The sequence below is a fragment of the Callorhinus ursinus genome, unplaced genomic scaffold, assembly GCF_003265705.2.
Source record: "Callorhinus ursinus isolate GAN/ISIS: 27379988/994484 unplaced genomic scaffold, GSC_fseal_2.0 scaffold9, whole genome shotgun sequence".
NCBI classification, from domain to species: Eukaryota; Metazoa; Chordata; class Mammalia; order Carnivora; family Otariidae; genus Callorhinus; species Callorhinus ursinus.
In genome coordinates this window covers 7,130,642-7,274,820 of record NW_027397071.1, presented here as the reverse complement: position 1 = coordinate 7,274,820, position 144,179 = coordinate 7,130,642, and the positions used below count along the sequence as shown (strand labels likewise).

The window sequence follows — 144,179 nt, the reverse complement described above, 5'->3', positions numbered from 1 at the left end:
TATATACCTTTCATGCATTGTCACATTTATCTGGCATGCCGATTCTATGAGGACCCCCTTTTCACAGATGAGAAAGCTGGGGTGGAGGCGGTTTGCCCAGGGTCACAGAACTCCTAAATCACAGAGCCAGAACTTGAACCCAGAACCAGCGACTCCAAAATGGATACCCTTCATTACTGTGCAACACACTCTCTCTCTCTCCCTCTTCAGCCCTAAGGGGGAAGCAGGGAGAGATCCATCTCTCTAGCAATTTTCATCGCCTTCCCAAATAAGCTCATAATCGAAGCAGTGATAACTTTATGATAAGACCATGCAGCCTTACGCAACAAGGCCCCTCACTTCTCAGAACACCCTGGAGGTTCCAGGAGAGGCCCTGGCGATGTATTTACATGATCTTATGTTTTTGTAAAACTTTCTAAAGTAATATGTTTTAAGCCCGAGTAGTGAAACCAGCTATCTCTTCCCATCCCAGCCTCCCTCCATCACACTTGGCTTCTCAGAAGTTGCCCCAGAGTGACCGTGGGACCCAGCTCAGGCTGAGGTGAACAGGGAAAGCTTTTAGCTGGGTTAGTTACATGTAATTAGTTCCCAGTTTTCCATTTAGTTAATTTACTGCTTGGAAATGACTCAGGGAGTACGCTTCCCACCCACCGTGCCAAATCACAGCACCATGACACAGGGGGAGAGGGGGAGCGTGGGGTGCTGGGGGGGGTGGGCAGAGCCAGAGGGCGAATGCGTGATGACCATGCCCATGGCTCCTCCACGGAATCTACCACAGTTCTGAAGTTGCAGGGCACAAACTGGTGGCGTTAACCCAGAAACAGGCGCTGTGTGTGTGTGGAGCCTCATGGTTTACGAATCCCAACTATGATTTATAAAAAAACAGATTTTGATCAGCTGTGTCACAAGAAAGACAGAATTCTCCTTTTATTCTCTCTTTAGACAATGACACTCCCAAACTGCGTTCCTATGAAGAAGCATCAAAGAGCATGCAACCAAAAAAACAGAGAAAATGCTCTAAGAGGTGCGCCAGTCAGCTAATTCTTTTTTTAAGTCCATTCTTTTTCTGTGGTGTTTGTGGTATTGTCAGCTTTTTAAAATATATAATTTATTATGATCTATTTTCCATTTAAAATAAATATTTGATTTTATGCCTAATTCCTTATTCACAATTTGGGGGGGTTCCTTAAATAACCTCCCTGTCAATTAAAAAGCTTCACTCTCCCAAAAACCCGGATCCGCCCCCGGAATCTCAGTAAAAACAGCACTCTTGCTATGGAAACACCTCTTCAAGTGCCCCAGCCTCTGCTTCTGTCCAGCTCTGCGCACAAGTCCCCATGCTGTGCCATGTGGCCATTCTAGGGCGACCACTGCAGTCTCTTGTACCTCTCTCGTGGTACCCCCTCTGTTTACTTCTACTTCTTTATGCTCCTGTCTTATCTCTTTCCAGCGACCACCTTGGGCCCTTGCATGTACACACTCAATAAATGTTTCAAGATGCGAGTCAGGAGGTGAAGAGCAGACCGGAGATGGGGGCAGGCGGGAGCCCTTAGGTCCGTGCACAGGTGATGGCAGAATACGTCTCTGATGTTTATCTTTCCTATACTTAAGTTGTGTGGGCAAAACATGTCCCTCTCTCTTTCCCTGTATCTCAGTCCCTGATTCTCTTTTTGTCTCTTTGATTCCCTCTCTCTCTCTCTCTCTCTCTCTAGCCCTGATGCTAACAAGGTTAAGGTGGCAGTCTTTGGGTGGAGCAGGAATAGGAACAACAGAGACGATCACAGCCCCCAATTTTCCCATCCCAGGTAGAAATTCCAAGAGAGGCACCTGCAGGGAAGGAGCATTCCAGGGAGAGGATAACTCTGACCCGGTGTGTTTCTCCATCAGCATGGCTCGAACCAGAAGTAACCCACGAGGGCCCAAGTTTCCAGAAAGCAGGGGTCAGTCTCATCGGGTGAGGTGACAGGTGACAGGTGAGGGGCGAGGTCTTCTGTAGAGGGAAGCCAAGCAATAAAATTCATTTCAAAGATCACGAGGTTTGGACCCCACCCAGGAAATGAGTCTTCTCGCCAACTAGTTGGGAATGAAAAGGACAAGTATTCAAATCACACAATTATGGTCTGGCTAAGTTAATTGTTGCATTCATTTAAATGGATTAGACATTTTAATTAGCAGGGTCTGGTTGTTTGCTGGAATTGAATTTTTGGCATGTGGGTGTTAATATGCACATGTGTGTTTGTTCTAGCGGGGCCCAGGCTGGAGCAAATCTACAATGATTGCTTTCTCCCTGGACAAAAGGATCTGGCAGCTTGGAAGGAACCAGCCTGCTCTCCACAGGCCCCAACCCTGAGCTGGAAGGAAAGCCATGACACTCTCACCTGGCTTCTGCAGGGACTCATGCAGCTGGAGAAAACATCTGTGGGCTTAGAAGCAGCAGCAGCAGGAGCGGGGGGTTGGGGGTGCAGAGGGAGGAAAGGGAAGCATATAAAGAAGAATGTTGACTTCGGAGCTTTCCTTTGGTTTATCCTAGATGTGGAAACTACAGGTCTCCCAAATGGGCCTGTAGAATGTGCGCCCCCAGGGGGCAGCAGAGCACCAACCCTGGGAAACCAGCTGCCCAGCGACTCCCTCGTGGCCAGAGATGGGCTCTGGATAAACAGGGTACGTAGTGGCAGGAAGAAAGGCCATCTGAATAGGAGAACAAAGTTTGAACCTTCCCTGGGACCTTGGGAGGCCAGTGCCAAGAGAGCAGGAAGAAGATGGTTTTTCTTGGGTACAGGGGTGTAGGAAGAGGAGAGCCGGAGCAAACTAGAGCTAGAAACAGGTTGGCATCAGTCCCAGGAGAGAAAACGGGAGTCAGGGTCCACAACGTACGGATTAGAATTCCCAAGCAGACCCAGCGAGGTGAAAAACCTGTAGTCTGAACAGAATCAAGGGTGCACCAGCCAGGCCACTCCCCCAGATGCTGACCATAAAGAGAATTAAAATATCTCTGGAGATGTAAGAAGCTAGAAAGAATGTGTTTGACAGAAGTCCCCAAGGGAGAGGACTGTAGGGGTTGGTAGAATACTTTGCTGAGCCTCACTGGGATGAGGTTTGGGGGTTGGGGGGGTTAAGATGGGTACTCAGAGATAAAAGAGGCAGAGGTAGGGCATGTCCAGGTTGTAGATAGTCACTAGACCATCCTTCTTAACGGTAGGGCTTTTATTTCACTACATGGGGTAGGCAAGTGTGGAGCCAGCCCTGAATTACTGGGGACAATAGGGGGAGGCAAAACCTGCCACCAATAGTCCCTGTTGCACCCATCCCCCAAAGCTCTCAGCTTTGCCTATAAATAAGTGAGCCAACTGGAAGGGAGTCTTGGAGCAGACTCTGCGCATACAGCCCCAGTGCGGTGGGACCCTCCTTGTGTGCTTGCCCAAGTGACCCACTTGCCGTCTGGAGTAGCAGGAGCCATGGCAGGACCCGAGCCTTTTTTCAAAAAGCTAAAGGAAACTTCCTCTGCCTTCCCCACACTGGGCTAGGGAAACAGCCTCCAACCTGGAGGCAGCAGAGAAAGAAGGCTTTGATTCCAGGATGTGTTTCACTGTCAAGTTTGCAGCTAAGCTTGAATAGCAAACTCTTCACTCCTCCGGTCAGGTTGGTCTCCCATCTGTTTTGGAGAGATGGCAATAACACCGCTCGCAGCTATACGGTCCATGGAGCCGAGGCAATGAGATTGTCTCTGGGCAAGGAGGAGATCATCTCATTTGCTTTGTCTTTCTGATCACGGGAGCAGGTAGGAGAAAGGAATGTCACGCAGCTTACTGCTTTAGGCTACAACTGACAATAACGATTATTTCACATTTCCTAAGTGCCAAAAAGCTGCTAGGTACGTAGGAACCTCTCCCCCAGTTTAGAAACCGGATGCAGCAGACAAGCACAAAACAGTTTCAGGGAAAAGCAAACGTCCAAGATCATTTTACCCCAGCCTCATGCCCCCAGATAGTTGTGTATGTAGAATATTCTAGAAAGAGAGGAGTATGGCTAAGTCTTCCATGTCTCCTGCTGGTCATTTTGGAACGTGGCTTGCTCTCAGTGAACCCGACCATGTCAAATGAGACGAACCTGAACACCCTCCACTACCACCACATCGCACCAAGATCCTCCCGAGGATGAAGGGAGCTAACACACCAAGAGCCCGCGAATAAATACTCTCTGCTCTGCTCTCCACTTCTCATCTGTGGAATGAAAAGGTTGGGCGAGATCATGTTTACAGGCTTCTACAGCCGTGCCATCAGAAGGAGTCCCAAAGGGAAACAGTCCAATTAGAAGGCTTAGGCGAGCTCCCAGCTACTGGATGTGGCCGCGCTGAGGAGGGGTGGGGGGAGGCCTGTTTCTCAGGTTAAGGAGGGCAAAGGAAGCAAGAAGAGAGAGAGAGAAAAGGCTGCAGGAACCGAGTTTAAAAGGAGCCCTTAACACGTGGGAGGTGGTTTCTTCTGAGCCCTCACTTGAAAGCAACTGAAAATGGAAAGTCTAAGCTCCTTGGGCAGGGAAGCTACTTGACCAGAGCCGTCTAGCTGCGGTGGGGGTCTTTGGGGAGCTCAGAGGCACTCTGTGAGGTCCCAGCAGAGCCCCGGCCTGGGACGGGGTTTGCAGGCCCGAGAGAGGGGAGAGCCCCCCCCCGCCCCAGACACAGCCCCCGTCGGCTGGGGAGACCCAGGGGGCTCATTCCACCACGCCCTGGATCCGGTTCAAGCCGCCGCCATCCGGCACGCTCTGAGAGTCTCTAGTGAGGCAGTGGGACTGCAGAGGCAGAGGACCTTCCTCCCTGGTGCCAGGAGACAGGAAGCCGATTTGGCAGACTCTCAAACCTCAAGCCGGGCGACAGCATCAGGAGGGAGATGGGAGACGTGCGACGTGTGGGAGTTTTATGGAGTGACGGTTATAACCCCTCCAACTCTACAGAGCTTTCCAGTTGATAGAGCCGTCTCACATCCATTACCCCATTTGAGCGTCCTGGCAGCCCTCAGAGGCAGGCAGGGCGGCTGTCATCTTCTGTTTTATAGGGAAAGAAGCTGCACTGCAAATGAGTTAGGTGACCTGCCCAAGGTCACATAGGCGCCTCCCAGCAGAGCAGGGCAATTCCAGCCACTCGGGAGGGAGCACCAGCCTGGCAGGCAGAGAGATCCAACCACGTGCCTTCTCTGCCCTTGGCCGGGCCATTTGCTTCCTCTGAGCTTCCTGTTCTTACCTGCAAACTCGGGCACTAACAACTCAGGGAGTGGAGGCAGATGATATGTGTGTAGAGCCCAAGCCTGAACAGACAAATCAATATAGCTACTCTTCTCATTTCTTCTGCTAGCATGGAAGCAGCTCATCACTTCCGCTCACTGCTTCCCGGCCCCGTGTGATCCTAGCGCAAGCTACCAGCGTCTGTGGTAGCCTCCTTCTCTGGAATGGGGGGACTGCACAGCCTAATGCCTCGTGGAGGTGTTTGCATGTTAAGTGAGAAAGCAGAGAATGCACCCAGCCCAGTGTCTGTCTTAATAAATGCAACTTTCCCTTCCCTCCCTCCCTCCCTCCCTCCCTCCATCCCTCCTTCCTTCCTTCCCTCCCTCCCTCCCTCCCTTCCTTCCCTTCCTTCCTTCCTTCCACTGTAGCATGAGGTAGCTACCTCCGCAGAACCTGCCAACAAACCCCAAGACATGAGGTGGAATTTGCAGATCCCTGCTGCCTCTTCTGCCTGGAAAACAATCATTGTTGTTGTTGTTTCTATTTACCGACTGCTTACTCACTCTGGCTGAAACACTGTTTGCATCGCTTTCCCTGCATTACCTGCTTTCATTCTTGCAACAGTTTGGAGCTATTAGCCCCATTTTATGGATGAGACAAGTAAGACAGCAAGAATTCAGGGAATTTGCCCCAGGCTTTACACTTAGTAATGGCAGAGCTGGGACTGAGCTGTAAAGCTAGAGCTCTTCACCCGCTAACCTTGAACCACCCGTGCCCACTGCCCGCAGGCTTGGGGGGCAAAGGCGCTGCTCTCCCCTGTGTCACAGAGCCACGCCCCACGAGGAGGGAGCACAGAGCAAGCTGGGAAGCACCCTGGCCCAATAAAAGGCCAGATTTAATCATTTATGCAAATTCCAGGATTCTATTTGCCCAAGAGGGCCCAGGTCAAGTTTCATTTGAGAAGCTAGAGAATGTGGATGATCCCGGAAAGCCGATTAGCACACAAAGGGATATTATCCTCTGCCTGAAAAGCCAGGCAGACACTGAAAATATGAAGAAAATTTACTCTGTGTGCAAACTATTCAATTAGAGAATCAGCAAGTGGGTTTAGGAGCAAGAATGAATACGAGGTATGGGAACCACTGCCTTGCTATCTGGGGAGGAAAGATTTCAGTGTCACACCTCCTTCCCTGGCAGCTCGATGGGTCAGGGGCAGATTAAATGTCTCACAAAAGCCCAGATGCCCATTACCCGGCACAGAGCCCAGTCCTTGGTAAATGCTCAAGAATAGCTCAATGAATGAATGAATGGATGGATGGATGAATCAATCAATCAAACAATTCTCTTACCAAGAGGTAGCAAAGAATCTGGAATGTTCTCCAATACGCCATAATCTCAGGAGACTCAGAGAGAACCCTAGTCTTTAGGTGAAATTTGAGAAATAACTTCCTTGACAGTATAAAATAAGAACCAAATGATGATAAATGAAGGAGGAAATTCCAACTCCAAGAAAGAGATTCCTAAATCTCAGACCAGGGCCAGAGGACCACAGGGGAATGGATAGAATGACACATACCATCTGAATCCTAAAATGATGAGAGAAATTGAATAGGAAAGGTTCAATCCAAGGGGTATATAAGACGTTAGCGCTTGATTGTTTGCATACTTTTCTAGACGCTGAGGTATTGGGAAAATATTTCAGCAGGATGTATAATAAATAAAGAAAAAAAAGCAGGATGCCCCCTCCTCCTCCTCCCACTTCTACTGCCCCAGGCTGACCCCACCCTAAATCTCAGGTAGTGCCCACCAAGAGAATCAACCCATCAAGATGTGTCTGTTTGCCAACTTCAGGCCCATATTTTTAAAAGCACTTCTCTTCTCAGAGGTGATGGTCACTTTATGAGATAATGATAGTAAGTACAAGTTATTTATTTTTATTTGTTTTTTAGCTTTTATTTTAATTCCATTTAGTTAACGTACAGTGTAATATTAGTTTCAGGAGTCAATAGAGTGATTCAACACTTCCGTACAACACCCAGTGCTCATCACAAGGGCCCTCCTTAATAAACCCCATCACCTGTTTCACCCATCCCCCCAGCCACCTCCCCCCCCCCCGATCAGCTTGTTCTCTATGGCTGAGAGCCGGTATCTTGGTTTGCCTCTCCTTTTTTTTCTTAGTTCATTTGTTTTGTTTCTTAAATTCCACATATGAGTGAAATCATATGGTCTTTGTCTTTCTCTGACTTATTTCACTTAGCATAATACTCTCTAGCTCCATCCATGTTGTTGCAGATGGCAAGATTTCCTTTTTTATGGCTGAGTAATATTCCACTATATATACCACATAATAGCTCAATTTAGAGGGTGCTTATTATGTGCCAGGAGCTGGGCTAGGGGCTCACATGGATTATCTCGTTTTATCCTCAGAATAACCACATGGGATTGGTATACAATTAGTCTATTTACTTATTTGACCCAGGTAACATTTAATAAACGAAAGATCCAGAACTTAAAGGCCCAAGGCGCTGAAAAGATTATGACATTCCCTCAAAATATAATGCGAAAGAAAAACAAACCCAGACCATAAAATAAATGTAAAGAAATCCCCATGGTTCTTAGGTTGCCCATGATTTTTGTTTGTTTGTTTTGATTTTGGTTTTGGTTTTTAAAGATTTTATTTATTTATTTGAGAGAGGGAATGAGCCAGGAGAGAAGCAGAGGGAGAGGAAGAAGCAAACTCCCCACTGAGCAGAGAGCCCGATGCGGGGCTCGATCCCAGGACCCTGAGATCATGATCTGAGCTGAACGCAGACGCTTAACTGACTAGCCACCCAGGCACCCTGCTTATGATTTTTTTTAAATATAAATTTTAAAAATAGTCATAAAAATACTTTAATAACTATTGGGCAACTGACCATGATGCAAACCCTGTTCTGTCTAGGCCAGGCCTGAATTCTTAACCACAATACTCCATTGCTAGGTGGACTTTGCTTTTTCCTGGCATCCACCTGCTTCCAGACCACCCGGACCTGCCAAGAGGCCGAAACATTTGTTTCTTCTCAGAGGAGATCACAAAGTAGATATTGCAAGAGGTGGTGGGGCGGGGCGGGGCGGGGGGGCGGTGATGGGCGGATGATTGAAGCTGTTTAAGCTCAAATCTTACGAAAGAGATTATAGGAATCTGTTGGTTTGCCAGCCACTTGGGCTCCTTATCTGAACCAAAGTAATCATTTGCAGAAGGGCAAGAAGGGTAAACTCATCCATCGCTGCAGCCAGTGTGGGAAGATGCCTCTCTTTACCTTCTCCAGGAGCGGACAAGATTTTGCCTGCGTAATCAGCTTCTGTGAAGGGGCTGCCACTCAGGCTTGGCTCGGTTTATAAACGTCCCTTCCTGGGAGTGGATGGGAAATGAGTGGAGGGCAGACAGGGCAGACCTGGACCTGAAGGTCCCACGAGGATGAAGCGTCAAGGCGTGCTCTGGTGCTACCTTCCTCCCACTGGACGAGCTGAGTCCCACACTGATTTGGGGGCCCAGTTTCACGGAGTGGCCCCCAACTGAGATGCACAAGTCCCAGGTAACTGGCTGTGAGAGCTCAAGTTGACTGACATGGCTCAATCCAATCCGACGGACTTCATTCTTTCTACCCTATTTCGTGCAAGGGCACTTGCCATTGTATCTGCCCTGTCCCGACCACCAGCACCACCCCTCCACCAACACATACCATCCCTTTTAAGAATCGCTCCTGTCACTCTGGAGGGGAGCGTTCCCGTGCCTGTTTGAGGAACATGATCCTGCTCCCCTCCACGGCCACGTGGCTCAGTGGGGCCAATCACACTTCTCTCCGACAAATACGGACGTGAAGAACTGGAACACAAGTTGGTGGCCCTGGAACTTAGAGAGATGACTAACGCCAGGACCGGGTGGCCCTACCCTGCCAGGTGCACAGAGGAGCAGAGGAAACTTGTCTCAGAGAAAGAGAAGAAGAGAGCAGTAGCACAGGGAGAGACAAGACCACAGAGCTGGCCAGCCTTGACAACTTTCTACTTCCAGTCTCCGGACTCCACTGCAGCCCGGATGTATGGCCCGCCCTTGGGTCCAGGCTCACCTACACCCCTATAGAGTCTCCTTCTACCTTAAGCTCCTCTGAATCTGTTTCCATTATTTGCATTCACAAAAGCAGTCTTGGAAAAGCAATTAACATTATCATTCAGATTAAGAGTCTACTAATGGTTATTGAATACCTATTATGTGCCAGGCATGGTTCCAGAAACATTGCCAGGACTCATTTTACTTATCATCACCTTCATCCAGCAACATCGTGAACATTGGTATCAAAAAGTATTTATGAGGAGCCCACTTTTGTATAACACTGGGCTAGACTGAAAGATAGTGACACCAGCCAGGGCCGTGTCTGTCCCCTGACAGTTTTCTAGACAGGCATTCTGATGTGAAGACAAATGTACAGGGCATTAAATTAAGGCACAAAGAGACAGTGAGGTATTTGCCTCATTATCAGGTTAGGAGGAAGGAGGGAGAGCGGAGCCCGGCAGAGCAGACAAGGGAACACAAGGCATTCTAGGTTGGGGATGGGGAAGGCTGAGTCCCAAGGATGGGAAATCCTCAGGTTTGCTCCATTTGGACAAGGGGAAACATAGAATGGGATATAAAAGGGGCTGAAATATTGTCAGTCCTGGGGCCTACTTCACCAATCAGCTGGTGTCTGCTTGGTCTCCGAATTCAGGCGGGAAGAACTGAGGGGAGACCATATCAGGAAGGGCTGAGAGAACAACCGTGAGAAATCCACAGTGTTGTTGTTGACCCACCTGGCAGGTCCCGGGAGGCATCCAGGATGCCAGCAACAGAAGAGAGCTGGCGGGAAGGCAGGTGGGAAGAGAGAAACATCCAAAGGGGAAAGCACCAAGTAGAGAGTGGGAGTGAAGACAGGGTGGGCCAAAGGGATCTGAAGGCAGAGGAAAGAAGCAGAGGAAGCAAAATTTGACGAGAAAAGAAGGTGCAGGCTGGGGATGCCTGGGTGGCTCAGCCGGCTGGGCATCCAACTCTTGGTTTCAGTTCAGGTCATGATCTCACGGTCTTGAGATGGAGCCCCGCATCAGGCTCCGTGCTCAGCAGGGAGTCTGCTCAAGATTTTCTCCCTCTCCCTCTGCCCCTCCCCTGCCTCTCTAAAACAAATCAATAAACCTTTAAAAAAAAGATGAAGAAGAAGAAGAAGGTGCAGGCTGGGAGTCCGAGGCAGGGAGGGGCCAAAGACTAAAAATGTAAATGGAGACAAAGAAACACCCAAGCAGAGACTTATAAAGAACCAGGGATAGTGTAGGAAGGAAAGACAGACAAAACCCTGGAGAGGGGGTGTGGGAGGCCAACGGAGCCCTAGAGAAAGGGCTCGCCATTGCCCCAGAGGACATTTTTCATTCCCTGAATCTTTCTGGCTGGAAACTTTAAGACTTCTTTTCTCTTCTTCATTCTATACATGGATAGCTGAGCACTGGGCTTTGTCATTCTTCCTTCTTCCCTGCCATTCTCAACCCCTCTCCCCGTGACCTCACCCTGGATGACTGACCCTGGAGTCTGTCCCCGCCCCGACTCTCAGCATGGTCTTTATCCAGGTCCCAATGACAATAATCTCTCCCATTTATCTACTGCTTTACAAAGAATTTATGAGACGACCTCTGACCCCCCCTAATTGCTCTGTGAGTTAATATTACTATCCCCATTTGACAAATCCATTCATTCATTAAGCCAATATTTCTTAAGAACTGTTCCCGGTTCCATGCTCAGAGCTAGGGATTCAACACTGAACATGACAGGTACAGCCCCTGTCCTGGACCCACGGAATATCAGACAACTAATTACAGCTGTGACAAGAGCCACAAGGGACAAATAGAGGTTGCCGTGAAAATCTCTGACAGAGGGTCTGATTTCATCAGAGTATCTGGGAAGTAACGTTTCAGCTGAGCTCTGAGGGAGTAGAGAAGCTGAAGTTTGGAGAGGTTATCAGAACTGTGCCAGGCCCAGAAGCTGCAGATCTGAGCCCAGAATTGTCATCTTGTAATTCCACGTGGGACTCTGCCCTCCACCGCTGCTTCCTTGGGTAGGCCATGCTGCAAGGCATGGAATATACAGAGGCACAACTCTCTCGCCTTCAGGGGAGTTGCCCTTGTTCCAGAATGCAGTGGCTTTCTCTGGGCCTCTCACATCAAGCCAAACTCCTCTGCCTGCATCCCCAGCCCTCCATCCATAATCTAGCCAGCCCCACAGCTCATCCACCCTTTCTCCCTCACTGCTCCACGGCACATGTGTTGCAAACTAGCGAAGCCTTTCTCTAGCCCTGGCATTTTAGCAGTAGATGTCCGCTGAGCCATCACAGATGACTCTCCTCATTGACCCAGGCCGTGGGGGCATTCTTGAATTCATTTGTGTATCTATTCATTCCTGTAACACTCGGAAGCCTCTGCTATTCGCCGAGGGTACATCCTGCTCACACTATTTCTCCTCCTTGAATTTTCCTTTCCTTTGCTCTGCACTAAGCTAAATCCTGCTCACCTTGAGCCTCATCTTGCCCATCTTTAGGGCGTAAAGAACCCAAAGCCAGAACACTGGTGTCCAAGTCAAGCTATAGCTTGAATTTTCGCAGCCTTGGTGGCCCCACCTTCCAAACGGCGGAAGAATGAATGCCAGCAACAGAATGTTGGCCGAAGAGTTAAAATGCCAAAATAAGACGAGTTTTTGTACACTATATAAGTTGTTGTACCCGATTAAGGAATACAAGTTGACTGCTTGACCTCTAGCTCACCCGGAGCTCTCTCTTCTCCACACCCCTCCCTGTTCCTACATACTCAACACAAAGCCACAATCATTGTGCTGGTCTTCTTTCCTCAACTAGATGACAAGCTGTTGGAGGCGTGAACACACCATCCTCTTTTGCATCGTCCACAGTACCGAAGGAAGAACTTGGCGTTCAGGAAACCAGGTTTGTGGATTGAGCTCTCGTGTAAGCACAGTGTCCAGGGAGTGTCTGCCCCAGCCTCACAGAAAGGGAAGAAGGCAGGCAGAAGAATTCCTATTTGGGCCCCTGGCCGGCAACCGCCCAGAGCAGACACCTGTGGGGCTGTCAAAGAGGGGGGCAGCCCGGTTCTCCATGTCATCTGACCTCAGGGTACCCAGGCCCCAGAGCTGCCAGGGGTGGGGGGGGCCAGGACAACCATACCTTGGAAATAAGAACCACCAGCCAATAGATTGGTTGGAGGATGTACCTTGTTTTTCTAGCAATTGTTGAAGTTCCTGTTCCCTTTGCCTGCCTTGCTGAAGCTTTTCTCTAGCCCTGGGATTATAGCAATAAATTTCCATTTAGCCATGACAAATGACTCTGGTGTTTCCTGCTCCCTCCGCCCGGCCCTGCCTCCTGGTTCTGACTGCTCCCTCCCAGAGGCAGTGCAAGGGCCTTTTCTGCAGGTGACACCCGCAGGTCCTGGCATTTCCAGGCCTCAGCAGCGGGGATCGGCCCAGAAGAGGCTGATTGTGCCCCTGAAGTGGGGAGAGGCCAGGGTGGGGGACGGATGAGGAGCAGAGGGAAAGAAGACTGGCTCGCAATGTGGACCAGCCCTCCCTAGGTAGAGTCATTGAGGATGCAGGCAAAAGCAAGAAGAGGAAATGAATGTGAATAATAAGAGTCTGATGGGAAAGGGGGAGGGCAGAGGGGAAAGGAGGAAGAGGCAAAGATGTTCATTAGTTGCACTGATTCAAGGGGAAAGACGAGTGATTAAATAATTCGCCCCCAAGGAAGAGCTCCTGCTCCTGCCTTCCTTCCTTGGCAGGAGGCAGAGATAATTTCTTAGCCGAGTGGCTCTGCCTTGCTCTATCTAAGCCGGGGTGTGTAAGAGGAGGGGGTGCTGAAGAACGGGGCTCCACAGCCAACTCTCAGCGATGCATACTAATTGGGGCCTGCTTGGGCAACATCCCAGAGTGGATGATCCCCCTTACTGTCTCTCTCCGCTTTAGAATTTATACTGCAGCATAGGTAAGCTCAGCTCAGGTAGCCTCTACCATAACATCCCCCGGCCCCTGAGCACAGGCCAGGAGACTGAGGGGGCCAGGAGGGGCAGGTGGAAGCTGGCATGGGCTGGAAAGGTTCCCATCTTCAAAGTGAGCAATCGGGGATGCCTGGGTGGACCAGCTGGTTAAGCTTCTGCCTTCGGCCCAGGTCGTGATCCCAGGGTCCTGGGATGGAGCCTTACATCGGGCTCCCTGCTCAGCAGGGAGTCTGCTTCTCCCTCTGCTTGCCGCTCCCCCTGCTTGTGTGCTCATGCTCTCTTTCTCTCTCTCTCCCCACCCCCCCCAAAAATAAATCAGTAAAATCTTAAAAAAAAAAAAACAAAAACAAAGTAAGCATGCAAGGGGACCTGAGATAAACTCTAAGTCCAAGGGTGGAAGTAACCTAATCAGGTCAAGGTTAGTGTAAAACCTAACGCCAGGTGACCTTCAGGTCACCTGGCTCTCAGAAGCAAGTTTTTGTCCCATCACGCAGCCACTGGTTCTTCCAAAATCAGGTGCTGCAGAGAGGAAAAGATAGGCTGAGGGAAGGAGACATTCACATTGACGGGCAGAAGAGCTCTTTGGGGACCCGCCCCCAACCTATATGGCAGAAATCAATCAGAAAGCATTTACTGATCAGCTACTTTATGCTTCATCCCTTTCAAGGCGCCATGGAGAGTGCAGAAGAGGAATAAAACAGGGAAGCACCTAATACAGCGTCTGGTCCACAGTCACATCATTGGTGCTCATTATACATTTGCTGCATTGCACTGCATTGAGCCGTGATAAAAATATTCAGTACTTACTGGGTGCCTACTGTGTACCAGGGACCCTGTTCCAAGCTCCTCTCATGCATTCATCTTATTCAATCCTCCCCACTACGTTAGAAGTCGGAACTTCTACCTACCCTTTCTCGGATAATGAGACTAAAGGGCAGGAAGGTTAAGACCCAGGTCTCCCACCTGCTAAGCGGTGGCCGGACTGTGCATTCAACCTCGAGGTGATAGAAGACACAAAACACCCATATTCTATGTCCCGCTGTGGCACTCATAAGCTGAGGGACTCGAGCTCCGCCAGCGAGTTACTTAACCTCTCTGAACTCATTTAAGGAATGACCACCTCACCTTGCTGCTGGGAGGGTTAGTCAGCTCTTGCCTAGCAGAGCCCTGAATACTCACTGCCCACACCGAGTAACACTTGTTCCTTCAGGAGCTCCGTGTAGGGAAAACGGACACGGGCATGAAACCAAAATGAACAGGGCCTCCACTTCCTTACCAGCGAACTCGGGATGCTGCTAGGACCTACCTCATAAGGCCGTGTGTTGTGAGGATAGACTGAGTTCATAGAAGAAAGCACACAGGAGAGAACCTGGCCCAGAGTAGGCACTTAGCAAATGGTAGCTCAGACCACGGTTACTAGCACTTTATCCTCGCCATTATTATTACTGGTTATAGAGATGGATTATGACTGGACTTCAGAAAACTGGGCTGGAGGGCTGAAGAAAGCTTTACGCAGGGTCCAGGCTGGGCCGGGAGGGATGGCTAAGATGGAAGGGGCAGTGGGACGAGCCAGGGAAATGGGATTCCTGCCTCCTTGTGGGCAGTGGGAGTGTCTGTCCAGGCCTAGAAAAACGCACACGCTGCCTCCCCCTCAAACTGGGGCCAGTAGAATAGTAACAAAGGTCCTCGGTGGCCTGGCCTTAGGACCACCAGTCCTGGAGAGGTGTCTGGCCTTCCTGAGAAGTGATCAAATCAGCTGGTCTGAGGCTCTCAGAGAAATAAGAAAGCTGCTTCCCACGAGCCACGCAAGGCCACCCCCCCTCCCACTGCACCCTTGAAAAGAGCATGCTACCCTTCCCCAGAAGCCCCTCACATGGGTCCGGAGCCCCACTTTCTCTCCTCCCCTCACCTCCCCTGAGCCCCAGCCAAGTTGGCAACTATCGCTGGCTGCATGTGGGATTTGTGTGCTGTTTATGGTGCTGGCTTATTCTTCTTGAACCTGAAAGCTTTACTGGGTATTAAATCCCAGCATCGGGCTGCTGTTTTTGCTCCCTAGTGAAGGAAGGAGAGAGAGCTTTAATGCTCTGCAAAAATGGGGGCCTGAATCATTTATGAACAGGCATCACAGGAAGCCCAGAGCCAATGCTAGGACAAAGACTGCATCCAGAAGGAAAATGTTTGTTGTGGCAGGTCTGGCTCTGCCCTCACTCCATCAATCCAAAAGCCCTTGTTAGCAGGATCACGTGAATTGTCCCCTTCGTCATTTAAGGGCATCCTGGAGATGGGGGAATGTTTTGAGGGACGTCTGCCCACTGTATTCAGACAAAGCCCAGAGCAAGCCATCATCTTTCTGTGAGAAGGGAGAAGCTGTGTCCTGGCTGCTATGGCTTATTTAGCCTTAGCTTTGTTCTTCTTGGAATGTTTTAAAATGGCATGTTACTTTCTGGGGGGCTGGCCCACCAGGCCTTGGGGGAAGCCTGCTGGCAGGTGGGCTCTTTCAGTTGAACAAACCCAAGTGGATCGTGGATTCCGGGCACTCTCCTCCAGCCTCAGCTTCAGATGCAGAGTCAAACAGCTTCTCTGATTTATTTTTTGCTTGCGGCCACTAGGTCAACCCCTTCGGTAGAAAGGTTATCGGGAAACAGAATGTTTCATTTTAGAATCATGGAATTATAATGCCAAAAGGAACAGAAGAAAAACAGAACCAGATGAATATCAGGAGCATCTGGGGGCAGGCCCCTCTCCCCTCCACACCACCCCCTTCCCTCCCTTGTCCCCAAGCAACTTTATAGTCATGCAAATGAAAAGGCAACTTTCCTTTTTGTAAGTGAAAGGCCTTTGTAATTTCCAGCCACCATGAACTAACTGTCCACTTCTGACTCGTGCCCTTGTGGTAGCGGAGATCCAGAAATACAGAAAAGGACAGAGCTACCCCAGAAAGGTCGTGGCGAGGCTGGTCTGGAGCCCAGGTCAATGTCTGCCCGATCCTTCAGCACCCCTCCAAGCAATAGCGCAACCCAAGTAAGACTGAGAAGTCTGCTCTCAGAGCACCGGACAGGACTCTCGGCACCCGAGAAAATGAAGCCATCTCCCTGTTCCGCTGACCTCACAGAGATGTTAGGAAACAACATGGAGGTAGTGCTGGCAATGACCCCTTATATTCTGGAAAGCAGGGGCCCTCACTTGTGCTCTGGCCCTATCACCAACCACCTGCAGGACTTGGGGTGACTGCCCCTTCCTGCCCTTCAGTTTCCTGATCCTAGCCATGAAGGAGTTGATGACTCCCGAGGCCTCCGCAACTCTGCGATTCTCGGCTGGCCCCCATCCCTGGGACTGGGTGGACTTTGGAAAGCCCTGAAGTTGAAGGGGTGGGGAGAGGGTGAGCATCGGGGGGGGGGTGTCTGTATAGCCTGCCCCAAGGGAGACATCCCCACCGTCAGCAGGAGTCTGGTGCCAGCAGCTGAGTGCTAAGGACCGTTACCCACAGACTCCTCCCAGTCTGGGTCCAAGCAGTCTTTCCAGCAGCAAATGGAACATTCCAGAAGCAAGAATTGCCATGGTTCTCCCTTGGGCTCAGGGCTGAGGCTCAGGGGACAGTCAGGTGGACCTGCCCCCCAGAGATGAATAGCGTCCCCTTCTTCCTACTTGTCAAAGCTTGAAGCTCCCTCCCAAAAAACTTCCAAGGAACAGTCAGTCACCAAATGCCAAATCCAAGTTGATCTGGAGCTCTTGCAGAGTTTGAGTGGTGGCTTTGGCAGGTAGAGGGAGTGGGGAGAGAGGAGGGTGTCCCAGGGGCTGGGAGGGGCAAGAGCACAGAGCCCTCAGCCCAGGGTAGAGAGCAGGATCCTAGAGTAGGTCCTAGAGGGTGTATCCTAGGGACAGCCCGAGAACTGAAGCCAAGAGAACTCTGGAAGCACAAGAGGCTGACGCACAGAGAGCTGAGAGTCTGGGCAGGAAAATGAGGTTTGGGCAGACAGCGGCCTTCAGCAGAGAGCACAGTGATGCACGGAAAACACTGTCACAGGAGCTAGAACGGAATGACTCTCCCGCCACCCGGCCCCCAGCCCGGGGCCTCAGTTCATCATCTGAGAGTGAGCCGGTCAGGAGACTCCTCAGGAGGCCAGCCCATGGGCAGCACGGCCGGTGGTGCTCCCCAGCCCACAAGCCCAGTGGCAGTCTTGCTTTGCCACTTGGGGGAAAACATCTGCTAAAGTCCCCTTTCTGGGCCTAGGTTTTCTCCTCTGCCACGAAAGGGACCGGACTAGGTGGTGCCCAAAGCCTCTTCCAGCTCTGACATTTTGGACTTCTGTGATTGATTAAATAAATAAATAAAATTGAAACAATAACAAAAGACAGAGAGGAAAAGAGGAAGGGGGGAGAGATAAGCTTGAAAAAGAAGAAAGAAGAACAGCCAGGCCAGCACAGGACGGGGAGGCCTGTCAACCTCTTAGGGCGGTTGAGCTTTGGAGAGTGGGCTTAAGACCTTTGGAACTGGTGCCCTCGGTTGCATCAAGAGGAATTAACTTGCCAAGGCCTGGGACTTTTGTATAAATTTTCAGCCCAGTCACAGGAGGCCAAGGGTCAACTGGAGCCTTTGGCCTTTAAACCTAGAGATTGCTCTGAAGGCCCCCGGCAGACCCAGTCCCCTACTCTGGAGAGCTCAGACTCAGAAGAACAGAGGACACTCGCTCCGCTAATTATGTTACAAGAGAAACCTCAGAGGTTCCTGGGCCTGTGGCCATAGCCAAAGTCTACAGCTCAAGCTGAAGTGGGGCAGGGCCAGCCCAGCCGGGAGGATTAATGACAGTGATTGAATATTTTATAAGTGGAATATTGTGTATTTTCCAAAACCAAACGGAATGTCATTTTTTTTTTTCCCAAGAGGGATGGGGAATATCACTGTCCTCGTTTCCCATTCAAACCACATACACCATGGCAAGCAAGATGAATGGGACTGGGAGCTTCCTGGAGAGAAGGGGAGAGGCAGAAAGAGAAAGAGAAGATCCTTCTTTGCTTTGTCCGGTCCCTGCCAATCTGGCCCCACGTTGCTGCCTCCCTCATCCCCTAGTTCTTGAACCCACTATCCCCTGGACCACTCCAGCAGCCAACTGGGGATACTTCTCCTTCCCCGACCCCCATAAGGTCTCTGTACTGCACGGAGATTAAACCACAAAGCCACCTAATCCATCCCTCTGTTTCCAAGAAACACAGAGCATCAGACATGAAAACTTTGCTCCCAGATCTCCCTTCGCGTTCTAAGTCCGAAGTCTTGTTTTCTTTCAGAATGCCTTCCTTTGGTCTAACTGAAGTCCATCTTGCTGCAGATGAAGGACATGACCTCTAAATGTTGACTTTTGTGCAGAATGAACTCTAACTGGCCTCCTCCCTTGGAATGGAAGCTCTGCCTGTTCTTGCTGTGAAAGTCTTTGGGACCCTAGATCTAACATTGCCTCCTAACTCAGCCTCTTTAAACGCATTATTGGCCTGTGCGAATGGAACTATTTGGTTAGCGCTGGAATGGTGAGAGGCCCCTTCCTTTCTCAATACCCTATTACATGCTCCAAGGCCACCCACATGCTCTGCTACTTTGCATTTGCCCTGCAATCTTTCATGCCAGTTGACTTTTCATCTCCAAATCCCTTTTCACATTAAACACAAACCCACACACTCTGTCCCATTTTCCTTTGAAATAAATCATAAGCCCATGCCAGAAACGACTCAGGGTGTTCTCTGGAATTTGTAAACAGCATTAAAGTCTTGTGGGAAATGTCACAGAGTGTTGGTCTGAATTTATTAAGTAATTTCTCAGCTTAAAATATATCTTTCCAGCCTGCTGTCTGACAACATTTACCTCTAATGGAATTTTATCCACTCTTGATCACTGAGCACACTCCCACCCCAGAGTGCAGATTCCCCAGCTCCCCCTGTTCGGTTCTCCAGCTGGGTAGATTTCAGACATGGTCACCATGCCCCCGCTCCTCAGAAGGCAAGCACCAGGACTCTGGCTGTTCCATATTTCTCAGGACACAAGTACACCATCACACCACTCACACAGGGAATGTAGCTGAAACTTACAGACATATTCAAAACAGCCACTTCTGGCTCACACCAGCGTCCCGCCAGGGAATGGCTTGAGGGAAGAAATTTAGTCTCCCCAAATCTCCATCAACCCTCAAGCGACCCCACACAGACTATCTGAAGTAAAGCCGGGACTTAGTGCACAAAATAGCTTCAAGATGAGTCCCCTCGTCTGCCTCCTCCTCTTCTACCAACTGTCATCCATCAGCCCCCGCTTTATGGCCATTTTGGCACTGTCTTTGGGATTTCGAACTTTGGTTTCAGTCAATCAAATTACACATCTGTAAGAAGCAGCTGCTACGTACAAAGTGAAAACAAAGTGAGGGAATGAAGAGGCCACCAGCTTATGTCCTTCCCAGATGGGCCCCAGGCACTGTCCTCCAGCGGTGGCCTCAGGTCTCCTTGGTTCCAGGACCCAACCTGCCCAGACACAGAGCGTTTCTGCAGTATCAGCCCAGCTTCCCTCGGGGCCTAGATTGGTCACTGTGTTCTAAGCCCAGCCTCCAGAGTGGTTAATCCCAAGCTTGTCACAACCCAAATGTCATCTTCTCTCTACTCTGCACTTACACAGAAGACAGTACAACATACTGGTCAAATATCAGACGGAGTTGGAATCCCAGTTCTGCTATTTACTAGCTGTGTGATCTCAGCAATATTACTTGCTATTGTTTTATTATCTAGCTGTCAGCGTCCCCTTTGCTTCTCTTCTTCTGGTTAGACATACAAGCTCCTCAGTCTCTGTAAACTGTTTAATGACTGGTGGTAGGGAGAAGACCAGTAGAGGGCTGCTCATGCTGAGGTGTGACCAACACCTGCTTCCAAATGGGGCTCTTCTTGAATACCCTACTCTGGGGTTGCAGGGACATTTTCAGCTCTCAAGAGGTTTGCATTTCTGGAACTGAAGGTAAAAGCTGCCCACCCTGCCTTCCTGTCAAGAGACTCCAAGGAGGGCATCTTCACGTGGTGAGTGAGGAACAGGGCAAGGGGAGCTGAAGGTCTTCGGAGATACTGAAGTTCTGTTTCTGAGGGCACAAGCTTTATTGAGGTGCAATTAACAAATAAAGTTGTAATATATTTAAAGTGTACAACATGACGATTTGATATGCATACGTAGTGAAATGATCTCCACAATCAAGTTAATTAACACATCCACCACCTCACACAGTTCCTCCCCCTGCCCTTTTCCTGGTGAGAATGCTAAAGATCTACTCACACAGCAAATTTCAAGTGCACAGCACAGTATTGTCAACTGTAGTCACCATGCTGTATCTTAGATCCTCAGAACTTATTCATCTTCTGACTGGAAATGGATACCCTTTGACCAAACTCTCCCCCTTTCCTCCACCTCCCCACCCCTGGCAAGCACCACTCTACTCCCTGTTTCTATGCATTCAACTTTTTAAGTTGAAACTAGTTTCAAAGGCCAATCCCAGAACAGAAGTTACTAGCAAGGAACAAGAAATCTGAGACAAAATATCAACCTACTAAACCCCACTGGGCCAGGTTAAGAAGCCAAGTATAGAATGTGAAATTTGAAATTTTCGATGAGAAATGTTGTCCTGTTCTAGGATATATGCTCTATTTGAATATACCCCTTCTCTAGTCTAAGAACATGCCTCCCAAGGAGATAGGATAGCAGGTGCATGTGCTGAAAAATGTTTTATTTGGGGTTCCTTTTTATCTGGACTCAAGACAGTACCCAACCTCCTGTTTGACAACATCGTCTTAAACATGTTACAATTAATTATACGACTTTTCTTCACATCACGTTTTAATTTGGGAAGACGTGGGAGATTTTCAAATTGGTCTAAACTCACTAGAAATACATTGACAAACTCAGAGCGGGTTAGTTTTGTGTATTCTAAACTCATCCTCTTTTTTTCCATTTCAGAGGATGGCTTTCTAATCTTGTCTCCAACATCGAAAGGCTATTTTAAGCCAATTGGGAGGCGGAATACGCCATACAGTATTGGTTTACTTTATACTTTGGATTTTTAAATCAGTGTAAGGAATTAGGAGACTATTTAAAATGTTTAAATGCCCCGAATAAACAGTAAGAGTGAGAGGATAGTCCCCTATGTCAAGACAAGCGCTCAGACAGGTAGCAGGCAGGACAGGGTCCTGGGAGCCCAGAATGAGGAAGCCTGACCCAGGCGGTGAGAGTTTCTTCCTCGGGACTGTAAAATCCAAGTTAATGAGCCAAGCTACAGAAACCACAGAGAGCTGGAAGACAGGTAGGAAGGTCAGTCAAATGCAAACAGGCCAGAGCTGAAGATAAACCTAGGATTGATTATAAATCAATTAAACCTACCAGCTCAAATGAAACAGCCAATTTTGCATTTGACATTTATGAGTATTTTTGTTAATTACAATTGTTATTGGTACGTGTGTGTCTGTGTCTACGTTCTCAGAATGTTTTTCATTTGTATTTTCTCAACTTTCATTTGGAAACTTCTTTATCTTAAAAAAAGAAAGAAAAGAAACATTTTTTAAAAAATGCATGTGGTATTTCCTGTCTGTGGAGTTGGTTTTGCAAGTCATGGCCCCAGGGAAAGTTGTTGTTCAATCTTGGTCTGCATCGGAATCCCTGGGAGACCCTGAGGCAATATGGCTGGGCATCTGCACTTCCTATAAGCTGCTGGGTGAGTCTGAAAATCGCTAAAGCTTGAGAACCATCACCCCAGAGGCCAGCTCCCTCCACACCGTGTAAGGGATGTGAGTAACCGCCACTTCACGCTCTCCCTCCCACGTCTCTCCTTCGTTCATACCTGGGAACCCATTAAAATAGAAGGACAGTCACGTTATTGGAAAGAACCCCTTGGGATGTTTTTCCTAACCTCAAGTGACTTATCTGGAGCACCCGGTAGCAAGAAAGAGCATATCCAGGGAAAGGTGCTCACTAACACCAGGCAACCAGGGATGGGGGTGAGGGTGGGTGACATCATATTTGGGCACACAACCAGGGCGTCAGACAAGTGAAGGCTAGGGCTGCATTGGCCAGAGCAGGCTTTATAATGAAAATGAGTCTTGAAGGGAGCCCTAAAAGATGGGTACCTGGAGGCACGTCACAGGGTAAGGGAAGGCTGCAATGAATGTGGGGGTGCCGGGCAATTATCAGGGTTCCTCTCTCACTCGGCAGTAGTACTACACTAATTAAAAGTTGCCTTTGGCTCCCACAGGCACTATCTAGTTAAAGCTCAAAGAGGAGGAATTTTTTTTTTAAGAGTCCATAAAATTTAGTACCAACTTAATTTTTATTCACTGTAAATCAATGCAGAAACCAGAATAGACCTAACACATTGTTGCTGAGCGTGTTTTGGAAACACGACACATTCTTGGCTGGAATCAGAAAGGTGATAAAACTAAAGGAGAGGTCGCAGGCCTCCAATCCCACTCTGGTTACGGTTCTGCCCCTGCCCCGTCGCAACAGGAACGTCTCCAGGAATAGGAAGTCAGCAAACCCCAGAGTGATGGATGTAGGGTCAATCAAATTTGGGGGCTCAGTAGGAAGTATATACAGTCCCAGCCCTAAACCAGGGTAACTGGACATCTGCCACTGGTTAGTTTAGAGACCCCTGATGCCCACTCTTCCTCCCAGTGATGCCCCTCCCCACAGGGGGGCAAGTCCGCAGGACTAAGGCACGTACCCACCAAGAGTCTACGACCTCCCTTCTAAACAGCACTCTGGGTATCTATTCTCCATTGTAGACTCAAAGCCATCTTAGGCACACAGTGACACAGGCAACTCCAGAATGCCAATTCTGAGATGAACCATGGGCGGCTTGATGGACAGAACAACAGGAAGTCAAAAAAGGACGAGGAGAAAGGACACTTCTAAGAAAAAAAATCTAGAACGACAGATGAGGAAGCATAGAAAACAAATTGCAACGGGCAACCAGGAAGATAACAACTGAAGAGTACAGTTCTGCCTGAGAGAATCTAAGAAAGAAGGAGATGATGAGGGAAATGGCGGTTGGGGGACAGGGCCCTGGAGGGATTTAACAGAGACCACCGACACAGGAGAAAATGTTCAAGAGAACCCCAAAAGGACTCCAGCAGGGCAGCTAACCTGCTTACGAGGAAGGACCTGGAACCCAGAAGGACCCAGTGGTTCCAAGGACCATGGTTGGCCAGGGGTATAAAAGTCCATCTCGTACGTGAAGCATGGTCAAGCTGCATTTAACAAGCCAGCTGGGTGCTTGTGGTTTACCTCTTTCTCCCTGCATATACCTTGAAACCTGGAACTCCTCTTGCTGGAAGGAAAGAGAGTTTGCTGGTTCGACATGACTTGTGCATTTGAACCATGAAGGAGCCACAGGAGGGAGCAGGCCACAGTCCCAAAATTAAAGTCTAAACAAATAAACAAACAAAGAAACAAACAAAAGAACAAGAACAAGCGTCCAGGTTCCTAGACGTGGAAGCGATGGACGTGGCCAGGGGGACTGTCCATTGCTGCCTCTGTGCTTTTATGCGTACTTTTATTTATCTAAGTTAAATGATGGTTGGGGAAAGGGGTAGGTCTGTTTTGTTCTAGAATCCCCCACCTTCACCTTGGATTAACTGCAGACACCTTGGATATCATAAAACTAACCCTGGAAGCCATAAAACTGTACATGCGGGATGCTATGTACCCAGAGCTAGAGAGATGAATTGATATGCAAATCATAGAAGAGGTGAAAAATGAGGAACAAAGAGAAATAGTTAAAAAGTGTCCCTGGGGAGAAGAAAATTTAGATGGAAAAAAAGACACGGAAACAAAAGCAGTTAGATTTTTTTTTAATGGAAGGAAAAAGCAAAGAAGGAAGAAGGAGGGAGGGAAGGATGCAAGGAGGGAGGGAGGGAGAAAGGGAGGGAAGAAGGAAGGAAAGTGTAGGGGGAAAGAGGCAGGGAGGGAGGGAAATGAGCAGGTAGGTAAACAGGGGAGCGAGCAAGGCAGAGAGAAAATAAATGTTCTCTAAGTAAAAATATCCTCATCCACATGAAAACAAGGGTATGTTCTGCATTTCATTCAACCTCTTTGTTGGTTGTTTGGTTTGCAAAAGCAGCAGGGAATGTCAAACAGCTGTTTTTACAGCTTCTGTCACTTTGTCAAAGCCAGCCTGTGCAGTCTGACTGCCGGGCACCCCCAGACAGCAGCAGACAGCCACGCGGGTGGCTCAAGGGGCTCCAGGAGCAGATGGGCCGCGTCTGCAGGCGGCGTGGCCAGAGTGGGCGCCTGGCTCCCACCACGTTCCTCAGAGCCAGGCCCGGGACCCCTGGGAGCACTGCTGGAGAGAGATAAGCAAACACTGGAGGCAGCATTTCTCTTTCCTGATTGAGAGGAAAAAAAAACACCTAGTTTCTGACTGAAGGAAAAAACAAAAGCACCTAGGGATAATCTTCCTTCTGTGGAAACAGCACAGAAACATAGAACGCAAAATCAGGTGCGTGGACTCGGGGTCCAACTCTACCGTTTGTGAGCTATGCGACCTTAGGCTGGTTGTTCCACTTGGGAAAGTCTCGGCCTTCCCCACTGACAAAATGGGGATAATGCTTCACAGGGTTCTCAGGAGGAATAAAGAAGGTAATGGCATGGCCTACAGCCTAGGACAGAGTCAGCAGTCAGTGGATATGTTAAAACCCCGTGTTGAGCTCAAAAGAGAGAGAGAGAGAGAGAGAGAGATGACATGGAGACAGAGACAGATCAGCAGAGAGATAGATGGTAGAGATACAGAGAGAGAGAGGGCCATCCAGGAAAGTCCCCCAAAGGAATGTTTCGTTTCTGATAAAAGCAGGAAGGGCCTTCTCACGGCCTTTCCTCTCCACCCACTCTCGGCCAATAGTGAGCCCATTTGGAAATCGCACACCTGGACTCTCCTGTCTACCTTCCCCACCCCCCCCCAAATAAATCCTCCAGCAGCACCCTCTTAACCCTGCCAAGTCCGACAGAGGTCTCCAGCACAGCAGGGGACCCCCCAGGACGGCGGGGCCTGTGCCCCCCCCCCCCCCCCGCCGCAAGTCACCATGCAATGTCATGCTGCCTCTGTGCCGGGGTGGGAGGGGAGGGCCACACAGGGGAGAACCACCAGAAAGGGGAAGAGACGAAAGCACCAGATTATAAGGGAGGAGAGCAGCGGGTCAAAGGTGAGGTCAAGGCCACAGTCAAAACTCAAGGGGTAGGGCTCATCTAAGCAGCCCTTCACAGGGCTCCTGCCAGCTAGTCAGCAGGCTTGTCTTCATCATTCTCATCCCAGAAGACAATGAGCACTCCCCCGGGGCCTTGGAGCATTACCCAGGTCTGCCCTCCTCACTGACACTGTGCCTGGTGGGCTGAAAGCATGCGCTTGACCTGCTTCCAGGAGGCCTTTGGAGCCTGCTCCCACCGCCACCTTCCTTGGGCCCACCCCTAACACTCACGGGGCCAAGAGCAAGAGGCTTAAACGTTATAAATCGAGCTAACAAACTGTTAGATAAAATACACTCTATCCTTGACAAATGCACCATCATAAGCCTGGAAAGTTTTCCGGTGAAATTCTCAGCCTCCTTGGAGCTCTGCTCTGGCACATCTCCATGTGCTATGGGGAGACATGACTTCTAGCCCCCAGCCTGACCCCCACCTCTTCCCACACCGGCAGCTTCGGTCTCACCCATATGGGACCACACACACATACATGTGGACCTCCAGCCCACCTGTCCAAGCTCTGACCACACTCCTTAATGACACAGGCCATCTTTAAGGGGTGTGCTGGAATGGAAACCCACACAGACGCTAGAAGCCAGCATTCGAGCAGGGAATTCCTGGTTACCTGAACTACAGTGTAGAGAGGCGGCCACAGGTCTTGGAAGGGCATATCCTCTCGGCCCCAGGGATTCCTTGCCCCTCGGGGAGGGTTATGGCAAGAAGAGGGCTAGAGTGGGACCCCCTGAAGTGCAAGGTCTAGAGCAGAGGCCCATTGCTCAGAGCATCCTGCATCTTCATCAAGATCAATGAGATGCCACCCACACCCGTCAGAATGACTAAAATTAACAAGTCAGGAAAATGGCTAAAATTAACAAGTCAGGAAACGACAGATGTTGGCGAGGATGCGGGGAAAGGGGAACCCTCTTGAACTGTTGGTGGGAATGCAAGCCGGTGCAGCCACTCTGGAAAACAGGGTGGAGTTTCCTCAAAAAGTTGAAAATAGAGCTACCCTAGGACCCAGCAATTGCACTACTGGGTATTTACCCCAAAGATACAAATGCAGGGATTCGAAGGGGCACCTGCACCCCAATGTTTACAGCAACAATGTCCACAATAGCCAAACTGTGGAAAGAGCCCGGATGCCCTTCAACAGATGAATGGATAAAGAAGAGGTGGTATATATATAACAATGGAATATTACTCAGCCATCGGAAAGGATGAATACCCAACTTTTACATCAACATGGATGGGACTGGAGGGTATTACGCTAAGTGAAATAAGTCAATCAGAGAAAGTCAATTATTATATGATCTCACTCATATGTGGAATTTAAGGAACAAAACAGAGGATCATAGGGGAAGAGAGGAAAAAATAAAACAAGACGAAATCAGAGAGGGACACAAACCATAAAGAGACTCTTAATCATAGGAAACAAACTGAGGGCTGCTGGAGGGGAGGTGGGTGGGGGATGGGGTAACTGGGTGATGGGCATTAAAGGAGGGCACGTGATGTGATGAGCACTGGGTGTTATATAAGACTGATGAATCCCTGACCTCTGCCTCTGAAACTAATGTAATACATTGTGTTAATTAATTGAATTTAAATTTGAAAAAATGAAAAAAAAAAACCCATAAAAGATCATGAGGCATGCCAAACAGCATGGCCGTGCCCACCCTGGGCAGCATGGAGAGCATCTCCACGGGGCGGTTTGCTCCCCGCCTGGGCTCTCCCCACAGCCTCCCAGCCACACTCCTGCTGGCTTCAGCCAGAACCTCGGAGTCACTCAGGCCCAGAACTCCTTTGGGAAGGCACTGCTGGGGCCGAGAGGGAGAGCCGGGCTGGACACTGAGGCAGCATGGAGCGGAGCTAGGACTCCTGGGGCAGGTCCCGTTGTTAAGCAGGCCCCCCGCCAGATTTAATGGAGCGTTTCTGCTGTGCTTTTCACAGTGTTGTGGCTCCTAATAGGCTCCCCCCGGCGAGCCGCTCTGGGCCCACGCTGCCTCTGAGCAGCTGCTGTGCTGAGTAGGGGAGCGGGAGGCTCTCGTCTGCAGACCACGTGCCTGTCGCCTTCTCAGGAAGCCATCGCAGCCCATCCTGGAACCGGCTCCCAAGGAGGCATCACACTTTAGTGTAATTCGTCAACTTCACAGCTGCTGCTGGGAAGGTGGGGGCCTGGGGAAGCGAGCACCAAGCCGCTCGGGGCTCAGGAGTCGGGAGACATTCCCAGGCCCCAGGGAGAGCGGGCAGGGCTCCAGCAAGCCTCCAGCTTCACCTCCGGCCCTGTCAAAGGCCAGGGGCTCCCCCAGAGGTGGTGGGTCTCTTGCCCAGCCCTCTGCTGGCCCCAGGGACTATGGGAGCCTGGAAACTGAGGGAGAGAGCCCGCTCTCTGAAGTCAGGCACACTGGATTCGGGGCTGCCTGCATCATCCCCTGGGTGCTATGATCTCTGGCAAGTTACATCACACCTCTCAGCCTCTGTTTGCCCATCTGTAAAATGGAGGTGAAAGTAATTCTTACTCCCAGGCCTCAGAGTTAACTATAGCTGTGCCAGTTATTAAAATACTGAAATATTTGGTAAAGAGCAGTGGTTCTCAGAGTGTGGTTTCTAGATCAGCAACATCAGCGTGGCCTGGGCACTTGTTAGAAAATGCACGTTCCTGGGCTCCACTACAGAACTCCTGAATCAGAACCTCCAGAGATGGGGTCGGGTAATCTATGCTTTAACAAGCCTTCCAGGTGATTCTAAAGCAGGCTAAAGTTTAAGAACCCCTGGTCAAACCTCCCCCAGGCCTGCCCCAGTGTTCTCCCCACCCTGACCTCAGCCCCTTCCCCGGACTGCCCAGACCTCTTCCCAGTGCAGAAACCAAAGGGTCAGCGCCTAGCACGCAGGGGCCTCCTGTCCCCGTTCCAGCTGCTTCCCTTCTGTTTGGGCAATGCCCGTGTCATACCAGTTTTTAAATATTTTCCATATCAGCCCTGATTACCATAAGGTTGTTGTAAGGACTAGATACGTGATATTTATGCGGCACTTAGCAGAGCGCCTGTTATGAAGAAAGCCCGGGGCTGGTAGAAGGGCACCCTGATGTTATTCTGGAGGCTCCTTGCTAGTCTTTGCAAACTTGGTTCACAGCTCTGTCCTGGGCCAACCCCCCCCCCCCCGCCACATCTTTCTTCTCTCCCTCTGCAGTGAAGAACGAGCCCACTGCTGACTTCCCGTGGTCACCAGAGATGCCCCGGGCCCCAACCCACCTGAGAACAGCCCGGAACCTCTGCTTCGCACCCCACGCACCCCATTCCTAAGGAGAATATGCAGCCTTGAAAAGCCACTCCCCTAACTCCTGGCAACTACTGATATTTTTACTGTCTCTACAGCTTTGCCTTTTCCAGAAGGTCATATAGTTGGAATCCTACCGTATGCAGCCTTTTCAGATTGGCTTCTTTCACTTAGTAATGTGCATTTCTGTTTCCTCCATGTCTTCTCCTGGTTTGATAGCTCATTTCTTTTCAGCGCTGAATAACATTCCATTGTCTGGATGTGCCCCAGTGTATGTATCCATTCACCTACTGAAAGACACCTTGGTTCCCTCCAAGTGTTTGGCAACTGTTAATAGAGCTGCTATAAACATCCGTGGGCAGGTTTTTGTGTGGACACACACAGGTTCTTCTGGGCAAAGACCAAGGAGCACGATGGCTGGATCGAATAGTAAGAGTATGTTCAATTTTATGAGAAACTGTCAAACTCTCTCCCAAAGTGGCTGCAGCATTTTGCCTTCCCACCCGCGACGAGCAAGAGCTCCTGCTTCTTGTCCTCACCAGCATTTGGTGGTGTCAGTGTTCTGGGTTTTGACCACTCTAATAGGTGTGAAGTCCTAGCTCATTGTTGTTTTCCTTTGCATTTCCCCTGATGACCTGTGATGAGGAGCATCTTTCATATGCTTGTTTGCCATCTGTATATCTTCCTTGGTATTTCGTCTGTCGGATGTTTTACCTGTTTTTTAATCAGGTCGTTCGTTTTCTGATTGTTGAGTTTTCAGAGTTCTGTGTCTATTTTGAATCACAGTCCTTATCAAATGTGTCTTTGGCAAATATTTTTCGCCCAGTCTGTGGCTTGTTTTTTCATTCTCTTCATGTGGGTTGATGTTTGTTTTGTTTTAGTAACAAGGGATAAAACTAATAAACATTTAAGGAAAGGTGAGTGTTACAAGAACTCTCAAACACCCCACAGGGAAATTTCTCCTGAGACCCAGGGAGGTAGACCGGATGGCTCTAACAAGTCCCGTGGCTCCCGTCCCTTATGTCCACTCATCTCCAATGACAAAGCTCTGTCCTTAGATAAGGAACTCCCCGGCCAGACTTCCCCAGAACAATTTTCTGCTTCAAGAGACAAAGCATCAGTGCTTCTTAACCCCGTTAATACCACTGACCTCTCTGAGAATCTGACCAAAGCTCAGGCCTCTCCCCAGGAAAATGCACAAACACACATAAGCACACACTACGTGCCTGCGCAGGTGTTCACCGACTTCTGAAGCCCATACAACGTTCAGCAACCTCGGACTGAGAGGCTCTGCTGGCAGGGGAGAACAGGAAGAGCTGAGCTGCTGATTGTCAAGCTGTCAGGGCACCAAGGAGCAAATAAAGTCATTTTCTTTTTCAAGCAAACCCCAAACTCACAGTCCCTATCTTCAAAGCCCCCGTAGGCTCTTGCTTTGCCAGTGACTTGCTCTTTTGAGCTCTGGGGAAGAACTGAAGAAGTAATAGTGGCCAGAGCTTGGAGATGTCACGCGGCCCTGGTCACACGGAGCTCATGCAGCCCCGTACCAAAGCAAAGGAGCAGTCCGCCCCCCCACCACCTCTGGTGGCAGTCCTGCCCCAGCAGCCGCCACACGCCCCCATGGCCTTCCAGCTGCTCGGCTGGTGAGCTTGCTGCATGGGCCCTCCGTGGTTTACAGAGGAGGAGGGCTGGCCCAAGGTGAGGCAAGTGAGGCATCGAGCGTACAAAGTTGAAGGGCCTACTCTCAGGAACCGGCAAAGAAGTTCACGCAGGAGACATTTGGCCAGTAGCCCCCCCCCGGGTGTGGAAACAATTGGCTGCCAGGAGAATGGAAAAACTAGAGCCCAGCTCTCACGGGTTGGTTTGCTCCCTGTCCCACTTTTGGTGACCTCTGCGAGTGAGGGAGGGTCAGATCTCCCCCAAGGAAGAGAGAGCAGGGACCTTGGTAACACCTGACGCAGATGCTGGAGGAGCCTGGCATTGCAGGGAGAGGGCCTTTCTCTGAGCCCCTACCCGGGGCGAGTGTGCGGTCATGTCTACAGGGGCGCGATGGAGGGACCATGCCTTCGTGGGAGCTGAGGGCGGGCACTAGGGCCTGCCGCTCACACAGGGGAGTCCTCCCTGGGAGAGCTTCTCCCAGCGCCATGCCTGTGCAGCCACCATGAGCTCACCCAAGCCCTTCCCTGCGTTGCTGAGCATTCACACATTTTTGCCTCTAGAAATAGATCCCACGGCCCCGCAAAACCAAGTCCTTCCCTTGGCCTCACCCTTCCCATATCTGTCAGCTAGCTGCCTGAGGCTTCCCCAGTTCGCTCAGGCCTAGGAAATGCCAGCACAGAGAGGAGGGGGGCCCCTGATACACACACACACACACACACACACACACACACACACACACACACACCCCTCACCTTCCTCCCTCCGGCTGTGGTGGCTGCGGAGAGGGGTGGGGGTGTTGAACAGACAGTAACTGAGAATGGCAGGAGGTGGGGAGACCATCAACAGCTACTCTCAGGTGTGAAGCTGGTGAGCCCCTGAAAGCTAAATAGGGTGTGAAATTCATCCTTAATCTCTTTTCAGAAGTGGAAGGCCTCACCACCGGTGGACCCCCCAGTCCGGGCAATCCGGGACACAGAACAGGTAAGGCGGCAAGGCTCCCCCTTCCGGTACCATGCACCTCACCATCACCCCCCATTACCCAGACCTCATCCCGCTTCCCTGTCACCTCAACGGTGTCAGACCGTGGAAAAGTGGACACACACACACACACACACACACACACACACACACACACACACAGAACATCCTAGAAGTTGAAGGTTTTTCCCTAGCCCCTGTCACTCAGGGAAGACGGTTTCCAGGGTTAAGAGAATGAGGCAATGAGCTTATAAAGAAATTGTCCTAGAGAGAATGGTGTGACTATAAATAATTTGAAGTCTTCATAACAAGAACGTGTTGTTCCACAGAAGACTTCTAGAAAAACAGTACAGAAGTCTGGAAGTCAGCCATGTGTCTTCATGACACAGTGCCACTCCCACGTCACTCTAAGACATCACAAGAGACATTTTTTCCTTCCTGGGCCTCAGGCTCATGATGTAAATATTTACTGAGCATCTTCATCGTGCCAGGCACGGGGATAAGTATCGGAGATCCAACTAATAGCAGCTAAACATTCATTACATGTTTTTTATGGATAGGCACTATTCTAAGCACTTTGCATATATTATCTCATTTAATTCTCACAATAGCCCAGCGAGATAGGCACTATTATTAGCCTCCTTTTACAGATGAGGACACCGAGGTACAGAGAAATTAAGCAACTTGCTCGTGATCACTCAGCTTGGAGGCAGTAGAACAGAATTTGAACTCAGACTGTCCGATACCAGACCACGCTCTTAGCCACCACTACTGTATACTCCCTCTCAAGACAAAACAGATACACTCCCCGCTTCATAGACCTTGTAGTCTAACGTGAAGTATGGCCTGTGGGCAATTCTGGCCCGCTGCCTGTGTTTATAAATAAGGTTTTATTAGAATACAACCACACCCACTTGTTTACCTCTTACGTCTGCTTTCACGCTACAATGACACTACAGTGGCAGAATGGAGTGGTTGTGACAGAAACCATGGCCCACAAAACTTAAAATGTTTGCTATATGGTCCTTTAGAGAAGAAGTTTGCCAACGCTTGGCCTGATGAAATGGAACTTTCTCGCCTTCCTCTGGGATATCAGGAGGACATGCAGAGGTGATGTTAGGGACAATACTTTGAACTCTTCAAGTCTAAGAAATGACCAATACACCACAGCCAGAGGATAACCGGCCTGTCGTCCAGCTACTACTCCATCTCCAGAATGATCAGCCAAGATGATGTGGGAGCAGCCTGCTCCTAATGGCCCCACTCTCACTCAGTGTCCCAGAGCAGACCGGTGGGGCACCAACTGGCAAGAGTCATAGCTGGTTACAATTAGAAGATCCACATAAAAGGAGGGAAGAGATACATTCTCTGGGGCCCAAACAATGCAGGTAGCATGGGAGATGGTGGTTCTGCCTCCACCCAGAGGGGTTGCCTACTGATCCATCTAATCATTTGATATTTATTAAACACCTACTGTGTACCAGGCCCCAGGGGGAGTGCTATGCTCACAAGAAGTCCCACTGTGGATATGGTTCAGACAAAATCACACGGGCTGGACAAGGATCAGACAAAAAGCACCATACCATCCCTTCTAATTCTAGGACGCTACACTTCCCTGGTCTCCAGGCTCTGCTCCCTTGCAAGGGAGGCCTCTATATTCATAAGGTCTCAGGTGGTACACAGGAGAGCATCAAATCTGAAGACAGCTGTCCCACTACTTTTCTTCTTTCCAGTTTTTTTTCCAATTGTTCCCCATTCTATGGCAGAGTCGCTTGCTCAGCAAATAGCAATAAATAGGGAAGTATATATGTATATATATATATATATGTATATATATGAAATAGGCCCAAATTCTTTTATTTAGCCTTGATTAAATGGCGCCTAATGAAAAAAAGAAAAAAACATTAAGTAAAGAAGCTATTGACACCAATGCTTTGTAGATGCAAAACCAGGGTTAGCGTGGGCCTGGGCTTACATGAAAAAGGTTAGAAGATGTTTACATATCAGATACAAATTTTAGGTTAAATCTATACTTTTTCTGTATCTTGTCATTACAAAGCTGAGTCTCCATCTCAGGCTCTGTATGAAAAAAGGCAAAGAACTTTCTTATAATACTGAACGGTTTTAGAGTTCTAAGGACGGTTGACTTGTAATCAGGAGCCCATTAAAGTTTGCTGAAGGAGACAACATGTGTTGAAACGTTTGCTGTAGAAAATTGTTCACTTAAAGTCGCGAAGCTGTGTTTATCAAAGGAGGGAGAATTTTCTCACCAGCCTCGCTATAATTAATTCACGGACTGTGACCTCACAGGTCTTGTTGTAATTCAACCAGTGAAAAAGACTCGGCAGAGCCTCTCAAAATTAGGGACATGACTAAAGGCATTACTTTCTGCACACACAGAAAAGGGGGGGGTGGTATTTTCAAAGTAAAATAAACAAGTGGTTCTAACAGATTAACTTCAAAACCCCATGAAGAATCTCAATTTTCCACAATGGGAATTCTCGTGTAAGGAGGCTTAATGAGCCTCTCTGCCTGAAGATTTCTTCCCCTCTCTGACACCAGCACGTGAGCTCATCTTCAGGTCACCACGTGAGGCTCAGCCCCTGCTCACTCCTACTTCCCTCCAGGTCTGGGGAAAATACAGAAAGTCCATCTTCTCCACCAGCCACTAGTCAGAGCCCTCCCGACCTTCCCTGGAGCTCAGCCCCGTGGAGAGACTCTGGGAAAGTTGGCAGGGAGGCTGTTCCTTCACCCAGCCCAGAGCCACCCTGAGCCAGAGGCCTGCCCCTAAAGAAGCAGCTTGCTTTTTGATGGATATTTTTTCTCCTCCAATCAGGATCAGAGAAGTGCTGCTGGCTGTTAATGAGAGTTCTGGGGCTTAGACACAAACATTAACGGAATGACAGGTGGAAAAAACAAACAGCGTCATGCGGGGCGTCTCTCAGGGCAGCTGGCTAGATGGCCCCAGCAGAGCTGCCAGAAAACCATGTGGTGGTATCCATCTGGGCCTCCCAGGCCAGGCACATCCAGCCTGGAAGGGATGCCTGTCCTCCTCAACACAGCCCAAGAAGCAGGTTTGAGCCCAAGGTGTGGCTCGTGCAGCTCCCGGAGGAGACTCACAGTGGGGCTAGGTTTCCAATGATGAATTGCTCAACTGAAAATAGCCGAAACTGTGCGCAATTTCTGGGCCAGGCTAAACTGAAAGCCAGATAAATACCAAAGATAAGTACTGTACTACAGCACAGACTGAGGCACTGAAGGACACCCAGACACCCCCGGGGCAGTGTGCTACCCTCCCTCCCCACAGTGAGAATACCCCACTCAAGTTGAAAACCTCCAGGGAGGCAACTTCTACCTCCTTCCCCTTGCCCTTCCCTTCCTTTCCATGTTTGGCTCTCTCAGCTTCTTCTTCCCCTCTTCTTCCTCTCCCCTCACCCTCCTCCCCTTCCTTCTCCCCAGGACCCACCTTCCCCTTCCCCATTCCCTTTGCCTGGCAGCCTCTTCCTATCGACCTGAGGCCTCACATGCTCACAGAAAGGCGTTTCTCCCAAACTCAGGAGGCAGACATGCTAGTGAGAAGGGCAACACCATGAGGAATCCCAGGACACAGCTAGGCGGTCATTTGTCTCAGCCTGACCTGGAAGACAGAACTACACCCTGTCGGGAAAGCTGCAAGGGGCAGTGTCAAGGACACAGTCTCTAAGCTAGAGAATGCTGGCTCTAACAATCACTAGCTGTGTGATCCTGGGCAGGTTACCCTACCTCCCTGTGCCTCAGTTTCTTCATCTGTGAGAGCGGGAACAATAATCCCTATCTCAGAGCTATTGTAAGGATTCAAAGAGGTCATGCAGATAAAGTATCTGTCCCATGACTGGTGATCAATAAAGTGAGTCCCCTCCCTTTGCCTTCCCTCTCCTTTCTGTAAGTCAGGAGTGTGGCTCCTTGATTATTCTCGCAGAAACAGCCCGGGAGACTCTCTGGACCCAGCCATATTCTACCTCACTACACCTGCCCAGATCATAGGACAAGTCAACAGCGGCAGGGTGTTCTGTGTCTTCTATCAGGCCTCGGCCGGGCCAGGTCAGAAGACCATGGTTAAGAGTCAAGTGGGATCAGCCTCTGAGAGCAGCCACATATGCAGGGAACAGGGTTCTGGGTGGCTCACACGGTCAACAAGGTCTTTAGGAGCCTGTTGACAACAGATTCAATTTCACCTCCCTTTTTTAGCCCTGGAGTGAGTGCTCAGCCCTCAAGCAGCTGATGCTCAGACAGCCGGCCCCAGGCTCACGTGATGGCCCCCTGTACTGGCCTCTGCTGCCCAGAGTCTATTCTGAGATGAGCCTGCTCCTCCAAGTGTGATAGTCCATCAGGACTCCCCTTCCAGGACAGAGTCTTGGCACCCAGGCATGGCACCCAAGGATGCACACCTCTGCATAGTTATACTACTGGATATTTTCCAAGGGTCTCCCCTGGTCCCCTCTCTATCCTTCAGAAGAGGCAGGGACCATATGAGCCTGGGGGAAATCCATAGCTGTGCATTCAAAAGGTTTTCTAGAATAAAAGCCATGATGATAGCCAGGAACATTAGTATAACACTTGGGATTTTCTGCAGAACTTTTGTCAGTTTACACCCTGTCAAAAAGTATGCTACCTGCTATAATGCATGATCCCAAAATTTCAGTGGCTTTAGCATCACGAAAGTATTTCTCATTCACATTACAGTTCCATGCAGATGGCAGAAAGGAGGGGAAACTCTAACCTGCCTTGACATTGGGAACCCAGGCCTCTTTCATCCTGTGGCACTGCCAGCCCCTAGAACCTCCAAGTCCTTCACTTCTGGAGCTCAGGCAGGGAAAGAGAGAGTATGCGAGATCCTGCGGGAGGTTTCTGCGGGCCTGGCCTGCATGTGGGAACATCAGTTCCACTCACAGCCAGGATCAGAACTCAGTCAACACGGCACATTATACTTCTAAGGGAGGAAAGGAGCAAAGGAGGAAAGACGACAGGATTTGGTAAACAGCACACCATCTTTGCTATGAAACCATAAGACAAGTAGATTTTTTTTCCCCCCAGAGCAGGACACTCAGGCTCAGAATGGCTGTCACGGTCAATACCACTGTCAGTAAGTGGACAGAAGGGGGATCTGAATCCATGTCTTCTAGTTCCAGTCCATTCTTCATTTCATGGAGAGCCTCTCTCCATGCTTGATGGGAGTGCCATCAGGCTCTCCTTGAGCCCTTTCAAAATCAGCCATGAAAATGAAGACATGAAAGCACACCTACGTTTTTGGTCCGGAGTCAGAAAACATGGCCCTTGACTTGGAAGAGCTCACAGTCTAATGAGAGAGATAGGGGGGCATCTGGGTGGCTCCAGTCGGTGAAGCGTCTGCCTCTTGCTTGGGTCATGATCCCAGGGTCCTGGGATCAAGCCGCACATCAGGTTCCCTGCTCAGTGGGGACCCTGCTTCTCCCTCTGCCTGCTGCTCCCCCTGCTTGTGCTCACTCTCTTTCTCACTATCTCTCTCTCTCTGTCAAATAAATAAATAAATAAAATCTTAAAAAAAGAAAGAAAGATAGGAATGCAGGAAACAGCTGTGACCAGACTTGATCAGACAACAGCAGGGGACTCTACAAAGTGCTACGGGAACATGGAAGAACAAGAGATTGCTTTTCTCAGACACTCAGAGCAAGTCACAGAGTGCAAGCAATGTCCGTACTGGACCATGAGTCAGGAATATCCTAGTGGACCAGGCAGACGAGGCACCGAAGCCAGAGAGGAGCATCTGCACATGAAGATGCTGGGCAAGTCCACCACAGGAAGAGAGAAAGGAGATGTCTGGGCAAGTCCCCCACAGGAGAGAGAGAGAATCTCATAAGGGTGCAGAAGGTCTCTCCACACCTTTTTCTTCTAGGGCCCCAGGGAAGACAGTAGACCCTGAAGAATGTCATGATCTGGAGAGGGTCCGAAGGTTTTTATGCTGCAAGACCAAAGGCCAGGGTTACTGACCTTGTTACTTACCATCACTTGCACAACACTTTGCTATTCAGAGGCACTGTTTACACATTGTCGTTATACAGAAGAGGAAAGCAAATCTGTGAAAAGTTAGGCCTTCAGCTGTTAAGCAGGAGGCCTAAAACGCAAGCCCAGGTCCTGTGCCCTAAACCCAGGTATTTCCCACCTGGGCTTGTGTCAGTAGATGGGGGAGGGGTGCCGCAGGGAGACGCGCTGCGGGGCCTTCTCAGTGTCCCTCTCAGAATAGGGTAGAAGTGGATAACTTATGGCCAATTCTTTTTCCTTCCCATCCTCACAAATGGAATTGAGAAGGGAATCTTTAGAATGCATCCCTAGGGGACCCTAGTTCAGCACCCCAACCTAAGGAATAAAGGAGATCTCCCCTGACTGTGGGGAGCACTCACCTTCCCCACCCTCCAAGTCAAATATATGTGACTTACACGGGAAGCCACCAGAAGACAGAATAAGGGCGCACCTGGATGGCTCTGTCGATTAAGCATCTGCCTTCAGCTCGGGTCATGATCGGGGGTCCTGGGATCGAGCCCCCGCGGCAGGCTGCCTGCTCAGCGGGGAGTCTGCTTCTCCCTCTGCCTCTGCCCCTCCCCCAACTCATGCATGCTCTCTCTCAAATAAATAAATAAAATCTTTAAAAAAAAAAAGAAGACAGAATAAGTAGCAGAATCAGAGACAGATAATGCCAGAAGCCGACACAGACGAGAACACCATTGCCTTGTGCTCTGTGACCCTCACAAACTCACTTGGGACTTACACAGGAAAGCACTGGGCCAGTGGCCACCTTCTCTGCATGTCACCCCACCTTCGCCTCCCCTCCATCCCCCCATGCCCAGGGCCCTTTGTTTCTCTTTCTCCCTGTTCTCTCCTTCAGCCCAGAACTGGATTGAGAGAACAAAGACTGATGTGTTCAGTGAGGTTCTCTGAAGGGAGGCGTGCCTTCTAGAGCTGACCAGGGCTCCTTCCTTCTCCTGTAGGAGGAACCCTGGTGAATGAGAGTAACCGGCGCTCCTCCCAGGGGACCTGAAGGCCCGCCACCTCGGGGACTACCAGGTACAACTTGGGGCCCAGATTCTTCAGAAGTAAGCCAATACCCAGGGTAGGGGCTACTCTCCACCTGTTGTTCACTTAAAGAAGCAGCCGTATTTTCCAAATCGGAAAGGGGGCTCTAGTCTACTCAAGGGATTTTTTTCTGAGTTATTATATTTGTTTATAGGCAGAGCCCTATAAAGCTATGCAGAGTAAGTCACATGAAGTTATGCATTTACTGAATCATATTTATTTAAAGGGATAATACATACATGCAGGACTGTCCCTAAAATCCAATGTGTACGGTTGCCTTTGGTTCCTTCTGCAATCTTTTCTCCCCTGCAATGGGGGGCAAAGGAGGAAATACGAAAATGTGGTACCCCAAAACCGAAAAGGGAGATCTGGGGGCAGTTCTCCTCAGACAGCACCTAGTAGAGGAAGGAATCTGGAGCCTCCTAAACTGTGTTGAAAAATCCCACCTGCTATGTGCCCCCATTATTGCATTTATCACATTGGTTTTTTATATGTACCGGGAGCTCGAGACTGAACTGCACGCCCTTCCTCTTGAATGCCCTGTGCCCAGTGCGATGCCGCATAGAAGCCCAATAAATAGATGTTGGGTGATTCATCTGTGAACTGACAGACTCTAAGTTGTGCCCCCCAGGAAACCAATACTCTCTAAATTTGATGGTCTATGTTCTCAAATTTACTTGCTTCCTTAATGTCAAAGTAAAATTTCTTCAAAAACAAAAAACAAGAAAAAAAAAAAAAAACACAATCACTCTTGGTTGAACTACAGAGAGGATTTGTCCTTGTCTACACGTAGTAGTAGTAGTAGTAGTAGTAGTAGTAGTAGTAGTAGTAGCGAAGGCAAGATTAGGTTCCGCTGTAAGGGGAGATGAAAACTCTGCATGAAGAAAATCGTCAAGCCTCATGCAAAAACTCTTCAAGGAAACTGAATTTAAGAGGGTGCAACGAAGCCTCAGGCTATAGAAATTCCAAAGGTCTTTCAACCCAGAAGGGTCAGGACACCAGTCTGAAAGTGGTGGCACCTGTCAAAAAAAGCAGACAGTTCATTCAGGAAAATCTAGCAGGAGAGTGCTGAGAATTTTCATCACGAGTCCCTGGAATTTCACCATGGGGACCTTCTACAGGTGCAGCCAACCACGCTGTGGCATCTCCCTCCCAGGGGTCTTCAGGGTGATGCAGACAGAGGGGGAGACCATGATAGCTGCCTTTCCATGACTACAGGGACCCTCCCAAATTCTTTCTCACTTGCGCCTCAAAGGACAATACTTCACAGGTTTTTCCCCCGCTCAACCCAGACAGAGGGAGTTTGATGACCTTGCAGACATGAGCACTATCTGCGCAAATAAGGGAAACCAGCTGGTTCTGTTTAGTTAGTTAACACTATTCTGTTCCACATGCAGGAATAAACATCTCCCTCACCAGGGAACTCAACAACAAGGGATGTATCAGGTACTTCCTATAGAGTAGTCACAGTGGATTCAGCCATGTATTAATTAGCAAGACTACACTTTGGTTACAACCCCCAAGGTTCAGTGATTGAAAACACGAGAAGCTGGCTTCTTTCTCACATGACAGCCCAGGGAGGACGTTCGGGTCCTCCACCACTGTTCAGGGAGCTGGACTGCCAGCTTTCACAGCGACCTCCAAGGTCACCAGGATATCACCACCCCCTTGGGCCTTGTCACCATCTGCAGCAAGTAACAAAGGGAGAAAGGGAGCAGCATGGAGGAGACACTCTTTTCTCTGGGCCTGAAGGAGACATTCCAGTGGGAAGGGTATGGTCTGTCCTAATTGCCACCGACACCGAGAGAAGCAGGGAGCTAAGAAGCCTTTTCTAGACTTCCTCACCCCCAATCAGTTGGGCTAATCAAACACAAGCGGTCATGGGAGCGGGCAGTACACTCCGGCTTCCCGGCGGAAACCCTCGCCAGGCTGGTTCCTAGGCTCATCCTCCCGCTCTCTGCAGTTCCCAATGCTCCCAAGGTGGGGTATATTGTCCTCTCGAAGTCACTCCTTCACTCACTCAGTCAACATATATTTATTGTTCATATTATATGCCAAGCATGGGGCTAGGTGCTGGGGACACAGTGATACAGTAATCACACATAGCTGATGTCTCCACAGAGCTGACATTTTTGTGTGCTGGAGACACAAGATAAAAGCCAACCAATCATTCAACACATGATTTCCAAGAGCAGTAAGTGTCTTAAAGGAAATAAAACTCAGTCATGGGAATGAAAGCGTAGGGTCGGAGAGCTGTTTTGGACGGAGAGGTCAGGGAAGCCCTGCCTGAGTCCTAAGGGGAGAGGAGGAACAGTCATCAAGACAGCAAAGAAGGCTTGGGCCCGGCAGCAAATCCCAAGGCCTGAGGCAGGAATGGGCTTGGCAAGTCGGAGGACCAAGGGGAAGACCAGCATGGCCAGTGCCCCATAGGGAGGGGAGTGGTCTGAAATGAGATCAGAGAGGTCAACAGGGCCATATTGCAAAGGGTGAGCCATGGTAAGAGGTCACCGGATCACTCAGCAAGTGTTTATTGAGCCCCAGTGAGCCAAGAGACTGAAGATACTACGGTGAAGACATAAATCCCTGCTTTCGTGGAGCCTGCATGTGCCTGGGAGACGCGAAGTCAACAAATGGATGAATAAATAAACAATATCACATCACAATAGATAAACAATAATGGTCAGAGCTCTGAGGGAGATGAAGCGGGACACGAGAGTAGATTGATGGGGCTGCTACTGCCCATGGGACTGGGGAATCATGGAGGCCTGAAGGAAGTTTCTGAGGGCACAGTATTGCAGAGAGCTCCTAGGATTGCCCGGCAAAGCACAGGATGCCCAGTTACATTCAAAATTCAGACAAATTTTGCAGAGGACATACTTATACTAAAAGTGATTCATCGTTTATCTGAAAGTCAACGTTAACTGGGCACCCTGTATTCTTAGTGGTTAAATCTGGTAACCGTAAGAGAGAGGGAACAGAAATTGCAAAGACCCTGGGGTAGGAGCATGCTTGGCATGCTCACAACACAGCGTGGAGGCTGCTGTGGGCGGCAAGGCTAGAAAGGGGCAGAGGCCGGAGCACACAGGGCCCTGGGGTCCACAGCGAGCACTTTGGATTTTCTTCTAAGTGGAATGGAATCCTGGAGGATCTTGAGCAGCTATGTGGACAGAAACAGAAGATCGCTACCTTACTCGTCCCCATTCCAGAAGGTTCAAATGGAGGAGGTCGAAGATCAAGGTCATTCCAGGTCCAACTTGTTCTGCTGTACTACACCTGCCTCTGTGTAGCCACAGAGATGGGAATGGGGGAGTTTGGGGACCACTCCAGATCGGACCCTCATTCCCCGGTCAGGGATCAGGGGTACCCTCTTCCAACTCTCCTTCTCTCATTCTTCTTGAGGCCTCTCCAATCGATGTGGACCAGAGCGTTCATCACAGTGTCCAGGGCTTGGGCCATACTATTTCCTCATCACTACTGCCTACAGAAAAGCGCCATTCCTGCTGCAACCCCCAGGCCCCCTGGGGCACAGTTCCGGAGCCCAGGGGCACAGCCTCCATGCCACCACCTACCCCACTGCTTCTTTCCACCCAAAATGGAGCAGAGACCATCCTGGGAGAACTTTGCATTAGACAAATCCCCCTCCTTTTCTCTTGACCTAACGGTTCTCCTGTCAAGTCTACACTGAGAGAGAAAGAAGGGGACGGTTTCTTTGGGTCCGACCACTGCTCTCGATTCTCTTCCCTCTCATCAGGAGTCCTGGGCCTACAGTCTGGGCTCCTGGTGCTCCAGCTGCCGGCTTTAATCAATAGCAAGAGTAAAGACAGGTAGATACTGTTTCCAGGATGTTCCATAGAGCTTCTCACACTGAGCTTGAAAAGGAACATGATCTGGGATTGAATTGGGACCTGTGACTCTATGAGCATCCAGACCCCAGCTGAGAGGGGACGAGAAAATTGCCAGGACAATGGGGGGGGGTCCTTCCCTTAAAGATGCGATGGAAGGAGGTTTCCTTATGACTTCTTAAGAAGCTCTAGACCTCAGTTTCCAGTAGCAGCAGCCGATTCCAATTTCAGTGATTGAATGATCCTATACAAAGTGTATTGATTCAGGAATTGACATGAGAGTTACAGATCTACCTAGAGGAGATTCTCCAATGATTTGTCTCTGTCCTTGGCTTTGTCCTATAAGCATCTACTTCAACAGCTTGAATAAAAACATGTTGTTTAAGTTTACAGAGGACCCCAAACGCTGATGATTTAGGGGAAAAACCTGAACCAGCTGGGTAAACTTGGGCAATCTGCTTAACCATTCTGAGCTGCATTTTCTGTATCTGCTAAAATGAATAATAAATCCTGCCTCTGTAGGTTGTTCTGGGGATTAACTGAGATCCTCTACGCAAAGCGCCTATCCCAATGTCTGGCACAAAGGACACACTCAGTAAGTAACAATCCCCTTCCCTCAGTTTTGTCATCTGTAAAGTGGGGATGCCAAAATTATAAATGTCATTAGAACCTGAAACCCAATTCACTTTGGAAAGGATGACTTAGTTGTTGGATAACTACCACAGGATAAAACGATAGACCAGAATCCAGAAAATTAACATTAATAATCCATGCAATTAAAAACTAATAACAGCACAGAGAATACAAGCTTGATAACAATTCCAGTGGAAAAAGACCCAAGAGTTTTAATTAGCCACAAGCTCAGTTTGAAACCAGAGTGGGACACATTTTCCAGGAGAAGCTTATGCAATCACAGATTACATAATAATAATAATTAACATATATTGAACACTTACTGTGTCCCAAGTGATACTCTAAGTATCAAGCTTTACCCATTTAATGCCCTCAACAACCCTATGAGCTTCTACTTCTATCACGAGTTTGTGGATGACAAAATTCAAGCAGAGGTTAAGGAAATTGTTTGTGGTCACATTAATCTACTAGTAGCAAAGCCGGGACAGAAATAGCAGAGCTGTGCACAGGGCAGACCACATCTGAAGTTGCTGGGTCAGTTCTGAGTACCATGTCACATACAACCACATTGTCCCTACCCTGATGCACCCCAGCCTTCAACTGTTCTATGCCATCAGGTTGGGAGGGGGAGGTTAGGGGTCGCACAGATTAGAATTAAGCCACCGACTCGGGCCAGGCTCTAGAGTCCAAGCCATGACACGAAGATACCCACATTGCTAAGATCATCTCACTTCCTATCAGGCAAGGGGCTTTGTGCCTCGAGGAAGGGCCTTGGGTGCCCTCTTGCCCCTGAACTGTCACATGGCTTTCCCCCTCCTCTTCCTCAGCTCATTCAACTGATCCCCATAAGTTAATGCTGTCTGCTATAAAAAATGATGGTGCAGAAGAAGGAGGCGAGCAGGATAATTCTTCGAAGTCTCATAGCTTCTAAAAATTCATGCAAAGTTTGTACTCTCCTCCATATGATATCTGGGTTTGTTTTAATGTAAAAATAATATTTTAAGTGACTTACCACCGAGTAAAACCGATGCTCTAGAGTGATGAAGCATGGTTTTCCTGCAGCTTTGCAGAACCCTTGGTGTACAGCTACATGTCTCCAGTTTGAAAAGCTCAGAACTGCAGATGCATATTTCCTAACATGGAAAGTGGTGCAGGGCACATCATTATGTGATAAAAGTGATAAAAGCAGGTTACCAAACAGAACCCACAGTATGACTCTACTTTTGTATGCCCGTCCGGAAGGCTACGTGTATACCAAAATGCTCACCGAGGTTCCCTCTTGGCTGTAGGAATGGGGGCGATTTTTATTTTGCTCTTTTTGCTTCTTATATCATAGGTTTTCTACAGCTATCATATGTATTCTTTGTGGTCTTGGAGTATGGGGTTTGGTGGTGGTGGGCTTTTCAGGAAGAGGGGGAGGTTAGCTTTGCTTTTTAAGATTTAAGAGTTTGTGGCTACCTGAATCTTTCAGACACTTGCTCCAGCAGGCTGTGCCTTTCAGCCCCTGAGGTCTTTGCCCTCTGAAGCAGGGGGGCCACGCTGCAAAAACACCATGCACCTGAATTTACCCAGGCATCCTCCCTGGCGCTCCATCCTGTCGCTCTGTTGACTCTACAAGCTGTGACCTCAAATATCTGGGATGCTCCCATAAACCCCTGTCACCTTTGAGGTTTGCTGTGGGGCAATCCCCAACTCTGCTCAATCGTTCAGGGCAAGGTTTCTGTGCCCCACCTGCATCCTCCCAACAACCAGCTCCAGGTGGCATCAAGGTCTTGCCTCTCACCTCTGGTCTTAATGCTGCTATTTCACACGCACCGTGCACCCCCGGGAGGAAAGCCTCCCACATTGGACTGATCTCCTTCACCCTGCACGCTGCCTGTATCTCGTCACAACTCACTGCTCACTTGGAACCTATGGCTTGACTCCCTTCTTCCCTGGAGGTTGCCCCACAGCAAGCTCAATTTCCCAGTCTTCTCTCTCGACCTGGTTCTAAGGTCTCAGTCAGGTCCCCTTCCTACCTCACTCATGATGTCATTAATCATGAGTCATTATTTGTTGCACAATTATTACACAGCAAGCATGTGCTAAATATTTTATATCCATTGTCTTTCAATTCTCATAATAATCCTCTAAGGTAGATTTCATAGTCCCCATCTCACAGAAAAAGAAACTAAGGCTGATTGAGTGAAGCTTAAGATCACAGTTCTGCTTATTGCTACATAATAAGTCACCCCTAAACTTAGTGTTTTCAAACAGTAAGTTTATTCTGGGGTTTGACTGGGCTCAGTTGGGTGATGCTTGCTTGAGGTCACTCATGAGGCTGCAGTCAGATGGTGGCTAGGGATAGAGTCCTCTCAAAGACTCTTCCCGACATGTACATGTCCAGTGGTCAATGCTGGCTAGGGTCTTGGACTTCAACTGGGCTAGCAGCCAAAACACCTGAAAGTGGCCTCTCCACATGGTCTCTCCACTTGGGTCAGTTGGAGCTTCTTCAGAGAAGGACCCTGAATTCTAAAGAGAACAAGATGAAAGCACATGGCATTTTTATGACCTAGCCTCCAAAGCCACATAGTACCACATCTGCCATCTTGGATTGGCCATGGCGGTCCCAAAGTTCTGTCCAGTTTCATGGGGAGGGAACACAGACCCCAGCACTCAATGAGAAGAGTGTCGTTGTACTGCAAGAAGAAGATGTGGATGGCGCACCACCTTTGAAAACTGTAATCTGCCCCAGTGACAAAGCTAGGGAAATGGGGCAGAGCCAGTACTCGAACCCGGGGCAGCCTCGCTGCTAAGCCCGTGCTCTTAAACCATAGCAGTACACTGCTAAGAGAGACTCCTCCTACCTCAAGTTCTGGGTCTGGGACACTGAACACAACACATCATGAAGACATTAACCAACAAGCATATCCAGAAGAGGGAGGCCAAGACGTTGAGATGCCCAGAAACCATGTCATATAATTTAACAAATAGTCGAGGCTATTTAGCCTGAAGAGGACAAAACTTAAAAGTGAAATGACAGTCCTCTCAACTATATTAAAGGCAAACATGTGCAAGAGGGAAGACAGACTGTGTATTGCGATGGAAGCGATGGACAGGCGGATCCAGCCCATGACAGCAGTTGGGCGCAGGCGACACAGCACTGACTTTGAATGTGAGCAAACCAGGTTTCCCTCCCAGCTACACCTCTAAGCAAATCATTTCTCTGCTCTAGGCCTCATTTTCCACATCCGTAAAATGGAGATAATAAAGCCTATACTTCGGGTTTCTGTAAAAATTAGAGATGATGTATGTCTAGCAACCTGACATAGAGTAAGCACTCAATAAATGATAGCTGCCATGATTATTATTATTATTATTACTACGTGCCTTGTGGTTGTTCGGTAGACCTAGTCAGCAATGAGGTGGGCTGCCTTACAAAAACATGAGGTCCCCAAAAAAGGATTCCTATACTTAGCAAGGAGAAGTACCTAGAGGAAATGACAGACTGAAAACCAGGAAGCTCTTGGCCCTTGCCCACCCCTTGCCCACCTGGGCCACAAAGGATGAAAGCCAACCTAGAGAGACCCCGCTGTGCCTTGGATGGACTTAGGCTTGGGGCCTGCTGGACGCCTGGCAGCTCTGGCTAGGAAAGAAAGAAAGGAAATCAGGAATGCATGGGGCAGAGGGCAGCACTGGATATCTGAAGGAGGCGTGGGTAGGCAGCAAAGGTCTTTGAGGAAAGACAGTGATTAGAATCATGAGGATGTCAGTGGGGTTCTGGAAGCATCCATCTAGGCAGGGCCCTTGGAGGCAGCCTCCAATCCTGAGTAGAAGGACATGCTGAGACTGAGTTAGGAGCTGGGGCCCCAGACAAGAAGGGTGACTCCAAGAAGCACCGATTACAGATCAGGAAACCAATACCCAAATCACATCTTATAGCCCAGCAAACCACATAGGGGCAGGAGGGAAGAGGGGCAGGGGGAGAGGGAGCAGAGGGGGGTAGGGGACTTGATCAAAATAAACAATTTGATAGTACTCACTGTGTGCCAGGGGTGACTTAACATTTTCTGACTGTTAGCTCATTTAATTATCACAATGATCCTATAAAGCATGTGTTATTATTATCCCCCTCTTACAGGGGAAGGAACCGAGGTAGAGAGAGCCTAAGGTACTTGTTCAAGGCTCTCACTAGGAGCTCCTATTCTCAGAGGAGGACCAGGGAGGCTCCTAGGAAGAGACGCTTCCCCAGTATCAAACAGCTCGTACAGAAGAACTGAGACAGGCATTGACACAGGTCTGTCAGCTCTTGCAATTACAACAAGTCCTCTTTATTTTTTTTTAAAGATTTTATTTATTTATTTGACAGAGAGAGAGGGAGACACAGCGAGAGAGGGAACACAAGCAGAGAGAGTGGAAGAGGGAGAAGCAGGCTTCCCGCTGAGCAGGGAGCCCAACGCGGGGCTCGATCCCAGGACCTCGGGATCATGACCCGAGCCGAAGGCAGACGCTCAACAACTAAGCCACCCAAGCGCCCCTATTTATTTTTTTTTAAGATTTTATTTATTTATTTGTCAGAGAGAGAGAGCACACACAAGAAGGGGGAGTGGGAGAGGGAGAAGTAGGCTCCCCGCTGAGCAGGGAGCTCGATGCAGGGCTCGATCCCAGGACCCAGGGATCATGACCTGAGCCGAAGGCAGACCCTTAACAGACTGAGCCACCCAGGCGTCCCACACCAAGTCCTCTTTAACAGGCACAAGGACTTAGGACCCACCAGAGGATGTTAGCTACCAGCTTAGAGCCAAGAGATTCCATTTGCTACAGCCAGAGGCCATGAGCCTAAGGTATCCTGGCCTGCCTTGGGCTGAGTGGTCCCCCAGAGATGGACACTTGGTCAAATATCAGGGTCATGGTAGAACCTCGGTGCAGGACAGAGTTCCCTCTCCCCAGCCTGCCATTTCTCTCCCCCAAAAGCAGCCTGGCCTGGGCTTGGTGTCACAGTGATAAATTCCAGTCTCCGATGGCAAAACTCCCGGGCCTCATCCCTATCTGCCTGTTAAGCTGTAAGACCTTTCCCTGTCTCACCAGGGAAAACCACCGAGAAAAGGAAAAAGACGGGGTTTCCAGAACATTAAACTCCCATTGCCATTACGCCTGCCAATCTCCCCGCTAATCACTTGGAGCCAACGCACCTTGGAGGGAGCTAGGGGTGGGGGCTGCTCACTGCAGCACGGCCTGCCGACAATCCTTGTCCTGCCAGCAGGAAGGGACCTTGGAAGGTCAACTCGTCCCTTCTCCTGCCCTGGTTCAGACTCACTTCAGGCAGAGAAAGAAAGCTGGCCGAGCCAAAGGGACAGGTCTCCCTCCACATTTTGTGACAAAAATATTCAAGAGCCAGCAAATATTTAGTGAACATTTTCCATGTGCCAGACACAGGGCTGATTAAACAGGCCTCCAGCCCTCTATCTCCAAAGTTTATAATCCGGGGCTTAAAGAAGGACCAAGGAAGGCAGTGTGTCTCAGATTTGAGGATAGAAATGCTGGCAATTTCCCTCGCCCAGCCCTACTCCCCTGTCTCCACGAGCACCCCACAAAGCACACGCTCTTCCTGCCTTCTTTTCTGGCTTGACTGGACTAGGAAATCCTTTCATGGGAAGCACCAGACTGCTCCAACACGAAGGTTCCATGGAGTTTGGACACCAGTGGGATATAGTAAAAAGACCACTGGCCTGAGCATGCAGTGAGGAGCCTGGGTCACAGGATGAGCCCGGACCAGTCACGCAACATCAGCGATTCTCAGTTGCATTATCTATAAAATGGGGTTAAAGTTACCACCAACTTCATAAACTGTTCATCCCATTCCCATCTCGTCAAATACACCCAGCTCACCATGTTGGCATAGATGATAACAGTACATTTTAGAAAAAGTACACAGAAAGCGGTGACCCTAGGGTGTGGGGAAATGGGCCCTTTTGTGCACTGCTGGTAGGAGTAGAGGTGGGCGCACCCTTTTGCAGGGGGGACAGGAGGAGAAGTTGGCAATAAGTCTCAAAGAAAACTTGCTGTCCTCACCTTTTTCCTCAAAACCTTCTTTCCAGGAATTTACCTGAATGTGTATGAAAAGAGACATGTTAGAACAATGGTCATCACAACATCATTTATAATTATTCCAAAAACTATGTATAATAGATATTTACATTTTAAAGAATTGTGGTAATAAAAAATACACAACCAAATATCCAACACCTATCTTAAGAAATAGGATATTCATGCTATATGCCTGAAACTACTATAACACTGTGTCAACAATACTCAAAAAAAGTTAGTTGAAATAAATATACATAGTATTCTTAACTGCTCCCCAAAAAAGAAAAAAAAAAAAAGAAATAGAATCTTCACAACATCTTTGGAGCCTCCTACATGCCTTATCCAATCCCACTCCAGTAACCCACAACCCCAAATTTTGTGCTAATTGTTCCTTTCCTTTCCTTCATCATTTTATCACACATCTATGTATCTCTTAACAAAGGGAAAGGCGCCTGGGTGGCTCAGGTAGTTAAGTGTCTGCCTTCTGCTCAGGTCCCGGGGTCCTGGGATTGAGCCCCATGTAGGGCTCCCTGCTCAGCCAGGAGCCTGCTTCTCCTTCTGCCCCCCTCCTCCCACTCATGCTCTCTGTCTCGGTCTCTCTGTCGGATAAATAAATAAAATCTTTTTTTTTAAAAAAAAGGAAAGTTTCATTTTTCCTATTTTCAATCTCTATCCACATATGGTCAATTTGTGTCCTTCTGTCCATGATTTTAGTTCTAACTTGATTTTTCACCCCACAAGTTAAGATTACTATTATTATTACATATAATCAATATTTATTTATGCATTTGCCATTTTCTGTTTCCGCCTTTCCCTCTTGTACTTCAAACTTACAGCGATCAGTTTTCTTCTTCCTGGCATATATCTGTATAAGTTCCTTCAATAAGTGTGTCTTAACAGTCAATTGTACCACTTTTGTTTTATTTATTTATTTATTTATTTATTTGAGAGAGAGAGAGAGAGAATGAGAGACAGAGAGCATGAGAGGGAGGAGGGTCAGAGGGAGAAGCAGACTCCCCGCTGAGCAGGGAACCCGATGCGGGACTCGATCCCGGGACTCCAGGATCATGACCTGAGCCAAAGGCAGTCGCTCAACCAACTGAGCCACCCAGGTGCCCCCCACTTTTGTTTTTAAAACATTTTTAAATTGGAGGGGGGGAGGGGGATGGGTTATCCTGGTGATGGGTATTGAGGAGGGCACGTTCTGCATGGAGCACTGGGTGTTATGAACAAACAATGAATCATGGAACACTGCATCAAAAACTAATGATGTAATATATGGTGATTAACATAACAATAAAAAATTTAAAAAAAAATAAAAAAAACATTTTTAAATTGTCTTTATTTTGCCTTCACGTTTAAGAGATCATCTTAGTGGTGGTAGAATTCTAGCATATTTCCACTTGGCACTTCAAATTTATCATTCCATAGTCTTCTGGCTTCTGTAGATACTGTTGAAAAATAAGCCGTAGGTCAAATGCTCATTACTTTGTAGGCAATCTGTCTTTTCTCTCTATTTTTTAGGATCCTCTTTTTGTCTTCAGTGTTCTGTTTTTCTACAAAACGTGGGCTTCTTTTCCTTTATCCTGTTTTGGATTCACTGGGCTTGTTGAAACTGAGGACCGGTGTCTCTCATCAGGACTGGAAATTTGTCAGTCATTACCTTTTTTAATGTTTCCATTCCCTCTGTCATCCTTTGGGAGTTCAATTATATGTATGTTGTATTTCCTCACTCTGCCCTTTATATCGCTTATCTCTTTCATCTCTTTGTCTTTCTATTGTATTCTAGGTCATTCTTCAGAGAAACTTCCAGAACACTAATCCTTTCTTCAGCCGTGTCTAATTTATTATCACATCCATTGAGTTGTTCATTTTAATGATTACATATTTTTATTTTCTAAAAGTTATATTTGGTTCTCTTTCACATCTGATTAGGTTATTCTGATAGCCTTTTGTTCCCTCATTATACTTCCAATACTCTTTTATTTCAGAAAGAAATTAAATATATATATTTCATATTCTATATTGAATAAGTGCAGGTTATTATAGTCTTTGAGGAATTTGTGACTTATACTGAGTCTCATTCAGGATAGTTTATTTCCTCATGTGTCTGTGGAATGTTGATTGTGAAGTCCATGTCCCTTGGAACTTTTTCTGTGGAATTCTCTGAGGCCAAGTTTTAAAATATGTTATTTACAAGCCCTGGGTATCTCACCAATCCAGGACACCAAATTTTCAGCATGGGGTTTTGGATGAACTCATATTTCTCCAAGAAAACACTTATCTTTATGTTTTTTTCTTCCTTTCCGTTAGAGTCAAGGATGACAAGCAAGTTTCTTTACCAACTTTCTTTTTCTGTAGAGTGTTTTTTGTAGTTCACCTACTGGGAGTTTCACCCATCTGGGATCCCAGCTTTGTGTAAGAATCCAGCCTGCTTGAGCTCTGGGCTCTAACTCCCATCTGTCAGGTAGATGGCCCATATTACCTATTAAACCCCAAAAAAGCTCCAAGACAAAAACTAGTTCTATACATTACTCTTTTAGATTCACAGATTCATTTTGGGGTTTGGGGTTTTTTTGTGGGTTTGGTTTTTTTGGGGGGTTTTTTGGTTTTTATCTCTAAGAAATTCCCTTTATTTTGTGCCAACTCAGCCATGACTTCATGCATTTTTAAAGGGGGAGGAAATATATATATATATATATTCCATCACTTGGGGCATACTGTCCCTGGAGGAGTTTCATGGAACATCTAGTCTGTTATATTTGATGAAAAGATAAGTATAATTATATTTATTGGCAAGGGAAAATGTCAACATAAGGAGTGAGTGTGAAAAATTAAGTTATATAACAGTGTTCTCTCTGGATCATGGGTTGTTGGGTGATGCTTGCTTTGTCTTTTGTGCATTTTCCACATTGTTTTAATATTTTTGCAATGAGAATTTATGATTTTAACAAAAACAATTGTCTCTATTCCACTCACACAATCATGCAGCTATGCAAAACATTTGTGTTTTCTTTATTTCTCTGTAACATGCTTAATTGTGCTTCAGGAGACTCTGTCGGAGTGGGAAGCATAGAACTAAGGAACAGGAACCCAGTGCATCAGACCCAGTACATGGGTCTCCCCAGACCTGCTTGGCCCTACTTCCTCTCCCACCCAGCCACATGCTCAGTGGATCATCCCAGCCACTGCTCCCACTACCTCGTCTCCTAACGCTGCTATCTATCTCAGCGTTCCCCAAAGTGAGGACTTCAGCAGATGCTCCAGTTGTCTGCCATGGCAGGAGTTACAGCAGCTCTGGTGCTCAGATCTGATCCAATAAGAGCTATGAAGATTCTTATTCCTCTTACCACTTCTAGACTCAGATAAGGAGTATATTTTTACTTATTGCTTTGTAACAAATTACTTCAAAACCAGGGGCCCAAAGTAACAAGTATTTATTATCTCACAGTTTCTGTGGGTCAAGAATCTGAGGTGGCTTACCTGGTCGGGGGGGGGGGGGCAGGCAGTTGGTCTGGCCAGTGGTCTCTCTTGAAATGGCAGTCAAGATATTGACAGGAATTGCAGTCATTGCAAGCTTGATTGCACTTCAGTTTCAAGTTGTAAGTTGGAGATCCACTTCCAAGATGGCTCACTGTCAGGAAAGGCTTTAGGTCCTCACCATGTAGGCCTCTCCAAAGGCTATTTGAGTAGCCTCACAACATGGAAGCTGGCTTCTCTCAGAGCAAGTAATTTAAGAGCAAGGAGAAAGACACAATGTCTTTTATGGCCTACTCTCTGAAAAATCACACATTCTTATTCTCACTTTATTTTGTTTGTTAGAAATAAGTCACCAAGACCAGCCCTCACTCACGTGGAGAGGAACTGGGCTCTCCTTCCTGAGGAGAGTGTGAAAGCATCTGTGGACATATTTTTAAACTACCACAAAGGGCCACATCATAGACATGGGACCTCCTCCTTCTTCAGAGTCTCCTCAGAGAGACCAGAGGGCTCAACCTCATAGTGCACTAGAGGCAAATGCTAACCATTAAAAAGATAGGAATGAGCGAAAAACAGTAAATCAATTCAAACCTTCCACTGACTACTTTGAGTTGTGGTGGTTTCTCATGGCCCATCTGGAAGAAGGCCCTTTTGTCTGAACGGTCAAAGGGGTTTTCTTGAGAAGCCATGGCTGGCTCAGTAATGCCTTCCCTCCTTCCCCGCCTCACTTTCCTTTTTCCCTTTATCCTTGCTACAGTAGGGCTGCACTATTCAGTAAGGCTTTAGCATATAAGCTTTGCTCGAGTTCTGTATTCTAGAAACTTAGGTTAAAATAAGGAGCTAATCTTGGAAATTATTGGTACTGACAGAAACATCTGTTTGGATGGTTCAGTTTCTTCAGAGCATATGGTTCAGGCTTCCAGATTTTCTCCTCCAACACTCCACCACCACCCTGACTCTTCCTTAATGGTAGCTAGGTAGATGGTGTAGTTGACTTGATCTCGTAGAGAGAGAGGAGAAATAACCTCTGGTCAAAGCCGACCTCTGCCCTGGATTGGTCATCTGGTCTGGTTCCTACATTTGCCCACAACTAATCCTGACTGACCTGTCATCCAGGATAGCACACTAACAACCATCTGGTCTGGTTCCTACATTTGCCCACAACTAATCCTGACTGACCTGTCATCCAGGATAGCACACTAACAACCATCCGGTCTGGTTCCTACATTTGCCCACAACTAATCCTGACTGACCTGTCATCCAGGATAGCACACTAACAACCACCTGGTCTGGTTCCTACATTTGCCCACAACTAATCCTGACTGACCTGTCATCCAGGATAGCACACTAACAACCACAACTGAAGACCACAGTTCTGGCCCTTGTCCTCCAGTCGCACAGTCCTCTGCTCTGTGAAGTGTTTGTTCCAACCCCCGTCCCCTGCTCAACTACAAATCCTCTCAGCACCTCAACCAGGGCAAATAAAAACTTCTAAGTTCTGCTGCACAACAGCCCAGGCCTTGGAGAACAGAAGATCTGCCTCTGTCTCATCTAACACCCACCTCCCTGCACTTTAACTCCTATGCCATGTTGAGGGGAATATAAGGCTGGAGTCATTAAATCCCATGTTCTTGAATCCATTCATACCACTGGCATGTTTCAACAGTGTCCAATATTTTGGCCCATGGGAGTAGAAAATGAGGACACGGGATTCTGACGCTACTGTCCTTCCTCCATCTTTCCCTTCTTCCTCCACATCCCCTCAGCTTCCCAAGAGACTTCCTCACACCCTAGTCTGAATTACCTCTACCCTATTGTTTATAAGGAAATTCTATGATCATATTATTGGGAGGGTAATGAATTTAAAAATGTATTTTCCTTGTATATGAAACCTTACTTTCAAGACTACTGGGTCCTGGGCGCCTGGGTGGCTCAGTGGGTTAAGCGTCTGCCTTCGGCTCAGGTCATGATCCCGGGGTCCTGGGATCGAGCCCCACATCAGGCTCCTTGCTCTGCAGGGAGCCCACTTCTCTCTCTCCCCCGCCCCCGCCAACTCATACTCTCTCACTGTCTCTCGAGCCGTCTCTCTCTCTCTCAAATAAATAAATTAAATCTTTAAAAAAAAAAAAAGACTTCTGGGTCCTAATGGACTCAAAGACAGGAAGTTGCCTCTGAGATTTAAAGCTAAACAATGACCTCTTTGTTGTAGGTGGTTCCTGCCCTTCCCGGAGCACTAAAACTCGTTGCTTTCATGGGTGTGGAACCTCAGGAAAAGAAAATTTTCGGGATATGGACATACATTCGAAATATATTGTAAACATGTTATCTATCCCCTTGAGGCAATTATTTCCTCAAAAAGTACCATCACCATCCTTGACTCATTAATTGAGCCCCCCTCCCAGCCTGCCTATTCAGGGTCCTCTTTCTTCCTCCAGACCCCAGTCCCCAATACTCAATCTTTCCTTGGCATAGACAGCTCAGTTTGGACCCATTTTCCTGGTTCTTAACTTAAGCAGTCCTTCCAGGATGGGAGCTCCTCTACTTACCCTCCTGACCCAAAGTAAGAAAGAGCTCTCTCCGGCCCCATTCCCTCACCTCCCAGTTAGGAAAGAGAGGTAAAAACACAGGGAGGTGTTAACACATGAAAAGAAAAGGTGCACATGAGGTCACTTTGCAAACTGTAAAGCACTGTCCAATTATCAGGCATTATCTCATGAAAGAAGCCTTCCCAAACAGCTGAGAAAGGTACTTCTCCTACTGTTGCCTTTCTAGATGGCTCTCTTCTGAACAATAACCCTTGTCCCCAGGGGCCAGGAAGGAGAAAGTCAGTATCAGGAGGGAGGCTTCCTTAAGTCTCTGAATCAAAAAGGCTGGGAAAAGAGGAGGCCCCCGTGGAAAGCCATGCAGATCCATCTTGTCTGCTTGGACAGTCACTGGCTTCAGGCATCTGCTGGTGGGGTGGTATAGAGAACCCAGCTCAGGGAAGGCAACCAGGGACATCGAATCATGATATCGAGATGGTGGCAAGCCAGAACCCCAAACCTTCAGGCAAGCCACTTCTGTGGCCACGGCCAGAGAGCCACCCAGACCACTATCCAAATTCACTCTGCTGGGTAAAAGGAGCTGATTTATGTCTCCAGCAGGTATGCCAGAGAAAATTCAAATTGATCAAAAATTAAATATTCATAGGACATTACTCATTAAGATTCATCTCACCGAATGGATGAAATGAGGCAAGGGAAGAAATTAGCTTGCTTGAGAGTGTCAAAGTGATTATGTGATTAAATTGCAATTTATAATTTCTCCTTCAAAAAAAAGCATTACTTCTTGATTTGTGTTTTCTCCTCCTCACCGTGCCCCCTTGTTGTCTCGGCCTGAGCCAAGGGCATTCAGGGTTAATCGGTGATGGGAAAGCTCCAAACACAGTGCCCGATCTCTCTGTCTCCATCCTTCTCTCCCACCCACCACTGACTCCAAGAGAGGCCCTTCCACCTGGCCTCAGGGGTTTTCTCCTCTTAATGCTGAGACCAAGGCCTCCAGAAACACCCCTCGCCCAGAGACACGCAAATGGATGATTTCCAGCCTCAGGCCACTGCCTCGCCTTCCTTGATGAGGGAAAAAAACACGCGTAGGAAGTACAATTTCCCCTGTAGATAACAAGTCATCCCTATAAGGCATACCTGGATGGTCTCTGGCGAAGTCCCCTTCTGGCCACCGCCCATATTCTTTCAGAGAAAGGAGGTATCCTTCTCATACTCTTGGTTCCCCCTCCTGAACTTGGTGTGGAGCTATACAGAGCCTCCCTGAGGCCAAGTCAGGGTCAGGTCATGACTCATGAAGTTCACCCACTGAGACTCCATCACTGAAGTTCAACAAGCCAGTTCCCCAGCTCCTGCCAACAAAGGTCCCCTGGGAAAAGAAACATCAGAGTTCCAGAACCCAACAGGTTCAAGAGCAAGAGAGCAGAGGTCCCCTTGGGTAGCCCACCTCCTGCAGCAGGTGGCTCCTCCCTACCCCACTGTCCCTTCCGATGACTCCCAAATTAGGCTCAGCCTGAACCCAGTGAAGAACCAGGGACATTCCAGAGCCCGGCCACACAAACGCCAATGCAGGTTTAGTTTCCCAGCGGTGCTCTCCACAGCCCGGAGCATCCCGAGGATGCTGCCTGCCCTCGGGGGGGGGGGGGGGGGGGTGCGGGGGAGCTAGAAGCTAGAAGCTCCCATGGCATGCTCTGCTTGGAGCCACTTTACAGGTGGCACTACTGCAGGTGATTTCATTCCAAAAAAAAAAAAAAAAAGGGTTTTGCTGTTAAAAATAACTTTAAAACCACTGAATGGGATGACCTCTCATCAGCCCCTTCCAGCCCAGAAGCTTCTGATTTCTGACTTCAGTCGTCTAGAAACAAGATGGGCTCTGAGCTAAATAAAGGCTCTGTTTTCTCTCCTTACCTCTCGCTTTAAGAAGAAACGCAGTCTGTCTGTCTGTCTGTCTTCCTAGCATCCCAAGCCTAGCGAAGATGCTCTCTCTGGGTACGGAGGCAGATGGATAACTGTATTTACCTTGCTCCGTTTCTCTGTCTACACTTCGGTCTTGGCCTCTCGCTGTCTCCACAACTCTGTCTCTCTCCTGCTCCTGCCCAATAAAGATTTAGAGGCTGGCTCCAGCAGCTGAGAAGGGCAATATTAATTCCAAGCTTGTTTCCAAACACCACGGAGGCCTGCCCGGGTTAATTAGTTGTGCAGGCTTTTCTTCAAGTGAGCAAGCCGTTTTTTTTTTTTACAGCCCTGTCACTGTACTTAGTTGTTCGTTTTCTGTTTTATTTGGAAATACATTTATCCCACAATAAATAACACCCACTGTGATGAGGGCCGATAAAGGCAGCGAGCAGCCCCTCTAGGGGTGTGGGGGTCTCAGTCAGAAGGCTTCAAGACCCCGTCCGCCTACCCTGAGAGGCACTTCCTGGGAGAGGCAGGGAGGTTTCGGGTGAGGCCGACGAGAGGAGGCTAGAAGAGATAGGAGCAAGGGGCGTGGACGTGGCTAACGGGGAGGGAAAGCAATACCCGTGACGAGCAGAGCCCACAGCAAGGGGGGGCAGGAGCTTGAGGGTCTCGGGTGAAGGGCACCGAGGATCAACCTGCAGCAGGACAGAATGGACACAGGAGATTCGGGTCCAGGTCCCAGTCCCAGCGCATATAAGCCACGAAACCTCAGGCAAGCCTCCCACCTCTGTGCCTCAGTTTCCTCACCCGTAAAATGAGAATGACGATAATACCTTCCTACTCCGAGTGGTTACAAGCCTCTAGGAGACAAGGGAAGTAAATGCACTACACAGATAATAGAGGCTCATTTTCCAGACAGAAAGAAGCACTCGGGTGGACTATCCTGGATATGTGGCCAAGACCCCAGGCCTCACCAGGGAAGAAATTAAAAGTGTTAGAGGAGGGCTTCGATGAAGAGCTTCACCTTCTGACCAAAGGCTCCACGCTGATGCCTTCCACAGGACCGCAGAGCTTGGCCTGCTTACAAGTCAGTCACAACCTCACACATGGCTGGTTCAGCTCTTGCACCGGCCCCAGCTAGGCGGATGCTGATAGTCCAAACAAACTTATTCTGGGAAGTACTTCACACTGATCTGCAAGTACTCACTTAGGGCTTTGGGGGTGAGGAAGGCGGAGGCGGCAGCGGGACCACGGTATCAAACCAAGTGGGCAGAATGGAATATTGGTAGACGGTGGAGCTTGGGATTTAGATTGCTTGTTGACATCACTTTCTGGCTATAAATCTTAGAGAAGCTATTGAACGTGTTTCTCTCTGTTGAGTTTTCTCATCTGTAAAGTGGGCATAATAATAGCACCAAGCTCCTTGGATCGGGGCGTGAGGACTGAGGGAGATGAAGTCTGTGACGTGCCTGGGACAGGAGATGGCACATGGCAAGAGTCCAATGAGTACCAGCTACCCCTGGAACACACAAAAACTGGGCAAGACATGAATTAAACCCCACTCGCTCACATGCATGTGGACCTGCTACCCACCGAGAGCCTGAGAGCTGAGGGAGGACACAGGAAAGGAGAATTTCGGTCTGGTAGGATTTAACCAGGGAATCCTTCCCGGAGGAAGAACAACTTCCACACAGTTTAGAGGAGAAGAGACAAGGTATTCTGGTATACGGCTGGGCAAATCCTCGCGTGTTTTCCTATCATCATCGACTTGAAGCCAAGGCCTGAAGATGGGGCACCTCTGGAGTGCTAGCAGCAAGCCACCAGCAGATGGAGCCAGCCACCTCCACACAGGGTTGATGGAGGCACAAATCCCTCAAATCAACCCCAGGCTAAGCCTTCCTCCCCTTGTGGAGAAGAGATGGGGTGCCTTCCTGCCCTGATGCAAAGGGAAAGAGGATGCACAACCCCCCCCGCCAATGCCTCCCAGGCACAGAGCACCGTCAAAGATCCGGAGAGCCTAGGGCTGCAGCTGAACGCCCTTTTTGTCCCACACTCCCACGGTGGGAAAGAAAAGCCGAGCGTTTGACATCTGTACCTGAGGTCTACGATCGTACTTGAATGTAAAGACTAGGACCCTCTGCAGGCCTGGAGATTCCCAAAAGCAGGAGGCCCAGGGCAGTAGCCCACCCAGCAGGGCTTGAAGGGACTTGGTACAGTACAACCAGGATGATGGATGGGGGCAGGTCTCCCGTCCCAGGTCTGTGTGACCCTTGAAGGCCACGGTTACTCCAGCAGGCCCTGTGGCTCCACGCAGAGATGCACAGAAGTCAGCTCAAGGGCAGGAGCCAAAGCTTTGCCCAAGTTACTGCTGAATTCAGAGTCGGATGCCTAAGCCAGAGAATGGAGTCATTGGAAGCCTGTGCCAGTGGTGAGGTGAAAGGGAGGTACAGCTGGGAGATGGCGGGGGCGGGGGCGGGGGAGGGAAGGATGGTCCTCAGTGATAGAGGGGGCTAGATGAACTCTCCGGCATCTAACAGAACCAGGAAGAACCAGGAGGAGGTAAAGGACACGAGACACGTCCCCTGCCCCCATAAGTCATACAAAGAGGCGTCTTACTCCCCATCCCTCCTCTCAGCCTCCAACCGAGATGTTAAGGCCTCCAAGAGGAGGTGGATGAGGTGCTTTCAAGCCAGCCCCCCGGTCCCCCGCACTGCCCCACACGGCCTGGGCCCGGCACTAGCTATTGCCAGAGGGGAGGGAGGAAGAAGATCTCTGAAGCAAGTTTGCAGTGGAAGCTTTAAAAATGTAAAAGCTTGAGTCTTAATTACCGGAATGAGACTGTTGTAGTAACGGAAAGTGGCTGGGAAGTTATGGAAGCAGACCAAGACGTTGTTAAGGGAGCTGCTCCCCAGCAGGAAAGAGCGATCTGGCAAAACGTAGCCGGGGGCAGTTACTGGAAGAAATAAAACTGCTGTGTGTTTATACTCCAAAGAGTGGAGACTCCCCAGTAAACTGGGTCGGGTTACAGGCACACAGAAAGTGACCAGACCCGTGGAGACCTGCGTCCCTCTAGTTAGAGCACCCTGATGAAGGACAGTGCCCCGCCCAGAGCAAGTCTTCCTCTTTCCCGTGCAGGCGTGGCCTCACCTCCCGGGTAGAGGCCTTAAGGGAAGGGGGGGGGAGTCTGTCCTCAGGCTTTTAATGAGGCACTTAGAAAGAGGAACATGACGGTTTCCTCTTACAGGAATCCTCAGTGAAACGCACTCACGGGCGGGGCGGCTGGGAGAGATGGTGCAATGCGCTTACTTCTGGTGCATTCCAGGAAGCATTACCCCACCTCATGCTAACATCATCCAGTGGTCCCCACGGCCACGGAGGTCTTTGAGTTTCCAGGCTGAAAAGGGCAGGCGAGGAACGAGTCAGGCCCTGGACACGGAGGCAAATCCAGAGAGTCTGGAAACTGCCTTAGGGGCTTGATCCCCTAGCAGAAAGTGAGAAAAAGCTAAGTTTATAAAGGGGCGGGGGGAGGCTGGGTGGCTGAGTAGGTTAATCATCTGCCTTTGGCTCAGGTCATGATCCCAGGGTCCTGTGATCCAGCCCCACATCAGGCTCCCAGCTCGGGGAGCTTGCTTCTCCCCTGCCGGCCGCTCCCCCTGCTGTGCTTGCTCTTTCTCTCTCTGTGTGTGTCAAATAAATAAAATCTTGAGGGGAAAAAAATAAAAAGAGTAGGGCAGGAATGGATCCATGGAACAGGATCTGCCCTTGGCTAGTTACCATCTGGGGGAGAGGGAGAAACCTTATTGAGTGTCCGTACTATATCAGGCACTATGTTCACCCTCATCTTATTTAAACTTCCCACAACCCTGCAAGGAAGTCCTTTTCCCCATCTTTCAGATGAGGCAACTGAGTCAGAGTGCTTGCCTGTGGGCACACATTGCTGGGATTTGAACCTCAGATCTGTGTGCATGGCATACATGGATAGTTACTGCTTCTGTCGCCCCTTCAGTAAATGACTTCCTGCCCTGCTGCCCAGAGTGTTGGTTCTGGTGGCCTCCAGCAATTAGTTCCTTCAAGGACCCATCAGCTTTTGAGTCATGGTTATGCTTTTCTCAAGAGTGGCCCCAGCCAATGGTTAAGCAAGACGGTGGTACACAGGCCCAGCCCTTTCCTACCAACACGGAAGTGCTCTAACAAGCGATTTTGCCCCAGAGCACCCCCTGGGACTGGTAGGGGTTTGACCAGGTCTGTATCACAGGCGGAGACCTCCTCCTGGCCAGCCCTGCTTCCTGCCTTTTCCTTTCACAGATGTCAGTTCCCTTTTGTACTCCTAATTTCATTCAGCCTCTGGGATGAATCAACAATCTGACTCCAAAGCTCCTGCTCATCCTGACTTTCTATCCTCACTCTCACTTACCCTTGAGGCAACATTGCTGTCCAGAGAGTAACTTCCTATTGGCAGCTGTGTCTTCGAACCCTTCTAGACGAAAGCTACTAAAGGCTCAAGGACTAGAGGAATTCCCAAACAGTTAGTTATCCTTGATTAGTTGGTGCTCAATGCTCAAGGTCAGTCGCTAACATTCAACCATACTCTGAAGTCTGAAGTCCAAGTAAACAGTCGCCCTCACTGTCTCATGTCAATGCCATGTCAATTCCATCCCTTAAACTGCCATAACATGAAATTGAGATACAGGGTTTTATTCTATGTTGTCCTTAATGCAAATACTTGATGATTCGTGTGTTTTGTTTAAAAAGTAGATGAGGTGGCTCAGTCGTTAAGCGTCTGCCTTCGGCTCAGGTCATGATCCCAGGGTCCTGGGATCAAGCCCCACATCAGACTCCCTGCTCAGCGGGAAGCCTGCTTCTCCCTCTCCCACTCCCCCTGCTTGTGTTCCCTCTCTCGCTGTGTCTCTCTTCTGTCAAATAAATAAATAAAATATTTTTTAAAAATAAATAAAAAGTAAATGAATACAAGCCAAAAAAGAAAAAATATATAAATTGTAATTCATCCAAATTAAAACCTTTGAACCATACCCTCAGCAAAATACTAGCAAATCAAATCCAACAATGTATAAAAAATTTATACACCGTGACCAAGTGGGATTTATCCCAAGTATACAAGCTTGGTTCAACATTTAAAAACCAATTAATGTAATCCATACATCAACAGGCTAAAAAAGAAAATTCACATGATCATATCAATAGATACAGAAAAAGCATTTGACAATATCCAACACCAATTCATAATGAAAATTTTTAGTAAGCTAGGAATAGAGGGGACCTTCTTCGACTTGATAAAGAATAGCTACAAAAACCTGCAGCTAATATCATACTTAATGGTGAGAAACTCAATCTAAGTGAAAGGACAATCCAAAAAATGGGATGCATATCATATATCTGATAAGAGAGTAGTATCCAGAAAAATAAAGAACACTTAAAACTCAACAATAAAAAAACAGTAACCCAATTAAAAATGGACAAAGAATCTGAATAGACATTTCTCCACAAAGAAAATATATAGTCAATAGATACATGAAAAGATGTTCAACATCATTAGTCATTAAGAAATTGCCAGTTGGGGTGCTTGGGTGGCTCAGTCGGTTAGGTGTCTGCCTTCGGCTCAGGTCATGATCCCAGGGTCCTGGGATCGAGTCCCACATCAGGCTCCCTGCCGAGAGGAGGGGCTTCTCCCTCTCCCTCTGCCTGCTGCGCCCCCTGCTTGGGTTCTCAAATCAAAACCAAAATGACCTACTACTGCACACCCACTAGGACGATTATACTCTAAAAAAGAACAAGAACAATAACAAGTATTGGAGAGGATGCAGAGAAATTGGAACTCTCATGCATTGCCGCTAAGAGTGTACAAAACTCCTGCCTTGGAAAACAGTGTGGCAGTTCTTCTGAAAGCTTAAACATATCCCATATGACTCAGCAATTCCACCCCTAGGTTATATATCCAAGAGACCTGGAAACATATGTCCATACAAAACCTCATACACAAATATTCATGCCAGCATTATTCACAAGAGCCAAAACATGGAGGGTCCAAACGTCCACCAGTTGATGAATAAATAAACCAGATATAATATATCCATACAACAGAATATTATGCAGCCATAAAATAGATTGGAGTACTAATATATGCTACCACCTGGATGAACCTTGGAAACATTATGCTAAGTGAACAAGTCATACACAGAAGCCACATATTATATGATTCCATTTATGTGAAATGTCCAGAATAGACAAATCCATGGAGACAGAAAGTAGAGGAGTGGTTGCCAGGGTCTGGGAGGAGGGAGAAATGGGGAATGATTGCTTCATGGGTACAGGGTTTTTTGAGGAGGTGATGAAAATGTTCCAGAATTAGATACTGGTGATGGTTGCATAACTTTGTGAATATTCTAAAACCACTGAAGTGTGCACTTTTAAAGAGTAGGCGAGCCATATCTCAATTAAAAAAAAACAAAACAAAACAAAACCTAAAACTTCTAAAAGAAAACATAGAAGACTTTTGTGAACTTGGGTTAAGCAAATGTTTCTGAGACTTGGCACTATAAACACAATCCAGACAAGAAAACAAGTTGATACGTTGAACTTCTTCAAAATTAGCATTTTTGCTCTACAAAAGGCACTGCTAAGAGAATAAAATAACATGCCATATACTTGGAGAAATTCTTTGTAAAACGTGTATCTGATAAAAGACTTGTGTCCAGAATATGTAACAGACTCTAGAAACTCAACATTGCAGACAACCAATTTTTTAAATGGGCTGATGATTTGAGCAGACACTTCAACGAAGAAAACAGATGGAAAATAAATAGTATAGGAGATCTCCACATCATTAGTCGTTAGAGAAATGTAAATTTAAAACCACAATGAGGTACCACTACGTGTCTCCTAGAATTTCTAAAATTCAAAAGATGGTCATACAAGTGTTGGCAAAGATGTAGAACAACTGAAACTTTCATGGTTTGACCATTGAGGAAACCTGGCAGTTTTTTTTTTTTTAAGTAAACATATTCCTACCTTATTCCAAGATATTTACCCAAAAGAAAAAACAGAACAAGTCCATAAAAGACTCACTTAAGAATGCTTATAGCCACTTAACTTGCAATAGTCCAAAACTGGAAGCAACCCACACACCCATTATTAGCAGAATGGAGAAATAAATGGTGGGACATCCATACAATGGAGTATTTTTTTTTTAAAGATTTAATTTATTGGGGCACCTGGGTGGCTCAGCCTTCGGCTCAGGTCACGATCCCAGAGTCCTGGGATCGAGCCCCGCATTGGACTCATGCTCTGCGGGAAGCCTGCTTCTCCCACTTCCCCTGCTTGTGTTCCCTCTCTCGCTGTCTCCCTCTGTCAAATAAATGAATAAAAAAAAAGATTTTATTTATTTATTTGACAGAGAGAGACATAGCGAGACAGGGAACACAAGCCAGGGGAGTGGGAGAGGGAGAAGCAGGCTTCCCCTTGAGCAGGGAGCCAGATGTGGGGCTCGATCCCAGGACCCAGAGATCATGACCTGAGCCGAAGGCAGATGCTTAATGACTGAGCCCCCCAGGCGCCCCTGGAGTATTTTTTTTAAAGATTTTATTTATTTATTTGAGAGAGAGAAAGAGACAGCATGAGTGGGGGGGGGGAGAGAGAAGGAGAAGCAGACTCCCCGCCGAGCAGGGCGCCCACCGTGGGGCCCGATCCCAGGACCCTGGGATCATGACCTGTGCGGAAGGCAGATGCTTAATGACTGAGCCACCCAGGCGCTCCCATACAATGGAGTCTTACTAAGCAATAAAAAGGAATGAACTACTGTACGCACAATATGGATGAATATTAAAGTAATGATGCTAAGTGAAAGAAGTGAAAGAATTATGTGTAGAAAAAAAGAGTATATTTTGTATGATTTCATTTATACAAAATTTTAGAAAGTGCAAATTGATCTGTAGTGACAGATCAGATCAGTGGTTGCTAGAGGTGGGAAGTAGAAGAGGCAAGAAAGAGTGGGAAGGAGGGAGAATAAAAGATCCCAAGGAAACATCTAGGGGTGATGGGTAGGTGCACTGTCTTGATTGTGGCAATGGTTTCATAAATACATTTAAAACTTACAAAATTTGTAAACTTTAATTATGTGGATTTTACTGTATGCCAATTATACCCCAATAAACTTCAAAGAGAGAGAGAACAGTCATGAGAGAATATATAACTTCTTACTACAATAGTCTACAAAGTAGGAAAAGTCCCACTTTGATTCCACCCGCAAGATTTTTAGTGTTTTAGGATGGAACAATCCGAGAAGACCCAGACAGCTGATCCTTCTCCCAGATCCTTGAAACTAACTCTCCCTTTACTAGAACACCCTTCCTTCACCTTACTGCCTGATGAAAGTCAGGGCATCTTTCAAGCCCCTCAACACTAATCTACCCCTTGAAGCTTTCCTTGTCTTTTCCAAGCAGAGTTAGGCTAACTAACTAACTCTCCCAGCACCTGGGAGTCCAGTAATATATCCCCTGAGCTCTCTAGGTCGTAAGATTGGTGGTTTCAGCGGTTCCCAAAGGATCCCAAAGGTCCACAGCTTGCAGTGATTTGTCATTTTCCCGAAGCACAAACTTGACTCTAGCCAGCTGGGAGGTCCCCACGGAAGAGGAGTGGCTAAGACAATGAGTGAGCCGAGCCCCCATGCACCTCCAGGCCTTCCTGGCACAACCCGGCTTGAATGGCCTCTACTTGTTATAAAAACTTTTTTTTTCCTTTATGAAGAATGGAGTGCCCGAAGAAAAGCTATCAGCCTGGGATCAAATGATGAGTGAGTGAAGCAGTCCAAGAAAGGGATGGTTCTTAGCCAGAAAATAGCTTTATAAATTACTTTAATCTTTTATTAAGAATCTGGAAGCATCACTTAAAAATCGTAGTTATACTTTACAGCATTTTATGAGGAGAAATTATATACTACAGTGGCATTAACAGGATTGGAAATTTGAAAAGGCTTTGGGCCTTGCCCCTCAATAATGTCAAAAGCTCCCAGTACTTCTAGTGAGTGCTCATCACGTGGCTTTATAACTATGTGTTTAGCTCTCTCTCCTCTAGTCTGAGAAGTACGGTAGTGTAGACTCTAGAGCTAGGTTGTCTGGGCTCAGTTCTCACTTCACTTCATAGCTGGGTGACCTTGAACTGGTTACTTAACCTCCGGGTGCCTCAATTTCCTCATCTTTGAAATGACAAGTAAAACAGTACCTGCCTAATAGAGTTAATTTAAATGATTAAATATGGTAATACATAAAAAGCACTTACATCAGTGTCTGACCCATCAAAAGTGCTTGATAAATGTTAGTAATTAGTTTGAGAGGTTCCGCTAAGGCAGCGTTTATATATTTAGGGACCTTTTCAAAAACTTCTAGTTCTCCAGCAGCTCATGCGGGGCTTGGCATATGGAACGTGCTCAACAGAGGTTAAAAGAATGAGTGAGCGAGTCAGTGAGTAAATGAGTCACGGCTCTGCCACTTGGTTCCTACAGTTGAAATCTCTTTATGTCTGATATAATGGGGGCATTCTGGCTTGGCATATCCAGACACCGCTAATGTGGTCAACATCCCCCCACTACCATGTCTGCCGCCATTATCAGTTTGCAACTATTGGGAATTATGGCATATAACTGGGAGGGGCAGGAGGAGCAGAGAGGATGATGGTAGAGGATCAGAGTCGGCCTGTGTTCCCCCTCTGGCCCACAGGGTAGAGAGAGATGAGGGCTGGAATCAGACAAAATGCTCAAGAGACCTTCAGAGCTGCCTTGGGATGTAGCTAGCAGCCTTGCCCCCATAGAATTAATTCTCAACCCAACACCCAGAGTGTTTTACCCCATTAAAACCTCAATTGAATCATGTCACCCCCCTGCACAAAACTCTCCAACGCCTTCTCATCTTACTTGGAACAAACCCCACAATTCTCACAACGGCCTACAAGGCCCCACACGTTCCACGCTGTGTTACCTCTCCCATCTCATCTTCTACCTCGCTCTTTACACACTCCAATCCAGCCTTCTTGCTGGATGCTGGCCTTCTTGCAGCTCCTCAAATACACCCAAGGGACCCGTGCTTAGAGTCTTCGCACGTGCTGTTCCCTCTGCCTGGTATGCTTTCCCCAGCAATTCATGGTTCATTCTGTCCCTCTGTCAGGTCTCAGCTCAAATGCTGCCTCATCAGACAGGCCTTCTGTGCCCACCTACGTAAAGCCCCATGGGAGCAGAGACTTTGTCTCCTGCATTGCTCCATCCCCAACATCTCACCCGCTGCCTGCCGCATAGAACCCCGCAAGTCCTTGCCGAACGATTAGGTGAATAAAACCCCAGGAATCCACTGCTTTCCGCTTCTGTTTCCCACCCAGGGCCAAGTCCTCCCCAGGTGGAGGCCTCTCCCAGTAATGAATTGTGTCCAAAAGACGCCTCCTGCACCCCCAGCAGAATACGGTGGATAAAAACGTGTTACTGGAACAAGAGGGAGCTGCTGAGTATCGAACAGTCTGTTGGGGAATCTCAGGGGTCCCTGGCTTGACAAAATGAATATGCATTTGCCAGTGTTTTTAAGAAAAGGTGTAATAAGGTATAAGATGTTCAAAAGACAAAAATATTGACTACTGTAGCCCCTTAAACAGCCGAAGTAATGGAGGAGGACGTGGAATGAAAAGCAAGAAAGAGAAAGGAAAAAACTAAATCTTTGATGACATTCTCTCAGGGGTGGGGCCTAAGGATATGCATTTTGGGGCGCCTGGGTGACACAGTCAGTTAAGTGGCCGACTCTTGGTTTTGGCTCGGGTGGGGATCTCAGGGTGGTGAGATGGAGCCCGACCACAGAGTCTGCTTAAGACTCTTTCTTCCTCTCCTGGGCGCCTGGGTGGCTCAGTTGGTTAAGCGACTGCCTTCGGCTCAGGTCATGATCCTGGAGTCCCGGGATCGAGTCCCGCCACGGGCTCCCTGCTCGGCGGGGAGTCTGCTTCTCCCTCTGACCCTCCCCCCTTCTCATGCTCTCTCGATCTCATTCTCTCTCTCAAATAAATAAATAAAATCTTAAAAAAAAGAGACTCTTTCTCCCTCTCCTCCTGCCCCTCCCCACTTCTCTAAAATAAATAAATAAATCTTTTATTTAAAAAGAAAGAATATGCCTTTTAACAAGTCCCCTGATTCTTAAGTAACCAGCTTGAGAAAGGTCCTTAGAAAGGTTTTTGGAGATTTAATCAAGTATAAAGTATGCACACTACAATAGGAAAGGCCTGGGCTATTAGAGCCAAACAGGCCTGGGTTCAAATCCTCCCATACTACTTTTTATCAGGGTAACCCTCTGCTAGTACTTAACCTCTCAGATTCTAAGGTTCCATTTCTAGTTAGATAGATAATTAATCCTATCTTGTCGGACAGTTGTGAATATTAAATTAAACAACACAGGTAGGGCGCCTGGGTGGCTCAGTCGGTTAAGTGTCTGCCTTCAGCTCAGGTCATGATCTCAGGGTCCTGGGATCGAGCCCCACATCGGGCTCCTTGCTCAACAGGGGAATCTGCTTCTTTCTCTCCCTCTGCCCCTCCCCCTGCTCATGTTCTCTCTCTCTCTCTTTCTCTCAAATAAATAAAATCTTTTAAAAAAATAAAAAATAAATAAACAACACATACAATGTGCCTGGAATATAGTAGATACTTAATAGATGTGAGTTTATTTTCGTGGTGTCTGTTTTCCGAGTGTTTACACCTCCCTCCAATGTTCTTTGGCAAATTGGCATATTCTTACCCCTCCACTTAATGACCTCACAGAGATGAACACATATAGTCAAAAGGGTCAGCTCTTCTGCCCATACCTTCCCTAGAGTTCCTCTTTCCTCCTCTAGAATAGATCAAGGAACATATTTTTGCTCTTAGCTACCCATCAATCATTAATAATAAATCTGTGTATTTTGACAGTCTTCAGTCTGCCAAGCCTTTCACCTATATTTCAGGACAAAAGCTTGAGAAGAAGGTGGGGCAGACACCTTTATCACTCACACAAAGAGGTCTGGAAGTAGCTGGTGTGCACCAGCTAGAATGTGGGGGCGCTGGGACTGAGAAGCCACAAACCTTGTGCACTCTCCATTGGGCTATACTCCCCACCATCAAGACCTCAGGACTCAGAGCTTGAGGACAAAGAGGAAAAAGGGGCAGCGAGTATCTATCTATTTCTTGTTGTTCCTGCCCCTCTTCGGAGGAGTGATTGCTGGAAATGGGGTGGCAGAAGTCCATCTCCCAAGCTTGTCTGTGCATACCCCAAACACCTCATTCCTCTGAAGAGCTGCTCCCTTCCGAAGTCCAAATGAGAAGGTTGCAGCCGCAAGGCGTCTCTGCCTTTCCCGTCCACTCCAGGCTGCCAGCCTTCTGCAACTCCACACCCCCACCTGCTGGACGCTGCCTTGCACAGAGCCTGACCGTCCACAGCCTGCCTTGGACAGCCACTCTCCAGGAGTCCCCCATGCACCCTTCTGGGGCTGCTTTGGGGGCCACGAACCGGCTGGAACGGGTTGTGGGGAGAGGGGGAGCACTGCTATTTCCTTCCCTGTCTTACTGTAAATCTTAATCCTTGAGAGTGGACGAATGCTTTGCTCTCTCTGAACTTGTTTCTCCCAAGTTGTTGCCAGAGAAAGATTCATCCCAGACTCTCCCTGCCCTCCGAGGGTGAAATGGGATAGAATAATAAGACACCCACTCTGCCAGATGGAAAGAATTGGGGCTTTGGAGAGGAAACTGCTATAAATTTCAGAACTAGGGGGATAAAAGCAGCAGCGTTCCCAATAAACAAACGGAGAAACTCAGTCCCCGAGAACCAAAGTAAGCAACTGCAAAAAAAGAGACTTTGTTTATTCACTGACTTATTCAATTACTCAGATACATTAATTGAGCACCTGCGGCGTGCCTTCCATGGACCGTGATACATGGCTGAAAAACTCAGTTGCTGTATTTTGAGTCCCCTTCCTGGACCACTCATCACCTTTGTCCGTGCCGTTGTTTTCCTTGTGAATACTTCCCGCTGTGCTCTTGATAACCCTCATTCCACTAGAAACAAATTCTACGTTCACAACACCCTCCAAGAACTTTCACTTATGTTCTCCTCCTCACCGTAACTAAAACCTGGCCTTACCCCAAGGACGCTGGCCCCCTTGCAGCCTTCTTGTATGGAGGCAGCTCTTCCTCCCACGAGTTCCATTTTTCCAACCAAGAAGGGTGCACTTGGAGTCAGCTGTCTCCCAGCATCCCCTGCCAGTTCCATGCTATTGCTCTTCTACTCTCATTTAAAGCCCGGCTCCAGCTGCATGGCTCATTGCCCTCACCTTTTGTTGCTGTCATTGACCCCGGCCCCCACCAGCTGAGGACTCTCCCCACTCACCGCTGCATTAACTCCCACCACTATCCTGAGACAAATTGCTGAGGCCAACCCATCTGGCACGCTCGCCTCCCCCAACTTTGTCCTGATCACTTCAAATAACCTACTCTCCTTGTCAAGGCCACAACTGGACCCTTACTGGCGTGGCTCTGCCTTCCCAAAATTAAACTTCAACATCCCACTTGGACCATGACCTTGCCAGCTCTCTTCTAGTTCTCCTACTTCTCCACTCCTTGACCTCACTGAGTACCAGCACGTCCACCCTTTTATGGCCTCATGGTGTATCTTCCCTCCCCCTCAACCCCGGGGCTCAATCCTTTGAAACCCAAGCGAGACCTCTGGTCAATATCTTAGATGATTTCTCATCAGCCTCCTCAATACCCTTGCTCCCCTTTCCTTCTGCTCATAAGTCCTGGAGAACCCTGACCCTGAGTCAGTTCTACAACCTGTCTGCCCTGCTTTGAAGGCTGGATTTCTGAGTCCTGGTAGAGAAAATTGTACACGCTGGCACAAGTCAGTCTTTTGCAAGGTTCATTAAGGGCTATTGCAAATCTGCCTCATTCTCCCCAACCCCTCAGCAGATAGCCTTCCTCCTACTTCACTGAGAAAATCAAAGCCAGGAACTCCCTCCGCTTCTCAACCCCCCCTTCTCTCATAAATATAGTCACAGATTACCCACCTTGAATCCTTCCTATGGTCTCCAGCTTCAAAAGATGTTGCATTCCCTGTTCAGAATCAGCCTTTTCCCTTGGGTCTGAATTTTTGTCTTCCATGTCCTCTCCATCTCTGACATTTCTAATCCTTTCTTTTATTGTTGTATCGCTTCTCGGCCTTTTGGCTAAGATCAAGTGTAGTATCTTTTATTGGTGTATCAGTCAGGGTCCACTCAGGAGACAGAAACCACACCCTAATGTGAACAGGGAAATTTTAATATAATTATTAACTGTGCCAGGGGATTACCTTCCAAAGAGAAAGAGAGAACTCTATAAAAGACACATTGCCCAATATGGGGAGCAACTTCTACCTCTGGGGATGAGACAGAGTGTCCAGAGAAGAAATAAATGTGGAAAAGGCCCCAATCCCCAGGGCCTTAACCTATGTTGCAAAGGGATGACAGATAGACTGGCTGAGATTGTGTGCCAACAGAATTCAGCAAGAAGCCACCCACCCTCTGGGGTACTTGAAGAAGCCATCTGCATGGAGGGTCTGTGCAGCAGAACTTGCTGAGACCACCACACACAGCCCAGAAAGCTACCTGGGGTGCCAAAGGACATCCTTGGTGAGGTGCTTCTGGGAAAACACCTGTAAGGATGCCACACTCTGGTACGCTGAGAGAAGCTATCCGTAGGGAGGGGCCCCCAGGTATAGCAGGTTGCCACGCTTGCAGCTGGCCACCATATGTTGCTGATGTTCAGCCACAGGAGGCTGCCAAGAGAAGCACATGGAAGCCAAGAAGAAAAGCTCTTTTCTCCCAGTGTCCCTTCAGCACCCTTCATTAACAAAGCTTAACATTGTGCCAGCTGGTGAAAGAGGAATGTTTACAGGGTCCAGCTCTACGACCACAGAGCAGGCAATGCAGGGTATATTTGGAGTGGAGAGGCAATACATTGATTAACTGACATATTGGTATCTTCCACTTTCCTTTCTTTACCAGCCTCTTTCACTCCTCAGCCTATAAACATGTGCAAGTATTATCAATTAAACACACACACACACACACACACACACACACACACACACACACAATCTCCAGGTTCTATACTCCCCACTGGTTGTGACAATGTCTTTGTCATTTCCTTTTAAGCCAAGCTTCTAGAAAATGTAGTCCTCACTGATTGTTTTCTTTCTTCTATTTTCTTGTCACCTCCATTTCTCTTTTAACCTGGCTCTCACTACCACTATTCACAAAAATTTCTATAACTAAACTCATCAATGAAATTCAAAGAATAATTTGTATCCTTATCTTTTTTTATTTGACATTTGAGCACTTTACAGTGATAACTACTATCTCTTTCCTTGGATTCTGTGACATTCCTTTTTTTTTTTTAAAGATTTTATTTATTTATTTGAGAGAGAGAGAGAGAGAGAGAATGAGAGATAGAAAGCACGAGAGGGAAGAGAGTCAGAGGGTCAGAGGGAGAAGCAGACTCCCTGCTGAGCAGGGAGCCCGATGCGCGACTCGATCCCAGGACTCCAGAATCATGACCTGAGCCGAAGGCAGTCGCTTAACCAACTGAGCCACCCAGGCGCCCCTGTGACATTCCTTTGGCAGATGTATTATTTGCTCAAAATTTTCTTCTCTTCCACCCTTGCCATGGGTCACTGTGGGCAGAGTATTCTTCCCTTCCCCAGTTTACTTTGGACTTGGCTATGCGACTTGCATTGGTCAACGACACGGGAATTGAACCGACAATGTGGTCAGTTCCAAAAAGAGACTTTTTCACTGCCCTCTTGCACTCTAGTCCTCAGCCATGTGAAAAGGGTGCCCACCATCACCGCTCTCTACCAGCCTGAGCCCCAGAATAAAAAACACAAAAAGCAGACCTGAATACAATCCACAGCCTGGATCTGCGCTGTCAGAGCCTGGTCGTAAAGCCATAAACATGCAATAAATGTGTTATTGCAAGTCATTAAGATTGTAGGATTTGGCAATGCAGGAAAAGTGAATTAATCTGTACATAGATTAAAAAAAAGAGAGAGAGAGAAACACAAACTGACAATATCAGGAATAATAGAAGAAACCACTGCAAATTCTATTAATATTAAAAGGATATGATTTAAATATCTTATAATTTTTTTGTCAGTTACACTTCAATAAAGCTGGGGGGGGAGATATGAAGTGTACAAATTCCTTGCAAGACAAATTACCAAAGCTGTCACAAGAGAAATAGAAAATAGGAATAGCCCTTTTCTATTAAATAAATTGAATTTTTAATTTAAAAACTTTCCACAAGGAAAACCCCAGGCCTAACAGCTTCACTGATGAATTCTACTTATCACTGAGGGGAGAAAGGATACCAATCAAACTCAAATTCTTATGGAAAGTAAAATAGGAATGAATTATTACCAACTCATTTTATGAAGCCAGTATTACCCCAATATCAAAACCTGACAAACACACTACAAGGAAATAAAATTGGGCCAATATTTCTCATGACTGTCTATGCAAAATCCCCAATAAAACATTAGTAAATAGAATACATAAATTTAAAGAAAGGATTTTTAAGGGGATAATACATCACAATCAAGTGGAGTTTATCTCAGGACTGCAAGACTGATTTAGTGATAATTGACCACTACAATTTACCACATTAAGAGAATAAAGGAGAAAAAATTATCATCTGAACTGATGCAGAAAAAGCATTTGATAAAATTCAATATCCATTCATTGTGAGACTCTCAGCAAATTAGGAATAGAAGAAAACTTTTTAGCCCAAAAGACACCTACAAAAAGCTTAGAGCTAGCATCATACTTAATGATGAAAGACTGAATTCTTTCCTCTCTCAAGATCAAGATCAAGGCAAGGAGGTTTGCCTTTTCCACCTCCATTTAACATTGTAATACGGGACCTAACACAACAGTAAGGTATGGAGGGTGGGTTAGGGGAAGAGAGAGAACACAAATAGTCTGCAAAGGAAGAAAGAAAACTTTCTGTATTTACAGATGACATGACTGTGTACATAGAAATTCCTAAAGAATCTACCTCCACCCAATGTGAAAACTAATAAATAAATTAAGCAAGCTTACAGTATACAAAGCCAGATACCAAAAATCAACTGTTTTTCATAAACTATGAATAAATTATTGAAGAAAATTTAAACTTTAATGCCATTTGAAATTGTATCAGGACTTCAATTAGAATCAGATGGAGTAACAGGGACAAAATTTACTCTCCCACCTGAAACAACTAAAACACCAGACAAAATATATGAAATAACAGTTTTCAGACATTAGATATCAGGCAGCACAAGCAATGATCCCTAAGAGAGAGGAAACCAGCAAGATGAGCCCTATGATCACCCAGCCAGAGCCAACAAGATTCCCTTGGTTTGGGAGATCATGCTGGCAGTCCAAGGAGGTCAAGTCAGCCAGAGTTCACATGGAAGAGCATCAGAAATGAGAGTGCTGCACACAGAAAGAGAGCTCCAGAGATCTACAGAGGGTCTCCCTTGAGTCTTCAGCTTGAGTGCTGATCACACCTTCAAGTGAGGAAAATATCCGAAGCTGAAGGAAAAAAAAAAAACACCTGAAGGGAGTAAAGGGGAACATCCTCAGTGTTTGCCCACCAGCCAAATTTGAAAACCTCATAATTTACAGGTTATCAGGTGAGTATTCAGAAGGGTATTCAGTAGTGGGCAATTGGCCTTAGACAATAGACGGTTCTGGCCATACCTAACAAAGCAAACCTCAAAAGGACCAGTTTCCAATTAACTATGTCCCAGAACAATACTCAAGTACATTTATAGGAATACAAAAATATCCAGCACCCAAGAAGGTAAAATACATAATGTCTGGAATCCTATCAAAAATCACAAGACAAAAAAAAAAATCACAAGATATGCAAATAAGCAGAAAAATACAATCCATAATGAAAAAAACAATCAATCAATGAAAACTGTCCTGGAAATCACATACATGAGAGAATTGGTAGACGAAGATATTATAAGTTATTAAAACTCTTCCAGGGGCGCCTGGGTGGCTCAGTTCCGACTCTTGATTTTGGCTCAGATCATGACCTCGGGGTCATGAAATCAAGCCCTGCATGGGGTTCTGCACTCAGCAGGGAGTCTGCTTGATATTGTCTCCTTCTCCCTCTGCCCCCGCCCCCATGCTCTCTCTTTCTCTCTCTCTCTCTAAAATAAATGAATAAATCTTTAAAAAAAAAACAACTATATTCCATATAGTCAAGAAAGTAAAGGAAAGACTGAGCATCTGGAAAAAAAAAACGATCAGGGCATTAATGAAGTTGTGAGACACTTTAAATAACCTATTATATGTGCAAGTGGACCCTACAGGAAAAAAGAAAGAGGAGAATCTTTAAAATATATATATATATACATTTAATATTTGACCACACAATTCTACTCCTAGATATTTAACAAAAAAATGAAGAAATGTGGGTGCCTGGGTGGCTCAGTCGGTTAAGCATCTGCCTTCAGCTCAGGTCGTGATCCCAGGGTCCTGGCATTGAATCCCACATCGGGCTCCTTTCTCCATGGGGAGCCTGCTTCTCCCTCTGCCTCTCTCTCTCATTCTGTCTCTCATGAATAAATAAACAAAACCTTCAAAATGAAGAAATGATGACCAAAATCCTTCCACATTTTATGAAAATTCTAAGTCCACAGAAGAAACCACAAGCAAGAAACATGAAAAACCAAGGCATATAATAAAAGTGCATCAAAACATAAAATACTTAGGAATAAATTTAACAAAATATATGCAAAACATACATGGAAAAACTAGAAAACATTGGTGAGAGAATTATTTTTAAGTAGGCTCCACGCTTAGTGTGGAGCTCAGCACAGGGCTTGAACTCATGACCCAATCTGAGATCAAGAGTCAGCCACTCAACCAACTGAGCCACCCATGTGCCCCAAGGTGAGAGAAATTTTTAAACACCTTTAAAAATAGATGAGAAGGTAGAATATTGTTAAGACATCATGTCTTCCCAAAGTAACCCTTCCCAGCATAATTCTAGTAAAAATCCCAGCAGGCTTTATTTTGTAGACATTGACAAGCTGATTTTAAAATTCATATGGGGGGACGCCTGGGTGGTTCAGTCAGTTAAGTGGCTGCCTTCGGCCTGGGTCATGATCCTGGGGTCCTGGGATCGGGTCCCGCATCAGGCTCCTTGCTCAGCAGGGATCCTGCTTCTCCCTCTCTCTCCCTCTGCTTGTGCTCTCTCTGTCAAATAAATAAAATCTTTAAAAAATAAAAAAATAAAATAAAATTCATGTGGGATGCCTGGGTAGCTCAGTCGGTTAAGGTACAACTTTTGATGTCTGCTCAGGTCTTGATCTCAGGATCATGAGTTCAAGCCCTGCACTGGGCTCCACAATGGGCATGAAGCCTACTTAAAAAAAAAAAAAAAAAAAAATTTATACGGAAGTTCAAGGGACCTAGAATTGCCAAAACCATTCTGAAAAAAATAAATAACTTACATAACTTAACTTGAAGATTTATTACAAGTACAAGAGTTTTACAAGTACAATAATCAATACAATGTGATATTACAGTAAGGGTAGACATATCCACAAATGGAACTAAGTAGACTCAAAGAATAGCAATAAGCACATAACAAGATATCCGATCATCAAACTGATACAACAGATAATGCAAATTAAAACCAGAATTAGGTACTATCACATACCTACCAGAATGACTGAAATTTTAAAACAGTAATGATATCAAGTAAAGTGAAAATATGGAGCATCTGGAAATCTCATATATTACCGATGAGAGTGTAAAATGGTATAACCACTTTGTAAAGACGTTAGGCAATTTCTCTTAAATATACATTTAATAGGGACACCTGGGTGGCTCAATCATTAAGCGATCCTTCGGCTCAGGTCATGATCCCAAGGTCCTGGGTTCGAGCCCCGCATGGGGCTCCCTGCTCAGCGGGAAGCCTGCTTCTCCTCCCTCTCCCACTCCCCCTGCTTGTGTTCCCTCTCTCCCTGTGTCTCTCTCTGTCAAATAAATAAATACAAAATCTTTAAAATATGTATATACACATTAAATATTTGACCAAGCAATTCCACTCCTAGATATTTACCAAGAAAAACAAAAAACCATATACACAAATTTATACACAAATGTTCATAGAGGCTTCATTCATAATAGTCCTGAACTAGAAATAACCCAAATGTCCATCAACAGGCGAGTGAATAAACAACTTGCATATATTCATTCAGTGAAATTTTACCCAGAAATAAAAAGGATCAAGCAACTGAACCATGCAATGACATTGATGAAGCGAGATAACTAAAGACTATATACTGTGTGATTCCACTGATACGAAATTCTAGACTAAGTAAAACTAACCTATGGGGATAGAAACCAGATCAGTGGTGGCCTGGGGAAGGCAGTGCATGGGAATAACTGGGGAGGGGCATGAGGGAACTTTTACTATGACAGAAATGTCTGTATCTTGACTGGAGTGGAGGTTACACGGGTGTATACATACGTCAAAACTACACCGGAACTGCCCACCGCCTGCTGAGGTGGTAGCATCTGACGGTGGCATCTGTCTGGGAATTGTACACTCAAAATGGGTGTGCTGGTTGTATGTAAACTACACCACAGTAGGTTGTTTTTTAAACAGGAAGTGGGGAAAAAATCTAAATTCATCCCTCCTTCCTGATTCTCTGCCTACATGTCTGGAAAGTCCTTCTTAACCTTCTTTTTTTTTTAAAGATTTTATTTATTTATTTGACAGAGAGAGACACAGCGAGAGAGGGAACACAAGCAGGGGGAGAGGGAGAGGGAGAAGCAGGCTTCCCACCAAGCAAGGAACCCGAGGCGGGGCTCGATCCCAGGACCCTGGGATTATGACCTGAGCCGAAGGCAGACGCTTAATGAGTGAGCCACCCAGGTGCCCCCCTTCTTAACCTTCTTTAGAGACACTTCACTTTGTTTGCCCTTTGAAACATAGGGATTACCTGATGTTACATTCTCGATGTTCCTCTCTTTCATATAACCTGACTTATTTCACTCATTGCTCATGATGTAACCACCACTTATTGAGATTGAGGATCAATCTCAAATCTATCTATCTATCTATCTATCTATCTATCTATCTATATATATATATTAGAGAGAGGGTGTGATGGGGGAGGAACAAAGGGAGAGAGAGAATATTAAGCAGACTCCACACAGAGCGAGGAGCTGACATGGAACTTGATCTCATGATCATGACCTGAGCCAAAATCAAGAGTCTGACACTTAAGCCAGCCAGGTGCCCCTCAAATTTACATTTCTTGCACACTTTTCTTCCAAGCTCCAGACACATATATCCAAAGGCCTGATGAAAAACCTATAACAACTCAACATGTCCAAAACTGAGATCGACTACGGCACATAACCTCAAGCCTGCCTTTTCTACTGCATTCTCCATATAAGTTGATACACTGTGCCTAACACTTATTAAGCACTGTATATATATTTGTTGAATAAACAAAAGATGGAATCACTAGCAGCCAAAAACTTCCTCAAATCTCTTTCCCTCTCCTATATGAATTAAGCACATGACGCACATGTTTTGTCTAGTCCTGCCTCTCTCTCCCTCCCTTTGCTCGTAAGCTAGCTGCGTGACACGGAGCAAATCCTCACCCATCTCAGGGCCTCAGAGACCTAGCACAAAAGACACGGGGTTTGGAATCAGAGAGAAGCAGATTCAAATTCCTGCCTACTACAAATGTATCGTTAGTGTATTATGTTGATTGTCTGAACCCCGCCTTCCTTATCTATGAACTAGAAAGACCAATATCTGTATTCTGAGGTTATTCTGAGAAATAGATGAAGTAGAAGGATACCGTTGCCTGGCACATAGGAGGTACTGCTAAATGTCCGTTCGTCCTCCTGCCCTCGCCTCCTCCCCCTACCACTTCTGCTCCCGTCCCAGAGCCTCCTGCCGTTGGTATTCTGGGCGGGATGCAGCCAGCTGCAGAGGTGCTATTATGCGATGGTGCATCTGTCTGGGAAACCAGAAAAAAGAAAACCGTGTTTAGAAAGTATATTTTTCCCCTCCGCAGGTAAGCAAGAGGAATAACGGAATTCAAATTGGAATGACCATGAGATAAAACTCCTGCCCACCAGGTGTTTATCCCAGTTCATAAAAACAACTACTTTAAGGTGATGAAAAAACACTCCCTGTTGGGGAAGCAAATGGAACCACATGTCTCTGAAACAGTTTGAGAGAAAACAGCGAATTCCACGAGCCGACAGCAGCTGCATGTCAAGGAGGATGGGCACAGGCCGTGCTCACACATACTTCCCACAGACCAGGCTCCAGGGACAGCTGGGCCCCTTGAAATTCCACCACCTAGAAGGAAACCACATGCACCTTCCATCTGTCAAGCCCCCTGCTTCGGGGGCATGTGGGAAGACTCCCTTTTTTTTCCTACACCCACAGCCTAAGAATTCAACTTCATTTCTGTCTCTTCCCTGATGCCCTACAAACTCTGTCCCTTATGACACTGTGTTCCTTTTTCCCTGTTGTCCTCAAAGATAAGCCCACAGGCTTTTAGGGTTGGAAGCATTTGTTGTAATCACTAGAAGAAAATGGGAGGGCCTGGTCGTTCAGTGGGTTAAGCGTCTGCCTTCGGCTCAGGTCACGCTCCCAGGGTCCTGGGACTGAGCCCCGCTGTCAGGCTCCCTGCTCAGCGGGAAGCCTGCTTCTCCCTCTCCCACTCCCCCTGCTGTGTTCCCTCTCTCACTGTCTCTCTCTCTGTCAAATAAATAAATAAAATGTTTTTAAAAAATTATCCTGACACTTGTTGAAACAGTGAGGAAGACTTTATTCAGAAATATTGCAACGAGCGTCACGGCTGTGGCAAGAGAGGAGAAAGATCAGGTTCAACTCCAAATCCAAATGGACAAAAGAGGATTTATAGCCAACAAGCCAAGTGAGGGGTCAGTAGAAGGAAATTTTCTAAGAGGACACATCAAGGGTAGGGGAATTCTTGCTAAACTGACTTAACAGGATTCTTGATGAAGGCAGGCCAAGGACCTTTATGTCAAAGAAGGGGGATGAAGAACTTGATCAGATAGCATGCATGATAGGCGCGCCTGGGTGGCTCAGTTGGTTAAGCGACTGCCTTCAGCTCAGGTCATGATCCTGGAGTCTCAGGATCGAATCCCACATCGGGCTCCCTGCTCAACCACAAGGAGTTAAACTGCTCTGCATAGCAAAGCTAGAGACATTTTGGAGCAGGCCACCACTGCAGCCTCAGGGCCTAGCGCACAGGGACTCAACATATTTTTGTTGAAACTCTGGAGGTGGGGCCCAGTGATCTCTGATTTAACAAGGCTTCCAGATGACTCTGATATACCCTCAAATCTGAAAACCTCCAAGCTTTTTTTAAAACATTTTTAAAAAGATTTTATTTATTTATTTGTCAGAGAGAGAGAGAGTGAACACAAGCAGGGGGAGAAGCAGAGGCAGAGGGAGAAGCAGGCTCCCTGCTGAGCAAGGACCCTGGTGTGGAATTCGAACCCAGGACCCTGGGTTCATCACCTGAGCCAAAGGCAGATGCTTAACCAACTGAGCCACCCAGGCATTCCCAAGAACCTCCAATCCTTAAAAGCTTTTTATAACACTGTCCATATCATCCCCAGACCCCAAATCCTCAATGAAAAGCTGCTACACACAAGAGTCTTTCTTCAGTAGTCCTTTGGACAACAAAGGACAACAAAAGACCAGCCATCCTAGAGTTTCTGACAATGACCAGTAGCAAGGAAAGACCAGGTCAAGAGTTGGGCAAAGTTAGAGAAGCAGGCTGCAGCTCAAATTGACCTGAGAGCCAATATGAGACAACCTCTCAAATGTGGAGTAAACACTCACTATTTGCTTCCCAAACATCCATCCCCATTTTTTCTGCTAATGAGTGAATGAATGAATGAATGAATGAATATATGAATTTTCATTTGAGGTTATAGCTTCTCCCCATGTTTAATCCATAGCTCCAGATAGAGCACATGACCCAGATCCAGCCAATCAAAGCAACTCTTCCCCCTGATCACAGTGATTGGTTCAGGGATGAACAGAAGGTCCAAGCAGAGCCCAGAGAACAGAGTGGGATTTTTCTCCGGCTTCTGGGAAAGAGGGAGGTGAATCTGACTGAATACGAAGCTGGAGCGACTATGTTTATTTACTGCCAGCTGAGGAAGGAAGCATGTCCGAAAACATAACCAACACAGAAGTAGAGTTGAGAGTTACAGAGAGAGAAACCTGGTCCTACTAATGTTTCTGAGAAGCTGGATCAAGCCTTAACTGAAGAGAGTCGAGTCCTGGACTTTTTCAGTGCATGTGCTAATGATGAGTATTTTCGTTTAGGCCAGTTTAGATGGAGTCTTCCGTCCCTTCCATCGGGAGGAATCCCGACTATGATGTAAGACAGTGGGTTGAATGATGTTATTTGGAAAGTGTGGTTACAGAAAGGAGGAGAACTGAGACCAACAAGGTACACAAGCCCACCTCCCCTCAAAACTATGAGCACCCAAAAAGAAAAGGGGACAAGAAATGTACAGATTCCTTCCAACTTGGGTCCCCTGGTCACTCTGTTCAAGGCCAACTAGACCCTGCAGGGGCCCAGCAGGAGCCATGAAGCAGGAAATTCAGGCATAGAAGCTTCTAGCATCAGCCTACTCCCAAGGGCCACTTACCAGGAAATTGCCTAGAAATGACGGTGCAGCCGGAACTGGGTCATTACTTTCCCTACAAATATTTCTCCCTTTTTTGAGCAACAAGGACCCATTCAACCAACTGCATAGTGCCTCAGCTGAAAAAACAGACCAGGGGAAGTGTGTAATTGGCTTTCATCAGATCGAAATCGTAGGGCAGCTCAGCCGAGCCAAAGCTCTGTGGCTTTAGCACAGAAATTACTTTTTGCTTAAGGTCAGGCCATGTATAGGGAAGAAGGGGGAATACAGGGGAAAGAGAAAGAGGACCAGCCTTCTGGTCAGTTTCAACCCTGCTGGCAAGGCTACTCAGCCCAGGAGGGAGGGAGGGCTCAAAACGTTGTGGAAAGAAGGCACCTGGGACCGAGGAGGAACCGGAAGAGAGACAGAAGGGGGTGAGGTTGGAAGAGAGGGAAAGAGTTAACCTTTAATGAACTAAGTCAATTTACCAAAAAAATAAAATAAAAATAAAAAAAAAATAAGTGGCTAACCGAAATCTTTTCCCATCTGTTTGCCTCTGTGAAATTTATATTTGGAAATAACAAACATAACATCAACCAGTTTATCAACTCATCATCTGGTATCTGTCTCTTCATAATAATTTAATAATTGCAGAGATTAAAATGAAAAGGGAAATTTGAGGCTCAAAGGGACATGGAGTATTCTTCCAGAGACCTATGAGTAATCTTTTGTTTGGGAATGAGGGGGTGAGTTAAAAATGACCCCAATCCTTGGGAACTTGCCCGGGTGATTTGGGAACTTTGTGGCTTATCTCATTTACCTCCATGAATTTTTTATCTGGGCTAGACCGCTTGCCATCTGCATTTCTCTTTTGCCCCTCTATGCGCTTTACATCCATCATCCCAGCCCACCTACTTCAGGGGAGCTGGTGGCTACGATGCTCCACAGAGAATGAGGGAGACAGGACTCAGGGTCCTCCGGACGCTCTCCCCATGGCCCTTAACAGAATACTGTAGTGCAATTCCCAGGATGCTGCCCTGTGACACCTTTGCCCAGGAATCCATGGACTTTGGCCCTGGCTTTTTTGCTGCCATCTTATCTCCAGTTTGCAGATCCAGAAAACCACATGGCTTTTGTTTCCTGGTCCTGGGGGAGGGCCACCAAGCAGCCCCAGTAATGGAAAGAACAGTGAGTCACAGAGGTCTGGGCTCCGTCCCACTCCGTCCACCTGCCGGCTCCATGAGGCGGTGGTGCAGGGGAAACTGTGGGATTGGGGTCGGGAGGACCTCGCTCTTTGACCTCAGTCAAGCTTCTCAGCTATCCCCCTTCTTACACTCCCTAAATCTCAGTGACCTCCTGAGTAAAGTGGAGATTACAGTAACTATTTTATATTTTTTAAGATTTTATTTATTTGACAGAGAACACAACGAGAGAGGGAACACAAGCAGGGGGAGTGGGAAAGAGAGAAGCAGACTTCCCACAGAGCAGGGAGCCCGATGCGGGGCTCCATCCCAGGACCCTGGGACCATGACCTGGGCCGAAGGCAGAAGCTTAACAACCAAGCCACCCAGGCGCCCTACAGTAACTGTTTTACAGGTTTGTGGTGAGAATTAAAAGAAATAATGTGCCTGCTGTGAAGTAGGCACTGAACAATTTGATGTTGTTAGCACTATTGTTGTTTTAACCTCTCTGCACTTGCTTTCTTATCTGAAAAACTAGACGTAAGAGTAATCACCTCTTAGGCTGATCACAAGGATTATATATGTAAAGGATTGTATGTGTGGAGATCACAAGGATTATACATGTAGAGATTACAAGGATTACACAGGTAATATAGGTAAAGCACCTTGGCACAGTGCCTGATACCAGGGAGGCACTCAAGGTTACATTTCTTTCCCTTTCCTTCCCAACCTTCCCCTACCCAATCCAGGATAAGAGGGTTGCTGCTCCCTCATGGCCAAGCTGGCTCCAATATTTAGCTAGAAGCCAGAGAATCCGTCCCTGAAGGTGGTCCTTGGAGCCCCTCACCTGTTGCGCGCTCAGCTTACATCCCTAAAAGGAAAAAGCGCCAGGCGAGAAGCCTTCCTGGAGCGCTGGGGAACGGCCCGGAGGAAAGCGGACAGCTGCAGGACGCATCGCTGGGCACTAGGGGGAGCAATAAGCTCGGGAACACAGTGAGGGCCACGCCCCCAAATGTCTCCACTCCGGTGTATACCAGTCGCCCAGTCGGGCCGATCCGAGCAGGAAGAGAACGCTTAAGGATTACTCGGAAAGGCCTTTGTGGAGATAAATGATAGGAGAAAATGCAGGGACCCGTGGAGAGCGCACACCTTACCTTCGGCTTCGGCTTGGTACCGGCCTAGAGAGCTTTCCTCGGCTTCTAAACTTCTACCTCTGGGTCCCCTGGTGGAGGAGCTCCCTGGGGGTCGAGGAAAACCCGAGGTAGGGAAGACTGGCCACTTTTCCCAGTCACTCCAACTTCTACGTCTAGCCCCCAAGCACCTCGGCAAGTCCCAGTCGCTCACAGCTAGAAGGAGTCTGATAGAGCCCCAGATGTTCAACCCTCAGATGTTAGCTGAAGGGCTGGTGAGGAGAGGAGAATGAGCTGGAGCAAGATCTCCCAGGCAGTTTATAATAATCCCTCATAGAGTTTACCAAATACGTTCATGTCCATCATCTGTCTTGGGTAGTCACAACGACCTGGTGTTGTGGGCAGGAACTATTACTCCATTTTACAAATGGGGAAACTGAGGTTCAGGTAAGTGCCCATAACTCTCCTCTTCCCTACTAAATTTCCATGGCCACACACCACCCCCTCCTCTCTTGCTTTCCCTTGTTTTAAAATAGGTTCGAGCTATACTCATAACCCCAGGAAGATTGCTACACAGCTCCAGGTATTCCATAAATCAAATTTTAAAATATTTGTGGCATTCCCCACATTCCTAACCCATCCAGCATGATGGAGAGATGATAGAGCCTAGTAATTAGGAATGTACACTTTGGGGTCCGATCTGAGTAAATATTCGTTGTTCATCCCTCATGAATTACATGACCATGAACTTCTCTGTGCCCCAGCTTCCTCATCTGTAAAATGGGAATATTCCCACCTATCTCCTGGAATTCTTTTATACGTTAAATTAGATGAACTGTAAGGCAATTTCACAGTGTCTGGCATGCAGTAAAGGCTTGAGAAATGTTTCTGGTATATATAATTTATCATATAGTCATAGAACTGAAATGATCTTTAAGAATCAGTTCCTTAGTTTCATGCTATTTACCAACGAACTTAAATGGAGTTAAGTGGGGAATGTTTGCGTGCTGGTTTGAATGGTTTTCCCTCCTTCCCAAAATTCATGTCCACCTGGAACCTCAGAATGTGAACTTGTTTGGAAATAAAGGCCTTTGCAGATGTAATGAGTTAAGACAAGGTCATACTAGACTAGGGTGAGCTCTAAATCCAATATGACTGTTATCCTTATATATCCTTATAAGAAGAGAAGAGGATGGGGGCGCCTGGGTGGCTCAGTCGTTAAGCGTCTGCCTTTGGCTCAGGTCATGATCCCAGGGTCCTGGGATGGAGCCCTGCATCGAGCCCTGCATCGAGCCCTGCATCGAGCCCTGCATCGGGCTCCCTGCTCGGCAGGAAGCCTGCTTCTCCGTCTCCCACTCCCCCTGCTTGTGTTCTCTCTCTTGCTGTGTCTCTCTCTGTCAAATAAATAAATAAATAAATAAATAAATAAATAAAAAAAGAAGAAGAAGAAGAGAAGAGGATGTATGGAGACAAAAGACACCCAGGGAAGAAGGCCATGTGAACACAGGCAGAGCCTGGGCTGATGCGGCTACCAGCCAAGGAAAGCCAAGGATGGTCCGAGCCACCAGAAGCTAGGAGACAAGCAAGGAATGGATCCTCCCTCAGAGCTCCCTCCCCCAAGGAACCAAACTGTCAACACCTGGATTTCAGATTTCTAGGATCCAGACTGCAAGAGAATAAAATTTCTGTTGTTTTAAGCCATCCAGTTTGTGGTAATCTCCAGTAGCCTTGGGAAACTTGTATGGTTTGTGAAGAGAGAGAACTCCAACAGAACTCTAATTTTTTTTTTTTTTTTACTCCTAGTCTAGCCCTTCTAGTCTGCTCCATCATTATCTCCCCAAGCCAGCAAATAAACATTTATGGAACACCTACCTGGGAAGTTTACCTATTTGGAGAAAAATTGACACAAGCTATAATCTTGACCACTTCTTATGAAGGTGTTGCCTGAAACACAGTAGGCATTTAATAAATATTTACTGGCAAGTTGATAAAGTAATAGATATACAAATGTTATACAAACTTAAGATATTATTATGAACCCACTCTCTACCCCTGCGTACACCTTTGTACTAGACTCTAAATTTATTCACACGCTTCATGTATCGAAGAATCACAAAACTTCAGAACTTTCCCACACTGTAGCCTAAAGGTCACCGTGGGCTTTACAAACCCTGCCTGTTCACTACCTCCAGAGGTGATGAGTCAAAAGGAAAGCAATCTGAACACCCTTAGGACTCTGATTCCTACCAGGCAGGGATGATGTCATTCTTGCTAGGTCCTCCCACACTCACTCAGGAATGGGGAGAGGGAGCCAGGGAGTCAGGGGAGCTGCTGGTTGCCATAAAGGAAGTAAACCAGCCTGGGAGTAGAATGGGTGGTGGTGGGTTAACAGCTACAAAGGAAAGGAGGGGAGGGAGGGAGGAGCTGATTCACTAGGACAACTCTTAGGGTGACTCAGAAACTAGCAGAAAATAGCCTGTTCTCCCACATCTGTCTCATTGTCGGGCAATGAGGCACTTCCTCATGGCAAATGCAGAGGCAGGACGACAGGGAGGAGGAGGAAATGAGATTTTTCACATTTGTGGGCCTATTCCAGCACCTCGCACTCTGTGTTTTTAACCATTTCAGACATTTTGTTTCAAGTCAGGTCAGTGTTCACCCAGCACCTACTATGTGCCTGGCCTTCCTCCTGCCTTTCGGATTGTCTGGTCTCCTGAACACAGGGAACGATGTCTTTCAGTTCTGAATTTCCTATGTCATTACTTCAAAAACACTTGGGCTGCTGTTGAGCACCTCAGTACAGTCTTGCTGTCCTTAAATAGGGATGACTCTCTCGGGCCTACGATCAATAGCAGGCTGGCGTGGAGCCTTTTTCTGGCCCTGATGCTGTTTTTGTACTCTTCCAGGTCCATTCTGTGGACCAGTTCTCCTTGTGAGAGTCAATGTGCGGTGAGCAGAATATGGCACAGGTTTAGAGCCTTCCATCCTCATTGGAAGTTCTTTCTTTACCATTTACCAGCTCTGTGACCTTATTGGATTTCTTTTCATTGCTATCTTCTCATCTGTAAAATAGGCAGGATGATGTCTATCTTACAGGTTAGGATAGATTTATCATATAATAGCGATTAAGTAAGATATCATATGAAAGTACCTGCCACAGTGATGTCATATCTTCCTAGATCAATACTATGCCCCTAATCCTCTCTTGCTTAATAATAATTGTTATGATTAGGGATAATGTATTCAAAGCAATACATTATTTACCCATCATAAATTTTTAATTGTATCACAAGTATTTATTATGTTGTATTTAAAATAATGTGGTTATTATTATTTTAACCAGCTAAATCGATCTGGTGAACTGGAGTGCAGTCTATGAAAAAGGAATCCAGAAAACTTAACCTCAGATAGGGATGCAACTAGGGATGCATCCTCTTTCCTCTCTGGGTTATTTGGTCCTGGGAGGGCTTGCTGCTAACAGCAAGATCTGCATTCCTGTGTTCACAAGAAGGGACAGACATTCCTTGCATCCTCTATACTGCCCTTTGTTCCAGCTTCACTGCAAACGCCATTGTCCCACAATAAAATGGGGCCAAGGACACAAAAATATCCCCTCATCGGACACGCATAGCGTGGAAAACCTCAATAGACTAATTTGCAGTTACTCCACTTCCGCCTGGAAGGCAGGTCGGACTGGGTTTTGCTCTCCCTGGTGCTACCCGGTGTCCCCGCGCCAGGGGCTCCAGTGCTAGTGTTTCTCTTCCACATGTCATGGGAAAAGAGAAGGGCGGGGCAGGGCGGGGCGGGGCGGGGGGGTGTCTCCGGATTTATCGTCTTTGCGCTCTTGCTTCTAGCACCACACCCACAAGCTGGTCCAAGAGAAAGAGACAGCAGGAAAGCCACGTTACCAGGTTTTCGACAACGAATTCTAAAGCAGGCACCAAAGGGCATTTCATTTATTAACATTTTGGATAAAATGAAACGTTGATGTACCCAATCAGCCTGGGCACCCAAAGCCCGCCATTCCTAAGCTTCCCAGACCGGGAGGGCAAAGCACGAAACACTCGCCACTGTGCTGCCCAGAAGCCTCCCACAAGGTGGAAAGTTGCAGAAGCGGAGCCGGGAGGGGCCCGATCCCAACCCGGAGCCCGGGCTGGAGGAGGTCGCTTCCTCCAGGAAGTGACGCGAGCTCAATCCCAGCCTGGCTCTCCCCAAACAAAAGGGATCCTGGGGCCCCGGGAGGAGCCTAAGTGACATTGGAGAAGCCCCTCCTCCAGCCGGCGCGGATTGGTGCCGGGGCTGAGGAAGCGAGGTGGCGATTGGCCCTGGTGAATGCCATTGCGCCCGCCTGGCGGTTGAGGGGCGGGGCCTCGGGGGGCTGTGGATGGGAGCGGGTGGCGGAGGCGGCGGAGAGCAGAGCCCGGAGCGCCGGGAAAAGGTAGGAGCCGCCTGGGCTGGGGCTTGGCGGTGGGTGGGGGGCCGGGTTCTCGAGAGAAAAGCAAGGGTAGGACCACCGGTGTCCTCCCACCACCGTCCCAACTGCCACTTGCGCCCATCCCCTGAGGGGGCGGGGCTGTCTCCTCCGCCTCCCGGTATTCCCCGAGGAGGCGGCTCCTCATCCTCCGAGGGTCCTCGCAACTACTTATTGTCCCCCGTCAATCCCAGCTCCGTAAAGGGGCTTCCCTCCTGACACCCCTCGTTTAAGGGCCCCGCTCGCCCAGCGCCTCAACCTTCGGGAGGGCGCACAGGTTCCCATTCTCTAGGCTGCCGCCCCCACCCCCATTTTGTACCCCCGGGAGGCCAGACACCCCTCCCTACACTTGTCCCTGCTCGCTAGAGTGGGACCAGAGCTAGTTTCGCCCATAAGATAAAAATCAGTGTTTTCCAAAAAAGATGGGTGAAGCAGAAATCAAGACCCGACCTAGACAGCCTGCTACACAGAAGAAGCGGCCTTCCCTGACTTCAGTTCTTCCCATCCCCCACTCTCTGATACTCAGGCTTCCTCCTGAAGCCCCTCGGATCCTCTGTTCCCTTGGGCGGGGGAGGGGGGAGGTGGCGGGGGTCCAGAGCTCACCTGCTTCGGGACTGTTTTAGACTCTGGAGGAAGGAGAAATACAAACTCCCCACTCCCCCTTCACCCTTTGTACCTTCCCTCCAATCTCTGCTCCTTGTGGGAGAACCCAACTTCCAAGGGCTTTTTAGGTTTTGAGTTGCGTTTCATTTTTGCTTTCTACCCTATTTCTGCCCTTGGGAACTTGATGAAAAAAACCATCCTTTTATGTTTCACAGATAGGTGGGTGTGTTGGTTATCTGCAGAGTTGGCCTTACGTGGGTAGAATGCAGTGTATATTGTTTGTTAGTGAATAATAGCCTGTTTTCAAATAAAACAGTGTAGATAAGTATATAAAGAGCATTAGATTAGGAATGAATATCTCCCAGTTTAGGGGGGGCTGGTCCGTTGCTCAGGGAGACTGCAGTTAACCTTGAAGGTATAGTTCTGTTGAAACAAAAGGCAGGAAGTGTTTGAAGAAAATTCAGGTTCAGCCATCTAGGTTTATCATTAATCTCATCCTGTGGCCTTTGGTTACTCTGTAGCCCCTTTTTTATGGTGGGTTTTTCCTTCTGGGAGAAATTGAAACACACATGATGTTGTTGATCGGTTTTATAACACGGTATTCACTTCCAAAATTTAGGGGATGAAAAGTAAGAGCGAGTTTTAAATCTCAGAGATAAGGATAAAGAAAAGCAAGATCAACTCCAGCTATTCACAGACCTGTAACCACCGAGAAGTGTCTCTGTATTGTGCTCCTAAAGGCTTTGTCAAGTTGACCTTCATTTCAGCAGGTGCAAAATATTGATGATTTTTGGCCTAATGTTAATGACATTGAATCCCCAGTAATCATCTATTGGTAGGCCTTCCATGTATTAAAATTTGCCATATTTTTTAACATCGTTTCTTTTGCTTTCAATCTGAAGTCCATCTTACTACTGTTATCTGTAGCCAAGCTAACAGCAATGAGATGCAAAGAGTTGAAATCATGGGGCGCCTGGGTGGCTCAGTCGTTAAGCATCTGCCTTCGGCCCAGGTCATGATCCCAGAGTCCTGGGATCGAGCCCCACATCGGGCTCCCTGCTCGCAGGAAGCTTGCTTCTCCCTCTCCCACTCCCCCTGCTTGTGTTCCCTCTCTCTGTCAAACAAATAAATAAAATCTTTAAATTAAAAAAAAAAAAGTTGAAATCATGGTGGGCGGTTATAATGGCTTTTTACCCTCCTGATTAGACTTTCTGAAGGTAGACTTCCAGAAGTTTATTATTTTTGAATAGTAAGCTTCAAAGTTTTCAGAGCCATTCTCAGTGCTCACAGATCTGTTCAGAGATTGTTTCCAGATCTCCAGTAAAAAAGCACAAAGAAAGAACCGTGTGGTAGGTCTCCCCAGCTAACACAAAACTTAACTGTGATAGGAGAGGGTAAGACGTGGGCCCCCGGCAATAGGAGCAGAAAAAAACTAAAAGCAGAACAGGAAATCCCAAAAAGATATATCTTATTACATGAGCAGAGAACAGAAAATAAACTGAGGTAACAGACTAAGGAAACCAAAGCAGTGTTCATTGCCAGAGCCTTAATGAGCAGAGAGGAAAAAGCAAATCATGCTCTTTGATTATTTGGCACAATAAGCAAGACCTGTCTGGTACATGTCTGGGTCTTGGAAATCTTTCCTCTGACTTTTTCGACAACTGTTTGGTCATATTAGATGAGGAAAAGCATTGTATGCAGAGGATTTTTATGTATATGTCTAACCTATGTCACTCAATTATAAATTCATTGAGAGCAGGTAGTAGTAATTTTTTTTTAATCATTGTGCCTTTCCCAGTGCCTGGGACAAGGGTTTGTTAAACTCAGTTTGAAGCTGTCACCTTAGGGTAGACTAGAAAGATAAATTGTTGATAGGATATGGCACAACTTAGTATAAACAGTCCATTTCTTTTTGTCTTGATTTAACTTTATTTTCCCTACCTGATGTCTTAGGAAACTCCCGTATCTTAAGTGACTCTAAAATACTGAATTTCCTGTAAGAAAATAGCTGATGTTTATATATATATAGTTTTGTAATGAAATTTAAAAGCCGACTTATTAATGTAATCATTGCTAGTCTTTTTAGGATTTTATTTTTCTGAGAATCTGACCTGAGTGGAAGGAAGTGAATTTAGGAGTACACACTAGGAACTGATTGCTTATTTTTAAGAATGGTTTCCAAGTGTTTGATTTTGACAAGTTCCTGATCTACTTGGGGATTTTTTTCAAGTGAATTTTTAGACGATTTTGTGCTTTTCTGAACTAGCACTAAATACACGAACAGGGGACACAAATAGTATTGGGTCCCTGAATGGAATCATGCGGACCGATTATGGTGGGCTCAGTGCACTCGGTCTATAATGGATTTGTGTCTTGGCAGAATCAGGTTTGCAATGCTACCAGTTAATTTGCAGAACAGGACTGGAATTCTTGGCTTTTCTGAGTGTAGGAGAACCATGTTTCAAGGGGTTGCCATTGAACTGGCATTTGGTGGCATGATATGAGAAGCAGAGATTTATTTCTAGAGGAAATCTGTCCAATCTGTGGTGGTTGACCCCAGGAATGGCTTGTCAGCCTGTTCTGAAGGCCATTTTTTTATTTCCTCCATGTTTCTGCTAATAACTAAAAATCACATCTCCTAAGTTTCAGTTCAAAGCATTTCAATGAGAAAACAGCTTCTTTATTGTGAGGCTATAGAGCGTGGGAATTGACAGCAGAGACTCTAAAGGCAAACCTGGGTTCAAATCCCAGCTCTGCTGCTCTTTTACTTTGTGACCCAGGCAAGGGCAGTTTTCTGTCTCACCATATCCCATTTTCCTCAGGTGTGTCATAGAAGTAATTCTGAGAGTGGTTTTTTTTTATGGTTTATATGAACTAATGTATACATAAATCACAGAGCAAGATCCCTGGCATGTAGGAAGCACACAATATTGGTAGGTATTTTTGCCGTCCTTATTAGCACTTTGCATGTGAGTTACAGAATATTAAATATTCTTTTACTCCTTTAGCGTTTTAACAAAGGTGAAGGAACAGTATATGATTTTTGTTGTCATCTGATTGCTTTTAAATATTTCAATATATAGCTAAGATTCCTAAGTTGAGGAAACAAATCTTCTATCTGTCATGATCTCAGACATCTGATATAAGGATTTTTAGGAGAGTATGTGTGTCTGCCTCATAGAGTGTGTGTTTTGTAATTTTGTCATGCAAATTATCTTTCTTGAATTTTTTGGCCTGAGAAAAGGAAAGGCAAGGGATTCAGCCATCTGGTGTCTTCTCTGACTTGTCAGTTGCTACACTCCAAACTCTACCATCTTAAGTACCTCCATCCTCAGTGTCCTATAAATGGTTTTGTAGACACTGGGATGACAGTACAGGGTTGCACCTCAGCATCCTAGATTTAAGGATTTTCAGTGGTAATTTTGATCAAAAGTGGTTTTTGCCTTTTGAAGACAACTCCCCCAACTGCCCCCAAAGTAAGGAGTGATGATGGCAACAGGTGAGAAGAAACAGTAGACGGGAGTTAAGAGTGGAGGTGGAGGAGTCAAGGACAGGGGTGTGTGTGTGTTGAGGAAAACAGGACTGCAAGCAGGCATTGAAGTAAAGAATGCAGTAATATGGTTCCTCCCTGCCAAGTATTTCCAAATTCTGTATTTCAGGTCCAAAGCCAGAATTTCTGATCTAAATGTATCCTCTGCTGCTAAATGAAGCCTTTCTGACTTGTGGAGCCACAAAGAATGTTATCCTTAATTGTTACTGAGTTCAGTAGAAACTAGAAAAGAAAATAGGAGAGCACAGGATGATGGGGTTTACAGACCAAAAAAACTTCTGACCTTGAGCCTTGAGAGCATCTGCTTGGGTCCTTTGTACACAGCTGCTAGGGAGGGCGAGGCTGAAGAGTGCTGTGGGTTTGCCATCCTAGACTGGGGAGAGCCAGGGAAGAAGTAGAGCAGGGAGAAGCAAGCCAGGATGAATTATTTTAACAGGAGATAAGAACTGTAAGTTACAAAGGAGAAAAGAACAAAGGGTAAGTAACAAGTAAGTTACAGGAAAAAGAGAGAAGCACTAACTTTGCTTTGGGGAGGTGCGGGGGAAGGGGTGCCCCATCTCTCAGTTTCTGCTAACCAGTCCTTTCTGTTGCAGCAGGTGGTACAGGAGTAAGGACAGAACCAATCTGATTCTTAAGTGATTTAATAGTGGAGGATACAAAAATGATCAGGTCTAGTCCCATGTATCAGCTCCTTCCCATTGCCTCTTGTTCTTAAATTGAAGGCACAGAAGAAATTTTCTTAAGGGGCTCTACCCCTGAAGACTTCTCCACTTCTAAACCTTTAGCCTCCCCACACTGACTGACTCTTAACACATTCGTTCCTCTTGGGAGTCTGATGACTTCTCATTCAGCATGTCTCATATCAGTGACCATTTTCCCCTTAAAACCAGTTCCTTTTCTAACATCCCTGTTTCTGTTAATGGTGTCACCATTCTAGTCAGTCAGTCTAAAAGTTCAGCCCATCTGGGACTATTTCCCCTCCTGCCTTGTGGAACGAAACCAGTACCAAGTTACTGTAAATTCTGCACGAAATATCCTGAATCCGTCATTTCTCTTCCATCCTGACTGCTGCCATCCTAGTTCACACATTTTCGCCTCATGCCTACATTGTTGAAGTTTTCTCCTAACTACTCTTTCTGCCTCCAATTTCTCATCAGTCACAGCAGCTCTTTCCTTTCCTAAAACTATGCTTTTGTTGTGAAATTCACCTGGTTAAAAATGTTTAGTGGCTTCTTATTTCCTAAAAGATAAAGCCCAGTCTTATTGGCCATAATCCAAGGTTTTACACTGTACATTTCCTTCCAACCAGCATTTTTTAGATTCCCCCTTTGAACCACACTGCTAGGTACTAAGTTTAATCAAGTTGAGTTTGTATAGGAGAGCAAAGTCTTAGAAGACAGATTTGTAAACAGAAGAACTGAGACAACAGAAGGTGATAACTGCTCCTGGGTTATGAATATAGATACATATCCACTATGCATTTACCATAATGTAAAAAATAGCCATGCTGTGTTTAGAAAATCCATTTCTCAGGCATTAAGTTAAGATTGTGACTTGATTGAAAGCTGTAAAAATTTGTGGAAGCAAAGGCATGCTTTTCACCTGTGTCCTAAATCACAAAAATCTAGTGTAGGCAGAAGGATGTCCTTTTCTTAACCCAAGTATGGAGATAACCATTGGCCTGAACAAACGCTGTGCATATCCCTGAGCCGACTTTCCCAGAAACTGGCCCGGCCATCTCCTTCCTGGAGCAGATCAACCCGTCAAGTCAGAAGGAGTAAACTTGTTTTGATTTCTAAATTAGACACATGAATGGTAGAAACTGGCAGCTCATCACCAGAAAAGGGAAACTTTATTATCCTTGCTGATGAAACCACATATGTGCTCCAGGGATGAGAACTAACCAGTCACTCATTTTAACTGGTCGATATCCTGTTAGAGTAGGTGGTGTGAGCCCATTTTATAGATGAAGAACTGAAAACTGAGAGGTTAAGTGGATCAAGGAATGATGAAGTAGCAGAGCCAGGATGCAAACCTAGGCCTGTCCTACTCCAAAGCCCACACAGCTTTTCACTGCAACACACCGCCTTGGGGCGCCTGGGTGGCTCACTTGGTTAAGCGACTGCCTTCGGCTCAGGTCATGATCCTGGAGTCCCGGGATCGAGTCCCGCATTGGGCTCCCTGCTCAGAGGGGAGTCTGCTTCTCCTTCTGACCCTCTTCCCTCTCGTGCTCTCTGTCTCTCATTCTCTCTCTCAAATAAATAAATAAAATCTTTAAAAAAAAATAGAAGATGAATATCAGGTAATCATAATAAGTTCTATAGGGAAAAAATAAATAAAATCTTTAAAAAAAAAAACAACCACCTCTCAGAAGAATTACTGTCCCCAAAGAACCTCAGAGCAAAAACAGTTACAAGGTCCGTTGTTGGTAATTTCCACTGATAGCAGATTGTTAAACTTTTTTTTTAAATCCGTGATCTGATTTAGAAGACAAAATTTAAGGGGCGCCTGGGTGGCTCAGTCAGTTAAGCATCCAACTCTTGATTTCAGCTCAAGTCATGGTCTCAGGGTCCTGAGATCTAGCCCCGAGTTGGGCCCCGCGTTAATTCTCTCTCTCCCTCTCCCTGCCCCCCCGCTTCCCCTCCCCCCCACCCCACTTGTGTGCAGGCATGCACTCAAAAAAAAAAGATTTTTCATTTAAAAAGAAAGGAAGATAAAATTTAAAAGGTAAAACACTATCAGTTATAATATTTGTTGTGGAATTTTTGTGGTTCTGGGAGAGTCCGGTTATGGGCATAGCTACAACGCAGATACTTTGTTTTATGGCTCATCCTTGTACTGTATGGTCTGTTTCTTACCAGTTTGGAATCCTGATGGAGTCAATGACTTCCTTCTACATTGACATTTGAAGGGTTTTTGTATTTCAGGCTGCTCCTAGAATTGTGGCCCATGAATCATTTCACTGGAAAGAAAATCAATCTATATGTTATTTTTTCTTTGTTGCAGTATTTTACAACTCATGGTGGCATTATTTCAGAAAAACAAAAGTTTAGGGGAATGATAGACACATAGATGATACATATGTCAGTGAAATCTTGTTATAATTTCATTTAAGCTAAATAAAGTCAGCTGACAAATATACTTAGTGGTCCATACTTTGATACTTTTCTGATGTTAAAAGACATTTTTTAATGAAAAATATTACCATAAAATCTATTATTCATTTTCATTAACATACATTCCAGTAGCTTAACTAATGTAGTTCTTCTGGTTTGGTCTTGTCTCAGATGAGAATACTTGAAAGGGTGTAAACAGATATCCAGGTAGACAGACCTGTTTTTAATAGCGTTGTGCTAAATGTCCTCATTTTGGGAGAGAGATGTTTAAATGTTTGTTTATGGGCATGAGGCCACTTCTTCTTTTCCTCAATACACATATAAATCTTATTGGCAACAATGAGAGAAACAGAGGTATACACATATACTTAGTGAGAGAAAGAGGTGGGTATTCACACACAGAAAGAGATACACCAGAGATGCATGAGTCTTAAAACAGAGCTAAACGAGGGGCGCCTGGGTGGCTCAGTCGTTAAGCATCTGCCTTCAGCTCAGGTCATGATCCCAGGGTTCTGGGATCAAGCCCCGCATCGGGCTCCCTGCGAAGTGGGAAGCCTGCTTCTCCCTCTCCCACTCCCCCTGCTTGTGTTCCCTCTCTCACTGTCTCTCTTTCTCTCTCTCTCTCTGTCAAATAAATAAGTAAAATCTTAAAAAAAAAAAACAAAAAACAGAGCTAAACAAAACAAAAATCTAATATCCATCATGGTGTCCCAGAAAGTGGATTACACTGGATTTAGATCTTCAAAAGATCCCTAAGTGTTAGACCTCGTTTTGCTGTTTAACTGTAATCTTCAGGAATTCACTGAACAATCCGGGCCTCAGTTTTTATCTGTAAAATGAAGAGTGCTGAATTAGATTATTTCTGAGGTCCCTTCCAGATTTGTGGATCACGTTTTAGCTGAGGTTTTTCTACCATGCAACTCCTAAAGCTGGTAAAATGAGAAAATCAGATGTGAATAGTAGTTACCAGGTAGTAGGAGTTGTTAAGGAAGCCGCTGGAATCAAATTACTTAGGTTCCTGGGATGCCTGGGTGACTCAGTCAGTTAAGTGGCTGCCTTCGGCTCAGGACATGATCCTTGGGTCCTGGGATGGAGTCCCGCATCAGGCTCCCTGCTCAGCGGGGAGCCTGCTTCTCCCTCCGCCTGCCGCTCCCCCTGCTTGTGCTCTCTCTCTCTCTCTGACAAATAAATAAATAAAATCTTTTAAAAAAATTACATAGGTTCAAATTCCATTTCTGCCACATACTAGATCGGAGACTTTGAGCAAGTTATTTGGCCTCGGTGCCTCACTTTTCCAGTCTGTAAGATGGGGATGTGATGGTAGTTATAACATCTGTCATCTAAAGTTGTTGTGGGGATTGAATTAATTCATGGCAAGTACTTGGAACACTGTCTGGAACACATTAATGTTCATCTTTTTCGTTTTGTTTTTATTTAGCTCAATAAATGTTTATCTTTTTTGTTATTACTATTCCTGCTTGAATTCTTCTTGGAAAACTGCTATAAAACTCTGAGGTGGTGGTGATTAACATTGATAGGCTCAATTATATCATTATTCATTTCTGTACTAAGCATAAATCCAGAAAATCTGGCATCCTAGAATCTGCTGTGAAAAGAGTATGTTTGAATAGAGTACTGAAAGTATTTTTAATGTCAACCTTAATTAGCTTCATTACAGAACTGGTTTCTTGAGGCCTACTTCAAAGTCTATATTGACTATTGGATATACAAGCATCTTGATCCCTTAGCACTGTTGCAATTTCTTTCTCAGTGCATTATTTGTATTACATTTCAGGATCCTGAAATTTATAATCTCCAAAACTGTTTTGAAACCATTCTGTTTTATATAATACTATATCATGTGGCTCGAAAAAACAAACTGATAGCAATAAGACAAAGCAAGGCATTCTGAGAAATGTTACAGAACTCTCCTAGTTGCTCTAAGAGTCTTTAAAGTAATAAATGGTTAACATGTTGTATTAGTTTGCTAGGGCTGCCATAACAGGGTACCATAGACCAGGTGGCTTAAACAACAGAAATTTATTTTCTTACAATCCTGGAGGCTAGAAATTGGAAATCAGCATGTCAGCAGGATTGGTTCTTCTGAGGCCTCTCTTTGGCTCGTAGATGACCATCCTTCCCCTGTGTCTTCACATGGTCTTTCCCTGTCCCGTGTTTGTGTCCAAGTTTCTGCCTCTTACAAGGATGCCAGCCATATTAGATTAGCCCCCTCCCCCATAACTGCATTTTAACTTAATTCTCTTTTTAAAGACCGTGTCTCCAAATGTATTACATTCTGAGGTGCTGGGGATCAAGACTTCAATATATGAATGGGGGCAGGGACCCAATTTAGCCCAAACACTTTTTTTTTCCCTGAGAGAGAGACAGAGCAGGGGATGGGGGCAGAGGGAGAGGGAGAATCTTTTTTTTTTTTTTTAAAGATTTTATTTATTTATTTGACAGAGAGAGACACAGTGAGAGAAGGAACACAAGCAGGGAGAGTGGGAGAGGGAGAAGCAGGCTTCCCGCCGAGCAAGGAGCCCGATGTGGGGCTCGATCCCAGGACCCTGGGATCATGACCTGAGCCGAAGGCAGACGCTTAACGACTGAGCCACCCAGGCGCCCCAGGAGAGGGAGAATCTTAAGCAGGCTCCACACTCAGCGTGGAGCCAATCCTGGGTTCAGTTGCACGACCCTGAGATCACGACCTGCGCGGAAATCAAGAGTCAGAGCTTAACTGACTGAGCCACCCAGGCGTCCCCTAGCCCAAGGATCCAAATAGTCCAGTAATACCTTTTATCTTCAATGGAAAGATTGATTTGACACTTGTAGTAAAGCTTATATTGCTTAGTATTGTAGAATTCAATAAAATATTTGTTTTTATATCTTGGTTTTAGAACCTTTGTAAATAATAATAGCAAAAACAGCTCTCTTTAGTAAATGTACAAAAGATGATCTGCTTTCTTGGTCAGAAAATTATTTTCTGATAGTATTTTGACATGTTTTTCTTCCCTAGCCTAATTCTGAAATGCCAAAAGTGGAATGAGAAGTACAATTTGGAATGTTGTCATTCTCTTACCCCTAAATGCATAAATAACCCTTCTGAAAAACTAGAAGTGCCAGAGGGTGGGGAAACTTAAATCTTTTTGAGATAGTCAAGGTATGTCAACGCCTTCCACCCCCAGATAGTAGGTTGCTTTGGATACATTTTTAAAAATAGCAGTGCATTTTTGTCTGTATTTAGATTTAGTATTTATAAATGTGACATGTTTATTTTTTAAGTTTCATATATTCTGGGTTTTTAAGGAAGTACATTATCTAGTAGAAAGCTGTCAAAAACACCCATTTTGTATGTCAGTGTTGACTCTGAATTTTAAGAATTAATCGGCCTCCTATATGTTGGCTTGGCTGATATGTATGTGAAAATCCTTACATAATTGGAGCAAATTTGCTTTCTATCTTATTACTAACACTAAAACTTACTAAATGGCCTGAATCCCAGTCAATTGCGGCCCAAGTATAAGTTTTTTAAATTTGATGTCTCAGTATATATTAAAGAAGTGACTTTTAGCAGTTTGCAAGCGTGATTTTCTGGGCAAACAACTGGTTTGTTTTTTTACTAGCCAAGGTGACTTAAAAAAAAAAAAAACAACAGATCTTGTAGATTTTTTAAAGTGTTTCTATGTCCAAATTATCTAAGACTCATCCAAAAATGTGCTTTCCCTCTTTCATGGCCCATACTATCCACCATTTAGAAATCAAGCCTACAGTTCCACATAAAGACATGCACACACCCAGATACTAGATAGACAAACATCGTACTTGTGCTCCACCCTGCCCTGCCCTCCTGCTTACAGAGCTATAGAAACTGTTTGGGGTGTTTCTTTTTCTGCCAACCAGTCTCTCTGTGGTAAAAAAGGCAACAACGCCTGCTATCCTGTAGAATTAATTCAGAGTTCCAGAGCAAAAGCTGGGACTTCCTCAAGAACAAAAAGGAACAACCAAAACCAGAACGAATGGAGCTTGGGTCTTATCCAGAGAAGGGAAAAGGTCAGAAAAAATGAACAGAACCCAAGCCACAGCAACATACCTTCATGGCAAAATCAACACTGACATTTAGGAGGCTCAGGGAGGAGTGAGGGTGCCCTTCTTGACAGCCTCAACGCTTGTGACTGTTGGCACCTAAAAGTTTGTATAGAAGACTCACACACTCCTGACTGCTGGCCCCAACTTGATGGAAAGTAGCATGCGAATAGACCAAATGGTGCGCTAGGCAAACTGATGTTTAAAATCATTTATTGATAACCTAAAAATAAGTTTCATACATATCCCATAAATAGGCTTATTTTTTCCAGGGTTTTAAAATATGTATAATTTATCTGTTTTCTTATATGTATTTATTTTTTAATTGAGAAAACTATAAAGCTTAATATAGCTGCAGTTTGCTATACCACAGTGTATGATAATGTATCCAGACAACTGGTCTACGAGTGGTTTTTATTTCAAATTCATAGACTGTGGCATGCCTTGAACAGACATATCTGCCCCTAAACTCTAAGGAAAGTTGCGTCTTGGAGACATTCAAATGGAAGGAATGAGCTGAGCATCTGGTTGAAATGATCTTGTCTTTCAGAGTTACTTAATGGATGATGACAGTGACAAGTAACAGCTCATTTAGAAAGCAAGTAGAGAATGAGTCTGTAGACTACGATACAGCATGCCAAAAATCTGGCAGTCATATTTCTGACAATTAATATGGAATCAACAACAGCCTTTTGCCGAGTATCTTGGGCCACATCATTTATATATTAGGCAAAAATGGGAGTCAAGTTTAAGAGTTGTTGCCTTAAAGTACAAAAGTTATGTTTCCTCACATAAAATTTAAAGCCTATCATTTTTTTAAAAGTTTGCTGGGTCTTAGGGGCGCCTGGGTGGCTCAGTCGTTAAGCGTCTGCTTTCGGGTCAGGTCGTGATCCCAGGGTCCTGGGATCGAGCCCCACATCGGGCTCCCTGCTCAGCGGGAGGCCCGCTTCTCCCTCTCCCACTCCCCCTGCTTGTATTCCCTCTCTCACTGTCCCTCTCTGTCAAATAAATAAAATCTTAAAAAAAAAAAAGTTTGCTGGGTCTGATATACTATTAGGAAAACAGAAACACAGAATTTGCATATAATTCAACACTTAATATATTTGGGAAAAGGTAGGAGCTGGGATGAGTAATTAGCCTTACAGACAAAGTCCAGGTGGTGACAGGTTGATTTGTTTGTTCATTAACTGGTAGGAGGTGAGGGGGTAAGCGCGTACCTTACAAAATTTAGCAGTTTGAAAGTTCGTTTGTAACTATGTTATTTTCCCATCTGAGTGTATCGTGGGTCAGTCATGGTGCTTTAAGCAAATAGGCTTTTGTCAATTCAGGGAGACAAAGTCATTTCTCTTCCAGGACTCTCATAAGTTAGTCCTTGAAATGGCAGTGGACATCTTAAAGTAAAAATGATTTTGAAAGCCCTCACCTTCCCTAACCGTAATTGCAAAAGGGAAGTCAGATGCATGGTACTTTTGCTATATTGCTCAGCTTCAACTTGAAGAAGTAGCTGTTTTCTTTCTTGTCTGTGTCAACCCACACCTGTCAGGCCTTATCAGCTGGAATGACAGTTGACATTCATGGGATTTATCAAATTGTTTATAGTATGGTCACATAGACAATAAATTTCCTATTATTTTGCAGCATTGGACACTTTCCCACCATGCTGATGGCATTTTAAATATATTTGTCAGTTTTCCCAAATTTTAACTGAAGAAGACCTTAAGAATCTATACTCAAGGACGAAAGTGTGACTGCCAATTATCAGGTCAGTATCACCCCCACCCCCACCCCCACCCCCACTCTCAGGAATATTGCTATCACCTAAAACATACTGCGGTTTTATGGTCTTTCATTTATATTAAATTTATTGCAATATCTTGTGTATTGAGATTGGATTCAAATATAAAGAACAGCAAAGAACTGCTAAATTTTAGTATTTCTAAAGAAAGGTTATGGGAATATGTGAAAACAGACATATTGGTTTTTCAGTTACACAGCTGTGACCCTTTTTTTCCTCCTCTGTCATGTTTGTATTGTATTCACTTCATGTAGACACTCAGCTGGATGAGTGGGTACATATTAGCAGAATGTTCCAGATATTAAAATTTGTGTGCAGAAGCGATCTACAAATGTAGATCACAAGACTATAGTGCTTTATGCCATTGACATAGAATGGAATTTTTTCTTGCCTAGGCTGGACTCCTTTATAATTAAAGTGACTCTGAAGATTGTTTCAATTTTTCTCTTTTATGAGGATGTGTATTAATCACAACAGATCCAAGATTTTGATTTAGGTACAGTCTGTTTTTAGTTCACTGTATATTTACTTTATTCTTATTTCATTGGATTCTCTAACAATTCTTTTTTTTTTTAAGATTTTATTTATTTATTTGACAGAGAGAGACACAGCGAGAGCAGGAACACAAGCAGGGGGAGTGGGAGAGGGAGAAGCAGGCTTCCCGCTGAGCAGGGAGCCCGATGCAGGGCTCAGTCCCAGGACCCCGGGATCATGACCTGAGCCGAAGGCAGACGCTTAACGACTGAGCCACCCAGGCGCCCCTCTAACAATTAATTCTTGGTTTTTACCCATGAAAGCTTAGAATGGAAAAAAGAAGGACTTTGGAGATTGACTAGTCTGTCTGATTTTACCTGTGAGGAAACTCAGTGTCAGAGCACCTGGGTAACTTTTTTCCCCAAGGCCATAGAGCTGCTTAGTGGCAGATCTCAGATTTAAATTCTGCACTCCTTACTCCCAGTCTGTTATGCTTTTCCTCACATGGCACTGCTTCCTTCAGCCCCAGTTTTAAGATCTCTAAATAAGAGTACTGAAAGACTACAAAGATATTGAAAGAAAAAAAGAAGAATACGTGTGAACACTACCATTATTACTTTGGTGCTTCTGCATCCAGTTCATTTACTCAGTGTAGTTGGTATTTGCAGAGTACCTTTACGACTGCTCATTATTCTGCTTAACATCGTGGGAGGGAAGGGGATGGGCATAAAATGATAGGATTTTTCCTCTGCTTTTTAATTTCTGTGAGATTAAACCATGAAACCATCAGGAAGAAGGGGAAGGGTTTCATCTAAGAAATCAGTGTGACTCAACTGGTGGCTTAAATTCCTCACCATTCTTCACTCCAGGATGCTATCACCCTCTTCATTTATGTTTCCCAACCACAAAAGGGCAGCTTGAAGGTATTTCTGAGGTCAGATCTTGGCTGTCCCCAATTTTGATAATGCCTTTCTTAGAATTCTTGTGGAAAGTGAGAGAGGATAGTAGTTATTAATAATTAAACCATTGTTTAGCTTGTATCAGGAACTTGGCAAGATGTTTTACATTTATTAACCCAATCTTCACAGCAACCCTATGAGTTAGATATTATCATCCCCCTTTTACAGATAAGAAAACAGAGAATCAGAAAACTTGCCCTGAATCATGCAACTAAGACGATGCAGACCTGGCATCTATCTGACTGCAAAGCCACACGCTCTTTCCAACATACCATCTTAAATTAAGTGTGTGGCTTTATTAGGTTTGTGGGGTTTTGTTTTTGTTTTGTTTTTTTTTTAGTTATTTTTAAAATACCTGTTGTGAGAGGTCTGTAATCCAGAAGTGAGCATCACTTACCAGCTGCTAAAACTCGGTAGTTAGAAAGTTAGCAGTTACAGCTGAAGTTAGATGGAACATATTTTGCCATATGGCAAAAGATTCATACAGCATGTCTTGGAACACAGTCTAACAACAGTGAAGTATGCCTTTTCTACATGCTCTCCCTCACTTAGAGGCAGTAGCTCTGGAAGGAATCAATGACTCTTTTGTGTGCCTCCTAAAATTTAATGTGCTCATAAGAGTTGGGAATTACTGGAGGGTGTGTGAACTCGTCATGTTGTAATTCACTTTAAAGGAAACTGTATGAGAGTGACAATTTGGAAGTAAAAAGGGGGAGAAGGAAAGTAGTATTTGCTTAGTCTCGGAAGTTATAAAATGTATCTTACCATAACCCTGGTCAGAAGACCCTTGGAAAATTGTGTAGCAGTCTAACTTCTGTCTCTGTGTGGTTTTTGAGAAATTAATCTTGTGGAAAGGACTGAGTTTGTGCTATGCAGTTTGCCATTTAACATATTTCAAAAGATGTAAGACTTCTCAGAAACGTGAACTTGCTGAGTCAGATAAATTCAGTGTGTAGTAGTCTGTCTAATTAAGATTTTTAATAAGGACAGTATATTTTAAGAAATTATTTAAAAGTATATTTGTATGATGGTTGCATTGAAGTCTTATTTTACTATATGAAATATAAATACCATGATAGGTGTTTTTCCTTTTAAACTGTTTCACAGAGAACACTTATCATGTGAAAGTAGATAGTTTAAAAGAAAAATGTCTCCCATACTGCCACCGGACATTGTCCTTGCCCAAATTTCGTTTCAGCCAACTTTGGAGGGATGCCAGAATGTTTTATATACACTTTAGGAATTTGGTTCTCTAAAACTGGGAAATCTTTTCATGATCTCACGATTTTCTGGTGAAATAGTATTCACGGTAACACAATTTTACCTGCGCTTCTAGTGAACTAAACTCATGACTAATTCTTTCTGAGACCTCCCAGGATGTATGTAAATATGCCTGGAGGAAAAAAATGATGGAAAATTGATCTTTGTGAGTAGTGATGAAATCCATAATTAAGGTGAATTTTATTTTCTCTTACTGCTCAGTTTATGATTAACATCAGAAAGCTCTTATTTTTTCTACTTAATTGTACAGTTTGCCATCTTAAAGCATTTTTTTACTGTAATTGTTGCTCTTTTCTTGTCTGACTCAATTTATTTTTTTCTTTAGTAATATCAGACTCACTCTGTCTTCTGGAGATTGTCTGATCGTTGTCTTTGTTTTAGGCTTTCAGGATGAATCTGGAAAAACTCAGCAAGCCTGAACTCCTAACACTATTCAGTATTCTTGAAGGAGAGCTTGAAGCAAGGGACCTCGTGATAGAGGCTTTAAAGGTGTGTTAAAGAAAAAAAGAGGTCATTGTATGTTTTGAAAGTTATTTCATTGGTTGTAATTTCTTTAACCTGGATGTTTCTGTAGCTCCTGTTGAAGTTTGAGGCCTGGGTTTACATATTGATACTTGCTCTGGCAGCTACCTGCGTGGTATGTGTTTAGGGACGTTGGTAAAGCCTTTCTGACCCCAAAATAGTTCCTTTAGTCTCTCTACCTCATGTCTGGACCTTGAACTTCATTCTTTAGCTTAGAGGCCTTAACCATTTTTGAATGCCAGCTGCTTCAGAACCTAATGAGACTTGCTTTCAAAAAAATGTATATACATCCATATACCAAAATTCAGGATATAATATCTGGGCAGTCAAGGACTCCATGAAGACCATCTCTGGATTCCCTAGACCCCAGATAAAGAATTCTTACTTTTGATTTAGTATTTGGTATCTGTTAAGACACAAGGGGTAGGGGAGGCAGGTATGTGATATGCTTTCCACTCAGTTTTTCCATGAGCCTAAAACTGCTCTAAAAGGGGTGCCTGGGTGGCTTAGTCAGTCAAGCGTCCAACTCTGGATCTCAGCTCAGGTCTTGATCTCAGGGTCGTGAGTTCAAGCCCCACACTGGGCTCCACACTGGGCGTGGAACCTACTTAAAAATAAAACAAAAAATAAAACTCCTCTAAAAAAAATAAAGTCTAATTTAAAAAATACAAGGGGGTATACCTCCTTTCAAGTTTCATGAATCCTGTACACTGTTGTAAGGATGTTTCCCAATTTGTCTTGAGATCAGATTTGGAGAGGCAAAGAAAAGGCAGTAAGGATATCTGTGTGAGCAGCAGGAGGATGAGAAGGAGGAGAAATGGTCAAAGAAAAGAGACTTGAGCATGCTGGGGAGAGCATAGTCCCTGCAAAGCTCACCGAGTCTAAGGATCTAAGAAGATGTTTCTAGTTTCAAATTTTAGTTAGAGGTTATATCAGTGTACATCTTAAAGCTCGTTGGTAAAAGGTTTATGAAGTACTTTGGGTGTTTTTTGTTTTCAAAATTATCCTCTTTATTAAATATTGCTTTGATATTTATTTCACATGTGTTCATATGAAGCTCCACTGTTGAAGACTTTTTTTAGAGCAACAAAGATAATTTTCTAGATAATTTTCAAGGAAGCTTAGAGAATCAGTGATTTCCTAAGTAGCCAACAACAACCACTCAATAGAGTTCATACAAAAAGGCTTTTTCCCTTTCTGCACTGATACAGAGTAAACGTGTTGTTCATTTAGTCATATCTGGGTAGTCTTTTCTTGGGTTACTCCAAAATTATAATTGTGATAAAAATAAAATCTAAACCTGTTATTTCTGTGTGCTCTTAACGTGACATGCTAATTTGTTTTGGAAGAATGACTGAAAAAGACTGACATTTCTGTCTAATAAATATGGCTCAGGGTAGTTTATCACTGAAAACTATTGGGTTCTTTTGTTTTGTTTTGTTTTCCCTGGTAGCTTTGTCACATGTGATAAGTAATTTCCAGTGGTTTCATTCTCCAGAGTGCATGAGGCAATTCCCTTCTGATATGTGGGGGTGGGGGTGGGGACGGAGTCTGTCTTCTTTTCTTCCTTTCCCTGCTTGCTTCAGTCTTGGCTTTGCATGGCTCCCTGCAGATCCCATGTTTATGGCTTTGACACATGCCTAGTCACATACGTTAAAGTTTATTGCCTGAGTCTTTGCCTCCCATACTACTAATTAGAACTGTATGGCTTTGGTCACGTCATTCAGTCTGTCTGGAGCACAGCTTCCTTCTCTGTAATAAGAATAAATGATTAATAACTAGCATTTGTGTGTAACACTACAATTTGCCGGGCATTGCAGATACTGCAACAGTGTAGGAGTCATTTTTTCCCCTTTATGTAGATTCTTCCAGTGCATACCATGTTCCCCATATCCAAGGAACAGTCAGTGGTTGCTAATATTATGAATGGATGACTCTAGTGTGCCCTCAGAGGTGCCCAGTTTTTTAGTGACTCTCCTGCCAACATACATTGCCTATAAATGTTCACTCTGGCTGGTGACTCATTTCTGCCACTTCCACAGGCCTTCCTTCCCCTTTTGTCACTATTGGGGAATTTTCTTCCTTTCCCTATACATTCTTGGAAACTATTCTATTTCTTATAATCCCATCCATTGTTACCAGTAGTCCTAACCTGATTAAACCCAGGACACCCTCCCATTTCTTATCCCATATTTTTCTGCTCAATGAAGAGAAGAGAAAAAAGGATTGGGGGAAGTTTGAGCTCGTTTGTAATCCTCACTTCTATTGCCTGGTGTTTTCGTACTTCTTTATCTTGGTTCTCATCTGAGATCCTGGCTGATAATGTCCGTAGGCATTATCAGCTTAGAACCCAAAGAGATCACCACTTAGGCTGCACTGGGAAGTACTTGGCTCATGGCAGTGACTCCTTGTAAAACCCAGAAAGCATTTTCTAGGAGCAATATTATTACAAATAGCCATCAGATTTTAGGAAACTGCAGGAGTTTGGCAACATTTGTTAAAGAGACTCAGCTGAGGATCTACCCCTACTAGCACTGGGACTCCGGGAGGCGGTTCCCCATAAATATTACGGATGACTTTTACAAAAACTTGTGGGCCTCAACCCCTTCACAATTGAGGTAGGGTGGTGGGGGGATGGCTGTCTCTAATGGAAAAACCAGGCTGACCTTATTTTCTCTTTGCTTTTCAGCCTTAGAAATCAAACAGACCTGTAGAGCTTTATGTGTCTATTTTGCTAATCATTATATCCTCAGCACCAAGCATAGGGAGGGCCTAGCATATAGACACACAATAAAGGTTTGTCAAACAGATGAAATGATTGTGCCATTGTGAAGCATTGCTTTAAAAGACTGCCATAAGATTTCAAAGTGAATGTTGTGAATTATTAAATTTTACAGCTTGTTCTTAGGTGGCTGCAACATACTGCCTTCTGGTTTTAATGTTAACAGATGCGTAGGTGCTTGTTGCACATGTTTTCCTAAAATACATTTTTTCTGCGCGAATCCAATTTTAGTTACTTTAGGCAGCTTCTGACAAGTTGAAAAAGCAGCTTGAGAAGCAGGAGCTATAATTAAGGGAGCATTTGGATATAAGATACCATTCAGAATCGGGCACAAGTGTTGTGTTTAGTCTGCATAGGGCTTGGAGGTGATAAAGTTATCTTCTGAGGCTTAAGCTAGATGCAGTTTAGATTGAAATGAATAGCTTAGCCAGAAGTGGGACGTCTTTAAACGGTCTATTGTTAGATAAAATAAGTAGCAGCTGGGGTCAAAACTGTTTCAGTCCTTTTGAGAAAAGCAACTGCCATACCAGATTCTTAAAGTTAAAATGAAATCTCTATTTGTAGTTTTTTGTTTTTTATTTTTGTTTATTTGTTTGGGCTTCTGTAACATACAAAGATTTTACCATTATTATTTCTGTAACTCTTGCTTAATAATAAACACCTGTTGGACTTCTCAGACTAATATGGCAGCTTACTAGTTTTCTTCCATTTAGTATTCTTTCTTAATTCATGTTGAGTGGGTTGAAAAGGTTTTGAAATAGTTATGATTGGTTTTTTCCTTCTGTTTAAGTAAAAAAGCTTATCTTTTTTTTCCCTCCTTACCTTCAAAATAGATTTTTTTTCCTGGGCATAAAATCTGTTCTTCAAACTTCCAACTTTGAACAAAACCATATCGTTCACTGTTGCTGCTAAATAAATAGTAGGTCACATTGGCAGGGGTTGGGTTTATATAGGGATATATTTATTATAAAGGTCCCAGATCCTACATATAGAGCTATAATTATAAAAGGAGTTCATTCCACTGCATCAAAAACTAATGATGTAATGTATGGTGATTAACATAACATAATAAAAAAATTTTTTTTAATTAAAAAAAAGAACTTCATTCATTTTCCACAATTTCTGCAAAGTACCAGATTGCAACTACACCCTTCTAGAAAAGCCCCCACCATAGTTACTTTTCTCCCCCAAAATATAAAAGCCTCCTCATTCTTCTATTGCAGCCAAGACATGTTTGGCATAGAACCAGGAAAGTCAGTAGAAAACAGTGTAATATTCAACTTTTCTATATTTAAATTCTAATTGTTGCAGAGGCCATTTATACTGTATTTGGTCCTAATTGAACTTTTATATAAAGTGATTTTCTGTTTTACAAGAGATTATGTCAGAGCAAAACATTCTTTGTGAAAGTCTTTCTCTTGGACCAGTTTATTTTCATGAATGAGAACACTATAGGAATCCCTTCCACAGTGAAAGCAAATTACATTGCTCATGAACTAACTATCCCGGGGAGGCTGGGGTGGAATCACACAGTTCAACAAGAGAGCCTCAGCTCATTAATTCTAAGCAGCTCTAGGAGATGGCTTCCCAGCGAAGTTTGACTACTCCAGAGGAAGATGGAGAACCCTTAATGGCCATTTAAAAAATTTGGAAAATAGACTCATTTACTCTTAGTTATGATTATTAGAACAAAAGTTTTACAGTCCATCCATTTCGAACAAAAGTATATTCCATAAAGCAAGAAATACTGATAATGTGCTGTTCTTCATACAAAAGGTGAATCTTTAGATTAAATATTTGTTGTCAATAGGGCTTACACTTTAGCTTGTTTTTCTTGTGGGAATTGATGGTTGTGAGTTGATCCACCCCCACCCCCACCACCGAAAGCATGTATTTTGAGACAGCTGGCAAGGGTTAAGGGTGTGCTCTGGGGCATGAAACAGATGTTATATTATACCCTCCTCCCACCCCTAATGAAAACAGGAAATACAGGGACAACGCGGAAGCCTTTTTAGAATTGATTTATTTTTCCCATTGATTTCCTTGTGTATTTCTCCATTGTTTGATTTGGCATACTGTTATATTTTGTTTTTCTAAACAGCTTTATTGAGGTATAATTGACCTACAATAAGCTGCATATATTTAATGTGTGTAAATTGATGTTTTGTTACATGTATACCCTCACGAAACCATTACTACAATCAAGATAGTGAACATATCCATCCCCTCTCCCAACTTTTCCTCATGCCCCTCTGTGACCCTTTTACCTAACTTCCCCTACTCCTCCCTACACTGGCACCCAACCCAGTAATCCACTAGAGATTAGTTTACATTTTCTGGAATTTTATATAAGTGGAATCATACAGAATGTACATTTTTTTTCCTTGGCCTGGTATTTCACTCAGTGTGATTGTCTTGAGATTTATCCATGTTGTTATTGTATTAATAGTGCATTCCTTTTATTACTGAATAGTGTTCCATCATATGTCTGCTCTACATCTGTTGATGAACATTTTCATTGTTTCCAGTTTTGAACTGCTGCAAATAAAACTGCCTATACAAGGCTTTGCATAGACATACGCTTTCATTTTTTTTGGATAAGTACCTAGGAATGAAATGGTTCTGTTACCTGGTGGGTGTATGTTTGTTTGTTTGTTGTTGTTGTTAAGAAACTGCCAAACTTTTCCAAAAGTGGTTATACTACTTTACATTCTCACCAACACTTGGTATGGCCAGTCTTTTTAATCTTAGCCTTTCTAATAGGTGTGTAATATCTCATTGCAGTTCTAATTTGCATTTCCTTTTTTTTTTTAAGATTTTATTTATTTATTTGACAGAGAGAGACGCAATGAGAGAGGGAACACAAGCAGGGGGAGTGGGAGAGGGAGAAGCAGGCTTCCTGCTGAGCAGGGAGCCCGATGTGGGGCTCCATCCCAGGACCCTTGGATCATGACCTGAGCCAAAGACAGATGCTTAATGACTGAGCCACCCAGGCGCCCCAATTTGCATTTCTTTATTGACTAATGATGAGCACCTTTTCATGTGCTTCTTCACCATCTGTATTGTTTCCTGACTTGTTCAAATTTTTTGGCCGTTTTTTTTAAATTGTTTTCTCATCATTGAATTTTGAGGATTTCTGATGTACCTGGGTGCAAGTCCTTTATCAGACATTTATCTTGCAAATATTTTCTCCCTGTTGGTGGCTTCTCTTTTTATTCTCTTCACTGTATCTTTTTTTTTTTTTTTAAGATTTTACTTATTTATTTGAGAGAGAGGGAAAGAGAGAGCATGAGCAGGGGGGCAGGGCAGAAGAACAAGCAGACTCCATGGTGAACAGGGAGCAAGACGCAGGGCTTGATCCCAGGACCCTGAGATAATGACCTGAGCCAAAGCCAAATGTTCAACTGACTAAGACACCCAGGCACCCCTTAACTATCTTTTGAAGAGCGAAAGTTTTTCATTTTGATGAAGTCCAGTTTCTTACTGTTTCTTTTATGGATTTTGCTTCTTTGCCTAAACCAAGATCAGAAAGGTTTTCTCCTGTGCTTTTTTCTATAATTTTATAGTTTAAGTTTTACACTTAGGTCTATGGTACAACTTGAATGAATTGATTTGTTATATAGTACAACATGTGGATCAGTCTTTTTGTTCATATAGATGTCCAATTGTTCTAGCACCACTGGTCGAAAAGACTATCCTTCCTCTGTAGAATGGCCTTGCACCTTTGTCACATCAGTTTTCCATGTATTTGTGGGTTATTTCTGGACTCTTTGTTTTGTTCCATTTATCTGTCTTGATGCCAATACCACATTTTCTTGATTACTCTACCTTATAATAAGTCTTAAAATCAGGTAGTGTTAATCTTCCAACTTGTGCTTTTTTTCCCCCAAAGTTGTTTTGGTTATTCATGCTCCTTGGCATTGCCATATGAATCTTAAAATCAGCTCATCAATTTCTCCAAAACTCCTATTGGGATTTTGATTGGGATTGCATTGAATCTATAGATCAATTTGGGGAGAATTGACATCTACCAATATTGTCTTTTCTAATCCATGAATATGGTATTCCTTTCCATTTATTTAGGTCTCTCAGCAGTGCTTTATAGTTTTCAGTGTATACATCTTTCCTATCTTTTGTCAGATGTATCACTAGTAAGGTAGTTCTATTTTTAACGTCTTGAGGAACCTCCATACTGTTTTCCAGAGTGACTACACCAGTTTGCATTCCTACCAACATTGTAAGAGGGTTTGCCTTTCTTTGTATCCTTGCCAACATCTGTTATTTCCTGAGTTGTTAATTTTAGCCATTCTGACCAGTGTGAGGTAATATCTCATTGTGGTTTTGATTTGTATTTCCCTGATGATGAGTGCTGTTGAACATCTTTTCACGTGTCTGTTAGCCATCTGGATATCTTTTTTGGAAAAATGTCTGTTCTTTTCTGCCCATTTCTTAACTGGATTATTCATTTTTTGGGGTGTTAAGTTTAATAAGTCTTTTATAGATTTTGGATAGTAACCCTTTATCAGATATGTCATTTGCAAATATCTTCTCCCATTCCATAGGTTGTCTTTTAGTTTTGTTGATTGTTTCTTTCGCTGTGTAGAAGCTTTTTATCTTCATGAAGTCCCAGTAGTTCATTTTCGCTTTCCTTTCCCTTGCCTCCTGCAATCTCTTAGATCAAGTAGAGTGATGTGGAGTAGCTTTTTCAGCTTTGCTCTACTACTTTTTAGAAACTAAAATTTTGTAATTTAATTTTTAAAATTTTGCTGAAGAGAGTTCAGTAATTATTTTTCCAACGGCAAAACTTAATAGTAATTTAAAAATCATTAGCCATCTCAAAAAAAGAAACAGTACTTCTGTTGCTTTAATGAACTGCTCCCTTTAAAGCAGCCTTTATCCCTTGTCTTTATTAGTTTTAATAGTTTACTGTCTTCTTATTTTTTTAAAAGACTTTATTTATTTATTAGAGAGAGAGAGCACAAGCAGGGGAAGTGGCAGGGAGAGGGAGAAGCAGGCTCCCCACTGAGCAGAGAGCCAGACTCAGGGCTCAGTCCCAGGACACTGGGATCATGACCTGAGCCAAAGGCAGACGTTTAACTGACCGAGCCACCCAGGTGCCCCTCTCTTATTTTTTGATAAATAATTTTATTTATTATTTTGAATAAATAATTTTTCTAAAGAGGAAAGACAAACAATATTGTACATTTTTCACCTTCTGATAGAATATTATTACCTCTTTCCTGAGGGTAACAGAACTAATCTATCTAATTGAAGTTTAAAGATTATCTTTGAGATTATCTTTTCATGTTAAATGATTTAAATTGTGTGTCATATCACTAGCCAGTAAATACACATCAAAATATACTGTTTCTTTATTATTTCCTAGAAAGCATTCTTTTTCTCATTGTTAATTTGGACCACAAGAAGAAAATTTATTTTAAAGGGAATTTGTTTATAGGCAACATCCCTATATCTGAATTTTGTTTCAGAGAGTTACTGCAGTATAGTTAGACATAGTATTACTTTTCTGTTATGCTTTTGAATTTTCAATGTTGGTTTCTTTATTAAATATACTAATCTCAGGACATCTGTTTATTGAAGAGAGTCGCTGTAGTGTAAATGGTTTTATGTAAAAATTTATTTACAGAAAAAATTGTCTATAAGTTACTTCCAATTACTCCCCAAACAGCTCATGATAACACAGTTATATTGTTCTAGTTCCAATTAATTCTTTATAAAAAGTAGCCTTTGGTTAATGGCTACATGAATTAGGTTATACACCCACATAGTGGATTGTTAGGTAGCTATTTTACATAGCTATTTTAAAACATTGGGGTGCCTGGGTGGCTCAGTCGGTTAAGCATCTGCCAGGGTCCTGGAGATCAAGCCCCACGTCGGGCTCCCTGATCACTGGGGAGCCTGCTTCTCCCTCTCCCTCTTCCCCTCCCCTCTGCTTGTGTTCCCCCCCACCTCTCGCTGTAAAATAAATAACTAAAATCTTAAAAAACAAAACAAAACATGATGCATATGAAGAAGTTTTAATGACATGGTAATGTTCCTACAGTGTAATGTTAAATTTGCAAAGCAGTGTATAACATTAAATATATCTTTTAATCTTGATCATAAGAATAACGTGTGCCTGTGTGTATACACAAGAAAAGGACTCAAACAAATAGATTGAAATTTGTAGTTTTATTTTTATTTATTTTTTTCTAGAGAGAGAAAGCGTATCCGTACATGCACAAGTGGAGGGGGGGACGGGGAGGGGCAGAGGGAGAGAGAGAAATCTCAAGCAGACTACATGCCCAGCACAGAGCCCAAGGCGGGGCTTGATCTCACAACCCTGAGATCATGACCTGAGCTGAAATCAAGAGTCAGACAATTAACTGACTGAGCCACCCAGGCGCCCCTGAAATCTGTAGTTTTAGTATTAATAGTGGTTGTCCCTGGGTAGTGGAATCATATGCACATTTTAATTTTTTTCTCCAAAACTTCTGTATTATATGTAAATTACTTTGAAATCAGAAACAGTTGCTTTTAAATACAGTAATCTTACACAACAGCTTCTTTTTTTTTTTTAAGATTTTTTTTTTTATTTATTCATTTGAGACAGAGAGATACAGACAAAGAGCATGAGCAGGGGGGAGGTGCAGAGGGAGAGGGAGAAGCAGGCTCTCCACTGAGCAGGGAGCCGAATGTGGGACTTGATCCCAGGACCCTGGGATCATGACCCGAGCCGAAGGCAGAGGCTAAACCATCTGAGCCACCCAGGGGCCCCTATACAACAGCTTCTTGTTCAAATTTCTGTTTATTAACAGTCATGCCCTAAGAAAATAATTTAGTTACATATTATTCACTTCATAGGGAAAGATGTTAGAGCTAATTAGAACTACAGTTAAATTCTTCCCTATTTGTTGTTCCTTATAGTGTTAATATTATTCTTTTTCCAACCCACCCTAAATAACTCAGTTGTCTCTGCCTGAAAAGCCAACCTATATATATAGTTCCCAAGCTATACAATAAAAAATTCATAGAGTTTAGAGGAAGAAGAAGAAAGGCTATGAGAAAGATACTGTTTATCAGACCAGAGTCTAAAGAGGTATCTTTCAAACAGTTTTGAAATACATTCCATTGTTCTGCCACAGTCCAGGCCACACATAGACACCAACATACATGAATTAACTAAAACAAAAATTTCACCAAAATGTATGCTAACTTTATGTTTTACTATAATATTTATCCTATACCACACTATATTATACTATTTTCTTGTCTTTTGTACTTTATTTTTCATTAAATGCTGATTGTGATCCTACTAACCTAGTTTCATGACCCGTTTTTAGAAACGTATCCTACAAATGTACTTAGACCCATCCAATAAAGTGCATGTGTAAGGATATTTATTGCAATATTGGTCATAGCAGCAAAATACTGGAAACAGGGGCGCCTGGGTGGCTCAGTCATTAAGCGTCTGGCTTCGGCCCAGGTCATGATCCCGGGGTCCTGGGATCGAGCCCCACATCGGGCTCCCTGCTCAGCGGGAAGCCTGCTTCTCCCTCTCCCACTCCCCCTGCTTGTGTTCCCTCTCTCATTGCGTCTCTCTCTGTCAAATAAATAAATAAAATCTTAAAAAAAAAAATGCTGGAAACAACTTAAGTGTCTGTTAGTAGGGTTCCAGCCAAGTAAATTATGGTATGATTACTCAATAGAATACTATGCAACCATTAAAGAGAATGAGAGATAGATCTTTATGTATAACATTCTCCAAGATATAGTAAGTGAAAAAATAAGGCACAGAACAGTGGGCATAGAAAAAAAAAAAAGGAAAAAGTATTAAGTTGCAGCTGGTGAAGCCAGAAATATATCTCAAAATACCTCTTCCTTGCTTCCCCTTGGCTTGGTTCCTTTAAGAATAGTAGGAGCTCCCAAAAATGTTCTGCCCCGGGAAGAGAATGAAATTACTGAAAGGGATATACCAGGTTCAGTGGTAGGTACTGTGGCAGAAAAGAGCCAAAAGAAGCAGGAAAGGCTGGTCATATATGGACTGTTTCTAAATAGGGTATTTATATTAAAAAAAAAAAAAAAAAGAGGACTGCATTCTTAAGTGATTGAACATTGTTGTTGCATTCAGAAAAACATTGAGCCCCAGAAAAAACAGCTATTTCTTAAGAGTAGTTGTCTGATATCAGCTACTTGCTATACAGATTTTACCACATCATCATTCGTATTACAAATTGTGGCATTTAGTGGTTCGAGAATAAAAAGTTCCAAAAAATAAGCCAATTTCTCATTTAACCACCATCTTCCTGTGGCCTGTTTCTCGTATGCCTTTGAGGCAAGAAAGGAGGAACTCAGCTTGTAAAACACACAGTTCTCTAGCAGTTGGAGAGAGGCTTCACAAAAGATTATAGCAATGGGGAATTTCACTGCATTTATTCAGCCTGAAACTAAAACAAATAAAAAAGGGAAACAGCTTATTCCTGTTATTTTGACTTCCTCTTATTGTGTCTTCCTTGCATGTGTGAGCCTTGTGATTTGGGATTAATCAGAGGTTATTTCTGGTTGCTCCCCTTAAAGAGAAGAGAAAGGAAGACGGAGAGGTTGCTTGCAAGATTAAAGCCTGTGGTCCATCATTTAGCATTTCAGTTTAGCCAGTTATGGGAATAATTGGAAAGATAGAAGGAAACCATCTTGTATGTTTGCTGAAAGTCTTTATGGCCAGGGAGCATATATTGAATGAAGCAGGGAATTTTATTATGTGGGGATTTATTCCCTTAGAAAAGCAGAGGAATGTATCTATTCCGCCAAACTAGTCACATCCATGCACAAGGATGCTCATTGCAGTGTTGTTTAATACAGTGTTAGAAAAGTGTGAACAACCTAAATGTCCATTAATAAAATATAGCAACATCAACTGGTACACCCTTACTATGGCATATATGTAATCGCTTTTTTTTTTTTTAATGAGAAAAAAACCAGCAATGTACTGACTTATTAGAAAGATCTCTGGGACACAATAAGTGAAAAAGTACACATACACACATTTATGGATATGCTTGGAGAAAGTCTGAGAGGATACCCGTTATACTAAAAACTCTTGAGGAAGAAAGAGAGATTGGGTTGTGTTCAGGAAGGACTTTGGCTTTATCTATATAGTTAAATTTTTTATTAGAAAATATTCATTTATGATGAAATTAAAATAAAAGTTATATTTTTAAGAAATATAGTATGAACTGGAATATTAAGGAGTTAAGAACAACATTTACTTCTTAACTGTCTTTACTTCTAAGTGATTTATACTCTCACATAAATCTGTATTAATTCTAAAATAGAGTTAAGAGGGTAGAGAGAAGCCTAGCATGCTTAGGAGAGCATGAGCTTGTTACCACCATATCCCTGATTTTCTCCCAAAACGAGCAAAGAGTAAATTTCCCATTAATTTTCAAATTCTGCTTTTGAACAGGATACCTAAAAGTTCTTTCAAAGCAGATTCTTTCACAGGTCACGGACTCAAATTTAATAGAGCTGACAACATGTATGAGGAACTACGTGACTAAAATTTCAAGAAATGTTATTATCGTAGCAGGAGACCTATAACCCTTCAAAGTATTTTTCCTGGCTTCAGTTTCATATCTGTAGTTCATAATATTCCATTGTTTAACAACAACAAAAAGTATTTTCTGCATCCGAAAAGCCAACTCCACCTAGTGAATTCTAAGATACGCATAACTTCAAAAAATTATTTTCATCTAATTCACTAGCTGTCTGTTTGACAAAAGACTGAATTCATTGGTAGAAATGAGTATGTGACTGTGTTACTGAAGTCAGAAGTCTCTGTTCTTATTGACTGGAAACTTCATACATAAAACCTCTCACATTATTGTATCCAATAAGTTTTTGTAGGATTGAATCATACTTAATGTGATTTCTTTTTCTTTGTCTGCACTAGGTTAGTGATAATATGGGAATTTATCAATTCATGCTGATAAGCATCAGAGAAAATAGAGATTTTCGTCTCTCTTTTTTATATCTGATATTTCTCTTTTGCACTAAATGTAAGCTCCGTGAGGGTTGGATACTTAATCTTGTTCAGCACTGCATCCTAAATATCTAGAACCTCATCAGTTCTTGCAGAAATATTTGTCATATGAGAGAATAAGTTCAGGTCTAACTTGAATGTATTCAAGGCCCAAAATAGATTGCCGCTTGTTAGTTCATATTTTTGAGAAGAGAGGCTTAACTATAGTAATATAATTTCATAACTTGTCTGTTGATAATTCCCACTCGGTGACATTATTTACATTTCACCCTGAACTAAGAAGGAACAATTTGTTCTTCAGACAGGAAATCATTGCTTGTGTTTGTTTCCATATTTGTCTTAAAGGATACCAAATAATTGGGATATGTACCTTTGTTCACTATGCCTGTGTCTTCATCTAAAAAAAAAAAAAATGAAAGACCATATTTTAGTTTTCTTTTTTTTTTTAAAGATTTTATTTATTTATTTGAGAGAGAGCGAGAGTGAGAGAGCACACAAGGGAGGAGCAGCAGCGAGAGAGAGGGGAAGCAGGCTCCTCACTGAGCAGGGAGCCTGATGATGCAGGGCTTGATACGAGGACCCTGGGATCATGACCGGAACCGAAGGCAGATGCTTCACTGACTGAGCCACCCAGGCGCCCCCATATTTTAGTTTTCAACTGACATTTTACCTCAGCGACCCTACCTGTCAAAATGGGATGTGGTCACGTGCATTCCCTGACTGATCAGTAGTGTGAGCTTTGTGAGCCTCGTTGAAAATAGTGTGTTATCTCTTTTTAAAGAGTACAGTATCGCTTGTCTTTATCTATCTAGATATTTCAAAAAATACTGTTGCCCAGACACTTGAGCTAAGGGCCTCCATGGGCATCTGTCTAAATTATACATAACCTCTCTCCTACCTTTCAGAAGTATTTACTTATCTCCCATTTCTCCATTGGGGTTTTGGTTTTGCTTTTGGCTCCCACCAAATCTTCTTCCTCCCCCCTTTCTCTGGTTGCTTTCTCCCAATGGAGCACTTTTCCCTTTAAAACCTTCTTTTCCTGGGACAAGTGATGATCTTCTCTAGAGGAGGCCGAGAAGTCATTAAGGAAGAGGCTGAGACAGTCTTAGAGGCTTAGAAAAAATCCACTGGTGCCGTTCCTTTTGGGATTAAAATGGTCAAGGGGTCTGGGTTATCCCATTCTTGTCCTTGGTGACATTTAAAGTTTCCTAATTATTGCTTACCCTTTACAGTGAAAAGGAAGCGCTCTTGTATCTCCAAACAAAGATAACTCCTGTTCTTCCCATCCATGGTGTTCTAATCCCCTCAGCACACTTTTATTATGGAGATAAAGGTGGTGGTGGGTTGGGATTACTTGGAATTGTAGTAGCCGGGGTCAATTTGAGCATGCTGGGTTTCACCGTATGCATATTTATCCAGTACCTTCCTGTAGTGATGAACATTGCCAGTTCACATTTAATAAATTAGCATGAAACACCCATAATGCACTTAGAGCCCACCTTTCTCTTCTCAGTCTTGGTTTCTTTCCTCCTCTTCCTCTTCTGTTCTCTAAAAAAACAAAAAACAAGAAACAAAAAAAACGATCCTTCCCTCCTTTTGAGTCCCCAGTGTCTCCTGTATGCGGGCTGGTTCAAACCGAATAGCGAGCTGCCTCTCTCCCCATGCGTCCACAGTGACAATAGAGGTTGCCACCTTCCCAGCCTCAGGCTGTGCTCTCTTAGTACGTCCTCGTAGATACTCTGTTCTACCTTCTCTCATCGGCAGGTAGAATTAGCACAGTCCCTGCTTCCGTTTGCCTGCCCTGACGTCTCGCTCTCACTGTGGCTTGAGATTCCCCTTTTTCATTCTCCCCTGTGTCTAGGCTCCCGCCACCCTCCTCAACCCCCACAAAACTTCTTAGTCCTTTTTCCTCACTGAACTTCTCCGTGCGAACACTTTCGACTCCTTAGCTATGCTAATAAGGACCGTCTTCTCATGACCTCACCTCTGCTTTCTCACAGTATCAGACTGTGTTTGTAATATAAGAATGGTGCCTTGAAAAAATGCTTAGAGTTAACACTCATCCCACAGGGGCGCCTGGGTGGCTCCGTAGGTTAAGCGGCTGCCTTCGGCTCAGGTCATGGTCCCAGGGTCCTGGGATCGAGCCCCGCATCGGGCTCCCTGCTCCGCCGGAAGCCTGCTTCTCCCTCTCCCCCTCCCCCTGCTTGTGTTCCCTCTCTCGCTGTGTCTCTCTCTGTCGGATAAATAAATTTAAAAAAAAATCTCTAAAAAGACTCATCCCACAATCAGACAGCTCCCTCCATAGAATCCCTTAACTAGAGGAAGAGGAAGAGGAAGATACCCTTTCAGTCTTATTTATGAGCTCTTTTTAGCTATTTTACTTGAAGTTAGTTTCTGCACTAATACATTGTGAGTTAAAGAGGCTGAGCACACCTTTAAGCAAGAAGTTTTTCAAGTTCCTAGTGACTTAAAGGATCGCACACAGGTTATAGTCTGTGGTCTGGGTCCCCCTGTGCAATACTTCAGAGACAGTTTTTGGATTATATGCCCCCCTCAACCTCCTGGTGTTTCCTGTGATCCATTATATTGCCGATAGTCCCATGTATCTGCCAGAATCCGCCCACTTCCAGGGTCGGCCTTTTCCTTCCTGTTCCTTCTGAGTGTAAGGTCTGAGTCTTAGAAAGTCCTGATCAAATAAATTGTACTTGGTGTTCCTCTAAACATTAATGATACTGTTTAGAAAACATTTAAACAAGCAGAGGCAGCTTGTTTATTTCTGCTGTTAGGCCTTGAACTTGTCTGGCAAATTTTAAGCTCCTTAAGAGCAGAAGACTACATCTTACTTAGTCAAGTCTGTTTCCCCGTATCATTGCCCACATCACTCAGCATTTGTAGTACGCAGCAAACATTAAGTGGTCAATAAAAGCATTCACAACATGTGCCCTTGTGAATCAGCCATGTGTCCAGGAAATTTTCCCAGACCTCTCCAGTGCTGTGTTTGGTTGTCTAACCCTGATAAAACAGAGATTTTTTTTTGTTATCATTTTTGTATATTTGATGTTAGGCCAAACATCTCGTGGTTTGTAGACATTTATAACATTCATTAGTTTAAAATAAAACAATAATACTGATTACTTTATCACTTTCAGAATTTATTTATGATAGCTTAAACTGTTTAAAATCAGATTCAGGAGTCAGACTAATTGGGTTCTTCATTCTATTCTAGTGTTTTTCATACCTTTTTGACAGGGACACATAGTAAAAAATAGACTGTGTTGTGACCCAGGGGACATACATGCAGACACAGACACATGATACAGATACACACACCTATATTCTTAGGTCAGAAGAAAAGTATCTCGAAACATGACTCACAGTATTCAGTGTTCTGCAATGTTTTCTGTTCTGTTTCATTTTTAAGCTACTGAGAGACCTACTAAATTGAAATTAATTCCTACAAAGTCCTGGGGAATATCTGTTTATGTAGTACTGATTCGGCTAACGTATTCAGTACTTATATACCATTTACAGTACTTCTACTTAACTGGCTGTGTGACCTTGGGAAAGTCACATGTTAATGTTCAGTTTCTTCTATAAAATGGAGATATAACTGATGTCTACCTCTAGAGCTATGTCGTTAGGATTAGATCAGATGTGCACACTGCCCAGCAGGTAATAAGCACTACAGTATTAGCACCTCCTTCATTGTTTAATTGTTATTAAAATTACTTTGGTTCGAGCTGCCTGTGTTTCTGAAACACTATATATATTTCATATAACTTCATTTTCCCGTTAACTCTCATTATGTATTTTTATATTTTTGAACTAGAGATGTAATTTAGATATAGTGAAATGCACAAATCTTAAGTGTTGATGCACAGATCAATAAGTTTTGACAGGGCGCCTGGGTGGCTCAGATGGTTAAGCGTCTGCCTTCAGCTCAGGTCATGATCCCAGGGTCCTGGGATAGAGTCCCGCATCTGCCCCCCCCCCCCTCTCTCTCTGTCTGTCTCTCATGAATAAATAAATAAAATCTTTAAAAAAAAATTTTTTTTGACAAATGCACACATGCATTTGACCTACATCCCCATCAAGATATAAACAGTCCCATCACACCAGAAAGTCATCTTGTGCCCCATCCTGGTTACTTGTTCCCCTACACCCAGAGGCAACTGCTGTTGTAATTTTTCCACCATAAAATTGTGGTGATCATTTCCAGTTTGGGGCTGTTATGAATAAAGCTGCTTCAGACAGTTGTTATACGTCTTTTTGTGGATTTATGTTTTCATTTCTTTTGGATAAATACTTAACTGAAGGTAGGCATTTTTCTAACTTTATGATTAATTTCCAGATTTATTTCCAAAGTAGTTATACTGTTTATACTCCCACCAGCAATATGGTGAGGTGCTCCAGATCCTTTCCAACATTTGATGTCATCAGTCTTTAATTTTAGTGCCTTTCTAGTAGGTTTCTAGTATTATCTTATCATTGTTTTAATTTACATCTCTCTGATCACTAATGAGTTGAGCACTTCTTTATGTGCTTTTTGGCCATTCCTATTTTATGTTTAGGTCTGTGATCCATCCCTGTTTTTTGTGTATGACATGAGAATGGTGTCAATGATTTCTCATTATAGTCTCCTGAATAAAAGAGATTAGGATCTAATGTACCATTAAAATTAAACCTTAAAAAATTCTTAATTTATGTTCAGAGCATTAATTTTTTCAGTACTTATTGAATCTCTTTGCACATTTTCTTCCCCAACTCAAAAATTATTTATGGAGACCCTAGTCCAGATTGTATATGTAATTTGTTTAAGCCACACACATAGACCCACCCCCAAAATAAAACGGAACAAAAAACAAAACTGAATACATTTATTTCCATTTCAGTAGGAGCTTTCACAAGACTTTTTGGAATTTGAATGTTGAAGCAGCTACATTAAACTGTTTACCTGTATTTTTTTTTTTAATTTTAGTTAACATACAATGTGATATTGGTTTCAGGAGTAGAATTCGGTGATTCATCACTTACATACAACACCTTGCTCATCACCACAGTGCCTTCTTTAATACCCCTCCCCCATTTAGCCCATTCTCCACCCACCTCCCTCCCTCCCTCCATCCTCAGTTTGTTCTCAGTTGTTAAGAGTCTCTTAGGGTTTGTTTCCCTCTCTCCTTTTTTTTCTCCCTTCCCATATGTTCATCTGTTTTGTTTCTTAAATTCCACATGAGTGAAATCATATGGTATCTGTCTTTCTCTGAATAACTTATTTTGCTTAGCATGATACATTCTAGCTCTATCCACATCATTGCAAATGGCAAGATTTCATTCTTTTTAATATTTTTTTAAGATTTTATTTATTTATCAGAGAGAGAGAGAGACAGAGGCAGGCAGAGGGAGAAGCAGGGTCCTCACTGAGCAGGGAGCCCAATGTGGGACTCGATCCCAGAACCCTGGGATCGTGACCTGAGCCGAAGGCAGACAGACGCGGAACCGACTGAGCCACCCAGGCACCCCTCATTCTTTTTGATGGCTGAGTAATACTCCACTGTAGGTGTGGGTGTGGGTGTGTGTGTACACCACATCTTTATCCATTCCATCAGCGCCAGACGAATCCCTACAATTTGGAGTTTTGAAACCCAGTCACACGCCTGAGATAAAACAGCTCAAACACAGGCAAGGTGAAGGCAGAGTTCTGACAGAAGCCAGGGACACAAGAGTGGTGATTGATTGCTTTTCTGTGAGGGCTTCCTGAAGAGTGGAGGACGTGAACTTTAAGCTCCAGGGCTAGGTTGAGGCGGGTAGGAGGTGCCGCCATATTCATCCTGCCCATCAGTGCCGAAAGCCTTCAGGGAACAAAACAACGCCACCTAGTAAAGGCCAGAGCCATTACACCAAGCCCCGCCCCCCTGCACCTTGGAGGCCTATCTCCAATGGGGCAAGTCCACCTGGTAATCAGCACAACAGGCCCCTCCCCTAGAAGACCAGCGCGAACACCTCCAGCGCACCAAGTCTACTGATCATAGAGTGCTGCAAAGCGTCAGCTCTAGGGGAAATAGGATCTAGCTTCCTTTATGCCCATATTCTTATGCTGTCAACAAGCAGCCCACTAGCTGGAAGTATCACACCTATAGCTATTTGTACTAAACTACCATTTTTAGTCTTCAGAAGAATTTAGCGCACTTTAGTCAATAATAGTCATCTATCCTTATGTAAATAATTGATTTTATAAACATCTGCAGCTAAAAACTGACTCCAGAGGGAATCTTTGGTGCTCATTCTACTTTAAAGTCAGTTTACTAAATGTATAAATTAATATTACCTTAAATAATTATACTGAATAAATCAAAGATTTTGTTAACAGCGAAATAAAATATTGACCTCACTAAAGATGATGAGAGTTACAGAGGCTGAGGCCTCAGGAAAGAGCTGGAAAGTGAACATCTGTTAAATGCCTTAGGCTGAAGTGGAAATATAGGATAGAGGACGAAGAAAGATGTATGAGAAGTGCTTTTTCCTTTGCATCATTACAATCTGGGCAGGAAGAAAAACAAAACAGAAAACTGGGAAATGTTTAAACATAATGCGGGGGATAAATACCAATGGACGACATTACATAAAATGTCACATAGCAGTTCAGGACTAACTGCTAAATAAATACTGTTATTGGTTATCCAGGTTCCCAGTATATTTTTACTGATGTATTACTTTGGAGTTATCTGTAGATTGGAGAATTTTGTTTGCTTTTAATGAAGATTTCCTGGCTCAATACAGTTTTATAAACTCTTAAATCTCCAGGAGTAAGTTAAATCTAAAAGGAAAGCCTATGTTCTAAACTTGGTTACTGAAAAATTAATTCCTATTTATAGTACTTACTATGTGCCAGGTACTTATAGGAAGCATTTTATATTACTCATTTAATTTTTATAACAAATCTACAGGTAGGTCGTTATCTTCATTTTACAGATGAGCGACAGAGAAGTTAAGGGAATTGCTGAAAGTATACAGATAGAAAGTCATAGAGCCCAGATACAATCCCAGTTGTCTTAGACTCCAGAGCCAAAAATTATTAAAGAAAATAAATATATAGAAAATGTATTAAAATACAGAAAATAAAAGTATAGATTTGAGAAAATAGCATTTATGGTTAAGTGGAAAGAGCACTGGTTTTCAATAATGTTAGAAGTATTTTTTAGGGGTGTCTGGGTGGTTCAGTCGTTAAGCGTCTACCTTCGGCTCGGGTCATGATCCCAGGGTCCTGGGATCGAGCCCCGCGTCGGGCTCCCTGCTCGGCAGGAAGCCTGCTTCTCCCTCTCCCACTCCCCCTGCTTGTGTTCCCTCTCTCGCTGTGTCTCTCTCTGTCAAATAAATAAATACAATATTTTTTTAAAAAGTATTTTTTAAATCATAAAAATTTTCATGTCACGTTTTGTACTCTTTTCCAAAAATTAAAGTTTAATTCAAATGTGGCTAAATCCTCTCTAATCAATATTGTCAAATACTGAAATCCAGTTTTCTTTGAGCAAATAAAAGGAACTTCCAGAACAAAGGGTATACTTGTAATGTTGTTGCATCTTGATCCAGAACGGTTGCTTATTTCCAGTTACTCAGGCAGCTACTTATAGTTTATCAGGGACTCCAGAGTATAAATTATTTGAGGATTAGTAGATTCAACTTGTGTGTGAAAAGGATAGTTTTTAACATGATTTTGTGCTGTGTTAATTAAAACCATCCTAGACGGGCGCCTGGGTGGCTCAGTCGTTAAGTGTCTGCCTTCGGCTCAGGTCATGGTCCCAGGGTCCTGGGATCGAGGCCCGCATCGGGCTCCCTGCTCGGCGGGAAGCCTGCTTCTCCCTCTCCCACTCCCCCTGCTTGTGTTCCCTCTCTTACTGTGTCTCTCTCTGTCAAATAAATAAATAAAATCTTAAAAAAAAATAAATAAAACCATCCTAGAATCATGTTCTCTAGTCTTTCTGGTCTCTGGCATAGAGATGTTCAGATATTTATAAAGGAACAAAGTTTGTATTGCTGATTACTTTTACAAAGTTATCACTTCAGAATTGGCAATAAATTGCAAAGATGTATCCTAATCCAGTTAGGGTACCAGAGGGCATCTTTTTTTTTAGATTATACTGACAATTTTTATTTTTTTTTTTAAGATTTTATTTATTTGACAGAGAGAGATAGAGCGAGAGAGGGAACACAGCAGGGGGAGTGGGAGAGGGAGAAGCAGGCTTCCAGCTGAGCAGGGAGCCTGATGCGGGGCTCGATCCCAGGACCCTGGGATCATGACCTGAGCCGAAGGCAGACGCTTAATGACTGAGCCACCCAGGCGTCTTGAAAATAAAACTTGTACTTGAATGTCAACCCCCAGTTAGGTAAGCCTTAAATCTTCACTTTTAGATTTGGAACCATTTTTCATGTTGGTGGTCATCATCCAAAGAGTAAAGATGTTGATTTCCTATTTTAAGATTGGAAAAAAATGTACAGATAGATACCCACACGGATATTACCATAATAGGATACTATTGTACTGTACTATGTATATATATTGCCCTGTTTTTATGTATTACACTATTTATGTATATTGTCATATGTGATATATCTAATAGTATAAATTATATTTGGGAGGGGAGAGGAGGTGACTGTTTCATATTTCTTTTTGAAGTTTGGCGTAGCAAAGCTGAAAATTTTGGAGAGCAAGCATGGCCGACTCCAAGAACATTATACAATTTTATTTTAAGCTCTCAGTAGTGGTGGCGTTTCATTCAGCCTGTGACAGGAACAGTGAGTAATAGATGACTAGTGTGTTTTGTCTGCTGTAGCAATACCCTCTGTCAGTGAATCTGTCTATCCAGCCAATTATATTCCTGTTGTCTGAAATTAAAGACCATGATGTTTTCTGACAATGTAGAGATTGCTGTTCAGTTAAAATATATGTTGTCAGTGAAGTGAAAATAATGAAATTGCAAGAAGTTGATTGATTTTAGCTGTATTACTGAATTCCTCCCCTCAAAAGTCAAATCCAGATCATTTAAAATTTCTTATAAAATAGCTGAAATACCATTAAAGTATTAAAACTCAGCCTTAACAGTTTTTAGTATTTATTGAGATGTAAACAATAGTGGTAGCATATCTAGTCATTCACCTTGTGGTAGCCAGCCTCCAAGATGGCCCCCAATGACCCCACCTGCTGATATATTTTTTTAAAGATATTATTTATTTATTTGACAGAGAGAGACACAGCGAGAGAGGGAACACGAACAGGGGGAGTGGGAGAGGGAGAAGCAGGCTTCCCGCCGAGCAGGGAGCCCGATGTGGGGCTCGATCCCAGGACCCTGGGATCAGGACCCGAGCGGAAGGCAGACGCTTAAGGACTGAGCCACCCAGGCGCCCCACCCCACCTGCTGATATTCACACCTTTGTTTAGTCCCCTCCCACATTTGCTGGGGTTGGTCTGTGTCACCAGTAGAATACGTCAGTCACTTAACTTTATAACTTTATAACTTTAAGTTATAAAAGACACTGGGACACCCATCTTGGTGTCTCTCTCTCTCTCTGCCCCCTCCCTCCCTCTCATTCCCCCATCCCTCTCTCTCCCTCTCTGTCCCCCCACCCTCTCTCTTTCTCTCTCTCTCTCTCTTTTTTCTCTCTCTCTTGTTCTGTCATGTCACTTGCTCTGTGGGAAGCCAGCACATGCAAGGAGCCAAAGCCTATGCCAACATCCCAGTAAGCTGGGAAATGGAGGCACCAGCCCAACTGTCTTCAGATGACTGCAGCCTCATGAGACACAGAGTCAGAACCACCCAGCTCAACCCCTTCTAGATTCCTGACCCTCAGAAACTGTGTGAGAGAGAAAAAAAAAAAGTTTACTGTTTGCGCTCCTGTTTTGGGGAGTGATTTGTTATGCAGGAATAGATAACGAACACACATCTCCATGAAAGCGCTTTCCATTCTTCAATTCTTAACATCTATTTTTGGTGGTTGTTGTTATTATTTGTTCCATTAAACCTGTCATCCATACAATCCACCCGACTGAGGCATTAAGTTGGTTGAAAAATACCATAGTCCATTTCCCATTTTCCAATCCAGTGTTTCGTATAATAAATACAGACTTTGAATTCACTTTCCCCATATCTGGGCCCCATATTTGAATGTACTTAAAAGAACTGGTTTTGTGACAAGGAGCCTTTTTTAGATTATTCCACAGATTCTTTTCATTTGTGTGCAAAACCACCAATTTGGTATAACTTGTAATTACTATGCAAGTGATTAGGGAATTACTGTGAAGTACTTCAAGAGAAAACAGACAGCTTAACAACTGTTCTCAGAGAAGTCTGAGACCTCACCAAAGAAGCTCCTCATCTATTACTCGTAACTCAGTGATGCTTATTAATTATACAGGATAATAACAGTGTGGGTTTTCAAAAGTCATGTTTTTAAATATTAGTTAACTGTATACTCCAGCCTGAGAGACAGCTTCTCAGCAGATCTGTCAAGGTCATGAATTGTACTCCTAGCTCTTCCTCTCCCATCCCACTTCCTCCGTGCTCTTCTGAAAAGGAGAAGGCTGTAGAAATACTCAGGTTTCCGTGTTCCTTTCTGCCCTACCAAACCAAGTTCAGTACCAAGAATCATTCCTTTCCCATCGCTAATCAGACCAAAATGGTAATCATGAATAAAACAACGTGACAGTAAGAAAAGTGGAATTTCAGCTTTTCAAAGAGAGTCTTTTTTCCTCTTGCTTCCTTTGAGCATTTTTCTGAACTTAGATTTGCCTTTAGGACATAAGTAGCTACAAACAGGTACTTTCATCAAATCCTGGGTTGTCAATCTCAAGTTTTTATACCTGAACTTAAAGAAACAGATGTTCTTGGTGAAAGGAAAATATTGATGAGTCCCTGTTGTCTGGCACTATTCCTTTTAAAAATGTAACTAAAAACTAGCCTTTTCTGTTTTACTCTTGCCATGATGTTAAAAAAGAATAAAAATAGCCAGTTCAGGAATTGGTCTTGAGAACATCCTAAAATAGAATAAAGACTATTTTGAAATTTTACTGAGGATTTTCTTTTTAATTGGGAGCTGAAAAAAGAGTAGTCTGTCTTGGACTCTGTCTTTCAAATCCTTACCCCTTTAATTCACATACTTACACACACACATGTATACACACACACTTGTAGTAAGGTCAGGAAGATGGTTATCTTAAGATGGTAACTAAAAGGAATAAATCAGTTTGGTTCATCATAGTTCCAGTACACCAGTTTTATCCAAATACCCCAATAATGTCATCATTTAAAATGGTTGTAGTTAAGGGCACCTGGCTGGCTCAAGTCAGAGGAACTGCGACTCCTGATCCTCAGGGTCATGAGTTCGAGCCGCATGTTGGGTGTAGAACTTAGTTAAAAAAAAAAAAAAAATCTTAAAAAATTTTTTTCTTAATGGTTGTAGTTAAGCCAGAAGTAAAACTCAGGGCTTCTAACTCTGCTTTGAACATTTGCCAATTGATACCAACACAAATTGATAGCATAAATCTAAGTGATTCCTAGGTCTTGAACTTGGACAGTCTAATGAAGGATGCATCATGTTTTCAGGACTGAAACATACTTCTGTGTTAAACCCCATGTTTGCTTTAGTGTCTTGAAGGGGTTTTTTGTTTTTGTTTTGCTTTGTTTTTTAAGCATAGCCATTGAATTGTGATTTTCCCTTTCTTTTCAAATGGGTTCCTCTTTGTGGATGCTGGTAGTAAGAAAACCTAGCTCCTCCCACCCCCCAAAAAGAAAAAGAAAACCTAGCTTTTGGTGAAATAATTTTTTAAAAATTGATAAATAACAGTAGTTTTCATGACTAGATTTCATTCGAGAGTTTAAATTATATAATATTTTGCTGTGGTTTTTGAGAAAGTTTCTTCAATGCTGTATTAACACTTCATTTTTTTTTTCATTGTAAAATGTTTCAGGAACCTTTTTAATGTCTGTGTAGTGAAGTAATTGTTAATGTCACTCTGTTCACCTGCATGTAATATATAATGCTCATACGGAGTATTACTTCAGGTCCTTCCTAGTAGACCTGAAAGAATAGGGAAGCCAAAGAATATCTTTCCACTCCCTTCCTGATCCTTGGATCCAATTTGGCACCCAGGCCCAAAGCCCTACACCAGACTCCAACACTAGCCCACATCCCCTGCTCACCTTCTCTCTCATCCTTGAACCCCACCAAGCCCTGAAGGGGACAGGAAGGAAGATGGCAGGTAGCAGGGAACAGAGACTAGAAGAAGGGGTGGAATTTGGCAGCAGGTAGAAGGGATTTTGTCTGCACCTCTGGCCCTCTTGACCCACCAATAACTGAGTGAGGTTCTATATGTTCAGATCACAAATGTCGTAGAATATAACGTGAAAACACTTGTAGCATTCTTTACTTATCTGCAACCGCCTTGTTACATCCCTAAATACGTAAATTCAAAATTCCCATGTTTACCATATTTTAGAAATGCAAATGCCATAACACAGAAAGAAAGGATAAGGTATCCCTGCTGGCAGTTACAAGCATTCATAAGCCGAGGCAGTAAGCATGGTGCTTAAGGACAAAGACTTTAGAGCCAGACTGCCTAGGTTTAAATCCTAATTCTGACCACTTGCTAAATGAGTAACCTGTTACTTGACCAGATTATAATAGTTTTCTCATCTGCAAACTGAAAATGATAGCACTCTCTTAAAGGCTTATAAAATTTAAGTAAGTTAATGTGAATATAAATGCTTATAACAATGTTTAATACATAGTTAGCTCTATGTAAGAATTTGTCCTCTTTAATATTATTATACCATGCCCTCTTTCTGGTGTCGTTTCTACATTAAAATGGCCCCATCACCAATCAGATTTGTAGTCAGCAGGTGCCATTCATACTTACACTACCATGTTTAACTATAACTCCTAGCAAACACCCCTCCGCAATAGTGTTAAAAAGCAAAATGCTTATTTTTTCCTCTTTCCCAGGCCCAACACAGAGATACTTTCATTGAAGAACGCTATGGAAAATACAACATCAGTGATCCTTTAATGGCTCTACAGAGAGACTTCGAGACACTGAAGGAGAAGAATGATGGCGAAAAGCAGCCAGTCTGCACAAACCCACTCTCTGTCCTTAAGGTGGTGATGAAGCAGTGTAAGAGCATGCAGGAGCGCATGCTGTCGCAGCTGGCTGCCGCTGAGAGCAGGCACCGCAAAGTACGTTCACCCGCCTGCCTCGTGCCACATAAACTCTCATGATAAATGATGCCTGATCCTGTCTTGTCAGCTGCCGGTTCCCACAGCAATCCAACTGGGAGGTCTCCCAGGTGTCAGAAGCCCCTCAGCCTATCCAGGAGCCAAGAGCTCAGAGAGAAAACACAAGTTACTCGACATGTTAAATTTAGGGACTATGCCAGACACATTATTTAAGACGGCATTCCTTCCTGATAGGACCCTCCAAAACACTTGCTCTGTTTTTTCAGCTCTTGATCTTCCAAACTTTGGCAACAAATTGGGGTTTGACCAAGCTTGTGGCTGAACAGAGCGTTCCCTATTTGCTTACTTAAGTGATAAATAGCAAGATTAACGGGTATTTGGGGAATGCTGTATGAGAGAGAGAGAGAATTTACCTGATTATAAACATGCAAGCCAATGGATTGTTTTTATATATTTCTAGTTTCTGTTTTTGTTTTTTTTAAAGATTTTATTTGTTTATTTGACAGAGAGAGACACAGCGAGAGAGGGAACACAAGCAAGGGGAGCGGGAGTGTGAGAAGCAGGCTTCCCGCCGAGCAGGGAGCCCGATGCGGGGCTCCATCCCGGGACCCTGGGACCGTGACCTGAGCCGAAGGCAGACGCTTAACGATTGAGCCACCCAGGCGCCCCTATATATCTCTAGTTTTGAGATTCATTGCTTTTTAGTTCTAAAACGGTAAACAGTCCCCAGGATTGTTTACCTTAAAGCTGTTCTACCCTATTAGGAAAGTGTGTGTGTGCGCGCACGCGCGCGCTTCGCTCCAGATCTTACAGCCCCTAGTTAGGCAAACCTGTGCTTTCCTCTACCTCATCTCATTGGAATTCTAGAGCTTGTGATTTTATTCCCCGACCTGATTTACCACTCAGATTTCGCCTGTAAAAGATGCTTGGCTAGAATCTACATTTTCTAAAACTATTGGTTTAGATTTATACCAGCAAGAGAGACATCAACACATTTAAGTAGGAAGCATTTTATTCTGAAAAATTGGGTCAGCAGCTGCAAATTGATGTACTTTAGTTTACTTTTATGATTACCTACGTTAGAGAGCCAGCTCCTTAAAATGCACCTGACAAATTGCTTAGGCATAGGTCTTGACCATGATTTTTCTTACTCTTTCCAGTGTCCAAATGAAAGGCCAGGGTGGAGATTTTTTTTATTTTTTAATATTTCACTTATTTATTTGACAGAGAGAGAGAGAGAGAGACACAGTGAAAGAAGGAACACAAGCAGGGGGAGTGGGAGAGGGAGAAGCAGGCTTCCTGCAGAGCAGGGAGCCCGATATGGGGCTCCATCCCAGGACCCTGGGACCATGACCTGAGCCAAAGGCAGACGCTTAACGACTGAGCCACCCAGGCACCCCTGGGGTGGAGATTCTTAACCATGGATGGGCCTCAGATGTTCCATGATCCCCCCAAAAATATACAGAATGCCAAAAGTCCATACATTTTTATAGAATGTGAATTTTTTCCCACATCTTTAATTGAATTCTCAGAGTTGTCCAAGATCCAGCAGAGTTTAACCTCTGGTCTAGAATGAACTAATCTAAATACATTTATGCCCAGTTTAAAACGTGTCGGTGGGTCTGAGTTAGTTGCCTAAATTTGGGGGCCTTTTATGTAATCCTCTAAGAAAGTCTTCACAGCGTGCTTGTTTGATAGGCCTTTTCCCCCCTTCCTCCATGAAGCAGCTGAGTTGCCCTGAAGGGTTGGCTGGCTGTCATGCCCATGAAAGGTGTAGTGATGGGATGATTTGTGGCTCTAGGTGATTAGGGAGAGGAAGAAGTTAAAAATAATTCAAAATTCTTTAATACTATATTTCAATGTAAAGTTCTTTGAGTGTTAAATATTTTTAAACCAACTGCCTGTTTGTAAGTGTTTTATCAAAGTAAAACACTGACTTTGTTACAAATCTAACAGTACCTAGAGGCTTATAATTAGGGTGCTTATTGTCCCAGTTTGCCCAAGAGAGTCCCAGTTGATGTCTGTCGCCTCAGCATAGTCATTAAGAATACCCCCTTTGACTCTCAGAAGTGTTGTGGTTTGAACTGTAAATTACATGCTTACCCTGCTTATTATGTAACAAAGAGTTCCCTAGTCCACCTTTCCCCATTCCCTCTTCTCCTCCATATTCAGAGACAGCCATTTTCTCCTTTTGACCATTTATTTTGGTAGCTAAATTCCATATTTCTAAATGGTATACTCTCCCCCCCTTATCAATTCTTGACACTTATATTAATGCTTCCTCTCATTATAGATACGGATTTATCTTACAGCCTGCCTCCCATTCCACCCTGCCACCTTCCCAAAACAGACACAGCGCCCTTTGCTCACCCCCATTCTCTGGTATTCCCAAATCCTGAGCCTGCCACATTCTCTTTCTTCTGAGGATAAATATCTGCCTTGTGCCTGGGCAGTAGATGCCTAACATTCTATGTACAGGAATCAGGTTGAGGGGACAAATACCTTCTGGAAAATACAGATTTTGAGCCAGTGCCCTTGTTTCCTGCCCCACATCTCACCTCCCCTCTGCAGCACGGGCCGCCTCCAGGTTCCAGACCTCTTTGGGGCCCTGCAGGGCAAAACAGCTTCCTCTCCCATACCAAAGTAGCTACCACCCTCCTGCCTCCTGCCTCCTGCCCTCTTCAAATGTTATTTACATTTCTTGTCTGCTACAATCTCTGTCTTTGAGGGTTTTTATCTTTTCATTCCATTTCTGTAATTTTAGAGGGCTTTCCAAAAGGAGAGGAGATGATGGACCACCATTAGCTAAAATTGTTTTTCTATTAAATTGAAAAGTTAGGATTTTGGGGTTTTGGTTTTGTTTTTTTTTAGGATTTTATTAAGTAATCTCTACACCCGACATGGAGCTCAAACTCACAACCCCGACATCAAGTCGCATGCTCTAATAACTGAGCCAGCCAGGCGCCCCAAGTTAGGCTTTTTTTTTTTTTTTTTAAACCAAAAGGAAGAACACCAAGATGTTTTCATTTTTGTTAAATGAAAACATTTTGGGCTTCATGACCCAGAAATTTTTCTCTCTCCATTCAAGAAAACCGTTAGTGAAGAGAAACACTGAGAGATGGGAGGATAGTGCTATGCCCTAGATGTCTGGGCCAAGGCACCTGGGAAGCAGGAACAGAAGCTGCTAAGAAATCCCTGGCCTTTCAGAATCTTGTGCAGTTATAGGTGGGATTATGTGGGAAATGTCCCTTTATATGTGTACAGCATTCACCTTCAAACTGGGCTTAATCCTTTGGTGCCAGGATAAGTGGAATGGGGTAGGCAGATTAATTAAAAGGCCTTCTGAAAAATCTCCACATAGGATCCCAAGCGTTGAGGCTTTTTATGTGCAGGCTGAGCTCAAGAGTCTCTCCACCTCTCAGCTAACTATATACAAAATGCATATTACTAACTAAGCAGGGCATAGTGATTTGAGCTTGAGGAGAGGATCTCAGCTTTCAGCTCTCTTGCGGTCCTGTCTTGCTTCATCCCCTACCCCCATCCCCTAGTCTGAGCAGACTGCCTGCAGTTGCTGATCTATTAATTCTCGGAAACCTTCTCAACCCCTAGAGCTCTTTAGTTGCTCTCTTCTATTTACTTGCCATTTTGTGCATCCTGAAATAAAGCATAGATCTTACTGTTTTCTAGCACATAGCTCGCATATCTTTCACCCTACTAGATAAAGTGATCCTTGATGGCCCTGACTGGGATGGATGGATTGATCTCTGGAACTATCTTAGGTGCTTAGATAGGTGCTTAGTATTTAATTGTGTTGTATTATAAGTGTGTTTTCTTGACATTTGGAATTTTTGTTTCTTTAATTCTTTTAAAGGTGATCCTAGACCTTGAGGAAGAAAGGCAGAGGCATGCGCAGGACACAGCTGAAGGAGATGATGTCACCTACATGCTGGAGAAAGAGAGAGAGCGGCTGACTCAGCAGGTGGTGACGGTGGAGGGGCTCACAGCACCATGCGGCTAGAATAGTGTTTCTCAAAGATTGTTCTGCAGGGTGTAAATTAGTGTTGCTCCGAAACAAAGGGCTTTGTGGTCAAATAAATCTGGGAAATACTGGATTAAACAAAGTTAAATAGGTTTCTAATTTCTTAGACCCTTGAGTACAGAAAAGCACATTGTGAGTCTCAAGAACAAGATGGTTTCTGAGTTCAGCAAATCTACGTCTTCACAGAATCTTTTTTTCTTAAGATTTTTTATTGATTTATTTGAGAGAGACAGAGATAGCGAGAGAGAGCAGGAGCGGGGAGAGGAAGGAGAAGCAGGCTTGCCACCAAGCAGGGAGCCCAACACGGGGCTCGATCCCAGGACCCTGGGATCATGACCTGACCCAAAGGTAGATGCCCAACAGACTGAGCCACCCAGGTACCCCACATAGAATCTTTTTGACAGAGCTCACTCACTGTGGTACTGTCATTCCGTAGAACATACTTTGGGAACACTAGCTTCGAACTCTCAAGCATTTTGACTTAGGAATCCAGTAACAAATACATATGACATCACAACCCAGTGTATAGACATACATAAACACACGCCTGCAACGAAAATCTCGTGAAATTATATATAACCCTTACTGCTTACAGTAACCATTCATTTTTTAAAACTTTAATCGTGGCCCATGAGACTGGTTTCCTCATCCATTAATGAGTTTGAAAAACGTTCACTGGGCGCCTGGGTGGCTCAGTTGGTTGGGCGAGTGCCTTCGGCTCAGGTCATGATCCCGGAGTGCCGGGATCGAGTCCCGCGTCGGGCTCCCTGCTCAGCGGGGAGCCTGCTTCTCCCTCTGACCCTCGCCCCTCTCATGTACTCTCTCTCTCTCATTCTCACTCTCTCAAATAAATAGATCTTTAAAAAAAAAAAAAAATTCACTAAGAGGGTTCCATCAACCCTTTCCCTCTTGCTCAGAGTTTCTGTGCCTTAAATAGGGTGGAAATAATAATTAAAATAGACTGCATTTGTGTAAAAAGCACAGTTTATTTATGTATTTATTTTTAATTTAAATTCAATTAACATATATTATTAGTTTCAGAGGTAGAGGTCAGTGATTCGTCAGTCTTCTATAACACCCAGCGCTCATTACATCACGTGCCCCCCACCCCCTCCAGCAACCTTCAGTTTGTTTCCTATATGGTTGAGTCTCTTATGGTTTGTCTCCCTCTCTGGTTTCGTCTTGTGTTATTTTTTTTTCCTCAAAAGTACAGTTTAAATGCAACTATTTGTTTGTTTTTAAGACCAGAAAGAATGATCACTGAAACTTGAAAAGTTTTGTTTTCTTAAGAATACACTTAGGATGATGAGCCCTATGTTGTACCCCTGAAACTGACAGAACACTACGTTAACTATCCTGGAGTTAAAATGAATAAGTTAATAGTTTTGTTTTCATCCGCATTCATCATGAAACCCGATGTGTGCGGCTTTCCGTTATCAGTCGTGAGCGGTTCTGATCTGACCCCTCTGCAGACCTGCAACACGCATTCCCACCGCTAACAACGTAAGAACTAGAAGTGCCTCCGAAATCAGCAGAGAAAGCTTAAACCCTAGTGTGCACATTCGGGAGGTAGGGGCTCCGATGCGTCAGAGGTACCGGAGCTAAGCTGGTGGCGTGCGGGGCATCCGGGCGCCCGACGAGAGCCAGCCGGGATGTTTTGCAGCCGCTCTCTTTGTTTGTCTTATCCTAATCAGGCTGTCCGGTGGCATTCTTTTCCAGCTGGAATTTGAGAAGTCCCAGGTGAAGAAGTTTGAGAAAGAGCAGAAGAAGCTGTCGAGTCAGCTGGAGGAGGAGCGCTGCCGTCACAAGCAGCTGTCGTCCATGCTGGCGCTCGAGTGCAGGAAAGCCACCGGCAAGGCGGCCGAGGAGGGGCAGAAGGCCGGCGAGCTGAGCCTGAAGCTGGAGAAGGAGAAGAGCCGCGCGAGTAAGCTGGAGGAGGAACTGGCGGCCGAGAGGAGGCGGGGCTTGCAGACGGAGGCCCAGGTGGAGAAGCAGCTGTCCGAGTTCGACATCGAGCGAGAACAACTGAGGGCAAAACTGAACCGGGAAGAGAACCGGACCAAAACCCTGAAAGAAGAGATGGAAAGTCTGAAGAAGATAGTGAAGGCTCTGGAGGCTTCTCACCTGCACAGTAGCCCTCCTGAGCAAGCGAGGAGACCGGTGACCGTGTCGAAAGGCACGGTGACTGAGCCTCCCGTGCTGGTGTCTGTGTTCTGCCAAACGGAGAGAAGCCAGGGCAGCAGCGCAGCCAAGGTGACCGCCGCCGCCGGGCCGCCTGGTCCCGCCACTCCTACTTACTCGTGCGCAAAAACCAACGGCCATTTGGAGCCAGAGGTACAGACCGCCAAGGAGCTGGTGGTAGGCAGCAGCGGGGAAAACCAAGTGCCTCCACGAGAGAGGCCCGTGGGGTCGGCCCAAGAGAAAGCAGTGGAGAACGGCGGGTGTCCTGTGGGAATGGAGACTCCTGGCCCAGCACCTGCTCACCTCCCGTCCAGTGGGGGCTCCCTGTCTCCCAGCAGCACGGCCTCCTCCTCCCTCACATCCTCTCCTTGCTCCTCCCCAGTGCTAACTAAGCGCCTGCTGGGGTCCTCAGCCAGCAGCCCCGGCTACCAGTCATCCTACCAAGTAGGGATCAACCAGCGGTTCCAGGCGGCTCGGCACAAATTTCAGTCCCAGGCGGATCAGGACCAGCAGGCTAGTGGTGTGCAGAGCCCCCCATCCAGGGACCTGTCACCCACCCTCATAGACAACTCTGCCGCCAAGCAGCTGGCCCGCAACACCGTCACTCAGGTGCTCTCCAGATTCACTAGCCAGCAAGGGCCGATCAAACCTGTCTCTCCCAACAGCTCTCCTTTCGGCACAGACTATCGGAATCTGGCCAACACTGCCAGCCCGAGAGGCGACGCCAGCCATTCCCCCACTCCAGGGAAAGTGTCCAGTCCGCTGAGCCCTCTGTCTCCAGGGATCAAGTCCCCCACCATCCCCAGGGCTGAGAGGGGAAACCCTCCACCCATCCCGCCCAAAAAACCTGGCCTCACCCCTTCTCCATCCACCACCACTCCACTGACCAAAACTCATTCCCAGGCCTCCTCTTTGGCCACCACGGAAGACCTAGCCGTCAGCTGCTCTTCCACGGTTGTCGTGGCTAACGGCAAGGACGTGGAGATACTCCTGCCTACCAGCAGCTAGTCCCTCGCAGGAGTCTCCACGGCTGACATTCCACCAGATTTCGTCCAAGAGCTCAGAGTCCAACTGTTGAGTCAGATCATGTTATTTATTTTGACAGTAGCTGAAACCATCTGTAGAGTCCATTTAGTGTATTTCGCCTTTTTGTATTTTTTTTTAAGTAGAAACTGAGTCGTTTGGATTTTTATGCCTCACACCTTTGTACTAAAGCTAGAAGGGCACCTCAAAGATGTCTCAAGCTCGGCAGTCACCATCTCGTTGTGATGGAGAAAGCTAACTGAGGACCAGGTGGTGATTTGCTATTTTGGGACTGGGATTGCTCAACACTCATTGTGAATTATGCAGAAGTGGTTCGTGCAGATTGTTATTCCAGATGAACATGTCTCAAAAGTGCCTGAAATAAGACTGCCACGCGAATGTGATTCTGCAGCGAAAACACAAAATGGATCATCTAATTGCAGAAAATGAGATCCTCCGTGAATCCTGAATGTTAAAAAACAACACTGCTTTTAAACCTCTTTTACTGTTTTTAATATAAGCTTTGGGTTCAGAAACAAGGCTGCGTCAGGAGAAGGGGAATCCGGAAGGTGGGTGTGACCTCGCCACCGAGCTGAGCTTTATAGAGCCCTTGAGAAGCCCTCCCGGGCAGGAGGCAGTGGGGGTGCTGATTTTCTCGTACTTCTGAAAAATTAAGTCACTCCCAGGTTCCCGCAGCAGTCCTTGAATAGAATGAAATCACATCTCCATTCAAAAAATGTCTTCAGGCATCTACTGTTGTATAAGGAACTTCTGATTCCAATTGCTATTACTTGAATAGGAAATGGTTACTCGTTCTGTATAAAAAGTTTTGCAACAGGATGAGATCTTTATTATGTAATCAAAAAGCAATAACTTAAAGTTCATTGTCTCTGTAATATTATAAGTCAGAATTATACAGGTTTTACCAAATTGTTACACTTAACCCTCGGAGCTGCCAGCACTTGGTGTATCTGTGCAACCAAATTAACTTTTCCCTAAATGGAAGTATACATAGATCTGTATAGATACACAGCCTTTTGTGCGTCTGACATACACACACTTAAACACATAAATATTAGTGTGATTGTATCTTTGGAGTTTGCAATAGAGCATAAAGGGCGAGTAGAAATGCACATTAAGATTACCTAACAGAGCAACTCAGTGTGGCTGGGACCCAGTCGGTCAAAGGAGGAATCTTGTCCATGGGGGGGGACGGGGGGGGGGCGGAAATTCCAGATGAAGTCAGGCCGTCAGCGTCCTAAAATGCCAGAGCCAAAGACTGCAGTGTCACAAAACTCAACTGGCCAACTAAATGACTGAAACAGGTCACTCCATCAAGTGCTGTAAGTCAGCTGGGATGGGGGAAGCCGTAGCAAACTCAAGTGCCCGAGCCCCCTCTGATAGGCAAGGGCCCCTGCTGTTCAGCCCCAGCTGCTTGTCGCCATGCAGTGTTGCTAGACCAGGTTACCAGCTCCTCAAATTTTTGTGAAACCCAAATTTTCATAGAAACATTCTCACTTTTAAATATCAAGACAGACTCAAAAACAATTTGAAACTGCTGGTTAAACACTTCTGCAGCTGGGTCTAGCTCACACGCTGCCAAGTTGCAACGTCTTTCATTTTAGAAACTTCTGTCATTTCCATCATTGTGAGTTTGAGGACAGACGCCTCCCTCTTTCCAACATGTAGGCTAGTACAGAGGTCATAGGATATAAGGAAGATCCCCGTCCTCCAAATAAGACCCCGCAACCCAGCTCAGACAAGGCAGTTCTAGGACTTCGTGTCCACAGGGATGGAGAGGCCTTAGTGTCCTCTCATACATTCTCCCGAGCCAACATCTACCCAACAGTCCTGTCCTTCTGCTGTAATTTAAATCTATTTCCTCTTAATCCAGTATGAATTGATGGGGGACGGGCCAGTGATGGAAATCAATGTATAAATCACAATTGGTGTCTCCAGGGCTTAGGGTTTGATTAAGGCCAATACATCCAAAATTAAAATACTCTTCATACCCCAGGATGTTTACCAAATGGTGAACGGGGTATCTTATAAACTGCCCAAAGCAATCATGCATTAAACTTCATTCCCACGCACGGCCAAGTGAAGTGATAAAATAGCTGACCTTCCTAAACAGGAGAGGGGCTACAGTCCCAGAGTGTTATTACCTCTCTTGCTTTAAATGGTAATCTTAAAATTTGCATTGTGCTCTTCCCCTTGTTTCAGCATAGATATATATAGAGAGAGAGATACTATAAGGATGTTTATTTCTTAGGAAGTGCACTGAATAATGTATTTCTTTTACAGTGTAATATGGGGGTGGGGAAATGCAAAAGAAATGCGTATTTTTGCTAGTTGCCTATCTTCTAAGATAAATAAGCACAATACTGCAATGGATCCAATAATCCAGCTAGGTATTATAGATTGGTATTTAAGTTTGCTGTAGATCGTGTGTGTGTGCTAAGTAAAAGTTCCATGATTCACAATTTTGGTACTAACCCATGTTGTGGACGCTAGATTGCTACTCACCAGATGCCGATGGATGCGCAACGCATACCACAAGCATTAACTAGTCATTCTCATTTGTAAAGCCAAATGTACCATGCAGAAGTCTTCATCCATTTTTATAGCAGACTACATTAAAACAAGTTAAATCATACTGTCTGGGGAAAATCTAATCTTGTTTGTACAAAGTGAAGGATGTTGCACAACCGAGCCTGTTTTGTCTGGGAAGGAGCAGGTGTCGAGGAAGTACGCACGCCTGTGGCTTTCGAAAACCAAGTGAAGTCAGTGACCTGTCCAGGTTAGACTCCAAAAGGAGCTGGGCTGTTGGTCTTCTTGAGAACCCTAGAGCTGGAAGAAGCCTTTGCGGTGATCCAGTCTATAATTTTTAAGCCCTGGAGGGGTTTAAAGGTGTTCTGGGCCTTTTGAGAATCTAAGAAACACTAGACTCCATCCTCAGAAAAATGGATATACTAATAGGCAGAATGTGGTTGATGGCTTCCCAGGATCCAAAGACCCTGAAGCCATCCATGATTCATGTACTCGAGCTGAAGAATGCCTGATCTTGTCCTGCCCTCGCATTCTACAAGCGACTAATGTATCCCTTGTCTCCTAGTCCAGTGGTGAGGTGCTGCACTGTGAGCCAGTGCAAGCTGTAGGCAGACAGAAGCACCTGAGAAATCCTTTGACGTGCAAAAGATGTGGAGACAGTGGGGATGTTTACATATATTAAGTTTCCACCATTTAAGCCCATTAATGACCATTTCAGCAAACACCGGGTATATCTGTTTTCCGGAACAGCCTCACTGTCAGCAGTGCAGCCTTGTCTTCACAGTGCGGCTCCCCCGTGCCTGGCGTGGGGTCTCCCCCTCTCCCCTCTCTGCGCCCAGAGCACCCCTCCCTCCCACGGACAGTCCTGCAGGTCTGTTTGGCTCCAGACCACGTCTCCGCCCTTCCTACCCTCTTGGATGTGGCCTCTTTACATTTAGTTGTGGAGAATGCTCCACCAGTCTTTGGGTCGTTTTCTGAGTTATTTATCCTGATGTGGGTGTTATCTAGGTATATCTGCGGGACACGTGAGCCTAGGATCCTCCTGCTCCACCATCTTCCCCGGAAGGAGCCTTGTCAATTAATTTATATATATATATATAATTAATTTATAAAGTGCTCTTCTGATGCTTGGTCCTTCAAACAACTTCAAATGTCTTGAAACGCTGGCTTCAAAATTGTATCTGTTCTCATGATCATGAGTCCAAAGTAGGCAATGAGCACTGTTCCACGGGAGTCATTTGTAAAACCAGACGAGAAAACTTGAGAGCACCCATCTGCTAGTGTTATCAATGGCCAATTCATTTGTAAAAGCAGAGGAGGAGAAAGGAGACCGGGGTAGTGGTTCTCAAACTTTACTGTAACCTGAGAAGCCTTCTAAAATAAGGACTCCTGAGAATTGGGCCTAGGGGCTGGCTGATGCAGGTGGCCTGAGGCTCCCATTTTGAGAAACAGCGCCTCACAGCCCTTAACCTGTTCTTTCACAAGAACTTGGTCTTTGCCTCTGACCTGCGGAGATGTCTTAAACTCTTGAATCTGGTTTGCCGGAACGTCAATGACATTCAGAGCCAAGAGTGCTTACTTGGGTCCAAGCACCATATTATGTCCCCTGTGCAGATGAGATTGCTGAGGGCCAGAGGTTCGCCTTGTACAAGGGCCCTTGGTAAGTGCCAGCCTGGATTGAAGTCCCCAGGGCTTCCCACTTTCCACTACTAGTGTTTCCTGGGTTCTCCTGAGGTGCCCGTTGGCCGTGCCCAGGCCCCAGCCCTAGGGAGTCTGATTCCGTAGCCCAAGGTGAGGCTCTAGGTGAGTACCTGGGCTGATTCTTAGGATGGACCAGGTGTGAACCCTCCAGGACACCACATTGCTCCTTCCACTCGCCCTAACAACCCCCACCCCCAGGAGTGTATTCTCAGACCTAACCAATGCCAGGAGACCTTTATCAGGTCAGATAAGTTGAACAAAAACAGGGGCGTCTGGGTGGCTCAGTCCATTGGGCCTCCGACTCTTGATTTTGGCTTGGGTCAAGATCTCAGGATCTTGAGATCAAGCCTCATGTAGGGTTCTGAGCTGGGCGTGGAACCTGCTTGAGATTCTCTCTCTCCTCTCCCTCTGTCTCTCCCTATGGTAGCACACAGAGCTCTTGGTGGGCAGGAAAAAATTACTAGGAAAGAAGCAAATGTCTTTTCTCCTCTTTCCAAAGCATTCTTTACCTGGGGTTCTGCAGTATCTCCCTGTGTTTGCATTATGTCTCAATTGGCTTGTCCTCGTCTTCGGATGTGGTCAGAGAGGCACTAGTCCCCAAGAACGCAGTGCTGTTTCATGTGCTGTGCCTCCTGCAAGGGCTTGGGGCTGGTGGAAGGAGCTCCCAGGGGCACAGCACTCTGCAAAACATTCCCCCAGTAACTTGTAGGGAAGACGTAGGAAAAGGCAGATAGAGAAAGGACCGTCTTGCAAAAATACTGCATTCCCCATAAGCGTTCCCTCCTACCCTCAAAACCTCTATCAGCAAAAGAGAAAAATGAACATCAAGCTTTGGGAAGCGTCAAACGAGTCCGACTTCTGGGACACCTGCGAGTGACTTACTGCCTTGGAGGGATATAAAAGCAGCTTCGCCGTTAGAGTGGGGCACACGGGGGGTATTGTGTAGCTCTCCACGCCACTGTGGTTGCCTCCGCGAAATTACTGGGAAGTGTTGCAACAAGATTGGCCTTATCCCGGGGGAGTCAGTCACCTATTTAATTCGACAAGAGTCCAACAGACTAACCACATGGTAGACACTCAGATCCCATCAGAAATGGATTTAGGGGCGCCTGGGGGGCTCAGTCAGTTTGGCATCTGCCTTTGGCTCAGGTCAGGATCTCAGGGTCCTGGGATCGAGCCCCGCATTGTGGGGGGGCTCCCTGCTCAGTGGTGAGTCTGCTTCTCCCTCTCTCCCTCTGCACCTCCCTCCACTCATGCTCTCTCCCTCTCTCTCTGTCTCTCAAATAAATAAAATCTTAAGAAAAAGAAACGAAGGATTTATTTCCCTAGCTGCCAGAAGTGCTGACAGTAAACAGCCCTCGGCTATACGCCCCTTCTAGGAACTGCCTGAACTGAAATTAACTTGACCAAGGTCACCTCTCCTTCAAGGGGCAGCTCATGTCCAAAGACTGATTGGTGTGCCATATAAAGACCTGGCCCCGGGGCGCCTGGGCGGCTCAGTCCACTAGGCGGCTGCCTTCCGCTCAGGTCATGATCTCAGGGTCCTGGGATCGAGTCCCGCATCCTGCTCTCTGCTTGGCGGGAAGCCTGCTTCTCCCTCTCCCTCTGTTCCTCAACCCCCACCCCCGGCTCCTGCTCTCTCTCTCTCTCTCTCTCTCTCTCTCTCTCAAATAGATAAATAAAATTAAAAGACAAAAACCTGGCCTCCTGTCCCAAATCAAGAGAACACTGAAGGGTCATTCCCTGCTTTAAAACCCCTGTAGGGTTG

General features: G+C 45.0%; 1 protein-coding gene and 1 pseudogene across 3 annotated transcripts; both read left to right on the top strand.

The window, feature by feature from the left end:
* The first annotated feature begins 71,163 nt into the window (after window positions 1–71,163).
* On the top strand, window positions 71,164–71,310 carry LOC112824681 (U2 spliceosomal RNA; annotated as a pseudogene).
* A 17,012-nt stretch (window positions 71,311–88,322) lies between these two features.
* CTTNBP2NL (CTTNBP2 N-terminal like) lies at window positions 88,323–140,816 on the top strand. Of its 3 annotated transcripts, XM_073896140.1 has the most exons (7): window positions 88,323–88,456; window positions 101,480–101,603; window positions 104,732–104,839; window positions 126,365–126,483; window positions 130,687–130,917; window positions 134,789–134,896; window positions 136,676–140,816. In XM_073896140.1, the coding sequence occupies exons 5-7, from the start codon at window positions 130,750–130,752 to the stop codon at window positions 138,143–138,145; spliced, it is 1,746 nt and encodes a 581-aa protein (XP_073752241.1). In that variant the 5' UTR covers window positions 88,323–88,456; window positions 101,480–101,603; window positions 104,732–104,839; window positions 126,365–126,483; window positions 130,687–130,749; the 3' UTR covers window positions 138,146–140,816. The 3 variants fall into 3 exon arrangements, with proteins under 3 accessions (XP_073752241.1, XP_025728206.1, XP_025728208.1); XM_025872421.2 differs by lacking the exon at window positions 126,365–126,483; XM_025872423.2 differs by lacking the exons at window positions 104,732–104,839; window positions 126,365–126,483.
* The last annotated feature ends 3,363 nt before the right edge of the window (window positions 140,817–144,179 follow it).

What these genes read in the sequence shown, in the direction of transcription:
- CTTNBP2NL (XM_025872421.2), top strand. Translation starts at nt 104,741, where the DNA reads ATGAATCTGGAAAAACTCAGCAAGCCTGAACTCCTAACACTATTCAGT. An exon ending in TCGTGATAGAGGCTTTAAAG is followed by an intron (nt 104,840 to 130,686) that starts GTGTGTTAAAGA and finishes CCTCTTTCCCAG; the next exon opens with GCCCAACACAGAGATACTTT. An exon ending in CTGAGAGCAGGCACCGCAAA is followed by an intron (nt 130,918 to 134,788) that starts GTACGTTCACCC and finishes ATTCTTTTAAAG; the next exon opens with GTGATCCTAGACCTTGAGGA.